Here is a 108,176-nt window from a genome sequence, read left to right as displayed (position 1 = left end):
GAAACTTGTCTGAACTGTTGGCTGGCTACCATTTTTTAAAGAACAAAGATTAAAAGCTATCAAATACTTCTTTGAATCTGAAAATTATAGTCCTCACCAGTACTGAGTAGAATTGCAGTATATGGTCAAAAAAAATATAGATTAAAGTCTGCTGTGTTACTGGTCCCTACCTTATAACAGGCGGTCATATATGGGGTTTATATCCTCTGCCTCTGTTCAGAGATGGTCTCTGGCGTCGGATGTTAATGGCATCCTTGAGCTCTCTCCAGCTGCTGTGACCGCTAGCTGATACCGTTTGTTTCTGGAATTAATTTGCTCTCCTATCCAGGAACATTTTCAGTAAGTGGACCTCAGGCTATGAATTTTTTGTCAAACTACAATTTCCAAGATAAATGAACTGCTAAACTGAAATTCATGCTACTAGTTACTGTGACCGTGCTGAATCACTGCAACAGCTGGCACGCATGAGGCATATGGTTACTGAGCAACCACCCACAGCTTCCTTCCATATTATGCTTCCATGAGTGTTTTTTTATTTTAACAATTTAAATTAACTTATCTTGCTATAGCTCTCGCTCTGTCTATTAGTTAATTTAATTGATTACTTATCTATGAACTACACAACCAGTCAAAAGTTTCACAACATCCCCATTTTCCCAGTTTTTATTGAAATTTAAGCAGTTCAAGTCACCAAAAACTTAACGATCATGTAAATTTCATAGAAATAGGTTCAGGGATGCAGCTTTCCTGCAGCAACAGTAGTAAATGAAGCCTTGAAAATTAATTCAAACAATTCCTACAGGTGCCCCAACTATAAAGCTGATGACTTACAAACCGTCCGTCTGTACAAAGGCAGTGTTGTAACAAACTGTTACTTCAACCTCTGATGCATTATTTGGACAATACTGTACTGCAGGATGAAGTACTGTTCATTGCTGTTAGTGTGGTGAGACTGATTGGTCAGTCAGGGGTTCATCCTACAGCAAAACATTAGAAGAAAAAACTAGACAATGGCTTCTTTTTTTTTTTTTTTTTTATTAAGGTTTTTACTTGTTTTCCTTATTCATTGTTTTTGTTGTTCATTTCATTTTCATTTCATTTTTTTGTAATGAAAATGCTGGTTCTTTGAAAGGAAAAACAATACAAACAAACTTGACTTGATAGAGGAATTACAGGATAAAATGTTTGGTGACACATCTCCCGCTTGGAGCCCCCCGTGGATCACTACGTTCTCTCTTTGAAGTGAAGGAGTATTTTCTCATGCAGCAGGTCAAGTGCATGAATATTTCATAGTTGGACTTGAACACGCTTTCTGTGGCAACATTTACATGCATAGAACAACACACTTATCTGCCGTGTTCTGGTTAAGATCTAGATCAGATTAAGCTATTCATCCACACCTTTGATAAACTCTCACTCTTTTCATGAATAAACCAGTCTAGAGAATATTAGTGTCCACTAGGAGTGTGGTGGTCACACAGATGAATAGTTCATCAGCAAACGCTTGCCTCGTTATTTCACTGACAGACATTCATTCAAATGCAGGTAAAAGAAATAATATGCTAGTTCAAAAAAACAAATGCTAGTACTTCTTTGTTTTTTGCTGATATCATCAAAATGTCCACAGGTCATTGTCAGACTCAGCGAGTTTGCACAGATGCCAAATTCTTAAAGCACAAGATTTACATTTAGTTTTGCATTGTGCCAGGCATCTTAACTGTGCTTGTCAGAATCACAGTTGGAGCTTTGATAGTTCAAGCTGGTGTTTCTTACATTGATTGTTTAAAACACAGAACTGAGTACATGGAAATATAGTCACTGTTGCTACCATACTGTTTGATTTTAGTTGTTCTTGAATTATTCTTCAAATTGTAGAATTCACCACATTTTTGGAAGATGTGTCTCATGTTGGTTCTCATATTTGATACAGCCACCGTAATCGATATAGAAGATTTTTAATGCTAAATTAGCAGTGTTCCCATACACCCTAATATCAAACATACATATACAAACACACAGAGCTTCTGCTATACTGGCTGGTGTACAAGCACACTCAGTATTATCTTCACACATGTGGCTCTGGCTGGCCTGAAGAGCACATCATTTTCATTAGCATTACAAAGACACATGCACTGAGGTCCCCTCCTGCTGAGCACCTCATATAATTCACAGCACATGGCACAGTTATTAGGCAGGCTGTGCCGTGATATGATGCAATAAAACTTCAAAAATTAAAAGGTAGCAGCTGTAGCATAAAAATAGAATGTAGGGCAAGGTTTTAACACAGTAGAGTGTCACTCTGCAGATTTTCAACCTGAATGCTGTAATTGCAATGTGGGGACATGTGGAACTCAGACACAAAAATTCCCAGAGCAGCAGTGAACACGACATTTGTTGCCAGGTGGGAAGCCAGTGAGGGATCACATTTTTGTGGCCACATTACTGCTTTGGTTGAGGGTGAGATCTGTGGGGATGATATGAATCCCCACACATCCAGTGACACCAACTGGATGATAAATGGAATACGGAGAAGATGAACCCAAACACAGTGGACCCATTTATTCCAATTAGAGCTGCTAACCCAATGCATACAGAGCAACTTTTGCACACACCTTCCGCAATTTTTACAAGTGCCTATAATGCAAGCACATTCACTTCGTCTGTGCAGAGAGCTACCTGCAAAATAACATCTTAGCTATTAAATAAATATTAGATGCTTTAATTTTTTATTTAAATACTGTAATATGAGCTAATGACACTGAAATTAATATGTTCAGTTTCTTTAATAGTAACAAACTTTTTAAATTGTATTACATATTAAAGTCAAATTACATTTTACTCCTGTTGGTTCACAGGTTTCACAATGAATATTAAATATTGAATGGTAGAAAAATTTGCAACAGTCTGAAATTGACTGGAATAATATTTTTTTCAGCCAATACTGAGCATGTCTGATAAATATAAGAGGCAAGATTGATATCCATAATAATACTTGTGAAACTTTAATATACATTTAAAAATGATTACACTGCACATTTCAGCACCTCCAGATTAGTACATAATGGCCTTTTAAAAGCATTAGAAACATTTTCATGGTCCAGTAATCTGTTTTTCTTTACCATAGGCATTAAAAATTGATATTGACTTCCCTTAATCCTTTGTCATGGCTTTCCTCTACAGTGGCCACGCTGGAGGATGCTGGTAAAATATGTTTGATGAAGACCTTCAAGCTTCAGTTTATACAGCTCATGTTGTCCATGCACCCAGTGGTCCTCACTGTATACAGGAGGAATTTTGTCCAGCAGTGACACTTTTTCAGTCTTGCTGAATGTGCTACCTGGAGAGTCTCAGGACAGGTACCATGAACACAGGCCTAGATGCAAGCAAATAAACACTAACTGTGAGTCAGATAAAATTAATTTAGATTGTGACATTTTACATGGTGAATTATTGGACTGACTGGGATTTAATGGGCTCTATCAGACAAACCAAAATTACATAAAATATAAACAAGTAAATACAATACAATGTGATACTGGAATCATATGTAGAGGTTTGGTAAGTTTACAAAGAATTTACCAAGCAGCAGTTTACAAAGGTTACTGAGGTCTAGTCTGGACTAATCACGTCAGCATTCTTAAAATCCTGGCTGTGGTCCTGATACTAAAATATTTAAATGCTTTCATTATCTTATGTGGACAAGAGAAAACAGACTTTCTAAATATGCAGCATTATAGTAAACCTGACTTCTAAAGGATGGATAAAAGTCACCTCTTTTAATATGAATCAAGAGTGAATGTTGCACAGAATTTCTGTCCCTTTTCTATTGTTTTCATGAGTATATTTGCACATGTGTATACAAGAACACTTTGATATTAATTCATTTTACAGGAACCATGTGTGACTGCACTGACTCCTACACCTGTAAAGAGAGAACTGAGGAGAGGGGGAGGGGAAAAGAAGTTGAAAGAGGTGTTAAAAAGTAATGGGAAAGAGAGTGAGAGACAGATGGACAGAGTGGAAATGTGCACAGGAGAGAAAAAGGAAAATGGAAGAGAGACGAACAGAGACAGAGAAATAGAAAGAGAGGAAGTGAGAGCAAGCCTGTGGGAGAAGAAGCACCGGCAGAATTTTAAGTCATGCTTATAGCATTGCTCTCACACCTTGACCTCTACTGTTCCTACCTGGGAAACTCTCATGGCCTGCCAGGCACTGCTCAGGGCTGTTGTAATTCACTTTGTAGCTGGGAGATAAAAAGCAAAGACAAATCCAATGGAAAATTCCACTCGTAGCGCTTTTATTTTATTTGTAGTCACAGTGGGGCAGATGAAAACACTGTTGTGTCCACTGTTGATGGAAAACGGACAGAAGTTTCCTCTTGTGGTATTTTTTACTGCAGCACTGACAAGGTGGTAGGAGGGATATGCACAGAAATGAACATTTTTCTCCTGCTTCAACTCGTTGAAGGGAGCATTACACACACATCTACCAGCATACAGAGGACACTCAGTGGACTATTAATAGATTTTATTCCTCTTTGTGTTTGAGGGGGGAACTAGCATCAGTGAGCTGCTGTCTGAAACAGCCCTTCTCTACCTGAGCTGGCAGGAGCAGATGCCTCATTGTACACAGAGAATCAGTGAAATAAATCTCCTCTGTAAATAGCTCCCAGACTCTGGGAGACAGATTATTGCTCAGATCAAAAGAGAACCGTCTTCCGAGTGAAACAACCGCACCTCAAATATGCTCGTTAGTCTCAGGCAGTTAAGCCAACCATACCTTTTGCTCAGTATAGTTTAAGGCTTAGATAATAGATAAAGGCTTGGCATAGGAGCTGAACAAACATAGAACATGACAGCATTTTGATAAAGAAAAATGACAAACAAGCAAGCTGTACTTGATGTAAATTTAAGTAATTTCCACTGTTGTGTGGCTGCTAAAGCTGTAAAGTATATCACGGCACTCTCTGGTGGGCTGACAAACGTGTGTAATAAATAAGAGCCAATTTAAAAAAAAAAAAAAAAATACAATTAGGTTGTTGGAAGCATCTAACACCTGCTGTAGATTACTTATGGATCCCTTTGATTTGAGTAAGCATAAACAAATCAAGTTTTTTCTGAAATAATTGTTGCAGTGAAATTTGATAGTGATCGTTATGAGAGAGAGCATGCTTCTGCCAGTGCTCACATAGCGAGCTAGTTAGTATAACAAAACACATCATGCCTGCAGTGTTTGTCACCTGGCAGTAGTGAGGGAATGTGATGTTTAAACTGTTGAGGCTACACACACCTAAAACACACACCAACAAGCTAATAAGCTGAACCAGACCACCGTCACTGAGTCACATTCTATTAACGATATTCTGATGAGTCCCTCTCTCTTATTGCACCTATTTTTGTACAAACTGAATTAATGAAGCTCTGCACTGTCTGCAACCCAAGAGAAAAGGTAAACAATAGCGTTTTCACTGACTTCATAATATAGGCTACAGTTTATGCACAAACAAATCATTTGCAATCTTAAAAAATACATTATAGAACTCAACCGAACCTAATTAGAATAATGCAGCCAAATGTCTTTTCATTGCTATAATGGCTCTCATTTACATTGTGGGGAGATTCTGGATTCCAGTACTGACTGCCTCCACAGTCCAAATGAAGAAGCCAAACACTCGATGATTTTGGCAGTTAACCACCACCTCTTTTCTCAGCTGTATGTGCCGCTTCCGGGTATAGAAGACTGAGATCGTACAGCCCTGTGATAGTTACAGATTTAACAGAAGGGAGCACAATAACATGAGAGAATGGAGCTTGGATTATCAGCAGAAGATTCACGTTCTTATTAATGTGATCTTGCATCGAATCAGGCTCAGCAAATGCAAATGTGGAGAAAAAGCCAAGACAAAGTTGCAGGAGGATGAGCAAATGATGTTCCAGCACTCTGCTCTGGCTCTTGAAATGACAGAGAGTGGGGTGGGGTGGGGGGGTGGGGGGGTTGGGAGGAGGTTCGGCGTAATGATGACCTCTGAGTGAGCACTTGTTAAGAATAATTGGAGTGAAGTGGACACAGAAGCATTGTGAAAACCTGGGTGCCATCTAATGAATCATCTACACGAGAGGCTACAGCAGAGCAGGTACCTGCTCACACACAGCTCATTGGTGTGAATTTCTTATGTGCGTAAAGTCCATGTGGCATGTTGTTAGAGCAAGCTGTCAAGCACAGTAGCAACAGTTCTTATTATTAGCCTGCTGCATTCAAAGGGTTATCAAAGGTGTCTCATTAAATGTGTAATATGTTATGGGATGTATCAGTCAAGGTGATGCTAGGAACATAAAGATTTTCTGAAAGGGAATCTTGCTGTTTTTGATTCATTATTAACTAAACAAACTGAATTTGGATTTTGGTAATAATGACTTCTTTCAAAACATTTTCCCCAACACAGCTGAAGGTATTTTACCACCCAATGTAGCCACTTTGTGAAGCATTTATTTCTAGAAGCTTGGCCTTTAAGAGACTCACAGAGCTAGTTGGTGAGCTACTGTCGCTGCTGAACTAACGGCTAACACGCTAGCCAGCCATGAAAATGCTTGTGCTAGCTACACAAGCTTCTTATTTTCTCAGCATTGTGCCGTTTACCCTCCTTTGGCTTTCTGTTCTTGAGATTGTACATCAATTCAGCCAATAAAAGATTTTATTGAAGAGGAAGCAGACTCTTTCCAAGTTAAAGAGCTTGCTAATTGCTTGCTAACTGTCGGTTAGTAATGGTACAGTTCAAACAGTTTATTAAAAAGATGGATTTGTACCATCAATTATTCCAGGCTCATAACCATTCCTGTTTTGTGGAGCAGTTTATGCTCTGACAGAGGAGGGTACAGTAAAAGTGGATGGTGCAACACTAATGAAAATAGTTTCCCCCATTTTGGACTCTCCACTTCTCAGCTTCCTCAAAGGTCAACACTCTTTATGCGACAATCTTTGCTATTTTGCAGTGCTGGTGCGACCAGGCCTTTACATAAAGGATCTGCAATGTTTCAACTTATCTTAAATATAGGTACCATTTGTTTTAATAGGGTAGGCTGTACCAATGCTTTATACGGCAGTGATATAACTGATTTTAACATTTACCTGACTTATATAATAGTAATCCAGTCACTCAAAGTGATTTTTCCGAATCTGCCGACCCAAACTTATTAATGGCCTATAACTCATACTCATCATACAATTTATAAACTCTTTATAAAGAGTTTCTTGTTCAAATTGAACAGTTAAGTTATTCCCATTTCCACTTAGCACTCTCCTCAATTGGTGCACTGCCCCCAACCGCTGCCTGTTTACAAGGGCACTTATACATCTGACCCACCGAGCCAAGTCCTGCAGACAGGATATCACACCTGACCTAAGCAAGCATGTGACTACTGGTGCATCTCTCCATCTGTGACAACACCATTCAAGATAGCCTGACTCCATCTTCCAATAAGGAACAGTCAACCCCTATCTCAATCCTACCTGAATTTCTGTAGACTCTCATCATTGTGTCAATGGACTGTGCTGCTCCCACATGATTACAGGTGTGACCTTAGCCATCTCTCCACGTCTCCACCGGGGACAAGTATGAGGCAGTTATCGACTTTCCTCATCCAAACCATAATTGCATGATTCAGCAATGTCCTCAAGTGCAAACGCAGCGAGCTGTGTGGCAATGAATATTTTTGTGGTCTCCTCAGTGCAAGCATAATGGTCTCACAGCAGGAGTAGTGCCATCACTGAACTAAAGCATTTGATTAAACCCAGAATACGTCCAATTTGCAATTGACTCTTCTCACTTAAAATGCTTGAAATATTGACTAGCAAACAACGTCAGGGTATATGAGCGTCAAATTATTCTAGCTGAGTGGTAGAGATGAAAAACGTTGTGAAATATAATATATTTGACACATGCACAAAAGCATAACTTGTGAGGAAGTGATGAAATCCGGTGAAATCTATCATATCATCACAGGCCAGAGTTTTCATGCACATGTATGAAAATGCCACCAGGTCAATATCCCTCAAGTGTTTAAGGCTACATCTCACGACTGATGTTGTTGACATTCAGACATATTTTCTCTTGCAAAGGGACTCATTAGTAAAGCGATTCAAGAACCTCTCAACTGCTGTGTGCTGCACTTGCAACGTGGGCACAACTTTAAATTTTTCAGAACTCACAAATGGCTCAAACACCCTAACAAGACTAGACCTGATAAAAACAAAGCCTGACAAATATTAAGTTAATTCTTGGTCATTGCCTGCAGACCTTACACCTGTACACTCAAAACAAAGCCTATGAAACTTGATATTGCTTAAGGCGGTGCGTTCAAAGGAAGATTTTTGCTCCAAAATTCACATATTTATGAGTGCAACATTGGGATTAATGTATTCATATATACAGTATGTGAATTATTGAGAATCACATCTCCTGCCAGTGTCTGGTGCTGGATGTCAAGTCAGTGGGTATGGTGCACCGCAACCTTTCACATGTAAATAACAGTCCTTTACTTAGCTGCAAGAATTTTTATGAAAGGTAACAAAAGGTCTGCCAAATGGCACAAGGTCCTTATTATTCACTAAGCTCCTGTGTGCTGTTTTTACCACAACAATGCTCTGATGACAGTAAGCTGCTACAGTATTAGGAGCAACAACGTCAAGCTTTCATCCAATAGTTCCACACAACCAAAGAAAAACAAACTACTTTAAAGACATTGTTAACCTAGAGCCATGCGATTACAGGCAACAGCTCTTTTAAAGCAAAATATGCTAATGTATTCCCGTGGCATTGGGTGAGTAAAAGGTAGGGAACATGCCCATTGCTGCTGGTGTCTTGTGGTGATCAAAGCATTACACACACAGGGAGCATCACTCCCCTGTGGGCCAAGTAAATTCACCATTACTGGTCGCGCATAAGCAATCAGTCCAAGCCAGTCCCACTTAGAGCCTTTTATAAAGCTTTTTATGGGACAAACGTCTGTGCATCCACAGCCCAGGCTGATTCTGAGGAATGGTGCAGAAAAGTTTATCTTTTCTTGTGGAGCCTTCATTTTAGGATTCAGGACGCGAAAGGCGAGATTTGTCTTGCGGTCCATTTTGCTCAGAGGTTTAGTAATGTCCTGCACATTATAGAAGAGCATTATAATAATAAAGAAACTAAAGTTCCAAATTACTGAAAAGTGATTAGCTGGTGCTCTACAGACATATTAGTCATTACATTTGAGATTAATCATGCTGGTCAGCTATGGTGGGAGACAGACTCAGAAAAACAGTGGCTTTCAGAATGCAGTTGTTGGATACCTATAGCTGCCAGTAAGATTTGGGTAGCCCTTGTTGCCACTGACAACCAGACAAATAATAACTGAGGATTGGCACTGGAGAGCAAACTAGCTGACAGGCTGGACAGAAATTAGAAAACGACAATTAAATGTCAAAAATGATGAAAAATCTGAAGTCACTCAGCCAATCTTCACCTTCATTCATTTGAACCAAAGTCAGGCCTGTGTGTTGTTGGAAAAGCAGCTGTAGGGTGGCAGAAAGCATGTGATAGTGGCTGAAGCTGCAATTTGGATGAATTTGACCACTTCTACAGATTTTTATTACTCACTTGTGTCAGGCTGGGCAGACTGAAGTGGCAGGGAGAAAAGTGTGGTATTTGTTACTATGTGCTACAAGAGCAGGTTTCAGAGCAGAGTTCTGCAAAATGGTTGAGGTTTCAAAAAGAAAAGAAAGCCAAAGGGAGTTTTTTTGTGTAAATGATTGTGAGCCAGTGAGGTGTAGTCAATTGCACAAAGATTGGCTGTTGATAATGAGCAACAAATGGGAGTTATCAGTCATAATCTGTGAGCGATAACAGAGTGGTAGGAAACATCTTACGTTTTCAGGGCTGCGTGTATCCATTTCCACACAGGAAATCAGCTCTATAGTATGTAGGAGAGGATAATTCAGTGTTGGATCAGAGACGGAAGTGAAATGATTGATTGAGTATGTAGTGTGTAATAGAACCTGCCAATCTCCTCAGTTGTGGTTATGTTTGTGAATGGAAATTATACATTTGATTCAAAATTACTATGGTAATGTTTTATCATGGTTAACATATCACACTGTTTAAAAAAAAAAAAAAAAAAAAAAAAAAAAAATCGGTGCTCACCATGAAGGATGAAAAATGGCCTTTGACTGGCTGAAGAGAGAAATTTCTGACCAAGGAGGCATCGCAGTTATTGATTTGGAGGAGAAAAGAGACAGCAACACATAATTACAAGTCATAGACTACAGTTCCATAACCTGGCCTTTATGTTGGTGCCTACTCATTTTGAAATTTTGTTTAGCCCCGAGCTTGTATTTGCCGGTCCCAGCCTGTGTTGCTGTGTCCCTGGTGGTGCAGTGCTGCACGGTGCCAAAGACAATTTGAAATGAAGAAGAAAGGAGAGTAACCAAACAGAGGCTTGTTTCACCTGTGCTTTTTCTGCAAGCTAAATGACTTCTTCAGGAGCAGCTGGGTGTCATGTTCAAGGAACACCTGCCCAGTTTTGTCATGATTCCCTGACAGTATTTGCTTGTCACTGCACGGCAGTCATTTCGGACATTTTACAGTGACATTGTATGCCAGGACATTAATTGCAGACACAAAATGCCAGATTGAGACTGACACAGAGTGCTGACATTCACTCCACAGTGAGCAGCCTGAATATGCAGGTTGGGAACACAGTAACCCAGATTTGTTGTTGTTTGGAGCACAAACACACGCATGCAGAATAATTCACACATGCACACACACACATACTCAGTACTTTCATCTAAGTGTCATTACTAGTTAGACCTGGATTCTAATCTTTTATATTATGCAAAAATTGAATGAAATATTTAAAAAAGAAAGTGGAGGTTAATGTGCTCTATTCTGAGTGTTTATCCAACAGGGCAGAGAGGAACCACTCCTGCTCTTCTCACTTGGCCAAGCTTCTGTCGAGAGAGGCTTTCCAATTTGTGCAGAAACAAAGGTGGGGAGGCAGAAAACACACAAATCTCATAATGCGCCCTCATGAGATCATGGCGTATGGGTGGATGTACTAACCCATTCATAACAAATGGCACAAAAAGCATGTCCCATGGTGCCACTTGTTGCCTCTGGTTCAATACTCTGAAAGGCTACTTCTTTTCAATAGATGCTCACAGTGAACAAAACCTACTTTACCTGTAATAGCATCATGCAACGCCAAAAAATCCAGACACAGAGATCCTGTAGCAGAAGCTATAAAAAGATGGAGGAAGCCACTGAGATCCTGAAGGCGACCGGTATAATGGCAGAAGGTAAACCTTCAATAATATAACAATTCTCCAGAGATGATACAGAGACAGGGAGACAGCAAGCTAAGGGAGCAGAGAGATGGTCTAAATTGATAGATGGATAGATGGATAGATGGATAGATGGATAGATCATAAGTTCTGTTCTAGTTGCACTACTTTGTATCCTCAACTGAATCCAATTAAATGCCTATTTCTTATTAAAGTATGTGAGACAGCAGCTGTGACATCAAATGAATATAAAATAATACCACCTTTTCTTAATAATTTGCCCTTTCAAATGTCAAAGTCAGTGTTCAACAATGATCTTTTGTGGTACAAACCCAGAACAAATTATCTTAGTGCCAAAATTGAAATTGGTTGGTGGTATACTAAAGCCTCAGGGAGCCACACAGGCTTTGACTACATGAAGTAAAAGGTGTGGGCAGAGGGGACAATCGGGTCTGCCTTCAACTAACAATTTGAGGGGATATGTCCAGGATTTCAAATAAAACACAGACAAAAAAAAAAAAAGGCCTAATAATGAAAAAAGAAAAAACCTGCTACGTTTTCATTTACTTCTAACGCTCAATCCTGTGATGGACAGCTATTTACAGATTTGATCATAGTGAAAATTGATAATGTTATGCTATCGTTAAGAAGTTCAGACTACTGGTGATTTGTGCATTTCTGGATTGAAGGGAAATCTCAAAGTGCTAAAATGATTTTTGATTCTGCTGTCTTCCTTTGCACCTTTTGATATAATATTGTGGAAAACAATATTCTTACTGGATATAGCCTTAGGTGTGTGTACCCTCTAGAATAACATAACAAGCAGGGTGTGAGTGATGATTTCCAATGGGGTTATTTGATGCTATTCAGCAGATTCATTTTTTATCAACAGTCAAAAACAAGACCACGCAGTCTCATGGCACCTTTAAAATGGATGCGGGCTGGCAATCAGTGTTCTTTGGTCAAAAGCCACCTGAAACCAGTGCTTCAAATTACCTTTTAAAAAGTAAAATATCTCCCATGGGCACGATGCCCTCCAAGCCCTTTGGCATTTGGTGGGATATGCTTTCGTCTTAGGTTTTACTGGTGTCCTTAAGAGTCTCTGCACAAAACTGTTGGGAAGAGTCTGACTTTGCTGAATGAACCTTGTTCTCCATGAAAGATTCATGAAGAGAAAGAACAAAAGACCACAAAAGTTTTGGACTGCAAAAAAGCGGGGGAAAAAACACACTTACACACATCAAAATCACTCTTAAGTTTCATCATCTGTCTTGGAGGTTTTTTTTTTCATTTTTTCCTTCAACAAGCATAACTTGAACAAAGAGTGATGAACGGTGGAAAGGGACAAAAATCAAATGAGGTTGGGAGTGAATTTTTCCTCACCGTGTTGGTTTACAGTTGATACACCTCTGCCATTAATGTGACTTGTAATGCAAAGCAGAGCTCATCAGGGCTTTTTAACGTAGCCAAAAACCTCCGCTCTGTCCAATATACCTGGACTGATAGGAACAGTGGATCTCTATTATCCTGAGTATCTATTTCCCTGAGGAGCTATTACAGTCGTTAGCCTCATCTTATCTTTAAACAAGGGGAACTAAACGGTGCTCCCTCCAGCTCTATTCAGCCTGAGACAAGGAAACTTTGGCTCGCTGCAGAGGCGACTTCAGTCACCAGAGACAGGGCTGGTGTCAGTGAGCCTGAGGCACCTGGCTCATCTGGCCCGCTGTGGCTGGAGAAAAGTGATGACTTTCAGTATAGCAGATTGGGGCTGACTCATAACGGGCAGCACAGTGGAAGGATTACAGGGGAACACAGGGCTTAGCCATGTCTTTCTTTGGGCATAATGAAATGTATCCACCTACCAGCCTAATTACCACCGACTCTAGCTGCTGGAGTCATACTTCCTGCCATACTGCAGCAGTCCACTACAGTGTGGATTATGTCTCATTTCTGGCCCAAACTACACATTTATGTTGTTTTATCTATTGTCCCAGCCTTAAATGCATGTTAAGTGATGATTCTAATCACAACAGTGCTCAGGCAACTTATGGTAGCACTGCACTTTCTTATTTTGGTCTCACAAGAGATAGATTATAGATTTTTAAAAGAATCATCAAAATAGATGCAGCATTGGCATCCACATTCTGTACATCCCTAGTTCACATCCCAAAATGAACTGGAATAACATCTTTCATTGGACCCTGTGTTAGTGGTTAAACATTGGTGTCTTTTAAAATGAAATGATGTTTGTAAAAAAAATATTCTCCAAGTACAAGCTGCATACACAAGTTATATCACTTGAGTAGTTTTCTCAGACTTGACAAAACTCCTCCCACACAGAAGACACTATATAGATATTTTCATAGGCTGTTTAATGCTCTTCATGTCTAGTAAATTGAATTTGATGTGTAAAATTGGGGGAGAGCCCCTTTAAACCTGTGTAAATATTTTCAGACACTTGAGGGCAGCAAAATTAACTACACACAACACAACATTGACATATTATCCCCTTAACTTGTTATAGTGGTAGTGTTAGCAAATGGTTTCCCATTTATTTCCCAGCCAATACGAAAAACATTAGCATTCGGATTCATTGGAATCATGTTTCTGGCCACTTGACAAATGTAAGTCCAATATTTACTCTTCTTTTAGCTCCACTTTTGGTGAGGGGAAATATAATTCTCTTAAGCTGCTGAACGCTCCACTACGTTCACTAACTAGTTGCTAACTGTGTCTGCTGTTTGGTCCTGGGCAGTTCAGAAGGTTTGTTTATTATTTATCACTGAAAACAGCTGTCTGCTGTGTCTGCAAACGGATGAGAGGTGAGAATGAATCAAAACAGGAAATTGAAAAAGAAAGGAAAAAAAAAAAAAAAAAAAAAAAAAAAAGGGCTCTGCAGATCTGAACGGAGCTTAGCAGGTGATAGTTCTCCCTAGGTTCATCAAGTGACACTTTAAATTTTAGACAGACATTTGACGCCATTGTTCATATAAAATATTGATTCATGCTGCTTTAAGGAGCTATTTGTAAGTTTTGCTATTGCTACATTGCCAACATTAGCATTAACAGCTGTTCACTTACCAGTCTAGAAGAAATGTTGCAAGTTCAGTTAACTTAATTCCTTTATTCATCAAGAGCTGTTTCCAGTGGTGGAAAGCAACGCTAATGTTAACTCGTCTCTTTTCTTCTATCGACATTAGCATGCTAACCAGCTAGCCCCAGCCCGTCTCATCACTTTCTGATAGCGACTCACTGTAACCTCCAATCTGTCCTGAAGACGTAGCTTCTGAGAGGGGGTATTATAACCTCTCGTCTTGTAAATGCAACGATGGCCAGAGCAATTGTCAACTACCCAGTTCCCAGAAACACACCATGTTTGGCGGTACAAGTACTGTACATTGACATCTATCTGTTAAAGCCCCAGTCAAACCTAAATGTAATAGCTTTGCTGTTAAAATAGGAGGATGTAATGTGACATAATACAGGTAGAGCTCAAGCTTAAGTGAAAACAAATTGGCTTTTGGTTATGGAGACATAGAGGCAGTTTGATTTAAAAGGGGAAGAGATAAGTGGGATTGTGTTAACTGTTTTTGGTTTGACTGTTTGGTCATGCTTACGAGTGCAGCATGAGATCACCATTGAAGATACAAATGTTCCCAAGCTTTCCAGGAAGGTCCCATTTCATGGATTCTTTAAAGTAATTTACATGGAGTATTAAGTTGAGCAGTGACTTTAACTAACTCTATTCAGGAAAATCTCATCGGATACAGCACTTCCACTTTTCCAAGCACAAACTACACTGTGGCAGAATGCAACGTTAAGCACAGAGAAGGCAACCTTTCAGCTGTACTAATGACTCTGACATTAAATGCAAACAGAAAAAACACATTTACTCCAAACAAGAAGCTCAAGGTCAAGTTGGAAACAGGTGTGAGGCAGTCTCAGCCAGTTAAACTCTCCTGTTCACTCACTCTTCTCCATCCCTCAGTACCATTGGCAGGGTAAGATAACATAGTGCCACAGGGTTTGAATAACCCCTTAGGCGATCATCTGTAGCCCCCTGATTGCTGTCATCGGTGGCACTTGTGACTAGCTAATCCACAGTAATGAGATGTCAGAGGCCTGAAAATTTTTGGAAAATGAAGGTGTTTTGTGGGAATTGTAGAGTGCTCTCTGTAGTTAGAGTCAGACTGTTTCCTCATGGAAAGATTGCTACATCAGTTTGAAAGCAAAATACAAGCAGTAATCACGGCTTTGTTTGCTCGCCAATGAATTATATTACAGCAAGTGGGAAGTTCATTTGAATAATCTTAAATCAATACTGTTAAAATTTCTCTAAAAAACATATAAAATAAAAATCATTTTGTATTGCCTCTGACTCATCGTGTGGACCCTTGAATGCATTTTGTGTTGGTGTAGAAATGGCACACAGCTTTAAATTATTTGGCACTTGTTGGGCTGTTTGTACGCCACTGTCTTCATCTTTGCTTCGAGCCAAGCATTAGCAACACCTTTTCTCTACTAAAAAAAAATTCACTGTGCACAGTGGTATGCAGAGCTACATCGCATTGGTACAATTAACTCCTGCACTCTAACACACGCTCATGCATTCATACACATGCCCACACACAAGTACGAGCGGCTGATGTGATGGACAAAGATGCAACTAGGAAATGGAAATGGCTGGGCTGCAGCAACTCAAGCTGAGCCACAAGGTGAGGGACAGAGTGAGACTAATGCAATGGGACGTGCTAAATGTGAGTTAAAGCAGCGGCAGGACGTGGAGCGAGGCGGCTTCAAAGCAGGGGGTGGGGGGCGTTGAGCAGTGGAGGCTCTAATCCAGACTGACATTGTGTGAACTACACTAACTAAACCACACATCAATATGGAGCCTTCTGACTCACTTCAGAAGATGATCTTATCCTTTAAGACAGGCCAACATACACAGATACAATATCCTCTTAATAACCATTTAATGCCCAGTTACATGGGGTATAAAATATCTGCTATGATTTGTTTGAATCCAAAATTCACGTGTTACAAAATCATTTCAACTCGAGTGTGAATTATACAATGTCAATCAGGGGGTCAACTGTTTCTACAGGGCGAAAGAGAACCCAGTACAGTGCAAGCATGTACTTAAGTGAACTGACAGTATCTTGCTTGTTTAATGTAATGTCTGCATTTTGTAGATGATAATGCCTTTCTCAAATCTTTGATTCTAGTAAGATATTGGATCATTTAAACATTTATTGAAATGCAACCATGTGAGAAGTTTAGAGGGAAAAATCACTACTTGGTGGATCTGTTAACAACTCATAAATCTGAAACATCACCCTCACTACACGTGCTTTTTGTAAGATGTCAGGAGCCAAAAAAGGTTGGAAACTACTGGTTTAATCTGTAATAATATGTTGTACTTTAAAATCTTGTTATATTTTTTATAACAATTTATATTCCATTGTGTAAAATCTTCATCCTTAAAGTAAATAGTACAAAGCTATCAAATAAATGTAGTGGAGTAGAAAGTACAATAGAGTTTAGCCTGATTCATATAAAGAATGGACAAAATATTAGAAGTATCTCTCATTATAATACAGTACAACTCAACAGTGACACAAACTACAAACTACTGCTGTATCAGACACCATTAGCTATGGTTGGGTGTATCTAATGAACAACAAAAGTGTATTTGGTGATGGTAAAAAAAATTAAATAAAATACTAAAATATAGTATTAACCATGACAAATTAAATCATTTAAAACTAATGGCAAGTGAAATAAGAATCTCTTCTTAGCTAGAAGACTTTTGGATTTGATACCATAGATGGAAATGCCATGGATTAAGGTCTGACTCATTGACCGCATATAAAAAAGGTCTGACTTTGTAAAATCCAGCTACCTTACAATAACATTACCGCAACAACAAAGCTGACCTCAGCTGTTAGCCTGTCACTATAGTGGCAGCGGAGGCACCAAAATTACCAGAGGGATTAGGCTATGTGTGTTGCCTTTGAATTATTTTAAATATGAGATCTCATTTTTCTTGTTTTTTTTTTTTTTTCCCCATTTCATTTTTTTGTGTAATTACCTAACACAACTGGGCACTGTAGCTTTTAGCAAACAAGTAGTGGAAGGAGTAAATAGTGTAGTAGCTGGGGACTTTTTTCAGCTGCAGATAGACATACTAAACTGCAATGCCCATGTTTGTCTTAATGAAGGACCGTGTCACTCAGTGCAACAGTGTGGCTCACTGCTGTGTTTTCAAAGTTTTTTGGACAACATGAAAGCTCTGTGACACAGAGGAATAAGCTTTATCAGGCTTGGGCTTTACAGGTAATTCCTGTTAGTAGGATAAGTTCATTGTTGCTTTTGGTCTTTTCATGGAATTTGTTGACAATAACAAAAATAAATAATATTCCCAACCTTATCCTTTAAAACTAAAATGGCGAGCCTACACAGGCAGAATTGGCTCTTGTTCAGTCCGGTCTTATTCAGGCCAGTGCTAACCTGACGTGTGGGAACACCCAAGGACCCAACCTGTTCACACACAATCTGCAGTGGCACAATCCCATTACTCAGCTTGTTATTGGCCCCTTTCACACAGTGCAGCACAGCACTGGATCAGTCAGCCACAGCCAGCCTCACTGCCTCTCTGGGGAATCGACTGGCTGCTTGATTTTCTAAGGTGCTTGTCTCACACTCGCTCCCTCCCTTACCCTCCATTGTCCTCACTGCTCCACGCTCACCGTCTATCTTCCTCCCCACCTCCCTATCTTTTTTCGCTCATTCTCTCCCTCTCCGTGTTGCCCTTGGTCCTCCTCAGTAACCGTTTTCCCATCTCTCTCTCCCTCTCTCCTCTTGCCAAAGTCCCAACTCCTTCCCTGGACAAGAGAAGACCTTATTTAGCAGTCTGCTCAGCACAGCCATGGCAACGCTGCCAATTCACCTGCTTAGATTGCTGCATTCTCTACCCTGTCTCCAAAACCCATTGCAATTACAATCCCTGCATAAGTAAACGCACCTGGTACACAGCCATGTCTGATCACCACCCTGTATCATATACACACACTTTCCCAAATGCTTGATTCTACATGGTTTCACTACCAACAAATGAAATGCTGCTTTTTAAAAGCAGCCATTATGTGACATCTGTTATTGAATCTGTGTGAAAGAAAAATGCACATTAAAGGAAAGCAAGGTATTGTGAGCAAGATCTCCTGGTCACCGTTCTTCCTGTGTACTGTCAGATTTTACATCCTTTACAATGTTGTCCTGTGCCATGAAACCATTCGAAGCGGAAATGTCTATTATTCATCCTAAATTACAATGCAAGCAAGGGCGATCTAATGTCACACATTTGCTTTAACCAGGTACATTTTGTTGTACTGAATGACGATGTTTCTTTATTCTGGAGAAAGGATACCATTTAATACAGAACAGAACAGAAAACTGTGCAAAGTTTGCAATGGTCAAGACTAAAGTTTTCCGTTGTTGCTGTGGTTATTTTTTCATGATATTCTATTGATCATGACTTTGAACTGACAAGTGTTTAGGTGCTGGGGGGTATGAAAAGATCGAGGAGTGAGCCTCTGCTGGCTTTAATACCTCCCCTATGGAAGAAAATCATTGCTGGAAGAGAATCACTGAAATGTATATTTAATTCATGTGTTGACTTACAGCTGCAGCAGTTAGAAGATCATAGAGCTGCTTGTACATGTCTGCAGGAGATATGTCAGTTGCTGAGGACACGGTGTCTGAGAATATTGTGGCGAGCTTGCATGGAAGAATATTGTATGAATCAAGCCAATTCGTTTGTGCCTTTCATTACAGTTAGGGTATATTAGGGTCAGGTTTAGGGGGTTAGGAAGTTAGGGTATTTGTATAAAGTGAAAATCATGCAAAAACTTATTATCAGTTATCAAAATGAAACATACTGTTTTAAAACCAAAGAGTGAACTGAGTGCCTTGTCAGAGGACACAGAAATACAAATCTACCTTGTGTACAGTGAATCTCATCTCTTGCAAATTAATTAGGTAAAGTTAACACAGTCTCGCTCTGGAACACAGCCACAACCATAGCTCACCTACAGTGAGGATCTTGCGCCTTCTTCTGACTTCCACTGTACCATCTGACATACTGTACTGCACTGTATTTCCTTTATTCTTGGCTCTGTGTCTCTAGATTCATTCCCAAGCCCTAGTGAGTGCTCTGAGGTTTTCTTTCTGTGAAACACCATGCAAGGTTTGTGAGGAAATTACATCACAGCCATTTAATGTAAGACAATTTAGCTATAAAGACCCTTTCCAGTAGGAAAAAAATTGGTGAGAATATCTTAACAGGTGGAATAAATCTCACAGAATGTTGAAAACATGCCTTTTGTCACACTCAGTGACTCTCAGGTCCAAACACATTCAATGAATAATTGAAGGGAGCTGAGAAGAATTCTAATCTCACAGTGGTTGAAAAGGTGTGTAACATGAAAGTCATTTGATTGTATGATTCATCTGTTAGTCAGACCCCGCCACAACACGCAGCTGACTATAATGTGTCCACAGGCTGAGCAGAGCCTGCCCACAGAATGTACAACAAGCTTGACCGAGGCAAGCAACATGCAGCCACTAGCACCATAGATTTAGACTGCTGTATTTTTGCTCAGCTTGCAAAAGAATGAAGTAACAATCACATCAACATCATCACAGAGTTTTATTGTGGGTCCTTCTTGAATTAAGTTAGAAATGTTGAATAGAGGTTTATAAAATACAGTCCCCCTGGACCGAAGAAATAGAAAAATGCACCAATTCAGCAAAGTTGTTGATGAGTCACAGATTGTGTATTCACTCAAAACAGAAGACAGAGGTAAGGGTGTGTCTTTTTTTCATCCAGAGGGCATGGAGTGCATTCAGAATATGAAGATTATGCCAGGATTAATTAAACTAAAGAAGTTTCATCACGTCCGTGCTAATTTTCCATCTGTGACTTTGGCCTCCGTGTTCTTAATTTGGTCTTTATGTTCTTAATCTAAATTGGCCTGCTTGAATATTAAAAAATGCCATATGAGATTAGTTTTGACCCCAGCACTTCCATATCAAATTCCAAGATGTCCTTCTTGATTATGGAGCCTCTGGCCATGTGCAAATGCTGATTTTGAATCACCTTGGTGTCGATCATAACAGAAAAATACTATGAGCAGAATGAAAGAAAAGACCAATGCGAATGAAATAGTGGTGGCAGCCTTGTTCTGAGGAGCACATTCATTGCACTCTTTCATTTTCAACAACTACCGTTGGCATCTGTTTAAACACAAGGAAGTGCGGTGGAATGATTTGTCTGACTCTTATATCACTTTGACTGACTCTCCATGTTCAGAGCGGTAAAAGCCAATTTACAGCATCTCAATGCAGTGTCAATGCTGCTAACAGCCAACAAAACAACAAATACTGTATGCTTCCCACTGAAATGCTTGTTTCCAACATGTCAGAGAAATGAAAAGGAGCTTTAAGTACTTTCTGATACAGAAAATATATTTCACTTGCCGGAGGAAAATAACCTCACTGATGTGCAAACTGTCAATGTGATGAAAGGAGAACAATATGGGAAAGATGCACATTAACAATTTTCATGGCAGTGTATGCAGTATGTGCACGTTCTCAAGCGGCTGTGCCGTCTGTGCTTAAACATGCATGTGCTGCATGCCGATGTGTATGTGTGTATGTGTGTGAGAGAGCGAAAGAGAGCGAGAGAAAGAAACAGCTACAGGTTGGTGGAAAAAAGGAGTGCTGTGTGTGTGTGTGTGTGTGTGTGTGTGTGTGTGTGTGTGTGTGTGTGTGTGAGTGTGTGTCACTGTCTGACAACATTTGTGTGAGCAATTGAGTCTGTCTTTAACGTCTGCTGTGATGCCATGCTGACCTTCACAGGGCTTGCTGGGAAACTGTGCAAACAGCTCGGGGCAACAGTCATTAGGATGCACACAAATTACAACGTCTGCGATGCCATTACACTGTTTGTCTACTGGCCCTCGGAGGACAGAGACTCAACCTGAGGAAAATTCAACAAAAACCCTCCACAAAGTTCATTTCAAGCAGTCTTGACAAAAGTTTTGGCCAAATTCTTCGGAAATTAAAGTACATGACAACTTATTTTCTCTCTAACCTTCTTGTCATAAATAACGGGGTCCTATATTAATCTGCAAAATGCAGCCCAAGCTGTATTTAAATTGTATTTTCATGTGTTGCATTAATCTGTTTTTGTTGAAGAGTGAGAGCTCCTTTTCCTTGAGAGGATCTGTGTGTTAACTGACCAGTGCTGGTTCCAGCGTGGATTGGTTGACCTCCAGTGATGTGGCTGCTGCAAATTGGCTGATCCAGAGTCCTGCTTACTTAACTTCCATTTGCTCCAAATCCAAATCCTTGTTGTTAAAGAGAGATAGAGTTTGCATTAGTACGACTATGAACAGCCCCTGTGAACTAACAAACAACATAAACAAATAAAAGACGCTAACTATGCTAACAGTTCTGATATGTCTGCTAGCTTGGCTCAAACATGTAGTTTGAGTCTCTCCAATACAACATCTTGATACACTCTGCTCTGTCACCAGTCACTGCTCTGTAAGCTTGTCAGTACACAGAGCAAGAATTTGCATTAGCACAACCACTAACACTGTGTTAGCCACTCCGAGTTACAAGCTAACAAACAAACAAATTAATATACTTACCTTCTAGTCGCCGATTTTGTTGCACAACAAACTCCTCACTCCTCAACAAACTCCTGACTCTGGGCCTGACTGAAGCTCAAATGTGTGGCTGAGTCTCTCAGATGTGTCCTCTAATTTAGGGTTGTGTCGATGGACGATGATATCGGTGATCGAGGATCATTAGAATGATCGCTGATTGGTCATGCCTTTGCAAATGTCAAGACCTAACTTGTTTTCCTTTTATCTAGTAAACTGTTTTGCAGGAACCACAGCGATTGGTTGATGAAAGACAGGTGTGTGCCGGTGAAAACGAATGTGCAACAACAACAAAAAACGAACCTGTCCTAGATTGCCTAACTAAACTGGCAGCCTAATAGCCACAGCCTGTTGTACCTGTAACTGTTGTAATGTAGCTGTTGAAGATTTCCCCTGTCCCCCACCAGGTGACATCCAGCTGGAATACGATCCTTTCAAACAGCTGCCTCAGGTCACTCTCCATTTAGACCCATGAATCGTGTGTAGATCCTGGACACTACAACAATGTCTACAGTTGTACAGGCAGCATCCAATACAGCCTGTGTGTCGATGTGTGATTTTGTTTTCCTGTTTTACAAATACCTCCTCGTCTTGCGATTGTGCAATAATTTTTATATGCTTCCATCTCTGGCACCGATCACAGCGGGTAGACCGGCTATTGCCATAAAGCTGCTTTATTTCCCTGTAGTTGTTGAACATCTAAAAGAAATCGTATGAATTGAGCGCATTTCTTGTTTGGTTGATATATCGGCTTTTCACTGTTGCCAGGTAACGCAGCGTTGCCAAACACTTCATTTCAACACTGATTGGGTTTTTTTTTTGGTTGGTAAGAGATTGCATCCTTCACAAACTCCACAACAATCATTATTCCCTCGTGATTGTCGGTATCTTTTAAGTAATTCAGCATCGCGTGACGTCTCCAAAACACAGACTCAGAGTCAGAGTTAAGATATTCTTCAGTCCACTGTTAGACAAACTGTCTATAAATGGAGACAAGTTAGCTCAGTGGCCTGTGTCCAGCTAAGATGAATCCAAAGGCACAGGCAGAATGATCAGTGTGGTAAGAATGAAGTCCAGAGTAACAGCTAAAGGTTTTAAGAAATCGTTAGAGCTGATCTATGCTCATGAATCTACCATACGCAAGTCATGGTGCATGGCTACATGGAGCATGGTGTAATGACTGATGAAACTAAGGTTTAATTGTTCGGGAAGAACATGCAGCACTATGTATGGTGTAAAAAGGGCCCTGCATACAAACATAAAAACATCATCCCAAATGTGAAGCACGGTGGAGGGAGCATCCTGATTTGGCACTTTGCTGCCTCTTGGCCTGGACAGTTCACCATCATGGATGGGAAATTGAATTCCCAAGTTTATCAAGGTATCTTACAGGATAATGTTAGGGTGGCTGTCCACCTGCTGAAGCTCAGTAGTTGGGTGATGCAGCAGGACAGTGACTATAAGCATCAAAGTAAATCTACTACATTATTACTTCAAACGAAGAAAATCCATCTGTTGGAGTGACCCAGTCAGAGCCCAGACCTTAACCCAATAGAGATGCTGTGGAATAACCTGAAGAGAGTCACTCAAACCATGATATCCTAAGAGCATGGCTGAGCTGAAGCAGTTCTGTAGGAAGAGTGGTGCAAAATTCCTCCTGAACATTGTGCAGGTCTGATCGGCAGCTACTGGAAGCTCTTGTTTGAGGTTATTGGTGCAAAATCAGGTTTGACCAGTTATTAAATCCTAGGGTCAACTTACTTTTTCCATCAACACTGTGAATATTAAATGGGTATGTTCAATAAAGACATGAAAGACTGTAATTGTTGGTGTGTCATTAGCTGATGCATATTATGTTTGTTTATACTTGTGACTTTGAGGAGGTTCAGATCACATTTTATGACTTATGATTAATTGAGAAAACCAAGTAACTGCAAAGGGTTTGCTAACTTTTTTGACTGTAGTTTCCATCTTAACTGACTGAAAGTAACACTGACTGTGCATAGCAATGAATTGCTCACTTTTGCATTTATTTTAACCGTCCACTTCTTGTCCTTATATGTTGTTCTTATACCCCTAGACTGGGACGTGACATAAAGTGGGGGCTAGTCCGCTCTTTTTTCCTGCACTCACTGTCACTGGGAAGGTTGGTTGTTTCAAGTAATTTTTCTATGCAAGTGGATATATAAAATCTAATTTGATATGGATGAGTTTGCACCCTTCATAATTTGGATATAAGATCAAAAGCAGATTTGGCATTAATCTCTAATTTCTTTGATATCTCTGTCCCTTTGAATGCACACAAGGGGGAGATCAAAATTTGTTTGTCAGAGCAGCTGGTGGAGAGGGGTACAGGTACAAAAGCAAAGCTTCAGACAGTTAGTGCACCTGCAGGGTTGGACAGGGGAAGTGGGAACGGCAGCTGGCACGACCACACAGCCCTCTGCTGTCACTCAGGTCTCAAGGACAGATCCGATGGTGCTCATAAAGGCTGGGGTGGATATGAAGGATCTGAAATTGTCCCTCCGCCTGAGACAGGTGGAGCTTGAAACAAAAACCGGCAAGGTTGAGTGAATGCATCTCCGCATAGGAGCAGATGTTTCACCTCGGACTATGTCCACCATGTGAATATGCATTTCCCTGCCAGTCCTTCGGAGCAGTTTGATGTAAGCAGGAATATCGTCTGAGTTCCCTTAATACCCTACAGAGAGTGAGGTTGACTCCAAAACCTTTGTTCCCAAGTTCTTAGCCTTGCCCATGACAACTTTTCTGGTCATTTAGGAATTAAGAAAACTTATCAGTGCAATATCTGATGTAACCAGATTTTACTGCTCAAGCAGAGTAGCTCATCCAGAGTCTGGCCTATTTAACTTCCAGGTTGTCTGAGGTGAAACGGAAATTAGGGCCCAAATGCATCCAACCCCTACATCCGCCCCCTACACACTCCCATTCCATTTGCACATTCGCGTGGAGTGTCGCATGTCATTCTAAACCAATTATGTGGGAGTGGGCTATAAAGCCCTCCAACACTGAGTCTGCGTCAATGCAGTCTGGTCTGGTATGGATGAAATGCTGAATAACTACAAATGAAAGTTCTGTGCAGTTACTTCCAAAGGATAAGTAATAAGGAAATTGTCACTTCAAACAGACATTTAACAGAATATTTTTAGTTTTTAGTTTAGTTAGAGTTAGAGGTTACATTGTGTTTTTAAACAAACATGCCATTGTGTAACCAAGAAAATGGTTCCTGTGTTTTTTTGTTTTTTTTTTACTTGTGTTGTATAATTTCAGGAACTATGGAAAAAACAAGTATATATCAGCTTACAAATGGCAAATTAAAAAATGTTCAACAAAAAAGAAGTGCTGCCAAAGAAGCGTGGGAGTGAGTTTTTATTTATTGAATTAATAATTGTCCTTTCACAAACTTACCATGCCATGAATGTTATGTCATTGCCCGTACACCTACATATTTGTCAATGCTGTGTATAATATTTATCTTTTTGATAAATATTTAATTACAATATCTTTGAAATATTTTGGGTCCCATTTTTTTCGGAGAAAGGATCCCAAAGCTTGCCCTTGTGTTTATACCCTCTCCCTTAATTAAGAGACCCTCCACAGCTGCAAGTATGACTCCCCACAATGGAGCCTCATTCTTCCTTGGCCTCAAACTTTTGCAAAACTTCGCAAAAAAATTTGAAAGTTGTGCTTTAAGACCGGTGGTTTTAGTCAACCTTTGCTTGTGCCAATAGTTACTAGGAGTAGGCATAACTCTTGTCAGAAAAATAGGTTGGTTTTGTTTATTGTTTTTGTCTTTGATTCACCCTGAATTCCAGCTTCACTGACTGAAGTTACACTCACTGCATGTAGCAATAAATTGCATTCTTTTGCATCAATTTTTGCTCTCCACTTCTCTTCCTTATGTTGTGCTCCTATACCCCTAGACCAGGACATAACAGGTGGTGTCAGATAACTCCACACTTTCAGCAGGACAGTGTACTAATTATATATTGAGAGATTGCGAGAACACTGACAGACTGAAAGGGGATGAAAAGAGTCATCTGAGGACAGTTTGAATCAGAGATTTCCAATGGGGGATGGGGAGAGAGGAAAAGAGAGCATGTGAAAGACACAAGAAAAAACCCAGCCACAGAGAAGACTACGGTGAGAAAGGGAAAGGAAGAACAAGAACAGGATGACATAACACACAGGGAAATGGCAGTGATGGCATGGCCGAGCCAAAGAAAGAAAAAAAAGCCAGCATCCGTATCAGTGTGATACTACTAATGAGGGGGGCGCTGTGTCGGCCTGGTCTTTCAGCCTCTATGTTGTAGTCACTTCTGTCACAGATGTTCACTTCAGGCAAGTATTCATAGAGCGTGTTGAAATATACATAGCTCTGTAGTTGCGGTGAAGGTACAGGTGTGGAAAATAGCCATTCGATCCAAAGTGGGCCTGTTCGCTGTTACCTTGGAAACCAGCTCTGGTCTGTGGAGTCACTTTGTTCTGTGTTGCCTACCTGAAAGTTCCCTCTATGAGAGGAGAGGAAGATGATGAGGTGATGGTGGAAAGGATCAGAGGTGAGAACTGCTCTTTCCATCAATTCTGATTTTTCCTTCCCGATTGTTCCTTGTTTGATGGTGCATTGTGGATCTAAAAATGATTCTGACAACAGAATATCATATGTTGCAGCATCTTGTCTACTTCCCAGTTCACATACCAATAGCATTAGTGGTTCACATAAAGCCACACGAGTGGACTTTTGAAGAATTTCTCAGTTCTGGGTTGTTCCTTCTTTTCCCATCGTCTGCTATATGTGAGGCTGAGGCTGAGGTTGAGTAGATGTGTTCATTTTCTTTTCTCATTCTTCTCTCCTCACAAAATGGATAAGAAGTGGATGATGCTATTGTGTGCTTTCTTTTCCTCCCTGCTGAAGCCCTGGTGGAAGATTACTAGTATTTCTGTGCTCCAAAGAGTTCAGGTACAGTATGCTTTGTGCTTCATCTCACCAGGGACTGTGAAGCCAGAGATATAACTTTCGACAATTTTCACATTTTCCATTCTAGGCATTTAGCGGATACACTCATCCAACACAGCATATATTAAGCAGAATGCAAAACAAGCGTTCATGCCTGAATAGATACCTTTATTCTTCTTTTTCCCATTACAGGATTAAATTTATTGTACCTGTCTAAGGTTCTGACAAACATGATTTTTATGCATGAGCCTTAAGGAATTTCATAAAGGATGGCAGTCACAATAGGTCAAACCAATCCATCTGTCATAAACTACACTCTTTATGAAAAGCTCTGATATAAAGCTCCTAATGATTATGGTAATTTGGAGCTGCAAAATGTCAAAGTCGATAACTCAAACTTTGGTTCAAACTTTGGATATTGGCCAACGGAATCCAGCCAAAAGATTTCTGACCAAACAGATGGAAGACATACTTAACAAACTCAGCCTAATTAGAACATGCACATCATTCTGATGTGCTCTGAGTTGAGTTTCATTTCCCTGTTGCTAATGGCTTTGGGCATTTGTGTACTTCTCAGATTGTACCATCATAACTCCACTGGAGACACTTTTGGCAGAGCCTAGAAAACTTTTGATCTTAGAGGGGAAAAGTGCCTTTAATCTTGATGCAACTGTGCTCAGCGAGTCACATCCCCGGGGTTGCTGGTGAGGGCGCCGAATGACTGAGTAGCAGTAAAGCCAGTGTCATCAGTGCAGAGCCGGGGCTCACTGATTCCTGGTCTTATAATACGGCATGCTGCAAGGCCTCAGCTGTGCTTGTGTTCCCCTCTCATCTTGTCCATCTGTGTCTGGGACCATGAGGGCACTCCAGTCCTCTACCTTGCTCTCACTCCATCGCTCTCTCTAGCTCCACATCCTCCCTCTATCATTAGAGTCGACGATGAACCCGATCTCTGAGTAGTTTATTGGAGAAGTATTTGCTCAGGAGAGACATGCAAGAGTGTATGGTAATATTATGACTACACATGTCGGTGACATACACATGAACTAACTCCATAAGAGAAAAATTGACAACAATAAGAATCAAGGACCCGAAATCCCTATTCTGAGTGGCACTAAAATTTCAAAGCATCATCAGAGAGCCATTGTGCAGGCAACTATCCAGCTCCACAGGACTTTGGTTGAGGCTATAACAGGTTATCATTAGAGATTTTGAGCTTTGGCTGAGTCGGCAAGTGAGAAAAAGGTTAGTACAAGAGGATTATGACACAGACACACAGCAGCCCGATATGTTGGCTGGTTTATCACAAGAGAGAGAAAAAGAAAAGACCCAGCTCTAAAATTATCCTCAGGTAAAACTCAGATAAATCTGAATAGTTAACTTGTTAATGGCTGGATACTCTCAAAAAGACATTAACTTATTTCTCTTCCCCGTGAGTAAAATAAGGAGGTGGGCTATATCATGAAATCAATGGCAGTTTATACTTTGTGTCATCTTTGTTCTTTGATTTCACTGACAGTGGATTGTCTTCAATGATTCAGTGACAGTAACTGTTAAAAGAAGTGAAACAATAAATAAAATAAAACTCCCGCCTTACTTTCCACCCACACATCACTCACTTCTACTTCTACAGATCAAATATTCATACAACTCGTTCAAATATTTGATCGGCTTGAACACCATCCTGTCTTAGCTGTCTATTCAAATTTTAAATCTCCTCCTCCGTAACCGAAGCATGATTCAAGAACATACATCTCTTTATTATTGAAATTAACTCCAACATCATTAGTAGCTTATGTGAAGATGTGATTTATATTTGAAGTGCTCACCTCTGCTCATTAAATTCACTCTTTCATTAATTACTCAGCAGCAGCTCTTGTTCTGAACGTGACCAATGTTAAGAACAGGTACAACCATGTAATAATTTTCACTGTATCTCCACATGGATGCCTGTCTGTGCGCTGTGATAATTGAGCTCTCATTATGCAACTTGGCGTAATTGCTGCATAACTTTTCAAGTGCCTGTGGTAATTACATTCAATGAACTGAGCTCTGTAATGAGAAACTTTGCTTCATGTCTCTAATATTTGCCTTCAAGGTGATCAATATGGTACTTGGTGTGTTTGCAGAAAGTAAACTCTGTGTTGTTTCAATATTGAAGTGCTACGGCAGCCAAAAGCACATGCTGGACTTGAACTTTGATTCAAGAACTTTATTAAAAATGAAGAAGAAATACTTTAAGAATAATTTTAAAGTGCTTATTGGGATTCCATCTTTGCCTTTAGGATAAAGCTGATTGCAGATGTACTGCTTGGACAGTGAGGTCCCTGAGTCCAGGACTGGTATTCATAAATCCACTGCTTAGCATGTGTGTGAAGGACTTTCTCAGTTCTTGGTAACTACTAGCAAATTTAAACCTAGATGATTTGTGTGATTTGCTTACACGACTAAAACTTAAGAAATATCTTGGCAAGTATTGGCTGCTATGAAATACAGTATATGCACTGAAGCTCCATCCAACCAATAGCAATCAACTATGTAAACAAAGAGCCACTTTAGCATGAGCTGTGAACTGCTTAGCACGCTATGGTTAGTTTTGTCAAAATGTTCTGTGCGTTGTAAGCTTCGTTACTACTCGCAGTTACTGTGTATAAATATGAAGTAACAACTAATCTCTATGGACAGCCTACTTGATGTGATACACCCTATTTTGCTTCAGTGCTACTCAGTAAACACTTGCCTTATAACTAAGCTAAATCTGAACTTGGGAAAAGCGAAATGCAACCAGCTCAAGGCGCTGAAATGTCTAAGGATTAATTAACACTAGAGACATCTGAGTCCTCTTCTCTTCATCTGACAATATCTGGCTGGAGCAGTGATGTATCTGAAGAATATTCTTTGCCACTAAACCATTATAAATTCTTTTTCGTGCTGGATCATGTGGATAGACTGTGGGTGTGGGTGGGGGAGGGTCATTATACCCAAAGTAATGAAGGGATCTGCGTTAATGTCCTTTTGTCGAAGCGTTACATTTTACCTCTTCCTCCTCCGGGACTCTATTCAGTCCCATCAATGAGGCTGGTAATTTCTTTTTCACATCCTAATTGTCTTTCTTTTTGTATGCTTTTTATCAGAGGCATACAGTCTCTGTTGCTTGAGTGAATTTTTGCCGGTGGCATAAGGTCTATTACGTGTTGATCATGGCATTTTAATGCATCATTTGTGGGAGTTATGAACACAATAATGCATTCAAATGAGGTAATTTCGGTCCGTCTGCCATTGAAAGGTAATTCTAGATGTCCCTTAGATAGCTGATAGATGTTCTGAGCAAACTATCAACAGAAGGAATAAATAAAGGTTGTCTAGGATATGCTTGGTGGGATCCCACTAGCTGAGGAATTTCCGCCATTTATTGCTCTGTAATGGCTTCTGTTTCTGCCATTGGCTGCTCCTCTTTAGTGGGCAAGGCAAATGTTTATCATCATGACCAATCATAATTCTGAGTAATCACCTTGGTACTCCATTTTTATGTTGACTAGTAAAAGCTCAAATGGGATAATATCTGGTTGTTGAGGAGGGTGAGTGTAATACTGTCGCTCTCCCGATCAAGCAGTGCAAACCATGTGTGAACAGTGGCAATGATATCCAACAACATACTGACCCTGATCTAATGGCCTATTGTGGATAAGAGCGTCAAATTTAATGCAGCTTAATCAGACATTTGCAACAGTATTTGATTCCCATAACTCCTGAGCACAACTGTGGATTGATAAATGAGGCACAGCTGTTTATTTAGCACTGTGCGCAAACCGCAGTCAGTTCATACATCATACATTTATACACAATTATGCACATTTAGTGACTCTTGGGAAATGCTTGCAGCTCCAACATTTGAAAATCTGATATGCAAATTCCTTTGCTTCTTTGAGTCTTTAATCGAATCTCTGATGCAGAAGTTAACAATAATCAGAGTATTTTAAATAAATAGTAATTTCTTTTAATTGGTAAATAATAAGTCAGAAAAAATATCCATGAAATTCTTCTTTAATTGATAAAAAATAACGACTTTGTAATATGATTGTAATATACCTTACACATTATTAATAGCCTACAAGTGCATGGTTTGATGTCTTAATCCCTCGTCAAAGCCTCTTATGTTCAGTTGCATGACTGTGTGATCAGACTGATTAAATGCAGGGTGTATGTATGAATCAGATATCTGAGCAGCCATGGGAGACTAAAATAATGAACTGACTGCAGCATCAATTAGCAACAACCACGAGGCAGTCTCAGATAATGCTTAGCAATGCACTCTGAAAAGTCAGCCAAACTAATGGAACTGAGCTTGTGTGTGTGTGTGTGTGTGTGTGTGTGTGTGTGTGTGTGTGTGTGTGTGTGTGTGTGTGTGTATGTGTGATTGAAAATGAAACAATAAAATGAATTCTGAAAAGAGTTACATCTGAGTGAATTCTGTCTGAGTCTTGAATCTCAAAGCAGAACTGAAAGTAATATTTTTCTTTTGGTAAATGGGCCTGTAACTTGATGGATTTCCCGGCTTGTGAGTGATGCCTAAAGAAAACTTCTACAGCGAACTAACGGTAATTGTCATTGTCACGTCAAAGGTAAGAAGCATGTAATGAAATTCATGGTGTGTCTGCAAAGTCGAGGCGACAAGGATGTGAAGACTAACAGATTAAAAGCATCCCATTGCTGACCCTCCAGGAGCCTTCAAGGTGAGCTGCAATGGCTTCTGCACATTCTCTGTGGATGCCATAATTGCTCATTTTCTAAATGTTGCTACGCTGTGTTGAACTTCCCCTGCTTGTAATAATGACTTAGCTGTGAATGAAGATGTTGCCTTTAGGATGGTTACAGGATTTAGAGCTTCAAAGTTCACTGTTTTGTAGATTTTTGTGTTAGGATTTATACACACACAATAACTCATGACCTGTCAGGTTTTTATGTGTATTGCACATTTTCCCTTTGTGTTTCTTGATTTGAAAATGCAGAGAGATTTTTACTAAACTGATAAAATTCCAATAGATACCCCGCAGAGCTCAATACCTCTGATTCATCTTACATTTGCACTACAGCATTTCCCACACAAAAATCTTACGGGGATCAAGCAACAGTCAATTTTCAAGGCATCTAACCCTTTAATACTTTGACTTTAGCTACATCTGCCTGTGAATTTCACTTTAAGGTAGATTTTTTTTTAATTTAAGAGATTTGATGTTAAAACGACTCTCAAACACCAGTGAAATCTGATTAGAAAATATATCAGTGTAGCAAATCAGATTATGAAAGGATGAAAACCCCATCTCTTTTTCCAATCTCTATCCCTTTTAGAAGGCCATTCTACACACAGTAAACCTACTTTTTGATGGGAGAATCACATCCATTTTATCTCGCCATGTTGCTGCAATTGCACCGTTACCAACAAAAGTTATTTTCTCCTTCAACTCTAAACTACTTCTATTCAATATAATACCCAATTAACTAACTCTGGCCCTCTTCTGTGAGGTCTCAGATTCTTCTCCAGTCAATGAAGAGAGGCTGCATTGTTGGCTCTCTGGCTCTGATGTTGACAAAGATTAATCAGCTGAGTTTTTTAGCACCGGTGCAGAGATGCTTTGCAACAAGGAACAGTAGCAAAAGGCGATCTGCTTCATAGGGGAAGCTGGCTATAGAAGAGTTGGTGCTGGTGCTGTGGGACAGTGACCTGGTGTTGTTTACTGCAAGCAGGCCATCAGGAAACTGACTACTACCCAAGTGCAAGGTGGGTTGGCGGTGGGTGTGTGGCTGAGTCTAACCCCTTTATCAGGCAACAGCACTGAACTGCCGACAGCAGACCGCCACAGCACCAATCACCCAGCCGTCTGGCAGTAAAAGAATAGGCTAAAGCACAAGCTGGATTCACTCAGCCAGCCAAATGACAGCCTGGTGGAGAGGAAATAACTGCTTTCAGATCAGTATCACTCATATCAGTCGATAAACACTATGGGTTTTCACCTGCACCTACACCATCAAATTTTCTACCGCACAATAAAGGGACCTTTAAGCTGCTTGGCTCAAGATGGGTTTTTTTGTTGACTGTTGGCAAGCAGCAAACTTAAGGAAAAACAAATAATAACCTGCCAGGTTCCAGATGACAGCTGAAGTTAAATCTCTCAGTCAGGTGTCAGATTGCTTAATACTGTTAAAGCAGCAAAAGCCCACAAACAAGCCAATAGGTTATCAGGTGTGCAAGAAACAATATCTGCTGATCATATGAAATCATACTGACCATAGCAGCTGCCTGAGTCTGCACCACATGTATTGACTAAGAAGGACACTGTTACAGCAGATATTAACATTTAAATACTACTTTTACACTTGAACTTATTATGATGCAGCTCCAGCAAAGACTGGCCCCCATAATTATTTTAACTGCATATCATTTATATGAATCAGTGTGTTCAAAGAAGCTAACAAGAGTCAAGTCATCAAATGCAAATTGTAATTTGCTGTAATATGCGAGGATAAAAGGAGCTATTTGTAAGTTTTGCTGTTGCTGCATAGCCAGTGTTTGCATTAGCATTAACAGCTGTTAATGTTTACTCACCAAGAGCTGTCTCCAGCGGTGGAATGCAATGGCATACTCTTGTCTCGATCACATCTTTTCTTCTACTGAAGTTAGCACGCTAACCAGATAGCTCCGGCCCATCTCGTCACTTTCCCCTCACTGTAGCCTCCAATCTGCCCTGAAGACGTAGTGCTGTGTACAAATAGCCCCTTTAAACAAATAAGAAATAATGTGTTAATTCGTGTAGGTGGACTTTTTGTACTAATTGTTGCTGGAGCACGAGCATTGAGTAAGAGCTCCTAACTTCCAAGTATTGCTAGTTCCACAGTTTACTAATATGCGCTTGATGTACCAGTACATGTGCATATATATATATGCACATTCTCATATTTTCTATTTCTAACATTCAACCCCCTGATGGGCTCAGTAAGTACAGTGCATTCAGAAAGTATTCAGACCCCTTCAGTTTTTTCTCATTTGTATTCAGACCCTTTGCTATGACACTTGAAATTTAGCTCAGGTGCCTCCCATTTCTCTTGATTGGAGTTCACCTGTGGTAAATTCAATTGATTGTACATGATCTGGAAAGGCACAAATGTGTCCATAGCAAAAATCAAGCCATAGAACTGCTTGCAGAGCTCAGAGACAGGAGTCGAGGCAAATATCTGTGGAAAGCTGCAAAAAATTTCTGCTGTATTGAAGGTTCCCAAGAGCACGGTGGCCTCCATAACTCTTAAATGGTTTTCTCCAGAGATGACACACAGAACTGAGGCTAAACAGGCTAAACAATCTTGGTTTCATCAGAACAGAAAATCTTGTTTCTCACAGTCTGAGAGGCGTTTAGTTGCTTTTTTTTTGCAAACTTTCACTGAGGAAGGCTTCCATCTGGCCACCCTGCCATAAAGCCCAGTTCAGGGGGGTTCTGCATTGATGGTTGTCCTTCTGGAAGTTTCTTCCATCTCCACACACAATGTCTGGAGGTCAGCCAGAGTGACTATTGGGTTCTTGGACACCTCTCTGACTACTGTCTGAATACTTATCTCAATGTGATATTTCAGTGCAGTTGTCAATAAATTTGCAAAATGTCTGTTTTTGCTTTGTCATGAGGTATTCAGTGTAGGTTGAGGAAAATGCATGAGGGTGCGACATAACAAAATGTAAAAAAATGAAGGGGTATCAATACTTTCTGAATGCACTGCATGCAATGTCAGTAGCAAGGAAATTAACATGCAACACTTAACTCTGATGAGTGGTCAGCAAATATGTGTAAATGGTAGAAAATGCCCTTAAACATGTGCAACCAGTGTTAAGGTCCTCTCAACATTTTCATTATGTATGACTGTCTAGACAATCCACACAGTCAATCTTCTCAGTCAATTTTAATAGTAAGCTGCCATCTTTCCCCCTGATTCCTGTTAAAAGTGATTTAAAGAGATTCAGAGATCACTGGCCTTCATGTCAGGGCCAGTGATGGTGCAGACCTATATGTTCAACTGTCAAAATGTGATGAGGATTGACCCACAGCGCAGCTTATTCTCACCCCCACAGTTAACACGTGACGCACTCTGCATGGTCTCTTTCAGAAAAAAACCTTGTCCATTTTCCCTTTTCACATCTGAAATAATGGGAGACACAGTGGGAAAATGGTGCAATTGAGGCTTTTTATATTATCGTATAATTTTTCCTACGGTACTGAACTCTTAAGTTGTCTTTCTGTGCATAGGTTATACTTGAATTTAATGTGTCTTATATAATTCCTTTTAGCTTGAAATTCTGTCAGACATACAGTACAAAGGACATCATTTTCAATGACAGACCTACAACATTTCACTCCATTTCTCAACACTTGTATCTTCCCTGTTTCTTTGATAGTTCATTTTAGATATTATAAACTACAAGATTTTAACACATTCTTCATCAATCACTGTACCAATTTTCTTTGTGTGGGTTTCTACAAGGTCATAATCTGTCATTTAAATGGTCCTACGTTACACAATGGTAAATGGGATGTGAATAATGGTGCACGTGTACCACGGTGAAATTTTATACAGGATATGGACAGCAAGTGGGGATTTTACACTGACTTCCAGTGTACAGTGGTACCTGTTTATACACTTAGACTAGACATCCAGTTGGAGTGAGCCTGAACCTTTTTGTGCACAGCCCATGTCAAATCAGCCCTGTGCAGCATAACCAATTCCTCCTAAATTGGGTGAAAGATTCAGAAATTTCTTTTTACTGAGCGTATGGATCAGGTGCCTAGCCAAATACAGTGAGACAAGCCAACAAATGGCACCCTCAGACAATTTTTCGAGGCCCTGGAGTCAAAAGATGCACAAGGAATGACCAATTTCAGTTCTGAAAATTGTGTGAGAATTTATTCCAGGTGGGTCTAAGGTAAGCGATGTGGAAAATGCTGACACTTTGAGAAAATTTACAACTGCTTGGCCTTGGCCCATGCCTCTGTAGCAGAGGGTTTGGAGAGCATCAACCTGATTTTCTCTAAATCACTTACCTGCAGGCCATCATGCCCTTACAAAAGCCTGTTATGGCTGCTATAAGCTTACTCTCTATCACAGTCCTGCAATAACAGGCCGGCAGTTGCAGCATCACCCTGCAGATGGCTTGGGAGAAACTGAATTAAAATATTGTAGAAGAAGGTAAAAGTGCTGACCTGGATGTCCACCACGGCCTGCTTTGTTTACTGATGCACTTGCGGTCATCTCTGCTGCTGGTCAGGCTCTCACCATGAGATTCAGTTAGGCATCCGTGTATATGTGTCCTGGTGGTTTGATTTACACAGTGCTTGTCATGCACTGTGTTATGTGTGGTTCAGGTCACAGGTGGAGGCAGCGAATCAGTGTGCCAAAATAATGTGATTGAATGTCAGTGGGCTTGCTGCTTCCCTCAAAGGAAATAAATGGACACCAAATGACAAGGTTCAAGGCCCAGGCATCAGCATTTGTTCCAGTCAAAATACATAAAAATAAATCTGAAGGTGAAAAATGCAACAAAATCTAGAAAAAATTTGTTTTTATTCATTTAATATTTATTGTAATCTGTCTTGCCTGCTGGGAGATTATGTGGTAGTTCATACTGCTAAAACGTCAGTGACAGCTGCCATGTTTGTGTCTCCTGACAGTTTGCACCTGTACTTAACAGTGTGAAACACATATTTAGAAACAGTTCAGTAAGCAAAATTTTCATTTCTGTTGTTGCTGTTTCATTTTATTTCAATGCTGGTGCATTTGAAGTGTTAAAAGTCAACTGTGCAGCTATATTCAGATAGAGGCAAAATCAGAAATATGACAGCCGCTGATTGATAGGATATGTTGCTGCTTGTATAGTAAACTCTACCATACTGTGATTAGAGTAAAAAAAATAGATAATAAGCTGAGGGAGAAACGAGAAGATATCAAAAATGAATGATCAAATTTTCACAGTATGTACATAATTGAACAGTGCAGCATGGAATGTACCCTTATACATCCATTTAAATTACTTTCTGAAAGCATTTCACACTGTGCATTGAAACATTATAGAAGATCATAAGATGATATAGTATTCCCTAGTAGACTGTTACACTGATAGAGCAGTTTTATTACCACTTTGAACCAAATATCATCATTGACAGTTTCCTCTCTGAGTGGTTCCCAGTCAAATCAGGCATTCAAATAGGCTGCCTTCTTCTATCCCTCAAACTCCTAATAACCATTGACTGGCTTCTGTGAATGACGTCATCGCACAAACACAGAAGCATCAAGTTTGCCTCTTTTTTCATTTAGAAACTCTGGAGTTGTCAGGGCTTTCCACTCAAGCCAAGCAGTCTGAATCACGATACAATGCAGCGTTTGACAGCAGCACCTCCAAGCCTAAAACCATGTGCAACAACACCTCTGTGGATGCATCTATTGCCATTAATAGTCAAACCCTGGAGGATGTGGAGGATGCCTGGGAAGCTATATGAGTAAAGACGACTGTGCTGGTAATATAGATTCCCCAATAAAATCCTGTATAATAGGAAAAGCAGAAAAAGTGTGTTTCCAGAGGTTGATCATTGACATCTGTGTTGATTTGGCCACAACTTCCATGCACCAGAAACTATTCGATAAGCTGTATTAAAGATGGGCTCCACCTGGGAAAAGGAAACTTGCAGTAGTTGTCCAAAGAAAATCTGGTGCACACAAAAACAACCAAGCTGGTGGAGAAAAATCTTGAGGCCGAACATGTATCCTGAGACTAGAATACATGGTAAGCAGTGGTCAATACTTTATGTCCCAATGGAGAGCAAAAAAAAACAAGTTGTAGTGGCTGTTTCCACTGCTACTTGATATGGTTACAAAATATGGGACTTAGGACAGAGCCAGGTGAAGAATAAGGAAGGAAGAATAAAAATAAAGAGAAGGCAGAGAAGCAAATAAAGAAAATATCACCCATTTCCATTATTAACTGATGAGTAATTCCAAAATAAAAGCATGTTCAATACATTAGTCCTACTGGTGCACAGCGTGAAAATAAACACACTTAAATTAAGTGCTAGGCTACATTGAACCTAGGGTGAGAAGGATTGAACGAATGAGCAAACTGAATGTTAATGTTTACCTGCAAGAAAGAAATATTCAAATGCACATCAGTCATTCTAAGGACACAAGCTGAGACAAAGGCGTGGAGTGCATGATTGAACATCAAAGGGGGGTGTGCTATCAGCATTTATCTTTGAGATTCACAGCTTGGAGATAAAGCATGCTTTAATTGTGGGTCTGTCTATTGTGGGTCACAAGCATCCCATCAATCACTGTACCCCGAGCAACCTGGCATCTCCAGACTTTCAGGAGGAGAGGGAAGCTGATCATGAATTATAATAAATTACTCTGCTTCGCATTTTCTCATTTTCTTCATCAGGGGGAAAATATGATAAGCCAGCAAAAAAAAAAAAAAAAAAAAAGGAAAAATGGCAGAGTCGGAAATTCAAGGTACAACAAAGATGACAGATAACAATACTTCCTGTACTGAATAAGAAGCAACAAGCTTATACGTATGCACCAGAAAAAAACAAATTAATACAATTACATTTCTGTCTTTAATAAGAAGATGGCCAATATATGAGCATCTGATGTACAACCCCTGCTGCACAAGGTCAATACTGTAAATACTGAGTCTCTAAACCTTGGGCTACAGAATCCATTTGACATTGACTCATATGTAGGTGCTGGTGCTGGTAGGTGTACTTTCGACCTTTGGCGAAAGTTCCCCCCCCACCTCAGGTCTTTATGCTAAGATAAACTGAACTAAGCTAAGATAAGATAAGATAAGTTAATTGACTCCTGGCCTTGCCTCCACATTTACCATACACACATGAAAGCAGTATTGATCTTCTCACCAAAGTCTGTATTTCCCAAACTACCAAAATCATACTGAAATCCACATAACAACTTGGGCATGGGTCAGAAAAGATTAAGGGGAGTTTTTAAAAGCAGATCTACATATAGATCAGATCAACACCCACCAGCAAGCACCCTTGAATCACAAACTAAATACATGGGTCAAAAGGAAGTTCATTTACAAATCCATCTCAACCTGCAAAATCAAGACATCAATAAACTCATTTATTATTCGCAGCAACCAATGCAAAAATCTGACTATCAATAGCAAAGAGACAAAGCCTGGGAGAAGATTACACGCAACATGTGATTGATCTTCAGAAGGAGGACATCCAGTACATTTGTCTTAGTGGCTGGGGGATAAGACAAGACATTAGTGATGGAGTGGGATCACAACAATGCACTGTAGCCTTGCCTGAAGCCCACGGATGCATGTGACAGACAGGGTATCGTGCTCCCAAACCCTTCTTGAAAGGCTTCTGTTGCTGCTGTTGTGGGGATTAAACCAGCCTCATAATGGCCTGTGGGATTTGTGCCACTGCCGGGTGACAGCCGTCAAATTGGGTGGCAGGCAGAGACGAACTGCAACTAGAACACAACGCTCAATCCATACAGTTGCCAATCACAGTGGAGATCTATTGACCGTGGGAAAAAGGAGCGATAAGGCAAATATAGAGCTGCATCAATGACAGGTAAGAGCTTTGTTATGTGAAGAAATGTATTCCTACGATGGTGGTGTCGGACTTGTGTGTGTATAATCCCATAAATGCTAAATTCCCCAACCATACCCACACCTCTTCCTACAACTGCATCTGCCTTCCTTTCTGCTCTTGTTTTGGGGATTTGCAAGATTATTTTTCCACGGGAACTACTTTACATCCTCAACAGCTACTCCATCCAGGATCCACAGTTGCCATGGCAATATTTGTGGCAGAAAAAAAAAGAGCGAGAGAGAGAGAGAGAGAGAGAGAGAGAGAGAGAGAAAAAAAAAGGAAAAAAGTATTCAGAGTTGACAGGGAAATAACTGGTTTCATTATATTCAGCCAGCTGATTCTCTCTATCACCAGTGACAGGGTGACGGCTGGCACAGTGAAAGGGCTTGTGTTTGTGTTTGAACAGTAATAAATTACTGCTGGGGTCAGGGCTGTGCAGGCCGTACTCACTGATTAAATGAGACCAAACTTATATCCCTCTGACATCTCCCAGCCTCCTGCTCAAGAATCTGAAGGTGTAGAGACAAATCCCATAATCCTAATTAAGTATTTCCTCCTATTGCAGCGTACAAAACGCCTGGCTGTTTACACAGCTAAAGCTCTCATTCAGTTCCCATGCTGAGTTCAAACACGTAGTTTAGGGTAATTTTTGCAAATGAAAAGTGACATCACAGAAAGTTATGAAAAAAAATGATTGTGAGATCAAATGAAATCACTTTAGAGGAAGAGGTGGAAAGTTTAAGTATTGCCTCAGCAGGCCACAGGCTCGGCTTCTGCATTGTTCGTGGGTGAAAAAATTTGTCTCGTGTTTGAGGATGTCATTCTCATTTTCACTGACTCACAGTGGCCTCACGGTCAATTGAGCAGCATAGTGTGGGAGAGAAAATCGCAAATGCAGCTGCTGCTGTGGGTTTCTTTCTTTCGAACAGTTTAACATATCAAAACAAGTAGCACAATGAAGCAAAGGCGCTCCGCACTTTGAAATCCACATCAAAACTTCGAGTGGGAACAAAAGGTGAAGTGTCTGGACATATAGATGGACATGAGTGTGTTTCAGCTGAATCTCTCCGTTGCACTTCTATAGCATGCACTCAAGATGACACGATGAATGTGCTCCGAGGAATAACTCACTTTTACTGTTGAATGGCAATGAATAACAGTCACTTTCAAATTTAATAAGCAAAACGTTCCTTTAACCCCAAATTATAACAGAATATGAATAATTATTAAATATAATTATATTTTAAAGCCATCTCCCCAAAAAAATGTGTTTTGTTCATTGCTTCTTCACCTGGTTGTTTGAGCTTCACTGTGCAGAATGATGTCTGTGCATCACTGTGGTCTGACAATAGAAATCCTGTTTTCACATTCACCTGATGAAGTGGGGACATTTCCCTTTGTTCACCTAAACGTCTCAGTACGTGCAAGTGTGATTTGGTGACATCACGACTGGTTTGGAAGCCTGTTGTGGTCCAATATATAAACACTATAACACTGTTTTAATAAATTATAATTATATGCTGTTTTTAATGTATTAATCAAGTGCTTAGACTCATAATGAAATATATCTTCACTTGCAAGGAAACCTCTGGTGAATGGACCTTGAGTGAAGAATATTTTGTCAAAATATTTCCAAGGACTGAGCTCAACATTCATGAGTGTTGAACACATTGTTAAAAAAGCTTTAAACCAGCATGTGAATGATCTGCACATGTATGCATTGTTTGATGTTGCATAGATTTGTTCATGTCAGTAACTGTCAATTACAAAGGCTTCATAGAAGCTATAAAATGTCCTGGTATCTGCTGTGAGTGCTGTCATAGTGCGTTTAAAACCATGTATTATTAATATATTGAAAAGTTGAGCGTTACCAATAAATAAACCATGAAGCAGACCATAAAATTTGGCTTCGACAACCCTGTGCTTCCCTGGTTAAACTCATAAATGGCAAACAATTCGTCATCTTTATCTTTGTGAGTTTGTATCAGTGACAGTAAACAGTAATGTCATGATTTATATGATAGTGGAGTAATGTGGAGGCAAATCACCAGCTTGACTCCCCCTGCACCTCCACTCTATTGCCCTTGAGCCCTGCCATGAGTCAAGCCAAACTGTTTTCCACTCCAATCAAAACATTGTCACTTTATATACAAGCTGAACCTCTGTCACTGTGTTTGCACTCTGCAGGGGCGAGCGGTGCCTCGGCAGCTTCGCACAACGCTTGCGCTACTGTTTGTGGAATTTTAAGTTTTGTAATTCTTCACACAACGTCAGGATTAGGGGGCAGGGGAGGCTGTACCCCAGTCAGCCCTCAAGGGCAATGTCACCCTACAGTGCCGTTTCTGCATTACAAACAACACAGATTCACCTTAAATAGAAGCCGCTGCTCAAAAGGCCATCAGTGCCTTCAAGGAGAAAATGCCTCACATCATGGGACACATCAATCACGAGCACAGGTGTGCCTGTCAAAGCAGGAGATACTTTAATTAATGAATATAAACCTAGCCTTCTGTGGTGAATTAATATTTCCCGTCCTGCCAGCATGTCAGGGTGCCATGTTATGATTTGGGGAAGAAATCATTTCCGGCTAGAGTGTCACCGTTCCAATAAACGTTTATCATGTTGGTTGACTTGTAATTATTGTTAATGACATTGTGCTGATGACAGGCAGGAGCACTACAAGTTATTACTCGACTTGGCAATGTTGATGACAAGTCAAATAACATCATCCGCTGAATTAGAAGATGCTGTTTAACCACAGGTCGAGGGAGAGCAGCGGCGCACACAGCAAGATAGAGCCGCAGTGTAATTATTATACAATGAACCGCACACTGGCAGCTTCTTTATTAAATGGAGCAAGAAGAGCCATCATTCAGCTTCCTGTTGGTGGGTGGGGTGGACACCGGTGACAAGCTCCACAAATGAGCTGTGCTTGTATGGCTTGAGGGGGTAAATCTAAGATATGCGATACTCTGCGGAGGATCAACGCCGACACAGCTTACAGTTACATGAGATGCGGCTCTGCAGAAGGGGTTTAGGGTGAACGAGCTGTTGCAGATGCAGTGTTTGTTCAGAGACACTTCACAGGGCTGTTTCCTGATGCATCCACACGCTGGATGCTAACAAGTATTGTTTTGGATGAGGGCAAGTTAGAGTTTGCTGAAGTTGACACTTTCATGTCTTGCCTGAAGGGTGCAGGGTGACCAAAATTAATTATGATGTTATTGTTTCATGACATTTTTACTAGTTCATTTTCATTTTAATTTCACTTCACTTCTATTTATTTACAGGGCTGCTGTGTGCGGGCATAATTTCTACTTGCGACTGGAGGACTCTTCAAATTTTTTTTTCTTTTTTGTAGCCTGAGAACGAGACTTCCAGACACTGCTCACGGCTGTAAAGCACTTATAACTCCTCTGCAAGCTTTTCCAATTTAAGAAATAATTAAATGTATGTTATTACACTGGCTTCAGAAGCGTTCAGAGCCCTTCACTCTCTGCATTAGTTAGTGTTGTAGATTTAATTTTAAATGGAAAAATTGCCATTTTGCCCATCAATCTTCACTCACACATAACCCATAATGACAAAGTGAAAGCGTCTTTTTAGGTAAATGCAAATTTATTAAAAAAGAAAACCCTCTAGTTTTCTCAGGTAAGTCTCTACAAAGTTTGCAACCCTGGATTTGGGCAGTTTATCCCATTCTTCCTGGCAGGTCCTCTCAGACTCCATCAGATTGGATGGGCAGCATCTGTGAACTGTCATCTTCAGGTCTCAGTCTGGGCTTTGGTCGGAACGCTCAAGGACAATCAGAGGCTTGTCCCACAGCCACTCCAGGGTTGTCATCCTTAGTTGTATGTTTTGGCTGAAAGGTTGCATCACACAGTACTTTTAAGTGGTGTTACTGTGTTAATAATACAATACAGCATTATATACATATATTAATACATGTAAAAATCAGACCAGTATTGATTTGGAAAGCACAAATAATTCCATTGTTTGCTGGACTGAAATAACATTCACTACTTCGTGTTAAGTCCTCATGAGCAAACGTAGCATGCTAAGAGAATTTGATTCCTGTTGTTCCTGACCATGCTCCACAATCTTCCCTTTGTCCGACTTTTAAGAGCTGAAGATTCATGGTGTAAAATGTTCCCTGTAATTTTTGTACTGCGCTGTGGCTCACGTTCATTATCATCAGCTACACAGCTTTGATTTATTTCTCATAATCTATCTTCTTCATTTTTTAGGAATAAACTTCAAAAATACTTAATTGGTTCCCCTGTTGGTAATTTCTCTAAAATTGTGTGAAATGATTTATGGGTTGTGGCAATTACAGAAAACACTAAAGAAGGAACGCAACCCAGCGCAGATGACAGTTTTTCTCTGTCTGTTATCAGGCACACCTGCGGTTCCTTCTTCAAATGTTGTCTTGAAAACTCAACAATTCTTTGTTTCATGCCAAATCTCACTACTGGGACTTTATTTTTTGCATCCCCAAAATAAACAGGTTCTAATTGCTACCTGTGTGGAAGAAAGGCATATTCTGATGTATCATGTAATTTCTCCTCACGAAAGAAAAAGACAATCAAAATCCTTCTGAGCGCAGTGAGACAGTGGGGGCCGAGTATGTAGCTGGCAATTTAACGCTCAACTTTCACTGATCGCAATTCTGTTTACAAGGAAATCACTGTTCCCACCATGTGAACCGACACTTCAGCAAATCCACTAATAATTGGTTTCACCTGCTTGGCGTTTGAACTGTAAGACGAAAAGCATGTAGCAATAAAATTATGTATAAGCACCATTCTAGTGTATAATTATTTTGTATTATGCACAAGATCCATTTTTAGCATATTAATATTCTGAACAAAGCTAACCATTTTTTGTACAGCAAAACAATGCCCGAGCCTAGAGTACATTATTCCTCAGTTACATCACAAGCAGTATTTAGTTCAACTGTGAAAACATACAAGGAGCCCGGAGAAGATGTAGAGATGCAAGACTTTTATTTCAATCAAAATCAAGAGATCTTCAAAGACAATTTTGTATCCAAGAATGGGTCAGGCATAGAAACAAGGAATAAATTCTTAGAAAACAAACTGGCCCAGTGGTTTTGCATCTCTCGTTTGTTACCCCCCTGTGTACTCTCTTTCCCGCTCTCACAGATTCTTCACCCTGTCACCTCTCCTCTAGTTGTGGCCTTGGAGAGCCTCGGCCATGAACAGCTTCCCGAGGTTCTGCGAGGTGAACTCCTTCACATTCTGGCAGTAGTTGTTAATTTGCCCTGTTGGAGAGAAGCCACATGAATCAATGCAGCCCCACACAAAAACATGCCCACAGGATACATACATACATACATACATACATACATTCATACATACATACATACATACATGTGTGCATTTGTACGCAGACATACACACAATTAGGTGGAGGTGAGAGAGGGAAGGGAGAACAAAGGGGGGGGGGGGGGGGGCAGCACAGCGAAACATCAAATTAGTGGAGGGAACTGAGTAAACGGAAAGATCAGAATGTTGTCTAAAGGTGGAGGAGAGCTGAGCAGCGTGAAACAGCAGGGAAAGGGGCGGTCAAGTTAGAGATTGAGTCAATAAACTTTAAATTAATGTAATTTCAAGATAATGGCATAGATAATTACAAAACTGAACCTGGGCTCCTGTGAGGGAAGCAGAGGCAGCTGATGGAGTTTGGGGGGGGGGTGGCCGCTCTGCTTTGTGTGCATAAAGGTTGTGCGTGTGTGTGTATGTGTGTGCGTACCTGCAATAAGCAGTGTGTCCATGCGTGGTGGAGGCTGGGGGGGCTTGAACATTTTGTTGATGTCCTCCTCAGGCAGCGGGGGCTCCCCTCTGCTCTGTCGCTGGGCGTTCTCCTGCTGCCGCCTCTGGAGGTACTGGAGGGAGGGACACAAAGGGACAAAGTGGTGGCATTAGTGGGGGAGGCCACAGTAGAGGGGGGGGGGAACAAATATAAATAGAGAGAGAGAGAGAGAGAGAGAGAGAGAGAGAGAGAGAGAGAGGGAGAGAGAGAGGGGAATGTGGAAAGGAAATAGCCAGTAAAAGACAAAATGGACAGAAGGATTTGAAGAAGGCATGGGGGTGATGGAGGTGAAAAAAGAACAGATAAGAATTTGAAGTGAAAAGAAAGGGTGAAAGAATGATGACAGGAAGGTGAGGAGTGGGAGTAAAGAAAGTGATAGAAAAGGTATGAGGTAAGAAAGTCAGGAACAGGAAAAGGCAAAGTAACAGGAAGGAGAGAAATATAGTCAGAGAGATGCAGAGAGCAGAGCTGCACCCAGTAGTATGAAAGAAAGAGAAGAGGAAGGAGAAAGACAGGCAATAGAAACTATGGGGAGAAACTAATAAGAATGAATTGAGATGTAGAGAAACGTGGTGATGAAAGAAGAGATGGGGGAGATGGAGAGAAAAAGAAGAGCTATAAGTGCTGACAGGGATTGAGTGATTTGTGGAGGCCTGACAGTCAGTAAATCAGTGAGGTGCTGGGTCTCTGGAGATCCTAAAAGCCTTGTTAATTTGGCAAGATGGAGGAGACACTGACACAGACCAGTGGAAGGGGAGGTTGCGGCAGATGAGGAGGAAAAATGGCACAGGATCAACTTCAGTGCTTTCAAACCAAACATCCCACAATGCACCACAAAGCTGATAAAAATAGATAAACAATAAATGAAAAATACAACTATTTGTTCAAATTATTCGTTACTCCTCCATCCTGAGTTTTTTTTTTTCCTGCCAGTGCATCACAGCATCACTGTGAAAAATCAAAATGCTAATGTAGGACTGTATGCAAATTGTAGAAACAAGCGACAACAGTTTTACCCTTGTGCACCTTTTATATATAAATATAGACATACACTGCCTATTGTATCCACCCCCCTTTGGAAGTAAATGTCAAAGTAAAAAAAGTAGAGTAAGTAAAAAAAAAAACATAATTGATCTAAATTAAGTACAATTATAAAACATCCTCCTTTAAGTCAGTATTTAATAGAGGCACCTTTTGCTGCTATTTTTCTCAGTTATTCTTTTACAAACTCCTCAGACTGTCAAGTTGCATAGGGACTGTGAGGGAGCAGCAGTTTCCAAGTCCTGCCACAAAGTCTGAACTGGATTGAGGTCTGGTCTCCTGTGTAGCTCTGGCTTTATGTCTGAGGTTGTTGTCTTGGTGGAAAATAATCCTGTCTCACATCGCAGTTCTCTTACAGGGTGCAGCAGGACTCCTCTGTATTTTGCTGTATTTATTTTACTCTCTAGCTTCACAGGCCTTCCAGGGCCTGCCGCAGAGAAGCATCTCCACAGCATGATGCTGGAACCACCGAGCATCTTGCTGGGGATGGTGTGTTCCTGGCACTGTGTGGCGTTTGGCTTTAGTATGATGGCTAAAAGCTCCCATTTTGGTATCAAGAGCAGAGGTATTTACAGGAAAACCACTGTTCTGAGGAACTCAGAACCGAGCTGGGACCAAAGTCAGACTGGATCCAAATTGTATTGGACTCAGTCAAACTGGGTTGGGTAGGGTCTCATTTTACTGCTACAAGTGTGCATGCTCAGTATCACTTCTGACCACATGGGAGAACATATATTAGTAAATCAGTATCCTGTGTAGAAAATGTATGCTAGACAAATGCATGCTAATTACATTTTGGAATTCAATTCACACATATTAGAAAATTGGGTTATTGTTGGTCCAAGAGGTGAAAATGGGACTTCAGCTATTTTTTTTTATAAATTAGTCTTTTAAGGATATAAACAAATATTATTATATTTGTTCTCAGGTCATTATTATTATTATACAGTTTTTTTCTTTTTCCCTAACTGCTTGTATCATGTAGCTGATTGTGTTGGTCTCATTACAGTGGTCTGCTGGGATCTACTGATGTGGTCTAATTATCCTTGGCTTCTCTTTGGATTAGGTCAAAGATATGCACATGTGGTTCGGGAAGGTTTTCAATGGGCCTGTTTGGGATCTGGTCCAAAATGAAGACCTCTGTGTCAGACAGTTAAACCTTCATACTCTTTGTTTCAGTTTCCCTGCTGCCTTTTTGGCACACACATATGCTGGGCGAGCTTGTGGGGTTCAACAACCATAAATTTCATAGTGGCTATGTATCTATTCAGCACTTTCCACAATCAAATACACTTTCAGCCATGATTTGGCTTCCCTGTCATGTGTTTATTTTCTGTTTAATCTGTCATAAAAAATAATTATATGGTTCAGAAATAATGACTTGGTGCTAAATCATGTAATTGTAGCTGAATTGTATTATTAACTATAAATCATGATTCAATGGTTCATAAGATTAATACACCCCTCCATACCTAATCTTTTGCAAAGTCTTGCCTGCTTCTGTGGTTGGGAAGGACAATAGAGAATGAATAAATCTGGAGTAGTGAGACATAAATTTCCTGGTAAAAAGACTAACTTGGCCACAGATTGTTCCTGGGAACCTGCTGTTTACCAAATTCAGAGAGGTATAAATGAAAAATGGAGCCCTCTCAGCACACTGCCTTTTTGCAACTTTCTATGATGATTAATAAGGTTCCATTTGTCCAGGAAGCAGCAGGGTCAATAGCACAAGATTACACACAGCGAGTACTGTAGATGTCTGAAAGGTGTAATAGAGCTTCACTTTCTTCTCCTCTGTGTGCATTGTTTGTTCATTGTAGAGAACCGCGTGAAACATGAAAAAAGTAGGTACCATTAAAGAGGCTTGTCTGTGTGATATTGCGTATGACATGAATGCCTGTGTGTGTGTGTGTGTGTGTGTGTGTGTGTGTGTGTGTGTGTGTGTGTGTGTGTGTGTGTGTGTGTGTGTGTGTGTGTGTGTGTGTGTGTGTCAGCGGTGCAGCTTGGGGGTTGTGATGATGAGAAGGTCGGCAGTGGAGGATGATGGATCATAATGGCTGCAGTGTGGGTGATTGGCCTGAGGATGTGTGGTTATGTAGGTGTGTGTTTCTTCGCAGTCCAAGTTGTGAATGCCTTGTGTGCATACAGACGACTACCTGTGGTCACAGATGCATGTTTGTTGTAAGTCTGCTTAATGTGTGTGAACTCGGCCTCGGCTTTATCTGCTGTCGTCCAAGATGATGATGACTCAGCTCGGATCAACATTAATACTTCAGACATTTCGTCATTTCCACAGAGAACAGAGACAGAGTAATGTAGTTGTTTGAACGTAGGTGTGAGTTCATGCGCACGCACACTGCACAACACTGCACACCTTGTGCCTCTTTGCTTCCATTTTTCCTGACTATTGTGTGTGTGTGTGTGTGTGTGTGTGTGTGTGTGTGTGTGTGTGTGTGTGTGTGTGAATGTTGACTGCTTGCGTTTGCATGTGTTGCCGGATGTTTATGATGCATCTGGTGAGTTGTAGTTGCAGATGGTACGTGGCTAAGTCTTCATCTGTGTGTGTGTGTGTGTGTGTGTGTGTGTGTGTGTGTGTGTGTGTGTGTGTGTGTGTGTGTGTGTGTGTGAGAGAGAGAGAGTGACTGAGTCAGTGTGTGTACCTTTTATTCTGGTGTTTTTGGTGCTTCTGGCTCAGTTTGTGCTTGTAGGAGGTGTGTGTGTCTTTGAGTCTTTACACATACACATACACACAGAGTACGTGTGTTTTACAAAGTGCTTCTGCTTTTAAATGAAGTTTGCGTTTGTGATGTACCTCACTGGTACACAAAAGAATAAAAACAGAGGTTTTCACTTATTCATTAAAATAAAAGAAAGACTTCATTCATTAATACCAGCTTTGTGTCCGTATCTATCAACTGCCCCCTGGCTCCAACGGTATTTGAAGATTGTCTGAGCATGACTCATGGTATTTAACCTTCTGAACCAAATTTTCTTGACACAAGGATAAATTAATGTCTTATCGCTGAAGTAGCCCTTGTAGTGCTGAAAATGAACAATTCTGTGAAATGAAAAATAGTGCAGCAGATGGAGGAGAAGCGTGTCTGAAATTCAAGTGATGCTGATCTGCAGTGGGCGCGTTTCAGCAGCTGCAGTGAGGTGAGGGATGATAAAACTATGACTGATATTTGAAGATTAACATTCGTCATTCTAATCTCATTAGTGTCCGGTCAAAACAACAGAAATTACTTTAAAACCTCTGTCTGTGTCTTTGCTTGAAGTTCCTAGTAGTCATATTAGTGGTGGTGAATCATTTGCTTCCCACTAATTTACATTTTAACGTTAATGCAGCCTCATCAGACAAAGCAGTGTTTGTGGTACTGTGTGTTTTCTGGTCTTATAGTCTGCATGTTTTGGTTTTTTTCATGGTATATGAACTAACCAAGTGAAAATCTTCAGAGAGATTTGATGCACAGCAATACAACTGAACCCTACAAGACCTGATAAGACTGAATATAATTTAGAGCACACCCAATTTGAGTCCCATGTCCAATTCCCAAATACCCTTGCCATTCAAATCACCATCATAATATACAGTATATATGTTACGTATATAGATCATAGTTAATGTTTATATCCTCAACCTTTCCTGTTTACTGTAGTTAGTGCTCTGTGTTCTCAGTGGGTGTATGTACATTAATGTGTGAGGCTGGTAGACCATATTTCGGTGTGTGTCTGTGTGTTTGTGCTACCTGGTGCTTTTGTTGCTTGCCTGCTGTGATTATAGCTGCAATTGGTTGTGTCCATGTCTGAGAGAAATATACCTGCTGCTTTCCAGCTGAGTCTGTGGCTGTAGGTGTATCTGAAAACATGGGGGTGAAAATATTTTTCCTTTGGGATTGGAACACGTGCTTTTCTGGCTGATTGGTATCGTACCTGAGTGACTCAGCATGTCTCACACGCTGTAACTTTTTAGCCTGGTGGCTATACCAGCCGGTCGCTTTTACTGAGGGTTTTTACAACCTTGCCAACTCTTGCTCTGTGAGGACTGTGTGCTACTCCAGGAAGTTCACAGAAAGATTGCTGACCTTGAGGAGGATATTCCACGGCCGTCTGGTGAACTGCAGAAGAAAGACTCTTCTATCTGGCATTATGGACATGGCAGCTGCACAGTCCAGATATATTGCCTCTCTCAGTGCAGCCATCCAGTACACAGCCCTGTGGGACCCCTACACTTGTCCACGGCTTTCCTCCTGCTCTACACCTAACCCTCAGTCATCCTGAGCTGAAGTGGTGGTCCGTGGTCACAAAAGATACTCAGATGGGGCTGTCTCACCATTTTGCCTAAGCCTCTCCAACCGCTATGTGACCCTGTTTGACGACACTCCGATCCACCCATCCGGTGGTTCTGACTTACCCCATGGCAGATGCCTCTGTGGTTCTGCTACCATCTGACCTGGACTCTGGCTATGCCAGGTCCCACTATCTTCTCTCCACCTGTCACTGGCATGAATCGGGCAGCTGGTCGGTCCATCACGGGACAGCTGAGAAATGATGGAGGTTCTCCTCCTCCTCCTGTCGCAGGATGCTGAAGGGCAGTCTGGAGGTCTCAGTCGCCCAGAGCGAGCAGATCGTCGCTTCAGTCTGTGGTCAGTGAACATGGACTGTTTTTTCCTGTAAAACTCTAACACGTCTCTATCCCTGCTCTTCTCCAGTACTACACTGATAGCCGGCGATTTCATAATCAGGAGTGAACGTTTCCTCATCACAAAGCCATACACTGACTGTGGTGCCACGGCCTCCGTCATCCTGGAAAAGTGCCAGGACCCATTTCCTTCTCTCTTGACATCCATCAAAAGAGTGATTGTTCCTGAGGGAACAGTCCATCACCAGTCAGAGCTGGCCAAAATTGTTTTTAAGAACCTTATTAACTTTTCTAAAACAATGTAGCAAATCTGTTTTTATCTCAGGTCCCATTCCCACACTGGGCCGCGGTGCCGGTCACTTCAGCAGAACCCTTAATAACTGTGTCCAGTCTGCGTGCAGGACTCACGATGTGGGTTTTACTGACAATTTTAATCTGCTCTTTAAGAGAGACAGAATTCACCAAAACGAACCAGGCAGACGAATGCTAGTCGCCAACATATAACAGTCCTCTCCATTTGGCTTTGACTTCCAGCGCTAGCCCCCTCCTACTGTCATCCTACTGTGACCAGTCCATCTCCCTATTCAAGCTGTTGTCACAGACAGGGTTTCCCTTTTACATTGCACTTTTAAGAGTAAAGAGTTTTCTGTACATAAAACGCACCACTGCACCATCGCCAGTGTCTGTGTTAACTGGCCCTCTGAGTGAGGTCTCTCTAAATAAGTTTATCTCCTCCACCTTCCTACATTTTTTGTTCTTCACTGAAACTTGGAGTCTGGTGAATATAGCCAGCTCTTAGAATTATGTCCCCCAAGAATGACTTTTTTTTTTTTAGCTCACCTAGGCTTATTGGTTGTGGTGGGGTATCGCAGCCATTTTAAAAAAATTCCACAGGTGCATGTAGGCATGAGTATCATTAAGATTTTAATGGCACTACTACTTTTATTTATATATGTATATATATATATATATATATATATATATGTGTGTGTGTGTGTGTGTGCCACACACTAAGAGCAGGGTCTGTGTGTCTGTATGTGTGCTGCGCGGTGCTCTAGGGACACAGAGCTGCCCCTGCCCCTCACACACACAGGGTCTGAGGGAGAGGGGGAGGGAGAGAGAAAGAGAGCGAGAGAGAGAGGGAGGTCTCTCCTCTGGATTGGGAAAAGCAAAAATGCATCATTCATAGATGAACGTCTTAATCTGAAACAGAGTTGAGATAAATTTTGCGAGATAACCTTTATGTTGCAATAATAAAGGGGAAATACATTTTCCTAATTTTTTTACGTACCGAAAGCAGAACCGATAACGTTGGAGCTTATTGATACTCCGGGTACCCATCCCTAGGTGCATTCCCACTGGCTCTAATGTTTACTTAAACTAAAATTTGTGCAGCACTTTTGGTTTTAAACTTGCTATCTAAATAAACTTCATTTGATTTGATTTGTGTGAATGCCCTTGTTTGTGTGTGTTTGCACCTATTTTCCTCATATACGTGCTGGTAAGCTGTTGTTTCTGCTGCTTGCTCGTTGTGTCTCTAGGTGGTGTGTGCACTTTGGTTCATTAAAGCTTGTGTGTGAGTGTGTGACTGTGAGAGTTACCTGGTGCTTCTGCTGCTGCTGCTTACTCAGGTTGCGGCTGTAGGTGTTGTATTTGACAATGTCTTGGCTCATGTCATCCACTCTGTCCATCAGAAGCTGAAGGCTTTTCTCCAAGTGGTTGCTGGAAGAAAAATGTCAGGATGTCATTCATTTTATTCACCCTTACCGTTACTACTGCCCGGCAAAAAAGCCACAGACAACCCCTTCCAATGTAAGGGAAAGCTTAGAAAGAGCAGCATCACTTCACCTGGAACATGCCACCTCTGCTTAGCCAATTTACATGCTATGATCACAATGTAGAGAAGCGAGATAACAAGAAAGCTTAATAATGTCAGGCGCACATAGAAAAGCCTGCGATCAGATACGTTTATACAGATCACACAAACGTCACTGACATCAAGTACTACTTGATGTCAGTGACGTTTTTTAGTGACTTTTCACTCTTCGATTCCTAGATAATCTCAAAAATGTTCTCTTAGACAGATCCTCCTTCCTCTGCCACTAAACTACAGGAACATCAGACATTCAAAGCTTTCTCTCCTGGTTGCAGTCTAAAAATGCTACATTGACATTTTTTTAAAACGCTCAATGCCTGCCATCTATCCTGACCTAATCTCTGAGTTCACCTCACACCAGATATGTTGCTCTTATGTATCCCGAGAGACATCTTACATCAAACCTCTGTTCTGGGGTTTGACAGTACTCCGACCTGAGGACCCTTCCTCTTGTCCCTGTGCTACATCTCTGCTCTGCTCATATCCCTCATCTTTTTCCCAACACTGCTGTGCTGACAATGCTGACAACACTCAATACACAACTCTACCATCATTCCCTTTTCTCTCTCCTCCCATGAGCCCTGTTTTTAACAGGATGTCTCACAACTGCCTTAAGTTCGACCTTGGCGAGGCTGCAGTGCTCCACTTCAAGTCTTCCCCTTCTTGTACTTTTCTCTGTGGAATTATATTGTTTCATTTATGAATGGCTGGGTGCTACATAATGCAGCATGTACTGTGGGAAAACAGATTCTGACTGTTTATTTAAATGACAATTGTACCCGCAAGGACTGCCGGCACTGTGTGTGCTTTGGCTGCTGTGTGCAATTGTGCCGATTTAACTGTTTTGTGTGTATGTGCGTGTTACATTGTTTCTGTGCAAATGTGGAGGCAGAGTGGAAAGAGTTTTGCGTGATTTTAGTTACTTTTTTTCTCTGCTGGGAGATTTTTCAATTAACAGTTTTATAAATCAATATTCCTCTCTCTCTCTCCCTTATCTCCTCCCGCTCTCCATCTTCTGTTGGAAGCTAAAAAATCATCTTGTCAAGAAATAATTTATCCACCCCCAGTTTAGACTCTACAAGTCTTGAAATTAATAATAGAAATCCGACCAACAATCTCCGAAGCTGTTATCTCTATAAATATTGATTGGGGATACCTTTCTTCAGTATATTGATAGAGAGGATTTGGCACCCCTGTGAAACCAAGCTCCAATGAAAACTTTGTCACAATTTGTGCCTATTTCTTTATTATCTAATTCCTCACATGGGGTAGTCAAGGCTACTTTGCCAACATATCAAATGTAGCTTTAGTTAGAGAACTTCTTCAATTTGTCACTGTGGGCCTACAGGCTTCATCACCAAGGACAACTCAAGGAAATGTCCTCCTGAGCCACTTGAAACTATGGTTGTAAGATTTTGCAAGGACCTTAAGGGCTGCAAAATATTAAAAAGTAAAGTTTGAACATTACGTTTTAAAATTCATTACAATACAGCTTTGTATTTTGTATTTTTGATGCTACAAAAGGTGAGAAACTAAATTAGAAAGGGAATCGTTATGGAATTGAATTATTCACAAACTGCAACATAAGTAACTTACTCTTGCACTTTCTGCAATTATTTATTTGGGAAAAAAAAGTCAGAATATAAAAGTGTTCTACTGTGTTTTCATTTTTAGTATTTATCAGAGTATTAGTAAAATGCCAAGAAGAAGAAAGTCGGTGGCCGAAACACTCAGAATAGAAACTAAAGGGACTACATTCACAGTCATGTGCATAAAATTAAGTAACCATACATGTGTAAAATATATGCACACACTCATCTTGATCATCTAAGCTCAGTATCCGTATCTCATCAACCAAGGATCGCCTGGTAACAGCTTCATTACAATTAAATGCGAACATGCTTACACAGAAAATTAATGGAACCACATGCATGCAGATAACTGTATTAACACTGCTGATGAACTGTTGTTGATTTATAACACTATTCTCACATGCTCTACAACCTGATAAAAACTCCTATCCATATCACTACCGGGCAGCTGCATTACGTGTGTGTAATTGTAAACGATGAAATCATCTACCAGAGTGCCTGTGTACAAATACTGCAAATGGGATTTCGATTACATTCACTATTTATTTAACTGTCGAGAACACAAAGACATTTTTTGAAAATAAAAAATAAAAATCTAGTGAATGGTTTATTATGTTCAGTAGCCGCAACAATTATTTCCATAGGTTAGACTGCCTGAGTCACTTCCAGTAACATCATGTTTGCCTCCGAGGACTGTTTGTGTGATCAGTTTGCCAACCCTGCACTGCAGTGTCAGAGCTGTAAACATGAAAACTGATGGACCAGGACCAAATCTCGCCATAACACTTCCCCACTGTGTCCCCCTGACTGTGTCAAAATTGATTCTTGCTGACGAAAGCCCATTTAAAACTATTTCATCAAGCTAGATGGTAGCTAATTTGTGTGGTGTGCAGTTATAATGTATGCAAAGGAAATCATTTAGTCAGAGCAGGATCCTAGAAAACATCTGTCGTTTATGCATGTGTCAAGTGTTTGAGCTAGACTGAACAGAAGTGTGTGTGTGTGTTTTGTGTGTGTGTGTGTGTGTGTGTGTGTGTGTGTGTATGTGAAGGGCTTGTTTTTTTTCTTATCCTGGTTAGACTTCAATCTGAATACACACTGACCCAAGGGAACTCATGTCACAGTAGGGACAGCAATTGAGGTCCCCACAGTGAGAGAGTCCTTTTTGAGGGCTAAGAGTTAGTTTTAGAGTTGGGGTGGAGTTAGGCTTTGGTTAGGAAAAGGTTAAGGGTTGGGGTTACGAATTTAGTTGGGTTGGTTGAAGGGGTTATATGTAAGTTCTGTGTGAGTGCGTGGTGGTGATTGTCGCTTGACAAGAGCTTCAGCAATTGTTATCTTAAGTAATACAAGTAGTTATAATACGCTCTCTGAGCAGTGCTACGTCTTCAGGGCAGACTGGAGGCTTGAGGGGCTGGGGCTAGCTGGTTAGCATGCTAACTTCAGTAGAACAAAAGACATGATAGAGACAAGAGTTAACATTGGCGTTGCTTTTCACCCCTGGAGACAGCTCTTGGCGAGTAAAGGAATGACGTGTGATGCTGAACTCGCAATCTTTCTTCAAGACTGGGAAGTAAACAGCTGTTAATGCTAATGCTAACTATGTAGCACTAGCAAAACTTACAAATAGCTCACTGAATGTTATGGTAATGATTGGGTTAGGCATTTAGTTGTTATGGTTAAGGTTAGGGTAAGGGGCTAAGGAATGCATTATGTAAATTAGTAAACCCCACGGGGATAGTGAAACAAGTTTGTGTGTGTGTTTCAGTGCACTGAACATTATTTCATTCTGTCATCAGTTTGTATTTCATCATTTCTCTTGTGGTGGATTGTGAATTTGTTAAATCTGGATGGCTGCTGTGTGTTAAATTCTCAATACATGCTTGGTAATGAAGGGTTCTAGGAATATACTTGATCTAGACACTGTTTATTACTTTGATCGACCAAAATTGAATTGAGAACACAACTTTGATTAAGTGGTAAAATGAAAATGAAGAAAATCTTAACTCAATGTCTTACATAAGGAACACACACTAAAAGTTCATGCGTTTCCAAACTCAAAAAAATGTGATGTTACCAGTTACACATGGATAAAAAAATGCACGCTGAATAATGGATTCTACACTACACAGCGTCTGGCCATAAACTCGGATCTGCGAGCCTCCCCCTCAATCCTGAATTAGAAATCAAAGCCTGTTGAGGGATTTCCTATCATCACAGATTCTAAGTCAGGTTCAATGGCAGCTCATAATGTATGTGTGCTCAGGCCTACATACTCATAACCAAATTCCTTGTGTGAGCTAAGACACTTGGTCAATAAATCTGATTCTGATTCACACAGGACAATGGAGGACAAACGCTAAAGCTGTATTGATGTGCAAGCAAAAATGGGCTGACATTCAGTAAATTGAAAGTTCAGAGGGGAGTTGTTTAACAAAGCTGCCAAGGAAGTGGATTCCATTCTTACAATGAGTGTTTTACTCTGATGGAGCCTTTTTCACTGTTGGACTGGGGCAAAAATATGGATTGCTGACTTGCCTTTGTAGCAGAGTAATATGTTTTAAGGAGGACATGAAACAGCCCAAATCTAATATTGTCCCACATATGTGTGTAGTGTAACAGTGGCAAAAATATAAATTAAAAAAGTATGCATAAAACATGTTATATATTATACTATATTTTCATGCAGACTCAGACAGCTTCCAGCTAATCTTGGTGCGAGTGAGTAGCCTACAGCAGTTAGCATTATTCCATTAAGGAGAAGAAATTTAAAAAAAAAAACATTATCATAAAAAGAACTATTATTGGCTGGTGATCAAAACACTTTTCCTCAAAGTCCATCTCACTGGATCAAGTTTGACAGTCGAGGTTCATTTTTCCAAAGAGTATTTCATTCACAGCAACATTACTGTCACCACCTCCTTTGTGATCCTATTTCCAGTTATTTCTCCTCACTTTCATCACTTGTCTCATTCTGTCTATAGCTGCAGCTCAAATAAAGTCTTACACTTCTTGTCCTCTCTCCATCCACTTCTCCTATATTGAATATACAGTGTGGTCCAAAAGTCTGACACCAGGATATTCCTATAGAGCAGAAAGCTATGTTTACATATCCTTATATTGTCCTATATTACAGTACAGAAAGCCAATTACATGAATCAGACCAAGTAGCCCATTCACGCTGCAGAAGAAAAAGTAAATATGAGGTTTAAAGGATGATTTACTCCACAGTGGGGACAGTTTAAGATGGATGAAGACCATGTAAGACGGCCCACACAGGAAAAGCTTTCTGGCCTAACATGAATATAGACTACTTCGTATCAGTGCAAACAGAGGCATTTCAAGACTGTTTGGGGAAAAGCTACATAAATGAATTTACATTCATGCAATCCATCACCACGATCAACATCATCATCTGTGGTAAGAACAACCCTGTTTGCTGGAGTGAAACTGCATTCACTCAGCCTTAGACATAGATGACATTGACAAATGGGGCTGCAGATTGGAAAATGAGACAAAAGGAAAAACATTAAATAAAACCCATTATCGTTTACTTTTTTTGAAGGGGTGGAAATGAGGAGAAAAGGGTGGGGCTGTCAGCAGAAGATGTAGAGAGATGGACGTTACAATCCAATACAAGGACAGAGCAGCGACGCAATCTGACAACTTCAGGAAACAATTTCATCTAGCCAGACATCCCATCAGCATTCACGTCGGGAAACCTATGGGGAGGGCAGGGCTGCTTCTGCCCCATTTCAGGTCATATCAAAAGCTATGTTTCACCCTCTGAGTAGTCATTTGGAAAATGGAGCAATATGCAAGAAAAACGAGGTATTCTCCTTCAGTGTATTTGACAATTTGTAACAAATGGCTGTGCTGGTTTGAAGCTTGGTTGGCTGCACATCCTATACATAGAAGAATTAATTCAATTGATCGGTTACTTGTGTCACAGGACACAGATGATGAGAATCACAACTCCTGATGTTCTACACTGCAGTGTATAACTAAGCACAGTGTATTTTGCACGCTAACAGAGTGCAAATCAGCACTCTGAGTAGTTATTGTGTTAATTTCTCACACCTGCCCCTGGGAAGCTTTTTGATTAGCAGCTTCACAGCTGTTGCTCCACTTGCAGCGGTTTATCTCCATAAATGATTGCTGATAAATTCTCCTGAGACTGATGCTGAGAGCCTCTGAGATCTAAATGCAAGACTTAAAGAGCCCGGCTGTGAGTTGATATGGTGGGGTGATATTTGTTCATATTGTGCTCATTAGTGATGGAAGACAAAGTTTGGCTGCAAAGTCTGCTTTTGGAGACATTTCTGAATAAATATGCTTTGACATTTAGATGTGGCATTTACTGTACCTCAATTTAGACTGTATATCCTAATCACCTAAACACCCGAAACTAACCCAGAAAGGTAGAAAAGTAGTGGACTGTGAGTTCTTTGTGCGCTACAATTTAAGTGTTTTGATACAGCAGTCCAAGGTGGTTAAAATAGGGTTTAAAGCAGGGGTCGGCAAGTAAGTTTGGCCTGGGGCCAGTTTTTTTCTAATCCATTAGATGGCGAGCCAGAACCTAATCAAAGGCTAATTTAAGAAATTGATTGATAAAAGTGCAACTGAAATTTGCTTTGTAACTGATCACATGTGGCGCTATGGCCCACAGTCACATATTATACATTTGAGTGATTTACTGATTTACTTTTGTTTGCTATTTCAAAGGTCTGTAAAGCAAACAACAGAATCTTTGGAACCTCATGTCAGAACTTTTCAGAATAAAAGCTCATAATTCTTTGAAATAAAGCATTGCTGCAAAAAAAACCAAAAAAACCAAAAAAAACTTTGAGCTTTTATTTTGTACGCAAACATTTAAAGAGGGAGGGAATCTGTAGGTAATTTTAGCACCAGCCGCTGTGCACTGACTACAGTTCAGCGGGCCTAATGCGTGACTGTTTGTGTCTGTCATTCACTCTCATCATGGCTATAAGTATGATAAGCGTAGTTCATGTGGGGTAGATTATAAGCAAATGTGGGACTGTAAATTCAGTAGTGTAAGATAAAAAAACAAAACAAAATCAGATTATCAAAATAATCTGACGGGCCAGACATTATTGTTGACAGGCCAGTTTTTGCCCGCGGGCCACGGGTTGCTGACCACTGGTTTAAAGACTTAGGCTGACGTTTTGAATCTTTTTATTATTCTCAACAAATCCCATGAAAAGACCAAAACCAACAGAGAATTTATCCTGTTAACAAGTGTTGCCTGTGGAGTTTCATACAGCTTATGCCTATGCACCATATAACTCCAATAGCCTCTGAAAACTATTAAAAACACAAAAGAGCCATAGAGCTGCACTAGGTGACATATTTCTTTATCACAATAAACAGGGACAGTGTCGTTCATGCTATTCAGCTTGGTGTTGTATTTTCCCCTATGAATACTCCAGCTTGTGATGGTCCACCAAATCTGACTCTTTCTTCATGAGTGCTGTCAGCTGAGAATTCAATTTATGTTTATGGTGTTTTTTCAGAATATCTACACTGGGCTGTGTTCATTGTAATGAAGGAATGTGTTAATCAATGTAATAATACAGCTCTTTTATTTGTATTTAATAGATTTAGGAGGACAATGCCGCACAAGCATGAACTCTGGCTACAAAAAACAACTCTTGTCAATAAGATACATTTATTTTTGTATTTGGTCATTTTGTGGGATTTCTGTGATGGACAATAAAAAAACTAAATTAAACCAGCCTTTCTAAGAATTATTTGAAAACAGCACTAGCACCATGTACGGTGGGTAAATATAAGACAAAACGCCGCGTAGTCCATCCTCTCACCTGGTACAGTATGGACCAGCACAGAAGACACAGATTAATGTCCAGGAGTCCCCTAATGTCAAATCAATTTTAATTTAGAAGTAGCTTTAACTCTTGTCTGTGAAAGCAGCCTGCAGGTTTTAAAAGATACCTTTAAAGAAAGACACTGTTAAGAAGTGACCGCATTCTTCAGTAGATACAGTAAATATGTATTCACAGTACTAATGCAACCAAGTGCAAATGAATTAAATTAATGTGACACTTTGCTAATAACCTGTATTTCCTGGATTTGATTGTAGAATAATTTTACAGAGGCTGATGATAGTCACTGAGGTCTGTTGATAAACCTTATTGTGTCATTATTCTTTTCATGTTGGATCTTGCTCATGTGCTTACAAAACAGCATGAAGCGGGCAGCGTTAAAAAAAACAAGATGCTGTAATGTAATGACAACATGAAACAAGAGTCCAATTTCACATTCATAAGTCACAAGATTGAAAAGCTTCCTACAATTATGATCTAACAAAAGGTCTTTTCAAGAGCAATATGACATCATTAATTTGCATGTTCTTCACGGGAGCATTATAACTTGATTTGATAACTTAAAAATAAACAAAAAGATTGATTTTATTGATTCTAATCTAGGAGTAAAAGTATCTAGCTATATGCACAAAATTGAGTGAGAACTAAATCCCTCCTGAGTATCAACAGCAAATGACATCACCTATGAGTCCCCTGCAATGTCAGTGTTAGATTAGAAAATTTACTGCTGGACTGAAGGTTGGGTTTTTTTTTTTTTTTTTAACAGAGAACAGATGTCGATAAACATACACAATTTCCCACAAGATGCAGCGGCGTCTTGTAAATGTCGACCCCTTGAGGAAACCCTGTGTGACATAGTTAATCCAGCTTTCACTCTTAACGTTTTTACAACCAAGGTTTCTGGTCTTAGGCCCTCTTGGTAAATGGCTGCTGACCTGCTTGAGAGGTTGAGCAATTCGTGCTTGTCTGCGACGGTGGACTTGTCCTCCAGCTCCCACATCAGTACGTTGATGAGGTGGGAATTCTTAATGATAATGGGCACCTCCTCGAACATATGCTCGAAGCCGATGTTTGCCTTCTTCAAGCTGGAGAGAGAGAGACAAGACAGGAGAGACAGAGGTGGGAGAAGAAAGGTTAAGACACAATTTACCTTCACGGTGGAGATGTAGACATGTTTATTGTAGACTGTAATGTTTGTGCCATTTCCAATAATACTGGAAAAGATTTCAATGACACACATTCTGAGCTACTGTAAAATTACCCTTAATATCCTGGTATGAATTATAATCATATTTTCCATGCCTAAGTGACAGCACTGTTCTTTCTGTTGTGTGAACAAATAGCTATAGTTTACTAAAACCCGAGGGAACATTATCTTTCATTTTCTGTCAGAGACGTTGAGTGGTTTTAAGGGGACAGCTTGCTTGTTGATGCACAAAGACACAACACATAAGAGCGAGTGTGAATCAGTGGTGGATATTAGTTATAAACAAAACTTGTTCCAAGAAAAACCCAGCACTCAGCTGATCCGTGGCCATTTTAAACATATTACTTAAGTGAACAGAGAGTGGGTGGGGTTAACAGTTGTTCTGCCTCTACATCTGTTTTTTGGCAGAGATCCTCTCAGGTCTGCCTCTGACATATTTCCATGTTTTACTGTTTGTAGGCGTATGTTTATTATTACAAAACAAGTTGCACATGGAGTATTGTATTGTTACCACTTTCCTTGTACTACTCAGTAAACTGAACCTCAGCCTAGTGGTGGGCGATCTGACGATCTTATATCACGAGCAATCTTACTTTGGCATATGATCTACTCTTCAGATGAATCGTTCAGATCGCATCATTAAAAGCTGCTAGATTTAGATATTCCATTTCAAAAGTTCAGTCGCTGCTCACCAGCCCACTGTCAACTGTTAAACAGCTCGCCCACTAACAGCAGCTGGAGACCGCAGTCCTTGTTCTGCTCTGCAGCCTCTGAGAGTTTGGTGTAGCTTCACATGTACCAGTTCTTCACCCGAGAGAACCACCGTCACTAGCTGCAGTCCGAGACAGTGGATTGACAATCCGAGGCGGGACAAGCCAGGGTTAGCTGGTCAGCAGCGAGTGAAATTTCAAATCTAAACACTTAGATATAGTACCTCATAAATAAACCATCAAAATGAATACCCCATATGAACAAAGCAAAAATTGAGATTGGTTTTGACACAATTTGTAAACAGAAGACAGCATTTTGGGTGGAGAACAGCGTCAAGCAGACAAAATCCAAAAAAGAAAAAAGCAGCAGAAAGATACAAATCACAACTTCCAGTCAGGACTTTCACAATAAAGCCAGATAGGAATCTGAATGCAGGGCTTGATTCAGATCGTGGATTGCGATTCTACCCAAAAAGATCAGTCATAGGATCTTTTGCCAGACCGTCAAACCCCTACCTCAGCCATATAACAGCAAATAATGTTATGCATGTTGCCTATCCCGAGCCACGTTAGACACAGCAGCCTTAAAGACTTTTTTACGGGCTCTGCTGATGACTGTGCAAAGCAGGGTGATTTTTAACCACCTCTTCTTGCTCCCCAGGATCTTAAAGCTGCATCTCTCTCTTTCTCTGACATGGGCTTGTTAACACAAAAGGAACTTCAAACTTTGCTTAATGTCTCACATAAATCCAATGGCATTGACTGCCTGCCTTGGTTCAGCCTGTCACTTGTGCACAGTGCATGAGCTACAAACTACTGTCTGCATATGTCTAATGTTGGCTTGTTAGATGCGTCGTGCTTGTTATGGGATCAATACGCTCGCTGCATTAATCCACCATGTGCACTGTACCAGAAACAGAGATGTTTATACCATGCTTGTCTGTGTGATAAATAGGGTTGTGGAACATCATTTGATTCTGATAAGGTCATTTTGATGAATGTTGTTTTGTATTCCAAGTAGAGCGCCTCCTCAGGCAAACTTTAAGAGAGGAGACTTGGAGGCAGCGGAAGTGGACAATCCCGCCTCAGGCTGTCAGTGTGGAGGATAAAAATCAGTATGGATAACAGCAGTCTATAAGGAAAATCTATAAGGATATGAATACTGTTTGTTATACATATTGGCACAATTATCCATCAGGAGTGCTTTAAAATATTTCCTGCACATTATGACCTTTTCAGATGCCTGCAGAGTGATATAAAAAGGCGTCTATGAGGAAATAGAAGGACAGCACACTCTAGGCAGGACAAATTGCTCAACCCTACTGGACTTTGGCGCACTTAATGCCATGCTCTTTCCAAGTTGGGCCCCGCTGGACAAAGCCAAAGGTTGACTCCACAGGCGGACTAATTTGATGCTTTAGATTGTGTGCTCAAGTGGAGGCTATTGACCACTGCCTCCATAGTCCGGTGGACTTGGAGGGCAGTTCAAAGAGATGGGTCCATTCAGCACACATCCATTCCTGCCTTTCATTTCAAAAAGGTGCACAATATATGCAAGCTTATGTAACATCAAATACACCAACATGAAAGAGACTGCTTTTTCTGCACACTGCAGTGGAGGGAAAAAAAACTGAAATACTTTTGAAGTTTTGTATCATTGGGAAAAAAAAAAGAAATATTATGGATATTCAGATTTCTAGGCTATTCTGAAAATAAGCAGATAGAAACAAGATTGTTGTAATGTGGTGATATTGTCCTTTCTTGCTCTGAGCTGCCCTCTTTCAATCATGGGCTTGTTTGGAACTCTGATATCCACAGATTGGAGCTGTAATAAATCATAGGAACTAATGAAAAGCTGCAGAATGAGAAGGATCCTGACTCTGGGCCAAACACACTGGGTCAATAACAGAATGGCTGGTAATAGAGACACACAGGTGGAGAAATACAGAGGAAATAGGAAAGCGAAATGTAATGATGCGGTTAAATTGTCCCTTCTCCCTGGAAATACACTTGCTTTTAGTGGATTTAAAAATGTATATCTGAAGTTTCTGAATGGACAGCAATTTGATGCCTCTGGGACTTCTTCATTGAGCTGTTAAGCTTGCATTTGTCAGGGCGTGTGCATGTGTCTTCATGCGTGTGTTTATGCATGTGCGAGTCTGTGCACTTGGACTACCCTGATCTGGCTGGAAAACGGCCCCCTCATTACATTCATTTTTAGCTGCAATTTAAAAGCAATTACGATAAGGCTTGGGGTCAGAAAAGCGTAAACATGGTACATTTGTTTGACGGGCAAGGACACGCTGATAAATCATCATCATCAGCATCCATCTCCAACTGCTACTAAATGCCACTCCTGCCTCTCCTTTGCATCCAGTGAATGAAGAGAGTGAGAGAGTGATAAATCTTAAATTTTAAATCCTGTATTCCTGTGAGCAGTGTCAGTGTTTATACATATGCCAAAAACAAACACAAGACTTGTGATTTGTGACAACCGCACTTTTGTGTGTATGCGATCGTGACACTGATCCATACGCCGTGTCTTTAAGTTTGTGTGTTACCCTATGAGCTACTCACCCCTCAGGTGTGAAATCTTTCTCTTTGCAGATCTCCATGAGTTTTGGAGTAAGCCTGTAAGCCTTGAGGGACAGGGAGCCTTGGGCTGTCTTTATAGGCAATAGAATGACGAGAGAGAGAGAGAGAGAGAGAGAGAGAGATGAGAGTCTGTGAATTCAACAAACAACAAGGCTGGTGTTCAAAAATTTACAAAATGAAAACTCTAACTTCTTGTAGCTTTCTAAAATGTATGAAAATAGTAGTTGATCCCAAGCAATCTGTACCATGTAAAATTTTACAGTCATCTACAGACACACAGTGGAGGTCCTGAGTCAGCACAGTACAATCAGCATGGTTCTCTACTGCTGGCCTCTGAGCGTGTACTAAAGGAGTTGGGGGTTAAGCGCCTTGCTCAGGGGCTTAAAGATTACTGAATGAGTTGAGAACATTTGTCATCCAGTTTTTGCCGCCCACATTTTCCCCGTCAAAAAGCTTCTCGTTGCAGGCCTCCTTTTTCACCCTCGTAGGCACTGCTATCAACTTAACAGTTAAAGTCCAAACCTTCTTGTATGTTAATTTGTATCTGGTTATCAAAGTTGTTCCCTTAGAGTAACGCATTGTGTATGAAAAGGACAAAGTATGCAGAGTGAATATAATCCTACGAACAGTCAAAGGTAATTTTTCACATTCTACAACATCCTTAGAAAAGGATTTAACAACGTAATATAGTGTGTTCACCTCAGAGCGGAGTGAACATTTAACTTAAGATTAAACAATTTTCTTAAGATGTTGTTTAACTGAGAGCCTGGTGATGAAATTACAGAGATTTCACCGGCTCCCTTCCTCTTCTCTTGCCAATAAGCTAAGCTAAATTTAACCACAAAATCTGCAAATGGAATTTGGCATCACATGACAACATGACTTGATAAATGACTGGTTTTCCATTTACAGAATACAGCGGTGTGTGTGTGTGTGTGTGTGTGTGTGTGTGTGTGTGTGTGTGTGTGTGTATGACTCAACACCATGAGCCAAAATGACAATATTGTCTCTAATTCAGACTGCACATTGTTCTAAAAATGAAAGCGGTATCCTGAAATTAAGAGTCTTTGTCTCATGGTGTGTTTTTTTTTTCTTCATTTTTACGCCTATCAGAGGTGTTAGGTTAGTATTTACAAACACAAAAGAAATCTAACTGATCTGAAAATCACAAGGGTCCCCCTGAAAACAAGTAAAAACAAAAATTACTGTGAAAAGGTGCTGCCTGGAGAGGAGCTACATCACGTGTGTGTGTGTGCGTGTGTGTGTGTGCGTGTGTGTCTTCATGGTAAAATGTGGTCCTTGAGACACATACTGTAGCAGGAACAAACACAGCGGAGGTTTTGAAGACTTTGGCAGGTGTTTATATGTCTCTTTTGTTTCCACAATAGCGTTGCAACTGTGCAAGATACAGTAATTAAACTTTACAGGTGTGTATCTGAGGTTAAAATGAAGGCTGCGATCGAGGATGGGTGTGGTGCGACCAATGAGAACTAACTACTCATGTAATAATGTTGTAATAACTACTCAGTAATCAGTCGGATCGGAATATTAACGTGTTAATGTGTGATCCCATCGCACATTAGTCTCTAGTTGGTTTTTTATTTAATTGAAATCATACTCTGTCCATTTTACAGATGGAAAACATCCATTTCTGAACAGACTTACAAGTCTGAGGACGAAGGAAGGGAGTGGAGGAGCTACTGGTCAGTGCATTGTAAAATGACATTTGCACAGCAAGTTTTCTTTTCATTAATATTATTTTTAAAAATAAATTAATAAACTGGAGAGTCGTGTAAAAGTAACAGTTGAAAAAGGTAAAAGTACCTAGACCAACTCTGAGAAATTGTTCTGTCATCCAATTCAATTTCATATGCTTTTCTGCTTCTCGCTACAGAGAGAAAGTGGGAATATTGGCTCAGACTGGACAGGCTGACAGCCACTAAACTACAGTCGACCAGAAATTTTACTCAAGACTTATTCCCTTCCCAACAGCCCACTCTGAGAAGCCATTTGCCTACAGAACAGAAAATCCCAAACAGAATTAACAATTGACAATTCGTGCCGGCCGTTCTCCACTGAACCGATATCCAAAGTCAGTTTTAAGAATTGTGATCAATTTACTAAAACAATTATGTTCCAACTTCAAAAAGAGAATATCGACACGTCCTCAGACAATCAAACAGATTATTGAGTTCTGTATGGCATTTACCAACAGGAGTATAGTATCACTTCTAATGATGTTCTGTACCTGATCGGTCGTATTACATGTGCCTGCCTTAAAAGCTGTGGACCTGCACAGAGCTGTTTGCAGGTCAGCTCTGTGATCTTCACCTGTTCACCTCCTGTTAGAAAACTGCTGTCATGGTGAACACATTTAAGTATATTTTTTTGGGGCTTTTTATGCCTTTATTTGATAGCACAGTAGAGAGAGACAGGAAATGGGGAGGCAGAGAGAGGGGGAATGACATGCAGTAAAGGGCCGTCCAATGCGGGATTCGAACCAGGGGCGGCTGCAGCGAGGACTGTAGCCTCTACATATGGGGCGCCTGCTTAGACCCACTGCGCCACTCGACGCCCCATGGTGAACACATTCAACCAATTGCTTTGACAACCTGCTCTAACTCTGAGCTGTCACTGGGCGGATGCTATTAACTTGCCGGTTGGCCATTTGATCGATTCATCCATTGGCATAAAATGACCACTGAGCTAATGACTAAGAACAAAAAATGAATCAATTTTCTTTCCCTTTGACTTTAAACAGAGATAATGTCAATTCCTTTGAGGTGCTTTGATCCATTAAGCCCTGCATTATTGATTGACATTAACAGGAGACCTCGTTTACAAAGAAAGAGGGCTGACTGACTGACCGACTGGCTGCCTGAGTGGCCTGCCGGCTGGCAGGACTAGATCGGGGGGGTTCATGTGTCAGGTGGTTAAAATTAATCTTTGTCTATCACAGATTTGTAGAATCTGAGTAGAGAGGGGACAGAAGAGAACAGGGAGGAGTTCCTTTAAACTCACCGGCACTGAAACATTGATGAAATTCACAGCCATTTTCATCATTTATTAAAATGACATTTGCAGTTGCTGCTTCTCTCTTGACTTGAAGTGAGTGGATAAACACTAAACTGATTTAAGGAGATATAGTGATTTCATCGTAAGTTGTTTTGTTTTTTTTAACACCCTGGTTGTATTTTACTCTTATTTTTCAGTTCATAAAAGAGAGGGAGGTAAACTTAGCACATTATAAAATTTGCTATACAGGCAGAAAATATTGTCCTCATACTATCTGGCGTTTCCACATGTCAATATTTGACTGTATATCCTTAGATTGTGCGACTCCCATTTTGACACCACGTACAGTGGGGCCCAAAAGTCTGAGACCACTTATCCCATTCAAGGGACTTGAATTATCATTTGGTTAGACACTGAGGGGTTAAATGCAGACCCTTTTATAGTGACAGGTTTTAATGTGCTGTCATATAGGTTTTAATATTGCTGTCATTTGAAAGATGACTGTAAGCCATCTGGGATGGCAGTTGTGGTGCAATAATTATGGGAAGCTCTCAATGGTTTTTACTGTGAAGCAGGTGCAGGCACATGATGTACATTAGTTATATGTTAGTTGCTACCAGCTACCTTGTTAGTCCTGCCTTATTTTCCCTCCTGCTCCTGTCTCGGCAAGGATTGATGGGAAATACCTCTACATCGCCTGTGCACGCACTGATGTCATGTGATAGCAGGTTGATTAAATCTAAATTTGTACAATATAATGTACTATTTATAAAGAAAACATCTTTATAAACATTTCTAAATATTCTTCAAGCTCCTCCGTTTATTTGATATGTAGTTGATGTCAATGTAGAAATATCCTGCAACGTAAATCTAAATCTAACCATCATTTTTTAAACATTTGTGCCAAGCTAAACTCATCTTTTCCTACATGTGTCACACTGATTTACTGCTGAGACTCTGAATGTGACCCACATCTGAACACTTCTCAGTGGCCGTCCTATTCTTGGGCACATATTGTCTAAAGACACCAAATTTGACTTGTGATTGTTTGAACATGGTTGAAACCTAAATGAATATGAACCATAAATGGTTGCAATCAACTCAATACGGCAGTGGATCTGCTCTCTGCATACGTGTTTCTTTACAGCTTACTCAATTAAACATTTCCTGATAGTGATGGCAGCAGACTGGCGAAGAACGAGACCCCCATGTGACCATTCCCAGGAGTGACCGTCCGTTGAACCAGCCTTGGTTATTCAAACACACTTAATGAGCATTTTAATGTTTACATTTTAAATAACCAATGAGATAAAGGCGCTTACCATAAAACCATTTTTAAATATCATTTAATAATGAATAGAAACTTGGTATTGCTTTTTTTTATCTTGTAACACAGCTTGGTGTTACAAACAAAATTAGTCGTTCTTTTAAATCTAATTTCAATTATTATGCCTCAGCATTGTGAATGTTATATCTCAGTGACACCTAGAGGGAATTTCCTCAAAATTGTCACAAATGTTCACGATGACTCAAGGATGAGCTGATTAGAATTTGGTGGTGAAAGATCAATGATACTGTGACCTCACAAAACACATTTTTAGCCCTAACTCCAGAATTCCTATGCAAATCGTAGCAAAATTTCACACTAATGTCTGATCAGATAAAATGACGAAGTGATGATATTTTACATCTGGGCAGACATGGATGTAAGTGCCAACTTGACTGTTTGGCGAAAGCGTACAACCACAAAGTGGTAATTCCAGTTTGTTATGCATTTAATTTGATTGCAAACCACGGGACGTCTAGAAGAGCGTAACACTAATGGAATAATAGACTACTTTTAACCTAATGGTGCTAGCCCAACCTTGTTCTTTAATCTGATGCCACAGGTCCCACACAGACTCTTCTGTGTAGTAGATACCTTGTGTGGTAAACTGCCCCTTTAATTGATTTGGTTGTAATATAGTAGATGGTAGATTACATGACAAGAAATATATAATCAAAACCTAGTCTTTACACAGTCATCTCTGTAGATCTACTCACCATAGATGAGCACAACTGACTCTTCAATGGCGTGCTGGTAGCTGAACTGGGAGTCAAGCAGCGCTCGGCTGACAAAGGAGCCATAGAAGGTGGACTGGTACCAGCCCACATGCAGATGGTCAATGTTGACGTGACGCAGAGAACGCATCATCTCCATCTGGTACTGGACTAGAGGCGGAGAGAGGGGGGAATAGAGAGAGACGTGAGGGACAGAGAGGGAGAGAGAGAAAAAAATTAAATTTAGAATGAAATCAATTGAAATCAGCTTGTTTTTTTTGTTTTGTTTTTTTGGATCTGTGAATATCTGGTCTCCATCTGGAACTGGACATGGTGTATGGTCTGTGCAAGAGAGGGAGAAGATGTGAGAAACACAATGAAAAAACAAAACCCAACAAGGATATGAAGGAGTTCCTTGAAACAGAGAAAAACAAAGGCTTCGTCTTCTGTTATCAAGTGGTTGTGGTGGAGATTTCTAAAACAAACATCAACTGGGATCAAGAGTCACCCTCTCATTCTTTATGTCAGTAAATGTATCCTGGTCGGGAGACAACGGCTGGATAGATACACAGACAGGCTTCAGCTACTGGAAAGAAGGCTAGATACATTACGAGCAAAGCCATTTCTTTACACCAGACACATTCTAAGGACACGCAGCCAGGAATACAAACAACCTGTCTGGCCGGCGGTAAGTAACAACCAAAGCAAGCGAGCAAAACAGCATCTCCATGCAGGCTAGCTGGGGGAGGTTGATAAATCAGGGTGTTATTGGGCAGCTGTGGCCCCCTAGACCCCAGACTGTAGAGCACATCCTTCTCCTGCTGGGGCTGTTAACAAGAACAAACTGAAGAGGTTGAAAAGAGGGAGGGTGGGCAGGAGTAGGAAAAAAGAAAAAAAAGTGAAGATGGAAACTTTGAGGACAGAGGTAACAGAGGAAGAAGGTGTTAAAGATAGGAGAAGAAAATTGAATAAAAGGGAACTAATAAGTAAAAGAGAGAAAGGGTGGAGAGGAGAACAGGAACAGGAACAGAAAGAAAAGGGAGGAGAATGAAAAAAAAGGAATTTCACCTTATTACAAGGACGACATTTCTCTTTTGGCTTCTTTCTAACGGCCTGAATTCGACCCCTGGTGGTGATGTTATGTAAAGCAGGGAGTGACTTAAGTCAAAATACATTAACATTGCAGCTGGTCACTTTAGGCATCTGACCTAACAGAGTTCATGTCGCACACACAAAAAGAGTCAGAGCTGCAATTTGGGGTTCGGCAAAGTCTGAAGCAAAGCAAACGATACTTTCTGATTTAACTGTATAAACTTACGTAATTTGTAACCAACCTCTGTCACACAACACACACACACACTTTTCCATCTATGTCATTCATTCCACGTCTCGGGTGTACAAAATACACACAAAATCAATAAAGAATTGGCAATGGTCTGCCCACAATTAAACATTCAACTCCTGGAGGGGTTTTGCTGAGGCGTCTCTTCCTCCTGACAATAAAATCTCAGTGAATTTTAACAACATCTGGATTGGAGCACTCGATGGGCACCGACAGGCTGAGTGACCCTATTCACAGCCCGTCCTGCAGGGCTGGACTGCGTACCAATCTACACTTTTAATCTAGCCTTTTCTTTAATGATTGACGTGGTCTGTGAGACAAAAGCAAGCGAAGTAGATGGACGGGAGAATACAGGGGGGGAGGAGGAGGATGGAAAGAGAGGAACTGAGGGAGATAGGGTGGGATATGAGGGGGAAGAGAGATAGCAGATCGTGCAGCAATTCTGTGACAAACCACAGGAGGAGGATGTGTCAGGTGGTGTCTGGCGCTGTGTGTGTGAGTGTGTGTATCTTAGCAGTCATTCTTAAGTGCAGTAGCACACCCACAGGAGAGATATGTGTATAATATATTTCACAGAGAAAAATTAGCTGGTCGGGGTAGCAGGTGGGAGAAGATTCAAGCGTCTTTTTTGTAAGTCTATAGTGACGAATGAGAAGTAGGTGAGAATTAAAACACGGGGTGGGAGAGACAAGTAAGAGAGGAAGCAAAAAAGAGGAAAGAAGAGAGTGTTTGTGACAGACTGAGGGATAGTCTGTTGGAGAGTGGCTCTGCCCAGGGGCTGGCTAGCAGCAGACTCCAAGACACACAGAGCTGAATGGAGAGGGAAGGCAGCCTGCCACCTAACTACTATATCTGCCTCTGCACTTCTATGCCAATCAGTATGGGTACTTACCGCTCAGGTGCCACTGATGCGTATACCTGCCCCGACACCCTATCATTAGTGGGCAAATTGTGCACAAAGTGATCTGTCTCTAAAGTGAAAGCTGAAGCCTGTGGGATTGACAACAGAGGCAGGAAAACCAAGAAGCTATCCCTCCTGTCTTATACAATCCTCAACTCTCCTGTCAGTTCTCTGCAATCTTAATGCGTAGACAACGTCTTTATGTGCAGTGTCACATCAGTGTCTTTTATAAAATTATGACTTTCCTTTTTAGCCCAATCGCATATTATTACTAACAAAATAGATTAGATCTGTGTGGGGTGTTTGCCTGCATAGAAACTTATCTCTGCATCTTCGCTTCACTCTGTGTCGACCAAAGTAGATACAATGACTTTAATTCTGTTAACTCCCATTTCAAAGTGTGGCAATGTTATCATAATTCCTATATAAATTCTAATCCATTTTATTATTATCTAGAGGCATTTTGTTTTTTATTATGAGAACAGATACTGAGGCTGTAGTATCAGTTAACACAGCAATGCCCTAGTAAGTGACAGTTTGCACAACTCGCAATCACTTGCCTTGCTTTTCTATTAACCTCCTGATCTACGGGGCATTCAAGAAGACTCAGAGTCAACGACTTCATCTGATGTTGAAGTTTAGATTCGTGATATTTTTTAAGCCATCTCCAAATTCTTCTCAATGTCCTTGAGACTTCTTTATAACTGGTTTCACTCTGAATCTTTGTGTAGCATTCAAAGACTTAACTGTGAAAAGGCATGGATCTGGGGAAGGTTATGCAATCATTTCTGAAGTGCTGAGAATATCAAAAGCTCAGAGTTGGCTCAAAAGTAAATCTAAGAACATGGGATGCCGCAGTGTTTCCCCAGAGCTGGTAGGTCAACTGAGCAGCCGAGAGCAAACAAGTGACCAAGACCCAGAGGAGCATGCACACAGAGATGGGAATTATTAGCAGAAAGGAAAAGATCATTCTTCAAGAACAGCAACATGTAGCTCCTCACAAATCGTTCTCTAATTTGTTAGGGAAACAGCCAAATACATCAATATGGTAAACTCTCACACGTTACTTGAATTTCCAATTTCCATATACACACACACACACACATTATATATATATATATTATATATATATATTATATATAGTTATATATATAGATATATAATATATTATATATATATATATATACATACATATACACACACACACACACACACACAAACACACATATTAAAAGTGATACCAATTTTTTTGCATGGGATTACTACTTTAAAAGCAAGTGTCAAGAAGACTTTGCATATAGACTTTAATACTGTAGGTAGGGAGTTGTCTTTAAAGCTTAAACATGTACAGAAATAACAGAAGGGGACTGAATATGTTCTGAAGGCTGTGAGGAGACTGCCTTGTATCCTACCCATCTGGATGACACTCAGCTTCCACTAGAGACTCGAGCAGACAGGCGGTCTTACAAACAAACTACAACGCGCTGTACCCAGGTCAGAACGAAATAGATAGAAGACACATGGAGACAACCACCTGACATGCTGCCTGATATCTAAACTGAGATTCAGATGGCTGAGTGAGACAACAGGTCAGTGGCAGGCCAGTCAGCTCATACACCACAGATTTCATACAGAGCACAGAGCCTAGTAAATGCCACAGGATCACTACCTTGTTTGTTCATAAACCAAGAACTACAGTTGAAAAAAAAAAAAAAAAAATTGCGGAACAAATTGTGTGGCCACAAGACATTGGTGTTTGAATGTGTGTGTATACTCCATGGTAGAGTGAAGTAGTAAAGCCTCTGAAGATGTGGAGAGCTCTCATGTGTGGTGTCATTTCAAGCAATTAATCATGAAATCATCTAAAGTAATGACAAATTTAAACTGGCAAAAAACAACAAAACAAAAAATGTTTCATGTATTTTTAATAGTAAAATTAAGAAGCTAGAACCATCGGATGACCTCCAGAATCAAAGATTCAAACATGACAAGGAGAGAGAGAAGAAAAGCTTTTGTACTCAAAGATGGAGAAACGGAGGCGTGTGATGAGAATGTAGCTGCATGTGTTCTGATTAGGGTAATCTGAATAGTGGTACATGAATGAATAATGTTTTCTGTTCTTTCAGCTACCACTGAGGTGGAGGTGACCTTAAGCAAAGTACTTCACTGAAAGCTTCAATGGAGCCACTCTTACAGACTCGAATGCTCCAGCTGTTGGCAGGGCAGCGCAGACATGTCTAACACAGTGTACACGTTGACAAATGTTCCTCACATTGATGATCCCGATGAAAATAAAATATACTAGCAAATATTTGTCAGTATGAAGACGGACGTTGTTCTGCACCTCAAGCAAATCAGAGTTGGAGGTGAGGTACCAGTTTACAACAGATCTGTGCTTTTCCTTCTCTCTCTCTTTGTAAAACGATATTAGCAGCCACCACAGGTCATAGACATGTTTCATCATGTAATTACAACAATATCTTTGATGTCTGGATCCTGCTCAGGAAAGACTCAACCATCCTAGAAAAAATGTAGGTCCCTGTATGACAAGCTATTTTAGAAGGCGTCTATATTCTCTGTTCAAAAAGGACAAAAATGGGACTTCTTGCTCCCCACTGTTGGATTTTCGAGACAGATGGTAATATTCTGTGGACATAACGACAGCATTAGCCAGAGAATAGCCAATTTAACAATATCATCAAGGCACGGAGGGGGAGCGTGCGCCACCGCTTGCTATTCCTCACTCACTTCTACTGCCCTGCCGCCTCCCCTATCAATCAATCTGGGTCCCGGGGCCAGACAGGGAATGAGTCTGCCCATTCCCTTAGCACCACTTGATTGTATGTGAGAGAGGGAGAAGAGAGGGGATGGTGTGCGTGCGTAAGACTGAGACAAAATGAATGTGTGTTTAAAAGAGTATGTGTGAAAGCATGAGTTCGGTTAGGGAAACAGAAAATGAGGAAGAGAACAGGACGTGATGCTGAACGAGAGCACAAAATGTGTGGAAGCTGCAATGTGTTTTTGTGCATGAGCGGGTGGGTGTGCTTAAATGTGTGGAAAACGCGCTGAAAAGAGAGTGCGTGAGATGTTTGAAGCCTAAGGTTGCCGTGTACTGCATGCTGTACATCTAAAGCGAGAGTGTGTGTTATGTATGGTGGAGTGGAGGTATTTATCAGCTGGGAGCTAAACTCCACACCATGGGCAGTAATGTTAAGAGTCATAATCAACAAGGCACTACCAGTGTGTATGTGTGTGCGTGTCTTCGCAATGAACCAGACAGATAGTCCATACTCTTAATACTCAATGACACAAGAGGTGAACTGCATCAGACCTTGCATGCTGCTGCAGGCCACAACATCTCAGCACAGGCAGCGAGATGTGTGTTAGTGTGTATGTGTCTGGGAATGCGAGGATGCACGTATCTGTGTGTCACAACACATTCTAATCACCACCTTGACAGGCTGACGGGGCCTTGCCTGAAAAGTCTGTTGTGGTTTTACATACACATACACACACACACACACACACACACACACACACTAGACAGACACATTCACACACATGCACTTGCTTTAGTTTATATCCACTAATGTCAAGTTGAGCAGATGAATAATAGAATAAAATGGTGTCAAATGCCTGAAACTTTGTGAGCTCCATTTCCTTTACCCTCCATTGCCCTCCCCTACTTCCTGAGGTTGGTGAATAGAAATTCTGAATAGTTTAAATTGAGGTTAGATGAGCCAATCAGCCCTCTATCAAAAAATAACCTGATTACACTTTGTCGAAGACTTTCCCTCTCTTACTCACAATGAAGGTAAAATGATGAGCTTTAGATGGACCATTGATCAAAGACAGTTTATGAGAAATTGTGAAGAAAAAAACTCCACTAAGCTTACTTTTAGAACTAAAATATTCAGCTGCAATTGAACTGCACTCCAAAGAGCAGCAGTGGGGTTTGGTGCTTTCGTGCCTACTTACCCGGTGTATAAAAAAAAAATACATTCTAACTTTTTGATGACCCATCAATATCCTCTCAAAGTTGAAACTGAAAAGACACACACAGAAAACAGTCATTTTGAATGATTGATGGGGCTGCTAGTTTTGCTGGATGCTCTAAATGACTAACTCCTCATATACTGCCTGTGGTGCTCAGTGGTGGCAACAAAGCATGCTCATCTTGGCATTTCATAACTGCTTCAGAGCCGAGAGAAAAACAAAACTAATGTTTAGGTGCTTTATAACTTAAAGACGCCTCATTCTTTGAGTGTTTTGTTCAGTGGAGAAGGTAGTTCCACGGCTTCTCTGTTTTTTTTCATCTTACCCGCAGGACACGGCACACCAGGTCTAATTTAATGAGTCCACACTCCTGACCCATTCATTCAACACAGCTGACAACATACTTTTACTCTGCACTCTATTCTGACATTCATTTACTGCTCCACACAAACCCCAAGCTGTTTTGTAAGGTAAAAATAGAGAGTGGTTCTCACCATCACTGTTTACACATTTATTTCAGTCTTTAAAAGACTGTGGCAATCCTGTTAAGCTTCTTTAAATACAGATGGCTTGAATTTACCCCACGTATGACCAAACAAAACATTACATACAAAGTGAATTTCGATGTTTGAAGGCCTTGTGACTACCCGCCTGTTCTGCCTTGTTGTTCTACCACTGCTTTTCCTATTTACCCTCCCTCCTTTAACCTTGCTACTCCTCTGGATTCCCTAAACAGGGACAAAGAATACCTGATGATAATAACGTGCTTTTCTAACTCTTCTGAGTCTGTTCATCATTTCAAATCAAAAGTATTCTGAGTTCTCGGTTCCCAAAGACACAGCGTGTCCTTGATGCCCTGTACATTTAGGTGTATATAATTCATTCTTGAGGGCAAAGCTGAGTCTTCATGGACTGGAATGTAATCAGGCTAGAAAGTGAAAATGATACTTCCACAATGACTAGAAAAAAAAGGATGCTAAGTTATTCTCAAGAACACTTAAGATCTGACACCATCAAATGTACACAGTTCTCTGTGCCCTGCACCCTTGAGGTGAGACATTTAAATAGGTGTGCGACTGAGAAGAAATACTTTCTCTACATTCTACTTACAGCCACATTCTCAAGATACACAATGTTGTCTGTATCCTTTCCCACTCGAGTCCACCCCACACTGCCTGTGTGTAACAGAGACTAACTGCTTGATCTTATACCCGACACTAAGCAAGTATCTTTGCCATTTTCAGACCGACACAATTGTCATTTTCCCGTCCAGCGCTCATGTTGTTTAAAGAGCAAATATACTTGCGCCTATCTGAGCTCCCATGGGTGTGTTGGCCTTAATATGAGGTGTGGTCAGGCGCATTGTTGGCGTATTGGTATCTTGAGGCAGCGGAAAGCGATTGACCAATAAAAACCTGGCCTGAGGTCAACCGTGCATTATTTCACTGTTGTTTTAAGGGTGCATGATCAAGATAGTAATATGTGCCTACATAGGCGGGTGAAAGACATGTGTTCACTCTGTCTGTTACGCACAAGCAGAGTGTGCAGAAAATAAGTTTGTTTGGATAGGTCAGGTGGAACATTACAGTACAGCCTCGGAAGATCGGAGCATTCTTTGTGGCATAATGTTTGTTCAATAACGTTGTCATGCGTCATGGACGTCTCTTGGGACATAAATGAGGCTCCACGGTGTTTCCCATTCATCACCTGGACTAAATTTATACCACCAGAGTTTGATAATGAAGGTTTATTTACACTTCTCATAATATAAAATGTTGTGTTTTGTTCCGCTGCTTCACTGTAGAACTGTGGTCACCGTGTTGATTTGCTCAGCCCCTAAGGTCACACAGACTGTGCTGTGTGTGCGTATGTCTGGACTGGGCTCATTGGCCAGTTACAACATGTAATGAACTTGCCACAATTAGAATGTAATTCTGTGAGAAACACTGCGTCATTATGATAGCAATGTGCCATGGTGCCAATATGGCTGGCTTTTAAAGGAAATGGGAGATGACACTCTGATTTGTTTTATTGCATGTTACGCCCAAACTACTCTCATGAATAATTAAGAGGTGAAGTACAAAACTTTTGAGCCATGCACCTGGTGCAGTGACCTTTTTTCTGGCATTAGAATCGCAAAAGTGATATGGACACACCCTGAACGGACTTGTGCCATGCACTTTAGACCATGCACTTTGGACTGTTAAAATAGAACCCTTAACGTGAAAAAGGCATGGATGAAAATGTCTTAAAATGCTGTTTCCTTCATGAAAAGCCACTGAGGACAAAACCTTCAACAAGTTGACAGATTTTGTCTAAGTATCATTCGTTAAGTTGTGCTTCTTTTGTCCCACTGGCACAATACAATATGCCAATTAGGCCTTGAGCTGTCTGACATTGCCCTTGAGTGAGCTCCTAAGTGCTTCCTACATAAACCTTGGATTGATTCTTTTATTTGTTCTCAATCTCACTTTCTTCGTCTCTCTTAAAAAACAACAATTTTTTGCTTCCAGCCACCAAGAGAGACTCGCATATACATGAATACATACACACACACACACACACACACACATACACACGCACACACACACACAGGTATAGCTGGTTTGTAAGAAAGGGCTGACTAAGCAGCTGTTTCTCCACAGGTACAGAGCAGGCTTCCAGGCACCACTTACTGCAGCTGATATTAAAGACAAACCAAGATTAAAAAAGATGGAAAAATAACCATACACACAAACCCTCACACTAAATCCCCCTCTCCCTTAAGAACTGTGACAAAACAAAATTAAGACCAGGAAACAGAACCACCCATGTTAAGAGGCAGTTTCTATTAAGGTGCAGAGCAGTGATTCCCTACCAAGCGTACGTTAACCCTGAGGATACATGGAAAGATATTAAGTATCACAACAATTTGAAAACAAAAAAACCCTATAAAAACAAAAAAATGCCCTTAATGGTATGTGTCGTTCCTTAAGAATCTAGTGTAAGCTAGAAGAAAGCTGAAAATACTGAAAATAGCTAAAAAATGACTGTTGGTTGAAAAAGCTAGGTAAAGAGGAGAAAATGAGTTTTGCTTGTTAAGTTAGGCTTGAATGAAGCAAACCTTTAGCTAAAGTTCCCTGTCAAAATAAGACACCTCAGTTGTTTCACAAGCATACTCCAGTTTCAAACCATCATTTCCGGCATATTGACACCACTTTAATGGCACTGTCAATCAGCATTTCTCAAGGGTACCCTGCTATGCAGATGACTAAAATAACAAATTAATTGAAATTCATGACTGTTAATTTATGTAGAGATTTATTAACATCACCTTGCTCAGTAAGCATATTGCTAACCTTATCTCACTTCCCTTCCCGACTCACATGTGCCTCACAGCGCATGTTCCTACAGACGTATCTTGGAGAACCCTGTCAAAGACACTAAGTTCAGTCACATTCTTTCCTTCTCCTCCTTTAAAGAGAAAAGAGGACAAACACTTTTTTTTCCTACATATTGTCAAGGTCAGCTGCTGCTGATGTGAGAGAGCAGATAGCTAGTCCTCCTGTCATGGCATTTTGTCCGTCCACGCGTTCATCTGTCGGAAGGAGGGTGCAGTGATAAATGTGCCAGTTGTCGGGAAGTAAATGGTGGTATCGAGTTGTGGTCTAGTCCAAGGTGTCAGGAGAGGCACGAGGCTAATTTTCAGCAGCGAGGCTATAATGGGATGTGTGTGCCTATTTGTGAGTACGTCCGTGTGTGTGTGTGAGTGCACCCACCGTGGTCCATGTTCCACCTGGCACACTGGATTAGGTGCAATTAATCTTAGTTAAGCAAGCCCTGTGGAGATCTGTCTCCCTTCCACGTGCATGCACATACAAACACACACGCTGGGCCGCAAACAGGCACGCAAACACCCTCAGTGATGAGCTAATGCACGGGAGAGGGTGAGGGCACAGCGAATCAGCTGCTTTGTGTGCATAACACACTGACGAGTTCACCATATGCACATTTGACAGCGCCGCTTGTCACGGGGCTTTGTTTTTACAGTAGGAATGGGGACATGATGTAGCAGGGAAAATACTGTGTGTGTATTTGTTTGCATACATGTGTGCATATCCTAGTCTGTCTTTTTGAACGGGAGGAAAAGGAATTCTCATTTGATCTCCTTGTCAACTTTACTTTAGCAGCCTGTATGCTCACATCAGGTAGGAAGAAAAGTGTATAATAATGGAGGGTACCATACTTCTGTGGCCTGTTGAAATGTATGAGCCATCATATTTACTCCATAAAAAAAACTCTGTAAAGGCAATTTTACATTTCATAAATGGCAAATGCATGAAACACAAAAATTGTATAAACGTGCCAATGTGGTCCACCAAAACAACTCAAAATCCTTCACTTAAAAACATATTTTTAACAAATGACTTTGTTGTTTTTAATCATTCTTATTAAAGCCAATGTCTTCTCCTTGAACACCATCAGTTATCCCTCATCTCCCCACTGGCTAAATTCACAGGTGCAGCAGCTCAAATCATTGCAATTATTCACAGATGTAGGTCCTTTAGCCTCTCTCATACAGGCCTCAGTATCTACCACTGGGGCAATTAATTGCAGCGCATCATTTGTCTCATCCATATCCTAGGTGGCCTTACCTTTGTTCAAAAAAACAACTTTACAACCGCCAGACTCATGTGAGTAAACGCAGGACCATTGGTGATTAACACAGCTCAACGGAGTAGCAAAGTGGGAGGGGGTATTTCAGGCGTTCGGGTTTTTTACAGGTAAAACTGCCGTTTGTTTTGTGCATACACAATGTGAGGTCACTGTGGGTAACAGTGGCGCAACTTTATTAGTAAATCTGTTTTCTTGATAAAAAGTCTAAAGAAACTCAATTTCCACTATAAAAGGAAAAATGAATCCCTTACTACACTGGTCTCCTATTAGTGGTCTGCCACAGTGGCACTTATTTGTTCAGTCCTACATTTTAATCACTACTAGTCTTGAAAATGGCTTCCAACCCTCCCTCCTTTCACTGCCCCTCTCAGGTACTCATCATCGCCATTCTTCTTCTTCTTCCTCACAATCTTGCTCCACCTTTTACTGACTATTTGTTTGCCCATTTGCCCCAGCTTCTCTCTCACAGCTGTTTACTTGTGCTGTCTATCTTATCCTGGTTCTCCTTTCTCATTTTCCCTGATAACTACCCCCCCATCACCACCTCAAACGTCCCTTCCCTCTTCTCTTGCCATCCTCAGCCTTTTTCTCCATTTCTCTCATCCTTGTCACATCCTTCTGTCCTTACCTTTTACCCTCCTCCTACTCCCTACAGCCCACCTGGATTAGCAGCAGTCTGCAGTAATGCATTCTGACCCCACCTCCACACACACAAAATTTAATGTGGGGCAGAATCGTGATGAGACAAAGGAGCAGATGAATAAAACAGTGGAACTGATGGCAATGGTGACGGCACCCGGGGGACCCACACTCTTGATTTATAATGCCGGATGAGCATTCAAAAGCAGATACTGCTCCAGCTCGCTACTAACAGCCAGTCTCAGATCTACAATACAGCGAGAGAGAGACACTGAGGGGGAGAGAGGAAAGGTGAGAGACTGGGGACAAGGAGCAAAAGACAATGAATGAGAATCTTTTAGAGCTTGGGAAAGGTGCCCCCCAAATCCAAATACATAACAGTGCACATAATATCTTTAGTGTTTATATATTTCCCTTAAAAGGTGGGTTGCCAAGTGATTTCTAATTAGCCTCACTGAGGGAGAGCAAGAAAAACGGAGGAAATCAATTTCCCATTTGGGGCAGGTAGAGTGATCTATTGAAGGGCTAACCCCGTGGAAGACCTTATCAGAACAGGAGAGAGCCAACTTTTTTTATAAAACACACACACACACATCTCACTGCATACTGAATAGTGTATTTACAGCGAGGAACAGAGAGATCTTGGCAGAGGCATTTTAATCCCCCTGACTTCAATTAACCCACCGTGAAAATGTCTGCCACAGACGACAATTAAAGCTCCCAAAACCGAGGACTAACCTTGCAGACCCTACCAGAGGAAAATGCTGATGTAATTGGCCTTAATTAGTTCTGTTTGTGTTTTCACTTCCATTTCTTTGCTTTTGGTTTAAGAAGATTAAGATTTTTTTAATTTGTTTTTACAAACATCCCCTCCAGTGGACACTTTTCAGCATGATCTCTCTGTAGCTAACTACTTTCATTATTGTTTTTTTTTTTTTTTTAGCAAAACATTCTGGAGAAAACGGTTGGAAAATATTTTAACTGCATACAATTTCATGTCTCACCCTGTGCTGTATGTCTTGTGTACGATCTTAACTCATTAGGGACTGCAGCAAACCTTGGTTGTGCTTTGAGAATACAATTCATTTAGGGGTTTTATGTGATCACTTTTCTGTTAATCGAGAGAGAAATTCAGCGTAGTCACTTGGGGGTAAGAGAAAGAAAATCCCCTCTGCAGGTGTGCATTAATCAAGCCTTATGATGTAGGTGCCCTACTTCTGAAAAACAATTTCAGAAAGACAAATTTGTCTTTTTTTTATTGCGTAGTACCAAATCATTAAAAGCAAACACATTTCTGTCAAAGCTTAAACAAACATTGGTTTCCAACATAACACTGATGAGCACCTTTAAACTATCCATGCAGCAAAACAACTGCATGGATAGTCTTGATCAAATATACTTTAGTTCAGTCTGGCTTTGAGTCCATTTCAAATCTGGTTTCTTGGAAGAGCAAGGTAGCTAGCTTATAAATAATAAAAACATCTGCAGACCAAAGGGGGCCAGACGAAAATGAAGGGAAGGAGGATGAAGGGAAGGCAAGGAGACTGGGATCCACTACAATCTCAAGAGATGTAGAATATTCAGTGGAGGTGTCAAGGACCATTGGATGGACAATGATGGATGGAGAAGTGCCAAAAGAATCTGAAGCAGGTGCTCCAGCTCTCCTGCCAGACACAGTCACAGCAGAGGAGATTTCCACACCACGAAATAAGAATTCCTTCCACCAGTTGCTGTTTATTCCTCTATCACTATTACAACATGAACACTCACTGAAAGACTAAGGGGAGGCTGTGATTAACTAGTTCTATTTGAGGCAATATTTACTGAAGGTTATACAATTGTTTAATATCAATTTTAGAATTTATTCCATGGTCATGAAGTGACCTTTCTAGCCAGAAAATTGCTTTTGTTTTCTAACATAGAAAGGTTATGCTTATTATTTGTCTTTAAGAGCACACCACGAATGACAAGGGGAGGTGTAACAGTAATTTAGGCATGCCTGTTTTCATTAAGCTTGGTGGTAAATCACAGAATTTAATCATTTGCTTTCATTGAATAGATCAGCCAACGCACAAACCAGTATGAGAATCACTATGTCGAATAGATACTCACCTCATTTGAGGTGTAATTTCGTCCGTGAATGCTGTGAGGAGGTGGCTTCACCTCCCTAACACTCACTACTGTCAAACATTTTAGTTTGATCCAGCTGACCCTTTGAAGAGCAGTCGTTTCTTTCAGCTGAAAAGGTATTTATTGCACCACATCTGATTTAAAAGAAAATACTTTTATTTTTTTAAGTTTGTGTCATTGGCTTCAGCCTCTGAACCACATTCATAGTAACATCTACAGTACTATACTGACCATGTGGTCAGTATAGTACTGTAGAGAAATCTGATTCTGATATTAGATAGCCACAACAATTGTTTGTTCAGTGTTATATCAATTTAGAGTGAGTCAGCATTTTAGAAGGACATAGCACGTAACCGAATACATTTTTACATTTTCAGCCAGTGTACACCCACATAGTATAATATTGTATGCACTAACAGGATCCACATTGTAGTACCATCAGAAAGCAACCTTGCCTTCAGTATGCTACACCACACTTTGATGAAGCAGCTAGGCTTTTTGGAGAAAAGTGCTGCAGAGTGATGGAACAAAACTCACAATCACAAAATGTATGGCTGGCAAAAAAAGAGAGGGGGGGGGCAAACAAACTAAAAACAAACTAAGAAACACTCCACAAACTGTTAAACATTTCAGTGGATTTATTATGTTTTGGAGTCTTTTGGCAGGCAGAGGCACAGGAGGTACAGACCTTTCTCAAAGCAGACATTTTGACTTGTCACAGCAGGACAAGCACAGGTGTAACTAATAACATTAACGAGTGCTCTGTTCCTTTCAGGTTCCACTACACCATACCAGCGAGCCAGCACACGTAATTGCGGGGCCTCAGACCTGGAACTCCTAGAAATGGAATGCGGCCGTGATTAACGTTATTAGTCACACCAGTGTTTGATAAGTCCAAATATTAGCTTTGAGAGAGGTGTACTGTTCAGAGAGAGTGGACCAACAAACCCTGGTATTAATGTCAAAGTACAGAAGCTGAAACATGGCTGGATGCTGATGAGCCTTAACATGCCTCGTAATGAGTAATGTCCAGTCTTGAATTAAAGAAAGAAACCGGTAGAGATCACACAGCGCATGTTACCTGACAACCTAAGAGTATCTTTTCAACTAGACGTATTCTACAAGCAAAAGTGGTGGTTAAAAAATAAAATGACCCTAAACCAAGAACAGAAAGACTTTATGGGTTGTGAGAAGTGAAGACTGATTTTTCTTCCAAGGTGTTATTTATGCTAATTGAGAGCAACTGTGTCATATTCATGTTTTCCTGCAAAGGCTGTTTTATATTGTTTGCAAGGAAGACATACTATCAGTAATGCGGAAGAACGTAAAGGTTTTACCGCAACTGGACAGATATAACTAACCTGAGGTCTTTAAATGGAGCCATTTCAAGGGCCTTAGACAGTTTCAAGAATCCAGGTGTCACGGTTCAACAGACTTTACATTCAAACATACTTTTTGTGAGTCTAGTACCTTTTCAGTGTTAGATATCCCTAAATGTGTGAATGATGGCAAATTTTAGAAAAGACTGGCTCTATTCGTTCAGTTCCTTTTAGGGCTTTAGTCTCACCAGCCAGGTTTCCCTTGCAGGGAGGCAGTCTTTATCTTACAGCCCAACTATATTCACTTCAATCTGAAGTTGTGTGGCTAATTGCTTTGCTGGATAATTCCAATAGTGGCAGCAGGAGTGACATAAACAACAAATAACAAACTGAAAAGATGCCAATCAGCAAAATCAACTTTGTTAATGACTACAGGTTGTTTATACATCAAGAGTAACTTTCTGTTCTCTTTTTAATTAACTGTCTTGTTGGGGGTGTAGAAGCAACAACCTTGTTATATCTTGTCATGTCAAATGTCCAAATGAAATGCTCCTTGGCTAAGAAAAGACCGTCATGCATTGTCTAAGAGGCCTGGCCGCAAAAAAAAAAAAAACTCTAATTATTGAATCAGAACACATCGCAAACCAAGCACCCTTAAAACTTGTTTGTTTCACCAGTGTGACAACTGTTCCCATTCTCTGGGCCAATCTGAAGCAATACATGAGCCCAGACAGGGGGCCTGGCAGCCCCTACCACCTGTGCTGGGCAGAAAGCTAGTGGCTTGGCATGGGGCAGGCGGATAGCCAGAAGGAAGTGCTGTGCAGTTGAAAAAAAAAAAAAAAAAAAAGACTAGTTTCAAGGGGAAAAAACCCACACACATATGTACATACACATGCATATGATAATTAATATGTACATATTTTATATGAAGTCAATATCTCATTAGAAAACATGCATGGGAGATTATTTTAAATTTATCTGAACAATATAACAACTGCCTCAAAAGCCTTTTTTGTCTAAATATCAAGGACATTTAAAAAAATATATTGTTAGTGTAGTAGTTACCTTCATTGTGGTGCAGGTATTCCCTCAAAGCAGAGACAAAGTCATAACTTCAAATGTCCAATTTTCTTGGGCTGTCATTGATGCACTGCTCTCTTCACAAAAACACAAACCCTTTCCTGGCTATTTAAGTACATAATTCTTATAAAATGAACGCTTCATTCCCTGGACATAATTACCACCAGGACATTGGTTGGGTACTTACATAATTTCTCTTTCCAACAGTATATTGCTTAATTAATCCTCCTATGGTTGTGGCACAGACGGAAGGAGGGTAGAGGGGGTAGGTAACAACAATGCGGAAGAGAACGAGGGAAGAGGATGATAAAAGAAAGGATGGTGAAAAGAAGTAAAGCAAGGAAGCTGCGTCAGTGATTGCTGAGAAGGAAGATGGGAGATGGGAGATGGTGGAGGAGAAGGGTGGAGGCAGCTCTTTTACCTTAGAGTTAGAGAGAGTTAGAGAAAAAAAGGAGGGGAAAAGAGGGAGAGGTATTAGAGGGTGAAAGGAAGAAAAAAAAAAGAACAGGCTAATTTTGTTCTACCTTTAGGATACCTCTTCCTCCTGCTGCTGAATACAAGTGACAAGGCTTGAATATCAAACCTTCTTCCCAAAATTGGTACTGAGCAACAGTTAGTGTGATACAATCCCTCCTTACAAGTCAAACAGGCTTTTTAAGTCTTGAATTGCACTGAGACACAATTCAAATGTTTAATTAACTGATATTAATGATTTTTTTTTTTTTTTTTTTACTGTCCACCCACTTTCAAGTCAGATCTAACAAGATTTAATTGCATATAAAACAGAAACAGTTTTGTGATTCACTGCATTGTTTTATCACCTATTAAAGAAACAGTTTCTAACATCATGAGCTCTAACAATTTACCTTTTGACTTGTTTTTGTACTTTCCTTAACATTTTGGTCAGAGTGCATCACCTCCAATGAAAAATATCTGGCCTCTTCTTTCCAGCCACTTACTTCACGTACATCATTTCGCTGCTATTTGGAAATGGGCAATGAACTCTGTGCAGTGTGCAATCTATTTGCATGAGCATGTAAGATGGAAGCAGCTGCCCACACTTTTTGTTTTTTATGATAGCAGTTGGTGAGAGTATAAAAAATTGAAAACAAATCTTTGTAAACCTGTATAAGAATAGACAGGTGCATGGCAGAGCATGCACAGATGAAACAAGAAAAAGTAAACGCCCACACACTGTCAAAACTTGAAGTGCAGTGACATTTTCAATAAACTTACACTACGTGTTGACAGAGTGCAGAGGTTGGCAAGAGCCATGGGGAGGCCACCATATGGGCTGGCACTGTGAAACAATGAGCTGAAAGCTGCAGAGTAAGATGTTGATTCTCAGTGGAATCAGCAATACGAGCAACACGCTCACACAAAGGCATCATAAAAGAATGCTGAAAAGTTTTTTTTTTACGTGTGTGTATCTGTAAGAGATGATGAGGGTCACAATTACTACCTTGCAAGATCTGATGTAAATTTCTTGTTTGTCTTTAATAAACTCTCGACAGTGGGGTCCACAAGTCTGAGGCTACTCAGGACAGCTCTTTATATTATTGCTGGTATCACAACAAAAGAGGAGGGCCAAAGCACGTTATTAAAATGCTACTTGTGTGCCTATTGCGCAAAATGCCTAGAGAATAGCTAACTGCAATTCTACACATCTCTCCATATATTTTGCCAATGATACAAGGACAGTGTATGCAAGGACATGGGCGATAGGAGGGTTGGGGTTCAGCCAAGGTTTTTCTTTTTTTTTTTTTTCCTTCTATCTGAGGCTGATTCTGCTGTGCTCACTCGATTACTCTCTTTCTCTACCTTTTTCTCACTCATATTGGTCACATTTCCTGCCATGCACTGTCCTGCTAGTATAGCTCCACACTGGCACCTGTTGATGAAAAAGGAGCATAGCGCTCTCACACACACACACACACACACACACACACACACACACACACAGACTTGCTTTCACTCAAACACACACGGGCACACACATAAAACACACAATGTCACGTCCCTGCCAATCCTGTCCATCTTTCTTTCATAGATAGATTGGAGAAGTAATTCTGATCTGAGGGGCCTCTAGCAGGCAGTCAGGTACATACACACAGACAATACTGGTGCAGGCAAACACACAGCAGAGACAGATACCCACACATGCAGACCTTGGAAACCAAACGTGCTCAGGGTCCCTGATTGGAGGTGAATAGAGCGCCTGCAGCTCTGCAGTCTTTCTACACCTAAATCTCGAGCTTTATCTAATTAACTGATATGTATTGGAAAGTCAATATAATAGTCAGAGATAGGACTACAGTGATACAAAAAACACAGATCCAGCCAAACTCAAATTTATCAATTTTTGATGAATTTTTCACTGTCAAAAACAGATTTTGGCCAAATTTTCTCCTGGGCCTCTAGTGTGGGCATGAGTGTGCGGTGTAACTGTATGTGTGTGTGTGTGTGTGTGTGCGTGCGTGCGTGTGTGAAAAAAAAAAAACAACAGAATAATAGCGAGCTGATTGAAACATTACTCCCAGAAGCAGTCGACACAGCACAAGTTACAACAACGCTAGTGGGAGCAACGACTTCCAAAGCACACTGGCTCCTACAGTAACTACTCCTGGTTTGAGGCAATAAGCTGTTTTACTGCCAAATACTTACAGCCAGCTAGCTCTGTTGAAAATACAGGATTTAGGCAGATGACACTGACCCTGATATTGCTGTTCTGCAGTATTTCACTGAGAACTGCATTCCTCTATGAGCACACAGAGTGTCACTGCCCATTGTTTGTCATTATTGATGTGCCAGTAGACGGTGTCTTGGAAGCATGTGGTTTTGAGGTAATAAATAAAATGTGAATTGATTTATTAACCGATTAGATATGCATGGCATCATCATGGCACAGTTAAGCTCTGGAACTTTAGAAGAATCTCAATGTCTCCAACATTAAGTTCACAGATCCTCCACAGAGACGCCATTGTTTCAAAGTGCAATTCCAACACTGCAACAAAATCTGTTGTTCTGTGTGCTGTGCATCTGCAGTAGGTCGAAGCAACCCGCCCCAATATCAGCACAGATGAAAACACTAACAATTAGGGTAGACGAGAGAGAGAGAGAGAGAGAGAGAGAGAGAGAGAGAGAGAGAGAGAGAGAGAGAGACGAGTGGTCTGGCTGGTCAGCTGTGAGCGTGGGTAGACAATTTAGGCTGAAGTATGAAAACAAAATGACCAAATGTACAGGCATAAAATCCATTTTTCATGTTTTGCCTCTCTTACTCTCTTCCCATTGCTGTGATTTAGTAGATGAAATTGTGTGTAGCACAAACACACTTTGTGAGGAGAGACAGAGGCATTCAGCAGTTTACAGAGTTGTCTCCTTTATGCTGTACTGTTCTCAATCCATAATAATTTCGACAACAAACATCATGCACAACGTGATTGACTAGCAACACATTTCCGTTTGGAATTTGGTTTTGTGGTGACAGAAAACCTGAAGTCTGTCACCTTGAGAGGACTTTTGTTGTAGCTCTGTGCATTTTTACCAATGGTTCGTGGCAAAGCACTTCTCACTGAAACCTTGTTAACTAAGAGAGTGACAGAAGGAAAATCCAATGCATCAAAAGTCAACAGTACAACAAGCCATGACACTCACCAACACAGACTCCCACACACACGCTTACAGTGAGCTGTTCCTGCCACTAACAACCTTCAGCCACCATTGGCGCTTATGTCTCTTGCAGAAATTTTGACAGTTGCTCGTTAGCAGTGGAAGCCTGTTAGAGCAGGATTTTCTCCCTTTCCTTCATTCCCTGCATCTGCTCACCTACCCATCCTTCAGCCTGACTTGTGGCGGATTTTGTTGTGCTAACAAGGATCAGGTAACAACATGGCCTGACAGAGGGAAGGCTGAGGTCAGAGGACATGGCATCCTTTGATATGAATGCTGACGGGAGGCAGGAGGGGAAAGGCGCCGCGTGCAAGTGCAGATGAAGACTAAATCAAACCCCATGCACGTTCACACCGCCCACCTGAAAGCCAAACACAGGAGCCATTCCACCCCTGTACCACTGCCCCCACACATCAACCCTGGCACTGACAGTGTAGGACACCCAGCACCTAGTTAGCTTAGTTAAAAGTCGGCATTGTCCTTAACACTATGCCTGGAGACATCTTTCACGCACACACACCTCTTAAAAAAAAAAGCAAGGATGTTCTGTTGACTGCTTGAAGCTACACAACACAACAGACATTCAATGACGTCTTGATGCGATTGTACTTTGGCTCCTAGCCTCAATAGTTTATTGCTGCTTTAATGATTGTAGAACTTTTGGTGGGTTGAGAATGGTGACCCCCAGCGAATCTCTCAAAACCACATCATCAGAGCTAACACACAAGTTAGCATTATATTGCTTCCTGTCAAGATAACATTTGTTCTGAGTCACAGTTTTGCTGTATTTCAAGAACCAGTTCTGGATGGCATTAAAGGACCCTCTGTTCATACTCGTATTGTTTTCCAGTCAATCATTTTGACGCACTGTCTGAAACTGACTTTTCAGTCCACCTGTCAAATATATATTACATAATACCAACCAACAAAACAACACACATTCTTCACAAAAATGATTTAACTTGATATTTTCAGTGCCATTTGGTATTCAGGTATCCAGTTCTAATTAAAAATGTGTTCCAAAATTTTCAATTAATCATGACACTAAATGACAAAAAAAGCAATCTTCAGAGAGTTTCAAAATGTGAGAAAAAGCAAATACCAAAGCCTTCATGTTATCAAACCATTCAAATATTTATTATTATTTATACCCCATCACTCCGGACTCTTAAAGGCATGTTTTGCTGGGATTTTGGACTTCACAGATATTCATTTCCATCTCTGTTGTGATGTTATATTATGTGTGTGGGTGTGTACATTTTTTCAGCTGCGGGAGAGGATCAATACAATAAAGAGAAAGGGGAGCCCACTCTCAGTTACCTTCATCGAAGTCTGCATCATCCTCAGTGTGCTGGGGAAAGGGGAAGCAGTTGGTGATCTCCAGCCGGTCGTCGACTACCAGGCCCAGCAGGACGCCCTGAACCACCTCACTGCCCTGGCCCTCTTCCTGGTAGTGCTTGATAATCTTCAGCACCACCTGTAAAAAACAGAAAGAGCAATATCACCGAAGTATCGAACCACCGCAACACAACAGAGACGGAGAGGGAGGCAGGGAGGCTTCACTCTCCTTCCAGTAACAGTTTCTGAAAAATGATTTCATTTTCTGAACCGGAGCCAATTTATTTATCGAGCCTGTTGTTGGTGCATTTTGTGGCTGTTACAGCATTTCTTATTGTATTTTATCATCCTTTGATTTATGTTATTCGATTCAGTTGTGTCTCTGCTCGTCATGTTGATTTGTGCTCATTAGTTTGTGGTGGGATTAGTTTGGCTGATTTTCTTTTTTTTTTTCCTTTACAAGGCGCTTGGGTTTTTTTCATCTCTCCTGCTGCAGATTTGTAGTTTTTCTTTCTCTGTTATTTCACACATTATGTTTTATCATTGTACAAATACATTGAACTATTTAATTAATACCTATGGGAAAAAATGTAGACAAAAATAACAGTTTTTTTCTAGTGCACATTAAATTGTATGTGTAGATGTATAGAAAAGCGTTGTTAAAATAAGTATGTATTGTTAGATAATGATATTGAGTTTGAGTACCTGATTAAAAAAACATTATATGCTCTTATATGTGAAGATATATAATAAGGAAACTTTTTAATAAAGACTATTTTCATCACAACTTTAATGTCCTTAAGAAACACTGCACAGTTTATCAGCAGCATCAGGTCATAGCAAAATTACCACAAGATATTGAATCAGTACAATGAAGTCATAGTTCAAATGATTACTAGTGGTTCTACTACCTTTATCTTTTATTTTGTGCTGTGGGAGGCTTCACCTTTCTTACAGAGACACACAACACACATCACTTTATAAAGACCATTTAAATTATAAAACACTTCTTGGTATCACAAACGTGTTCAGATTTAGGTCTCACTATCAGGTGGCTGTCCAATGTGATATGGTGATTGTATATATGAACTGGATGTGCAGAGGTTATATAACTGCTGCTGCGCAGTATTGGAAACAATTAGATTTTTCCTTGAAATTAGAGTTTGCCACTTGCCTGTGTGCAGCCTTTATAGGCCCTAATGCTCACAAGGTTCAGCCCACCCTCAGCTGGATCACCACCTCCACTCTGTAAACCTATTATAAAGTAACTCCTACTCGATTTTTAAATATGCAACATTAAAAATGCAAAGCTTTCAGTCAGTTTTGTAACATTGCCTCTCTAGCACCCAACAGCATTGCAGCTGACTGTTAGGGTAAGGCATTCAGTTTTATTAATTTTTATAACATTTAGTGGGTATCAGTGCTAATATTAGCAAGCTAGGCTAACCAACATCCACTTTCCAAGGGGAAGCTACTGCAGATACTGAGATTTTAGGCCAATACCAAATTTTGGAGTGAACTCCATTTTCTATTGAATTAGATATAGAAATAGAAATAGAATTATCTATCAGCCACATTTAAAAAAAAAAAAAAAAGATACATACTAAGTGGGATATTTCATAGCTGAAAAACCAACTTCTTCTGTGGTGGGCAAAACAGGTCAAGGTTTCTTAATTACCCTCAAACCTAGTTTGACATTTCTGCACTGCAGTTTCATACTTTTGGGCCCACATTTACACAGACAGTGATGCATCTGCAATAAGATAATATCAGCTCATTGGCCTGGCTGGTTTATCAACATAGGATAGCTTGCTAATCTTCCCTTTCTGAGTGGAGTACAGAGGCACAACAGGTCCTCTGAGGTGTTGAAAGTTGTAAAAGAAAGATTTCAGTACAGTACATCATACATCACCAGCACTATGTGGGCTTGTTGAAAAAGGATAAAAACATTTTGTGTCAACATTCGTAGGCTACAGGGCTACGACGGGCTCCTGTTGGTAGCACACTGTGAATGTTGACAGCACATCACCTCGCAACGCCGACCTTCAAATGTCAGTCACCCGCTGCCAAGGTGCCAACCACCCACCGAGGCCTGAAGCTTAGAAAAATGTTCCCAGAAATATGTCCAAAAATGTTTTTTTTTTATTTATTTATAAACTCAGTGGCCACTTTATTAGGTACACCTGTAAAAATATATTTCAATTCAGTACAACAGCTGACATTTTTTCTACCATCACAAAGTTTAAAACGTTCAGTTTTTGGTGAAATTGTCAGGAATCATTAAGTCAATCATATTGTTCATTCCTATGTTTATTTCTCTCAATATGTCAGTTACAGCCCAAAGCTATGAAACTATAGCTACAGATATCAGAGAGGCCAGCTCACTAAGTATTTTTAAAAGAAAGCTCAAAACTTATCTCTTCACTTTAGCCTTTAACTAGCTCTAATAATAATATCGTAGGCATCATAAAAATAGAAAGGTTGTAATGGATTGCATAAGATTGTACGGGTGTACCTAATAAAATGGACATAGAGTATGTCCTTAAACAAAAAGTGAGGCAAATTTAAATTTCAGTTTGACTGGGGGCATACAGCATGTTAGTCTCATCAATACTCAATTGTATAATAAATCCTTAGCCACCATTTTACACTCTTCACTGGTCACCAAGCTCTTACATAAAACCACACTATTGCCAAACAGTGTTGTTATGTTAAGAGGAAATTCTGGGACAAGTTACTCAGCCAATCACTGGCTGTGGTTGAGTGGTAAATGGAGTGGTAAGCACCACCTGCAGGCTCCAGCACTGGTGCATCACTGATCTTGAGTGTGTACAAAAGGCCAGTTAGTATTCAGCACAGCTTAGCAATTTACACTAGAGAAAGAGGAGGCGGCACACATAAAAAACAAAACCTGAATCCAGTGAAATTTTAAGAAAAATGCTCCCCTCAGATGGTGGGAGGGTATATTTGGACTTATGGTCTGATATCCCACATCGTCGTGCCTCATCGAGACAGAGTGTCCATGCATCATCGTATGCGTTTAATTTTTAATACCAGATAAAAATGGGCCAAAAGGACAAGCCTCCACATGATTGAGGAGCTGGTTTAAACTCTAATGCTGCATCACCTACACCAAGGACAGCACAAAAGGGCTATGGCTTATTTCTACACACACGCACGCATGTGCACAAGCGCGTGCACACACACACATGCACACACACTACATAGGCATGGGCAGACACGCGCACACACACACACAAACATCTACTCATCATGAGATGCACTGACCAGCGAAAAAAGAAAACGACAGTCAAAGAGGAGAATAAGGCAAAGCGTCTAAATGAACAGAAACAGGACAAGAAGCTGAAAGAATAGAGTGGAGGGGGAGAGCATAAATCATGCTGATAACAGTGTGGGCAGGTCACAGCCAGAGGCATTAATAATATACACATACACACACATATATACGGACGGGAGCAGGGTGGCAGTTCTGGAGCCATGCTCACAACAAAACACCCATCACCACCATGAGGGAGCCCTTACTGGTCTCACAAGCCCATGCACACACACACACACACACACACACATACACTCACATGCATCTATCTTGGTCTTGGGAGATGATTTATTTCAATAGAGTGCCGGACCTGTCGTGCAACAAGTAAAAGAGCTAGGGGCAGGAAAAGGGAGACGATATGGGGTGGAGTGGGGAGAAAAACAAATCTCACACTCTGCCTGCCTGGGCTTCTCTGACTGAGAGGGCAGGAAGGTCTGAACAATAGGTCGGTGGAGGGGGGGAAGATGGATAGAGAGAGAGGGAGAAAATGTAAGAGTGAGGAGGTGGTGGGAAAGGAAAGGAGGAAATGCAATGGTGAAAATATGAGGGGAGGAAAAGCAGAAGGATAAAGGTAATGATGAGCATGAGGGGAGCAGGTGAGGGCGAGGAGAGCAATGGGTGAACAGATGACAGCGAGGCAGGAAGAGAGGGGAAAGAGGGCTACAGTGGAAGTCCTCAGGATCGGCAGCGCTAGCTGCTTTACAAAGTCCCCCTGCCCCCCTTTGAGCTTTGGCTCCTTTTTCTGCCAGCAAATAGCTTTTCTAGTCTCCCTCCATCAGCGAGAGCAGATAGCACAGATACTCACAATGCGTTCAGCTATCTAACTCTTGGCAATCTGTTCATCACACACTTAAATAGCATCCGTCTGGAAAAGAAGGAGGTGAGAGGGATAACTGGCCAAAAACCACTACAGGAAGGTCAAATAAATAAAATTTAATTCGAGCAAGGCTTTAAGAAAAGTCCTGAATCTACAGAAATACTTTAAAGACAGGAACTGAATAGGCATCTACACTAAAGACAGGGGAGGAAGGAAGGACGGACGGAGGTTTCAGTAGATTTGTTGTGCTGGCTTCCTGGTGTTGAGTAAATGCCATCAGGTATTCTAAGCCAAGCCTGGAAAGCTCCATGTTCGTGCAAACCTACATGGACACACGCATGTACGCTACCTCTCTCCAGTACTGTCTTAGCCTGCTTCTCTCTCTCTCCTCTGTGACACACATACATTTTTATTGATCTAGCTCACCAGCAGCTAGCCCAGTGAGCTCACCTCATGTGGAGAGGCCCAAGATTGATATGTGGACAGCGCATTATAAATCAACAAGCTTAAAATTGAATTGTGCAAAATCAATTGCAGTCCAAATCCTCCGTTGCCTGCCTTTAATTCTTATCATAAATCTTCTTTCTCACTCACACAAAAGGGCTCATAGTCCCGCCACAAAGGGGCTCAAGTTATGAGAAAGTACCGCAAGAGAGACAATCCCATAATGAGTTTTTCTTTTTGCGCTGCTCATGTGTACACAAACTCTACACTCGGCTGTAATACACTCGACGGAGAGAACACCTTTGTATGGCATGACTCATCTGTTGAGGTTATGCCATGGATGAAGACCACCGCAGCTTCCCACTTCATCTGCCAGCTTTGGCCTGATGAGATCTTTTTCAAACATGTTTAATTTTGTTGGGCAAAGCACGGACTTGTAGTGTGAAGTAGTCAGTGACTCTGACAACAATCAACAAGAGAAGTTATTGCAATGTAGAGAAAGAAACAATCAAGAAGTGACTTTTAACAATACCACTTGCTCACTGGAAAGATTCACAACTGTCCTTACGCTATTCAAATCCATTTGCAGCAATAATTCTCACATTAAACAGTATAAGATGACTGGCTTGGATTTGTAAGCATAAGTATGCAATGACAAATTCAGTTCAAGATGTTTCATACAAATTTCACTGATGATGTTGTAAGGTTATTATAATCCTTCGATAAGATTTTCATGAAAATTTTTGATACTACTCATGTTCTGCATGTTTTCAGCTATAGACAATCATTGTATTTGCATTTTGTAATTGTATTAGTTATCATTGTTAGTGGCAGAGTGCAACATTCCCGCATTGGATTTAAACTGCCTTTGAATGGATCAGGGATTCAAAGGAAACAATGCAGCATGTAATCTGAACAGTGTTAGTTTGTAATGTCATCTCATTGATATCAGCGGCACTGTTTACCCTTCAGTCTCATATAGTCATATCAGAGCTGTATTAAGTTGCCAAACACATTTCCTACTGCTTAACATTAAAACCATTCCAATGGTGAAACAAGGGGTGACCTGAATTGTGAAGTGGTCACAGCATCCATTGCTGCATCCATCCATGGATAATTTTAATGTTTTCATGGCAGCAGCTGAACAACGAGGAGGAGACACAGCAAGGCAACCAACTTTACTGTGACCTTCTGTTGTGTGGAACCGTGCGCAGCATGAAGTCACATTGCAGCTGCAATTACTTTGGACTTACTTTTTTATTGAAATAACACAAGTTTGTTTGGGTGTGCTGTAAACTCATACACCAGCTGGTCTTCTGTTTTATTTTTGCCAAAGACTCTGCTTAAGGAGTATCTGATGTAGTATGAAAACACACTTGCTGATACTTCACATAACCTCAGTGATGCCAAATCAACTGGAACTGAAATAGTAAGGATTACAACTTTTAAATACCAGGTAAACATAAAGTGTTGGCTCTACTATGAGGAAGTGATAGAAGAAGCATAGCAATGAGTAACTGTACTGGAGAGATGGGAACACATGTTTCTACACTGGGCAGTAAGTTATCTCTTCTGTCTGTGTGTGTTACAGATGATCTATGTCACATTGCGTAGTGTGAACACCTTCCTGATGAGCCCAGGCTTAAGGACCTGAGGCAAGTGGAAAAGCCTCAGGGGGAAGAAGGGACTGTTCTGCCACAGTGTTTTACTCATTCATATATTCACTGGGAAAAAAACAAAGAAAATGTCTGCCACTGGTAAAAGAAATGTCAAAACTCATTTTGACATATTTCCTGCCTCTTTATGCCCCTGAGCTTTCATATCACAGTGCCAAAATGTGCTGCACAATGTGCTCTGACTTTTCCTTAATTCACGATACGTGAATAAGACCCGTGTCTGACGTGCATCAGACATCAGAATGAATAAATACTTTTTCAAACATACAGACAAGCGTGTGATCTCAGTAGGTGTTTAATGGAACCCATCGCAGTGCAGCACTCCACTCCTGTGGCAACATCAACCACTGAAACCTCTTCAAAAGCAAGGAAACAATCCAATTTTACTACACAGCATTGGTGATGCTGTCTATGGGCAACCCTCCAGCTAAACCTCTGACAGACGGGTCATGACGCAACACAGCAGCAACTGCTGCATATCAATGCATTCAGGTGAAAAGTATTTCATAACTCTACTTCAAATAGACACCTTTCCTTCAACAGTTTGAACTCAAGTAAGGTCGCACAGTAAACGGTTCTCAACTGTTTTTAATTTAACTGCTGTGATTAAAATATTTGGTTCATAAGACTGAGAAAATGAATTAAGAAAATCTCATTAAGGGGTCTAAATAATACACACTGAGGTGAAATATTTAGATTTGAAATTAGGACCCGAGACTCTAGGGCACCTTTAATGAGCAAGATAAAAGGAAGGCAGCAGCTGGCAAGTAATGTCCTGCTACTGCATTCAGGCACACCAAGCAAATGAGCTGCTTTGTGACCAGTGCAGTTTAGGACAGGATGAGGTAGAATGAAAGTACATGGCAATGACACAAGTTTGTCCTCTGCTGTTTATACAAGGGTACTACAGAATGTAAAGTATGTATGTACAATGTTGAGGGTGTTTGAAATTTCAATATGTGCCACAAAAGGTTTTAAGATACACTGCCTGGTAATAGTCCCACCAAATCTTAAAATGTTTAACTGGCTTGAGAACATCAACACTGAAATGCAGGGGAAATTTAGATAATAATGACAAATATCAGTCTGGACTAGCTTTGGTATTTCAAGTATATAGTTGCAAAGAGGCAAGTGTCTTCTCAAATGAAAAATCTGACTGAAGTACATATTTTTTAAAGCAGCCAAATACATTCTGTATGAAAACAGACCAGAGATCAAGAGAGCATTGATGAGGTACTTTGTGCTGCAAGGAAATCTATTTATTGTTGCATTTTTAGTGATTTGATTATTTTAAACCATGAATTAGTTGAAAGGCTTTATTTTGCTTTAGTTTTCAAGAAGGCAAATATACACTTTGAAGCCTGCAACTGAGTACATGTCTGTCTTATTTATGTATTCCTCACTATATAAAGTTATTGTAGCTTGTTGTTTAAGTAAAGTAATGTTTGTTATAAGGAACACGGCTAACAAATTACTCCTGTAAACATTCTGGTTTTTGGGGCAAACTGCAACACTTGCCTGAGGTGAGAGCTAGGGGCATCATCATCATCATCATCCTAAGTCGATCCCTTAACCCGACCACCAGGGAGGTCCTGCTTTTAAAATGAAACGTCCCCGTGGCTTACTCAAAGCTAACACCAGCTAACTTGGAAGATAGGCATAGTTGGCCTATTGGACGGTTTAGGTATTGTAAACAACACATATTATCTGTATTGGTCAGTCGGTTTCGCCAGGAAAGCAACGGATAAAGTAACGTAAGCTAGGTTAAAGGCATTTGTTTAAGTACAAGACACCGCTTCTCATTATCTGTCCGCCATGATGATGCTCACACTTTAGCTAGCACCCACATCTGCTAACAGTTGGGGCCGGTTTCTCTCACATCAGCCAACGAAATTCAATATGTAGCTATACAGCACCACAGTGAAACTTACCAGTCCTTCAATTTGGATCTGTTTGACAGGAGAGTCCAAAGTGCCGCCCGTAGAAGCCATTACGGCGCTAGCTACTGAACCAGAATCTTTACGTGAAGCCATCTACAACCACCACACGCGTGTAAAGGAAGGACAGATTTCGTCGACGGACGTTTCCGGTAACGATGTGTCCGTTTTCGTGTCCGTGTCGAAACAAGGGTTAGGTGGCTAGGGAGTCCAATTTTATTAGACAGTTGGCATAGTAACACAAAAGATAGATAGTTTATTTCGTATTAAAGACCCGTCTGTTTTTTTGTACTATGGACAGGCTAGGCTGCAGATGGTGGCTAAAAATCTGTAATTAAACACTAATGTATTCCCACTCTGCAGTTCTGTTGAATGAATGATGAACCACTGGAATAGTATAACCCCAGACTTTAATAAAATTACTGAAAAGTATGTAAAACACAGAGACCTGAAATTAAAAGTTGATTGCTATAAATTACTGGTCATCAGTCTTTTGTCAAGTAAAAGTTTGAGTTAAACTAAAATTGTTTCTTTCAATTTAACATTATCTTGATATAAAGATTTAGAAGGATCATTGTTAACAAAATGACATTATAAATTAATTAATAATATCCAGTTACCAAGTACTTAAAACACTTTATTTCAAATCTTTACAGATGTATCACAACTAGTAGTTACCAGAAGACTAAAAAGGTGGGATACTGAACTTAACTGTAACAAGTACATTACCCTAGTTACATAATGCAAAAAGGTGAATAAGCATAAACGTATAAAGGTATAAAACAAAAAAACCTTAATTGATAAACTGCCTGAATTATACATCTGAAACATATTTAATACCAGGTACGATTTACCAATTTCTTTGACAGATTAACCTTTCTGTTTATCATCATGAAAGAACAAGTGCAACAAGGAGAAGGTGGGAGAGGTTACACTTCTGAGCAATTAAACAGTACCTTTCCAAAACATGTCAAGAGTTGATACAGGATTCCATGTGAAAATACAGGGCTCTTTATCTAAAATCTGCAATATTTCCGGTGTGAGAGGGGCAATGGTACAAAACTTATGGAATGAGCAGACAATGGAAATTTAACTTACAAAACATAATGAAGCGAAGCTTACAAATTGGTGTCTAAAAAAAGGTTGCTTTATAAATATAATTGTTAAACATTCTTCCTCACTCCGTTTGAACCAAATGAATACTGCATGATTCCATCTGTAGTACAGTAAAATCCTTTTTTTTTTCTTCTTTTTTTAAAAAGTTTCCAACCCGTTCCCCACTACTCCCGCCCCTTCCCCTGAAACAAAATGGGCTGACAGGAAAACACAAAATAAAAAGGCAAAAAACTCGAGTAATTAAAAAAGTATGTCTGTTGGAAGAAGAGTTTGTCTGTTCTTCCAATGTCTAAATAAGGTGGAATCTTGGTCCAGCGGTGGCGATGATATCGCTGTAGGGCTCAGACTGGGTGACCTCGATGGCTTGCTGCTTCTTAAGGACCAGGAAACTGTAAAACTTGGCAGCTGCCTGCTTCCTGTTGTTGTTCCGGCACAGGTCAAGCAGGCTGACTGAATCTGCACCAGTCTTAGCCATGACGCGCTATGGAGACAGAAACACAAAATATCAGTCGAAGTCTTTTCTTTTGACCTGACGATCAATCAAATATGAACAAGCAAGTGATGCTCATGTTTCCCCTCCTTTCATCAAAAGACCCTCACAGAATACAGATAAGCAAAAGTAATATCACATAATCAGAATTTTATAAATACTGTGACAACGTTTGCAGTCTACTTAAAATGTGTTTTCAAAATAATTTCTTCGTACCTGGAGACCGTGCAGCATCTGCTGGGTTCTCTTGTTCCATCTCTTCTCCTCCTGATCCTGGTCTCCAGCCTGACCTTCCTCTTCCTGAGGACCACAGACAGAATCATCACTATCAATTGGCCCAGACTTATACAACAGACAATTAAATAAAAGCTTGTCTCTACAGAACAGCACTTCCTATAAACTGCTACATAGCTTAGACGGAATTTTACTCTTTAGCTTTGCTATTTATATTTTTACTTACTTGTTATCGGGATTTTTGTTTTAGCACTTTAGGCAAATTTTAAGCTAAGTGAAAAAATGCATCACTACTACGAGCTGCAAAGTTTCCAGTGTACCAGAGAACGCAGTTGTTCTTCTCTCACCTCTTCCTCATCGCTATCATCCTTCTTGTCTTTGCTCTTCTCACCAAGGAGGTCCAGCTCAGGGACAAGCTGGGTGAGGTTGACACTGCTCTCCTCTGGGGGCAGATCCACCTGAGGCATGTCTAACCTCTGAGACAAGACTGAGCGGTCAGCCACCTGCTGCTGCTCCAATGGAGCCATCTGAAAGAGGGAAAGCAGTGCGCAAGTCAGGACCAAGCTAGGACACACTGCAGTCATCTGAATGGATTATATTTAGTGTTTTTCCCATTTGACTGTTGAGCACTTCCCAAGTTCACTCCTTCAGAAAATTCAAAATACAAAAATCCTTATCTGGTTTATTTTCTTTCCTTTAGATAACAAATAAGACCAATGTGACATGATTATAATCAAACCATGAAATTTGGTCTAAAACAGAAAGCAGTTTAAAAAATGGGAATCAAATTTCTACATATTACAGCTCAGCTGCTTAAGCACTGAAAACAATATAGCCTTTAAACAGCACTTTTGGATTTATACATTTTGTCACCTCCACATGATATGCTGAGGAGAAAATATGCACCCTCAATTAGAGCATTAGGACAAAGAAAAACAAAAGTTAATAATTACTTACAGGAAGGGGGCCCTCTTTGTCAAGGGTCTTGCGTTTGACACCACGGGGTGTAGAGGGAGGAGGCATGACTGTCTCATCCAGGGTTGTCCTGCTGCCCTCCATTGCAGAGGCTGCCAGCATACTAGGCTCCTCCATGATCGTCTGGTCTGAGGGAGATATTAATAGATTTCATAAAGAAATGCTTATGTGAACAGCTAAAGTTAAAGCCTTATTCATTGATGGTGTCACAGTTAAGACCTGCCCCCAGTCTCTCTTCCTCTCATGCAACTGATGACATGTCTGCACTGTAATATAGCCTCCTCTCATCTCTTCCAGCATAACTTACCAATAACATCTCTGTGCTGACTCATGACCTCCTCTCTAGGTACCTCTGGGTTCTCCAGCTCTTTGAGGAACTCATCCAGACTGTCTGCCTCTCCACCCTTTCGCCTCTTCCTCAGCTCATCTGGCACCAGAGGCGTCAGGCAGCGGGTGAACATCTGACATCAGAGATTTAACAGTTAAATATAAATAAAAAAATAATAGTAGTACAATAAAAATGTTGGGACTTTTCAGGGAGACTGATGAAAGACAAAAAGAATGTCTCCTTGATTATGCATCAACACGTTTTAAATTCAGTATTCAGGAGGGGTAATGTGGGTGTGAAAGGATAGGGAAAAGAGAGACAAAACCAATCACTTCAACCACCTCCCATTCATTCAATGCTCTTATTTAAATTCCACATCCTGAACAGAATGTCAATGAAAAATTCAACATTATATATATATATATATATATTAAACAGTATCACAGTCTGACACACTTGGAGACAAAGACCTTTGGTGTGACTTACTCATTACCATTCACCAAGTGGTGATATTGCCTGTAAGTGACTTCAAGCAGATAGCTGACAGTATGTTCTCAAATAGTTAGGGGTGGACATGTGTGCATATTCACCCACAAGTATGTGCATATTTTTAACAAACATTTGTTACCTTGAGCAGCCTGGCGTTCCACAGGGGTTGGGCAGGAAGAGAGAAGAGCTTCTCAACTCCTCCAGTTTCCTTCCACATCATAAGCTTCTTAGTGGGAGGTGCGAGGTCCAATGTGGTGACAATGTCCGAGTAATCAGACAGCTGGGCCCTGATGGTCTTACTGTCCAGCTCCTTCACACTATCCACAATGAGCTTCCTCTTACGCTTCGCCTTGGTCTCTTTCACTGCAAACAGGAAGAAAAAAAAATGTAGCTGATGCCTGTTTGACCATCATTTCTCATCATTAAAAGGGTAGCACGTGTTATGGTTTTCAAACAATGCTAAGCGTAAGGACTTCATTGGTCAATTATATATCAGTGCTGTGTTGCTCAGAGCTTTTTGCAGTCTCCTTACTCACAACATTCCCTGTAACTGCTGAATACAACCAGAGTTATTTAAGGGATGGATACCTAGAAAAAAGGTATAGAAGAATCTACAAGTTGACAAATCCCTATGGTTTCTCAGTGTAAGACAGTAATATAGTCATTTCGGTAAACCCTCGCCTTCAGCAAAATGCATAGTGACATTTTTGTTGGCACAGTTTCCTATGACTTCCTATTAGCTTTCTTGTATATCATTTTAAATATATTGAGAAGCATTTACAGAATGGATTTTTCAAAAATACTTTTTGCTAAAAAAAAATTTACAGAAGAGGAATTAATACAGAATTTTATAATAAAAAATACAAATAAAATATTCATTAAAACAGTCTTTCTTCTCTACAGAAGGGTGAGGAAGAGTCTTACCAGTGATGTCAATAGGCTCCAGGGCAAAGGCCTCCTCCTCATTGTGAACCAGAGTGGTCTGTTCTGTCTGATCAGCCATTGCTGGCAGTGGCTCTGCTGGGCCAGAGTCTGGGCTGTCTGGACCCGCTAGACACACAAAAATGCATTTCCCCTTAAACAGACAAGTAATGATACAATGTGCACTCCACTTATTGTGATACATGACTAAGCAGTTTTTACAGGTCACCGCTGCAATGTTCTCCACATGTAAATGTAATTTATAGATACACAGTGACGCTACTGGAGATTAATGGAGACAGAGACAAAAAGAAAAAAGAAAAAACAACAGAATTTCCTGTTTTAAATCCTTTGCAATAAGGCAAAAGAACTTAGCTTTACTTACGTGACTGGAGGTTGTCAAAGTCGTCTTCATCATCTCCATGATCTGGAGGCATCATGACACTTTCTGTGATAGCTGGAGGATCATCAAAGATACCGCCGCCGTCCTCAGAACTCAGCAGCTTATCGACTGCAAGATAACAAAGAGGATTAACAATAAGTCTTTGTTACTTTATCATAATATCTTACAGACCAACTTTAACAGTAATCCAATATAGTAGAAAAAAAAAAAAAATTTTTTTTTTTTTTTTTAAAAATGCTCACCCAACATTCCCCCATCACTGTTGCCCATGGAGCCATCCCCAAAGTCATCATACTCCATGTGGTTGGACTTGTCAGGGAGATTAGCGGGACCAGGCTCAGCCTCTAGCAAAAGGTTAGAGGCTGTGGCACCGTGCATGATATCCTCCTCAAATGTGCTGGCATCACGCATCATTTCTCGGTCGTCCATACCAAAGTCAGCTGTAGAGTGCAGCAGTTTATTATAACATATGAACAGGTCGATTATTTTTTTTCTTTTACATAACAGTTCTATTATTCTGATAAAATGTAATGTCATATCTAAAATCAATACTATCAAAAAGGATTCTGCAGCATGATACATTCATGCTGAGTTGAAATCTAAAATGACACAGAAATGGCCTCATCTACTTATGTGAAGTGGAAAGTATGAGTGTATATATCAGTATATATAGTGTCCTACAAAAGTCATTGTCCTGCAGGAGGCTGAGGTTGCCGACATCTTCCCTCATGGTGATCTCTTCTACTCTGCTCTGGTTGAGGGTGAACTGTTGGGCCACATCTATGTCACTGTTTGAAACAACACACACAAAAAATAACATCACGGATGAGTAAAACAGTTGGTGATTGAATGACACAAACTGAACTACACCAGTACTAGTGACATGAGCAGGTCACCAAGTATTTAATACATCAGCAGATAAAACGAGAAGTAAATGTTGTTAACTTACTCCAGATCAGGAAGCGGCTGGTCAAAGTCATGGAACTCCTCAGGTAAGGTGATGGCATTGTAGGCTGCCTCTCTGTTTTCCTCAGGTAGATCCACCACACCTGAATCCAGATACAAGTTGAGACGTTATAATACACAACTCACCCCACAAACAACAACACGTCAGTCCACTGCAACAGTAGAAAAAATTTTTTTTTTTGTTTGGGAAAACAAATTACAAATTCAGAAGAATGTTTAAGTGCTTCATCTTTACAATCTCAAATATGCCTGCTGGTTTAAGATGAGGAAAAAAAAAAAAAAAAAAAAAAAAAGAAAACACACTGGACACTTCACTCCTGCAGCTTTTCAATTTTGCTCCCAGCTTTGTAACTGTTCCAGCAAAGAGAAATCTACAAACTGCTTTCATGACAAGAAAGATCTAAGAAGTAGTTTGTCTCGACATTTCTCCCTACCTGGCCTAAAAGCCATTTTGATCTTGATGAAGGCTTCATTACAGTCAGCAAGCAGGTACTTGGCTTTCCTGTGGTAGATTCTCACCACCCCAAGGAGCAGGTGGCCTGATGTACGCAATGCCATCTTTACCTAAGAGAAAAAAGGCCCAGAAAAACAGATGGAGCAGGTGTCGTGTGTCAAAGAAAAGTCATGTTTACTTGGTAAATTTTTCTTGTAAAAACAAGACTGAACTGTGTTATCTGTGCATGAGGTATAACAGTAAAGTATGTTAAAAAGGCAAGAACAAACACACAGTGAAAATAAACCTATCTTGGCACTGTCTATGAAGACATTGCAATTGGTTGTTTTAAATATAGCAAACAGTGTTAAACTGACAGCTGCAATGAGAAATTCTGCTATAATATTTCCATACAATGCTTTAGTTTCTTTCGTTTTAAACATTCCTGCTTTTAATTAGCAGGAGTTAACAAGGTAACACCAGAATGCAGAAAGTGCACATTTCTCCTGTTACCTTGGGCGAGATGATGCTCTCCACACTGCTCTCCAAGTTGCATTCAAACACATGGGCCTTGGTCAGTTTCTTGTCCCAATGGGCCGCTAGCCAGATCTTGGCCAGCGGCCCACGTTTGCTGAGGACAAAGTGGGCGTAGAACATGGCCCTGGTTCCCCTGGCTCACACACTCACACAGCAGTAAGGTTTACCTGGAAAACATAACAGATTACTTTATGTATAAGGAGAGGCTATTCTAAAAAGGTCAGGACACAGAGACAATAGTACCAAAATGAAATACATGAACTAGGAGCAAAGGACCATCCCTAGAAGTCTTTGATACACAACAGATATTTTCAGTTATATTCAGCAAAACTAGCCTCATTATCTATGACAGTTGATGACATGGAGATATGGGACGAATTCAACAAAGTTGCAGAAAGTGCTTGACTGCTGCACAGAATCAATGCTTTGTAATCATCAAGTTGGATGTTTTTACTATACGCTGTGGAATAGATCACACATCAGTCTTAATGGCCACACAAAATAGAAGAGATCTAGCAGTGTTAATTGTAAATTTAGATCTATGGATCCAATTTTCCTGCTTCGTAGGATGGGCAGCATCATGGCAAAGAAACACGGTTTCCCTCAGAATGCGGGCTGGTTTTATTTTGTCAACTTTGGTTTTAACTAACTATTAGCCTTACCATTATCTGACAAAGATGAGGGTCTGTTGCCTCTTGAAGAAACTTTAGACAGTAATTTACCCTAACGTTTGCTAAGCTTATGTCGGAGGCTTATCAGCTAAAATATCGCTAACGTGATCCCTAAAATCGATAAAAGCGCCCTTTATCGTCTCTTGTTAAGATCAATTTAAGTAACTTTAACCGTTACTCATTATTGGTAAAATACCAACGCAGAACACTATATTCAGAAAAGGGAGATTTTAACGTTATCAAAACAAGTGCTGACTTCATTCAAGTTCCGCCTATTTCCCAGGGAGGGAGGCAAACATTGGAAATGCACATGTCTGCCCACCGTAACCGACACTTTTCCCGTACTGTACTTCAATGAATCATATTTTCTTAACTACCACAGACACGTGGATTATCTAAAACTGAAGTGTGCGTGGTTATATATGCACTTAGTAGAACGTATTAAGAGCGCCAAAGGATTGGTCAACGCCAGTAAATAGTCGGCGCCATCAAGTGGGTCAACAAAATTAGCCGCCAGCTAACTACAAAAGGAGCAATGACATCGTATGTTGTGCGTGTGGAGCAGAAATGTTTATGCCGAATTTACTTACTAGCAGAAAAATTAAAGCTTTTCTAAAACGACAGACAAAGCTACAATTCTCCCGCTGAAATAAAGTAGAGCACGCAGGAGAAATGTGTCCATCAAAACCTGCTCATACTTTTTCCCTCTACCAGCAAAACTGTATCGTTAGCTGGTCGCTAACGGCTCCTTGTACAGTGAAGGCCGCGGCGAATAACCACAAACGTGCATGCTTATTTCGTCTCGTACATTACACAAAGCAACGCGCGAATATTTCCACTGCAGACACACTTACCGACAGGACCCCTTTTAGACTGAAATTCCAGTGATTATGTTATTTCTCCCAGCGAATTCTCCCCTGTTGTACTCATTAAAACAGCCAAGATGGCGCCAGTCGCCTTCCTCCCGCTCTCCGCTGTCCTTTTAAAATCGGCAGGATGTTTACAGTCAAAAATGGCGGAGGAGGAGTCTGCTGAGGCTGACTGACAGACAGCCCGCTGTGAGCTCCAAGTGGAGATAGGGGGCGCTGTGGCACAGTGCTTATTGGACACATGTAAGGTGGATGGCTAATAAATCAATAAATATTATTATGAGTATACAATACAATGCACTATGTTTTACAAAGTTTGCATTCAGATAATAGATGTATTATTATTATTATTATTATTATTATTAT

At 40.5% G+C, this 108,176-nt stretch overlaps 2 protein-coding genes across 2 annotated transcripts; both read right to left on the bottom strand.

Moving 5' to 3' along the window:
- Positions 1-44,665: 44,665 nt before the first annotated feature.
- eif3h (eukaryotic translation initiation factor 3 subunit H) lies at positions 44,666-99,507 on the bottom strand. The gene is made up of 8 exons (XM_022753623.1): positions 99,373-99,507; positions 91,150-91,306; positions 70,100-70,268; positions 65,025-65,123; positions 61,466-61,615; positions 52,803-52,923; positions 45,459-45,591; positions 44,666-44,967 (listed from the first exon to the last, which is right to left on the bottom strand). Exons 1-8 carry the CDS (start codon positions 99,472-99,474, stop codon positions 44,873-44,875), a joined length of 1,026 nt encoding a protein of 341 aa, XP_022609344.1. The 5' UTR covers positions 99,475-99,507; the 3' UTR covers positions 44,666-44,872.
- Positions 99,508-100,002: 495 nt separating this feature from the next.
- Positions 100,003-107,935, bottom strand: LOC111227841 (double-strand-break repair protein rad21 homolog). Its single transcript, XM_022753565.1, has 14 exons — positions 107,796-107,935; positions 106,247-106,437; positions 105,735-105,864; positions 105,284-105,383; positions 105,016-105,122; positions 104,577-104,774; positions 104,317-104,442; positions 103,935-104,060; positions 103,150-103,373; positions 102,501-102,654; positions 102,176-102,321; positions 101,566-101,745; positions 101,201-101,284; positions 100,003-100,975 (listed from the first exon to the last, which is right to left on the bottom strand). The coding sequence occupies exons 2-14, from the start codon at positions 106,388-106,390 to the stop codon at positions 100,784-100,786; spliced, it is 1,911 nt and encodes a 636-aa protein (XP_022609286.1). The 5' UTR covers positions 106,391-106,437; positions 107,796-107,935; the 3' UTR covers positions 100,003-100,783.
- Between the last annotated feature and the right edge of the window lie 241 nt (positions 107,936-108,176).

Source organism: Seriola dumerili, unplaced genomic scaffold, assembly GCF_002260705.1.
Source record: "Seriola dumerili isolate Sdu_G_001 unplaced genomic scaffold, Sdu_1.0 BDQW01000191.1, whole genome shotgun sequence".
Lineage (NCBI taxonomy): Eukaryota > Metazoa > Chordata > Actinopteri > Carangiformes > Carangidae > Seriola > Seriola dumerili.
This window is presented reverse-complemented; position numbering and strand designations above follow the sequence as displayed.

Coding starts and splice junctions, on each gene's coding strand:
- eif3h (XM_022753623.1), bottom strand. CDS start 99,474: ATGGCTTCACGTAAAGATTCTGGTTCAGTAGCTAGCGCCGTAATGGCT. Junction 61,616..65,024: donor AAAGATTTCACACCTGAGGG/GTGAGTAGCTCA, acceptor CTCTCTCTCCAG/CTTGAAGAAGGCAAACATCG. Junction 52,924..61,465: donor TTGCTCAACCTCTCAAGCAG/GTCAGCAGCCAT, acceptor TTTTTCTTCCAG/CAACCACTTGGAGAAAAGCC.
- LOC111227841 (XM_022753565.1), bottom strand. CDS start 106,390: ATGTTCTACGCCCACTTTGTCCTCAGCAAACGTGGGCCGCTGGCCAAG. Junction 102,322..102,500: donor TCAGCACAGAGATGTTATTG/GTAAGTTATGCT, acceptor TATCTCCCTCAG/ACCAGACGATCATGGAGGAG. Junction 101,285..101,565: donor ATGATAGCGATGAGGAAGAG/GTGAGAGAAGAA, acceptor TGTGGTCCTCAG/GAAGAGGAAGGTCAGGCTGG.